Below are 118296 nucleotides of genomic sequence, written 5' to 3' on the forward strand. Positions count from 1 at the left end.
TCCCTCTATCTTCGGAGGTGCAGATGAACAAAGGTGAACAGAGGTCAAAGGATTTGGCACACTAGTTACACTAGCCTCTCTCTCTCTCTCTCTCTCTCTCTCTCTCTCTCTCTCTCTCTCTCTCTCTCTCTCTCTCTCTCTCTCTAGCATAAGAGCATTGGAATATGGCGGAGAATAAGAAACAAAAAATCCCATGATGCATTTGGATGTACAAGCCCTGCACATCTTGCCAACCTGGCCCACAGCTCGGCCAATGTCCGCTTGTAAACACTAACTGTCTAAATGTTTTCTTCCTCCTTATGGCCAAATCATGAGATGACTAGCCAATCAGAAACAGGCACACACGTTGATAGAGATCTGCAGAGGGACGGACTCTTTAAATAATTAATGGACTTGGTAATAGACATGGATATATTTTCACAACAAAAGTCCAACCTTCCTGTCCTTCTTCGAGTAGGTATCCCATTATCTCTCAATCTATTTTATAACAGCCCAACTCCATTCCTACCCCACTTCCTCTCATATCCTCTCTCTCTCTGGTCACCAGCTGTCCCGGTGAGGCCCGTGGGGAGCCGGGGGCTTTAGCAGGAACCTGATGCCCAGCTTGTGATATCTCCCCCTAGGCTCTAACAGTTGCTGGTCTCTCCTGGTTGGAGGGGCCCCGGGAGTCCATGTTTAACTGGGTTTGAGTGAACAAGCTCATGTTGGGTGTATGCTAGCATGTTAGGTAGGCTAACAGCCCCGGCCACAAGCCGTTTTCATTTGTTGTCGGTTTTGATTGGTGTTTTGGATATATAAACGCAAGTCTTGTTTTTATGTCTTTATAAATGATAGTCACACACACACACACACACACACACACACACACACACACACACACACACACACACACACACACACACACACACACACACACACACACACACACACACACACACACACACACACACACAGATCATGTTTCTTACTATCTCTTAAAAGGATATCCTAGGGCATACTATTTGTATGACTTCATGGTTCTTGTGTCTCGACAGCTCATTTTTCTAACACAAGGAGGTGTCCGTCATTCAGCCAGCCATTGGTCAAGATAAGTCCTGTTGTTTACCTTGTTCATTAGACAATCAATAATATTGATTGGAAGGAACAAATCACACCACAAATTACCACTACACGAAAAGAAGGTCCCAGACACCTCGTGCACACCTGTGTGTGTTCTAGAATGTAAGAGAACGCAGCATGTGAGGGAATTCATTCAGCATGCTGGGCAGTGTAGCTTGATTGAATGTCTTTTTAGCATGTTTAGATATTCTGCATAGTGTGTCATATGGGGCCTCAGTGATTCTTTCAGACAGGAAGATTGCCTTTAAGAGATTCTCCCTGCACTCCCTGCACAACACACAGAAAACCTCTCCGGCACAGCGCTACAGCTTAAGAGATTCAAACACCCACGCTATCGTCAATGATTCAGGAAGAAATCCTCCTGACCAATCACAATGATATGGGTCAGATAACGTAAGGTTTATCATCCGGTCTACCCAGAGAACCAGTAGCTCCAGTCCCTCCAACACCAGGGTTAGGATCCTATGGCTGGATTACCGATTGCATGCATCCTAGTCTGTGATTCAAATATACGATTGCATTCACTGAGGCCTATCGCAGTCTTTGAAAAATAGTCCTGGAAAGCGGACTTCTCTCTATGAAGGTAGAAGATGTTAGCATAGTTAACATGTTGGCATGTTTAGATACTTGATTCTGTTTAACATGTCAGGCTGACTCAATAGCATGCTAATGAACTATGCTAGCAGGCGACTGGTGTAAAAAATAATTCTCTGACACCCAGCTAGTCTTGGCCAGGGTCAGCAGGGTTAGCCGAACTAGATGCCACCAGTTCTCATTCTGCTTCTACGCGTGTGTGTTTGTGTGTGTGCGCGTGTGTGTGTTTGTTCCCCATTGAGGCCCCCGCGCGAGGCAACTGTTGCTATCTACAGATTATCCACCATTAGGGGGGATTAATTGGTGACGGTGCCAACCTTTATAGACCGCTAACGAGGGCACGGTGGGAGGGGGCGCCATGAGGCCAGTGTTTGTTTAACCCGTCTCAACATTTAGCCAATCACAGGACTTGCCACAGTATGTGTGTTTGTGAGGTTTGTGTAGTGGTGACTTAATGCATTTTTCATAACCGTCACAGACTACCACAGGTTTCTCTTTCTCCAAGTCTGAGCCCTTACAATACTTTAACAATTCATAATGTGATGTCCCTTGAACATTATTTCGCAATTATTATTATACATGCTGCGTACATGTGTCCTTTTATTATCAGTAAGAACATACACATGTGTTATATCAATGTAATATATATATATTAACCTTAAAAGTTGCCAGTTACACTCTCTCTCTCTCTCTGGCTCTCTCTACCATTCTCCTGTCTAACTTAACCTGCACCTTTCTAATCCTTTAAAGTTATTTTAACACCCGGGCCAGTGTTTCACCTGCTGTAGCCACGGGAACTGCGCAACGCTGACACCACACACGCATACACTCGCACACACAGTTATCAGGTAACATATCTGCATTTGGGCCCGGCAGCATTCACAAACTGTTAGCTATTAGAGGCGTTCTATGTTTACATGGAAAGAGAAAAACGTGGCTTTAATTTGGAAAGAACTGTCAAACGTGGCTAAAGGAGAGAGGGGCGGTCAACAATGCTATTAATCTCATAACTGGTGGTGGTCCTAACCTGTCCCCCTCCGCTTCCCAGTAGGTACTATTGGTGGACACTGGGAGCTGCCCAATAAAACCACAGTCTTATATTGGTGGACCCTGAGAGCTTCCCATTGCAACCACAGACTTGTACTGGTGTTGCTTCTGGTAGCTGCCCAGTAAAACCACCATCTCCTTCTGGTGCACAACCACACACACACACACACACACACACACACACACACACACACACACACACACACACACACACACACACACACACACACACACACACACACACCTACACACACACACACACACACACACACACACACACACACACACACACACACACACACACACACACACACGCTCGCCTCTGCAAAAAACGCAGCTTTACTCGGCCAACTGAATGAAACTTGAGCTGCCACACACTCATCCATCCTGCTATTGTCAGTCAACAATGAAAAAACACGCGACCAAACGACCCTATTCCAAACCCACCCACCCCACCACCACAACCATGGTGAACTCTCACAAAAAAGTAAAATCACAAATAGACTGCTTCCCACATTTTAAATACATCTGTAACAGTCGGTCTTATCGGACGTAGACTACATTGAAGGGGTAGTAGGCTAATATGAGTAAAAAGTAGTCTAAGTAGGCGTTGTCTATTTTAATAATAATTATTGGATGCACGCATACTTTCAGCACTGTAGAGGTAGCTGCTGTTGGTCTGTCGGTCTGCCGTGCGTTATTACGCAGGAGAAACGCTATTTAACATGATATTCATCACCTGCCACTTAAATTGATATAGTAGGATCTACCAGTAATCAGCCCGCTTACTTTAGGAGGATATGCAGCGTTACGAATCCTGTCCACCATCTCCTGGCCCTCGGGATGCACGTTAGCGACGTGCGTCCACATGCGCTCCCAGGTGAGGGTCTCGATAGGGAACCCGGTCCGGTTCACGTAGAAGAGCACCCCGCCGTCCTTCTCCTCCTCCTCACCTGGCGACCGGGGGCTGTTGCTTGCCGGGGACGCGGACGACTGCTCCCCGCCGCCGGTACCGTAGCGAAGGAGGCAGTGGGAGCTGGTGCTCTTGGACCGACCGTGCCTGCTCAGCTTGACCGGCGACGTGCCGGACCGGCTGGGGGAATTCGGCCCGGTCATCGCTCCCAAGTGCAACACAAGTGACAGTAGTAGACCGCCGGCGGGGTTAAAAAATCCTCATTGTCTGTCCGTTGTATTCCTGGTACATGTTGATATACTCCAAATCAACGGTTTCCCTTGGCAATAACATCAATAGGCTACATTTAAAAGTAAGAACCCGCATTTCACATTATCAAGTTACACAAGGGACCAGGTGGTTAATACGAGCAATGTTGCTGGCAATGCAGCAAATTTGCTTTTGTTGGGACAATCCCACCGTTTACGCGTTTCTTACTGATTACCTGCGGTGAAATTCTGAAAAACGTCCGATTTTAAAGGCACTCGAACCAGGCGAAGTTGCACACAGCCTTCGTTAAGTCCGTTTCCCTCACGCAGTTGTAACTTCTACCTTCCTAATCTTTACTCCTTGGTCTTTTCCTACCCTGCGGGGGTCGTCGACTCCCATCGCCGCCGTCCAGAAAATTGAGCCCCGTAACGCATTCCTGTTCACCGGCAGCCTATATGGCACCTGTCGTGTCAACTGTCTCTCTAAAATAAAAACACGTCTGCATCTATGATTAAAATCCCTTAGTGCCTCATCTCAGGGATTAATCTTTGGAGGGTATTAATCGATAATACTGTCACTGTTGTTCTGGATTTTGTATCCCCGGCAGCCGGGAATGGGTTCCGTGAGTTTTCATTGGTCGAATCGACAAAGAAGGCGGGCATAAGAAAATGTCAGACCATATTTGGAACATATGCCGTCCTGTCATTGGTGTGAGTCGTAAATGAAGGCGTCAACAAGTGAAGGTTGCAACAAATGGGATATTTTTTTCTTGTAGTATTGAAATTGATTTGTTGACTGCTTCTTCGAAATTTTTATTCTAACAGAACACAAACATATGATCTATTTTGCAGTTTGTATTCAATCGAAATATATGTTGACGATTAACTTGTATCTGACGTGTGAAAGGGTCCGTCCATACATTTGGAAGAAAAGTAACCGTTATTACTGAACAGAAGTAGAACGCTATGTTAAAGGTGCTCAAATCAAAGCAAACAGGGGCATTTTGTTGCAGAAATCTTTAGTATAAAGCTCACCAAATTACACTCAATACTATTAACATAATTCCAAAACATAAGGTGTCATGCCTATCCAAGCAATAGGCTACGTGTTAACTAAATCTTTGAGTTAAACTAATCTTTGATCCACATCCATCACTTAACCACACGTAATACGGTGAATTTAACGCTTTATGTCCTTTCGATTAGGTCTCGCTGTCGGTGTTTAATAAGAACATTTATAGAGCTACTTTTTACAAGTCCCCATCAGTTTAGTCTATGGCGCCCTCTAAAGGCCATCTAAATACAAGCATTTGTATTAGACAAGCGACACTACTGTATTGATTCCAGTCGGGAAATTCAAGTAAATTATAATTCACCTTAATTAACTTTGTTGATTGGTAATAACCGGCCTACTTCATGGTAATTAGTTGCACTGCTGCGAGCAGGGCAAGCAATTCCCTTGCATACTTCTTATTACTGACAAACCCGCAAGCAAGGCAAGTAGGCCTACTGTTCTTTCTCACACTTCTTCTTCCCTTTCCGGTGTTTCACCGGTCTCTATCTGCTCGCACAAACAATGACATAGAAAGTCAAAAAAATAGGAAGTATAGTGAAATAGTGTGCTAAGAATTTTCTAAGCAAAAAATGGAAACCAAGTAATGTGTATAAACTGCATCTACTCCCTCAATATTTACACAAAATACACATATTGTACATCAAAATGATAAACTTGATGAGCTAATTAGGCAATACTTTTTAGGATATTAAACTTTTGAATTTTCCAATGCACACATCGCACACAACCTTCAACGGGACGTCTGTGTTAACAACAGAGACAAGCTGAGCTCACAAAGTGGTCGGAAATAAACTGCTGGTAGCATTGAACTAGTTCATACATTCACAAACATACGTACACATACGGGAACATAATGTACACATAGATAAACACAGATATATAGACACTCATAAGCATGTAATGGAATATAAGTACAATTTCTTCAGGAATTGTAGGTTTTCCAGTTTACATTTCCCTCTTATCTTCTCTCATACGAAAATTCAGCAATTCATTCAGCAATTATTGATCCAATTTATTTTCTGAAGATTACTATTAATATACTAAACTTGAATACAACCTTAATTGCTACTGCCGGTTGCTGTTGGCTCTGTTTTATCAAGTACTCATCTACAGATGTTTTGTCATTTTCCCCGTTTGTTGACGGTGGCGTAGTGTACGTCCACATCACCAGCCTTCTCTCCACCTCTGGGAGAGGCCCTCACTGAGGAGTAGGTCACTGCATCGCTGGAATCGTCCTCAACCTATAGGGTGGCATGGAATGCTGTTACATGGAATGTCGTGAAGCCTTATATCATTGCATGGAATAACTTTTATATCCTACACTATGACATGATTGTAATGGGGGCGTTTAGCAGAACCCAATTGCACAGACAGAGACTGGCGCAGGATGAGTACAAGGCTTTATTTGGGGACAGGATCGTCAGGCAGAGGGTAGTCAGCAGGCAGAGGTCAGCAACGGGAAGGCAGATGGACAGACCAGGAATAGGGAATGGGTAAGCAGACAAACCGACAGGGTCTCGACGGCAGGCGGGATAATCAGACAGGCAGGGGTCGGCAACGGGGGGGGGCAGGCTGGTGGATCAGGAGCCGGGGACAGAGGAGCAGACAGACCGACAGGGGCTGGGCAGCAGGCAGGATAGTCAGACAGGGATCGGCAACAGGCAGCATGGGAGAAGAATCTGGAGTCAAGTCGCGGGAAAGCTCTGAGAAACTCTGGAGACAATCTGGCAGGGAATATTTGGAAGGAGAGGACTGATATAGGGGGAGCACAGGGGAAGATGGTTGGGTTAATTAGGAGAGATCAGGGTGGCAGGCAGGTGAATGGGAAAACCAGGGGCGGACCATGACAATGATGGCCTGTGCTGTGACATGGTACTATTTGGTGACCGGTCACCACATAGTACCATGTCACATGTCGCGAGAGTCGTGATACAATGACATAAGATGACACCATGCACTGTGATATGTCGTGGCGTTATGCGATATGCGCTCCCGTCAGTTATGCATATGATTACGTATATATCATATGCTGCAACATACATGTGAGTAGTAACATGATGTGGCAAAAAGATAATGCATACTTTAAACTAATGACATTATTTCAGCTGCTAATATTATTGACTTCTTGTGGTGTGCTTCCACTAGGAGTCAGTTTACCTGTGCTGTAGCCACGCTCCTCTGTCCCTCAGGCAGGACAATAGAGGCGTATGTTGGACCTCCGCCCTGATCTCCGTCCACACTGAGATGCTGTGACACGGTCAGGAGTTGTGGAGTTAGACGCATTAGATTCATATTCCTTAGATTTTGTATTATGCTCAATTCAATTACTTTCATTATGTCATGCCATAATTACATGGATAAATTGCTTCAGGACGTGTGTGTGTGTGTGTGTGTGTGTGTGTGTGTGTGTGTGTGTGTGTGTGTGTGTGTGTGTGTGTGTGTGTGTGTGTGTGTGTGTGTGTGTGTGTTTGTGTGTGTGCGTGTATGTGTGTGTGTGTGATGAATGGATGAGTAAGTCTCACCTGGTCATGAAGGCCTCCTATGACTGGTGGGGTGTCCCTGATAGAGTTCAGATCCTGCACCCAGTACAGGAACCCAGTTACTGATCAGCTGGTCTCACCAGTGGTGGGGTCCCCAACAGCTTTTGGCCAATGACCCCATTTTTAGATCAGAACCATTTTGTGACCCCAACACATATTATGCATCTGCTAATTGTTTATCCCAATGAACATAGATCATGATATTGAAGACCCAGTGGATTTTCAACCTTGCAGCAGTTTGCTTATGGTTATGTATGTATATTTCTTATTTTATTATAAAGAATGTATTAAATATAAGTCATAAGGCAACCCCATTTCCATATCAAGCGACCCCAAGTGGGGACCAACCCAGAGGCTGAAAACCCTGGTTTATACAACCCAGTGGTTATAACTGACGCTATATTGCAGTAATGATGCTGTTGTAAACTGTATTGTTGTAATAATGCTACTTGTTAGCATTATTATTTTGTTATAAGCAGACTTTCTTTATAACTATGATGATAGAATAGGCCTGCAAGATAGTCTAGTGATTATGGTGACTTCAAGCCAAAAGCTTCTGGATTTTAACCAATGCCTAACTACAAGATGCCAATGTCCCTACCTACCCCTTAATTATCTTAGTCGCTTTGGATTGAAACAGCTGTTTAAATGACTGAAAAGGATGTTCATGTCCTTTTAGAAATGATTCAGATTCTTCATCTCAACACAGCCGGGCTGCAGATGTGTTGTTTGGTCAGCGTTTCCAACGCTGCAGACCTTCATACGTCACAGCGTAAGGGGAAGTCGTTTTTATTTTTGTATCTCGCGGTCAGCGACTGTCTGATTATTAACACTCATGCCTGTGGCCACCTTGAGTTATAATGATATGTTGTGTAGCATTATAACCACGGAATGCCCCTCTACTAATATTGAGCTAGATGGCTTTATTGCTATTTCTTATTCAACCAAATAGTTTAAGTTTTGTCTTTTAAACTTACAATGGTTGTGGTGTCCTTTGGCCTCTTGTTTCCTGTGAAGAGAAAGCCACAGTGAACGTTTCCATGGTGATATAAACGGTGTGTAGACAGATGTAGACGTGACAACATGATGGTGTCAATGGTCTCCTCTCACCTCTCCTTCTGAGCCAGCGAATGAGGAGAACCAGGCCCACGATCAACAGGACCGCTGTACCCAGCGCTACCCCGACTCCTATATACAACCCCCGGGACGGTGGTGCTGTAGGAGATCCACCTGCAACACAGGAAGAGGTTACCTTCCTCTCGTTCATAGTCGGCAGGATCTCAGATGAATTAAGAACCTACATGGGTAGACCTATGTTGGAAACCATAGAAAATGACTAAAGGTTAAAACCGACACACTATAGAAACGATTTGATGATAGAACACAGAATATTATCCTAGTTTTAGAGGTTGACTCCCAGCCAAAAGGTTCTGGTTTTGAACCCCACTTTGACCCCACATTTGTGAACACATTTTACACTTTTGTGAAGATGTTTATGTTCATGTCCTTTAGAAAAGATGCAGATTCGATGTCTCACAGCCATTTCATTTGCAGACGTGTTGCTGTGGCCATCGGTTGACATGCGGCCAGACATTCATCTGTCACAGCGTATGGGGAAGTATTTTGTGTGCTGATGAAGTTGTGAAAACGTTGTGTTAGATGATCAGATCATTAACACACATCCTATGGCCACTATGAGTCAATAGATGTTAATATATACAGCTTACTTTGGTTTCTAATTGAACTATAGCCTCATAACTAAAAACCTCCTTACTATAGGAAAATATTTCATAACCATTGAAACGAATGTTTCAATGGTTATGAAATATACCATTGAAACATTAAAAATGTATTTTAATGCAGATTCTGCCTCACTTATTTTTAATAGCAAAATAACAGCCTACCACAAGACAAATAGCAGCACTAACTGGAAGTGACCCAATTGACTGACCTCCACTACCAAGTCCTCAGAGTTACATGATGGATAAAGACACCATTTTAAAACATGGCTCCTCAAGATAGAGATGAAACACCTTTCACTGTGGTTGAGGTTGGGATGTGCTTGTGTTTTTCGCAAATGAAAATTGTGCCATTGTCAATAGCAAATAAAACATGAGCTCAGATCCGTATTGTTCCCAGGCTACATCCCACCCAAACTAGTTTGCAGACATGCTGCAATGGTTGTGGTTAATGAAGCAGGCCTACGTCACTGGCCAGCTCTGTGTTCCTGTGAACCTGAAGTAGGAAGTGTGATGGTTTCATAGGGTTGGCTGTGGTGATGGTCGGACCGTTATAACACATATGTTGATGATTTATGTGACCTAAATCCACAGATTAAGAAAGAACACCATTTTGAAACACAATACAAGATAGAGATGAAATACCGTTCGTTGTATTATGTGTTGTTGGTGTTGTTGATGTTGATGGGGGCCTTGATGTTGGGCTGCTGCTGGCTGCTCCTTGTGGATTAAAAATCAATGACAGAACAAAGAGAAACATGGAACAAGTCGTCAGCTACTTGTTAAGGTGTTTGACTCCCAGATAAATTGGTTGTGGGTTATTGAGGAAAAACTGTTTTGATCCTTTGTGGTATGGTCGTCTCGTGCTAGGTATAACTAGGAGAGTGGTAAATGTTCAACACGTGGTTTATTCTAACAGAGACACAAGGTAAACGGGCTTGTGTTCTGGAGGTGGTTCCTGAAGCATCTCCCGAACACAGGTAAACAAACCGTTATATTGGGAGTGGGCGGAGCGGTAAATAGGCCACGCCTACCTGTTTTAACTGACCCAGGTAAACCTTCGATCTGTCTGGGCTTAAACTGAAATTGCAAAGTGGCCATGTTTGTAGTCTTTAACTTATCTTTAAAATCATTAAAACCTTATATGGTGCGGTCCATTATGTTGTAAAGAAACTGTTCATAATTGTTGTTTGCTTGACATATGTCATCAGAAATAACATAGACTAAAATAATATACATCAGGGTTCCAACCCCAATGTCCACACTACACAGCCTGACTGTCATGGGGTCCTTGAGCGAGCTGCCCCTAACCCCTACCTGCTCCTTAATGACATGTTTCTAAACTCACTGTTTATATACCTTGACTAAAGCATCTTCTAAAGTGACTCAATAGAGATTTTGAGTCACTTTCATAACTCCATGTACGACGTTTCTATACATAAATGTAAGCACTGTGGCAGAAGTAATGCAATATTTAGAAAGCGTAATCTTGTACTTTTGATACTCAAGTACTTTTAAAAACAACTACTTCAGTACTTTTACTTAAGTAGACATCTGACTGTAGTATAATGGACAACAACTGACCTCCACTACCAAGTCCTCAGAGTTACATGATGGATAAAGACACCATTTTGAAACATGGCTCCTCAAGATAGAGATGAAACACCTTTCACTGTGGTTGAGGTTGGTGGGGATGTGCTTGTGTTTTTCGCAAATGAAAATTGTGCCATTGTCAATAGCAAATAAAACATGAGCTCAGATCCGTATTGTTCCCAGGCTGCATCCCACCCAAACTAGTTTGCAGACATGCTGCAATGGTTGTGGTTAATGAAGCAGGCCTACGTCACTGGCCAGCTCTGTGTTCCTGTGAACCTGAAGTAGGAAGTGTGATGGTTTCATAGGGTTGGCTGTGGTGATGGTCGGACCGTTATAACACATATGTTGATGATTTACGTGACCTAAATCCACAGATTAAGAAAGAACACCATTTTGAAACACAACACAAGATAGAGATGAAATACCGTTGGGTGTATGTGGTGTTGGTGTTGTTGGGGGCCTTGATGTTGGGCTGCTGCTGGCTGCTCCTTGTGGATTAAAAATCAATGACAGAACAAAGAGAAACATGGAACAAGTCGTCAGCTACTTGTTAAGGTGTTTGACTCCCAGATAAATTGGTTGTGGGTTATTGATGAAAAACTATTTTGATCCTTTGTGGTATGGTCGTCTCGTGCTAGGTATGACTCGGAGAGTGGTAAATGTTCAACACGTGGTTTATTCTAACAGAGACACAAGGTAAACGGGCTTGCGTTCTGGAGGTGGTTCCTGAAGCATCTCCCGAACACAGGTAAATAAACAGTTATATTGGGAGTGGGCGGAGCGGTAAATAGGCCACGCCTACCTGTTTTAACTGACCCAGGTAAACCTTCGATCTGTCTGGGCTTAAACTGAAATTGCAAAGTGGCCATGTTTGTAGTCTTTAACTTATCTTTAAAATCGTTAAAACCTTATATGGTGCGGTCCATTATGTTGTAACGAAACTGTTCATAATTGTTGTTTGCTTGACATGTCATCAGAAATAACATAGACTAAAATAATATACATCAGGGTTCCAACCCCAATGTCCACACTCCACAGCCTGACTGTCATGGGGTCCTTGAGCGAGCTGCCCCTAACCCCTACCTGCTCCTTAATGACATGTGTCTGAACTCACTGTTAGTACACCTTGACTAAAGCATCTGCTAAAGTGACTCAATAGAGATTTTGAGTCACTTTCATAACTCCATGTACGACGTTTCTGTACATAAATGTAAGCACTGTGGCAGAAGTAATGCAATATTTAGAAAGTGTACTCTTGTACTTTTGATACTCAAGTACTTTTAAAAACAACTACTTCAGTACTTTTACTTAAGTAGACATCTGACTGTAGTACTTTTACTTGTACTTGAGTAAAATTTAGCAAGGGGTATCTGTACTTTTACTCAAGTAAGGAAGCTGTGTACTCTGTCCGCCTCTGCCATCAGTTCACATGCGGCCAGACGTTCATCTCTGTCACAGCGAATGGGGAAGTATTTTGTGAGCTGATGAAGTGGTGAAAACGTTGTGTTAGATTATCAGATCATTAACACACATCCTATGGCCACTATGAGTCAATAGATGTAAATATATACAGCTCACTTTGGTTTCTAATTGAACCATAGCCTGATAACTAAAAACCTCCTTACTATAGGAAAATGTTTCATAACCATTGAAACAATAATCATGCATTTTAATGCAGATTCTGCCTCACTTATTTTTAACAGCGAAATAATATCCTACCACAAGACAAATAGCAGCACTAACTGGAAGTGACCCAATTGACTGACCTCCACTACCAAGTCCTCAGAGTTACATGATGGATAAAGACACCATTTTGAAACATGGCTCCTCAAGATAGAGATGAAACACCTTTCACTGTAGTTGAGGTTGGTTGGGATGTGCTTGTGGTTTTCGCAAATGAAAATTGTGCATATGTGAATAACAAATTAAACATGAGCTCAGATCCGTATTGTTCCCAGGCTACATCCCACCCAAACTAGTTTGCAGACATGCTGCAATGGGTGTGGTTAATGAAGCAGGCCTACGTCACTGGCCAGCTCTGTGTTCCTGTGAACTTGAAGTAGGAAGTGTGATGTTTTCATAGGGTTGGCTGTGGTGGTGGTCGGACCGTTATAACACATATGTTGATGATTTACGTGAACTAAATCCACAGATTAAGAAAGAACACCATTTTGAAACACAATACAAGATAGAGATGAAATACCGTTCGTTGTATTATGTGTTGTTGGTGTTGTTGATGTTGATGGGGGCCTTGATGTTGGGCTGCTGCTGGCTGCTCCTTGTGGATTAAAAATCAATGACAGAACAAAGAGAAACATGGAACAAGTCGTCAGCTACTTGTTAAGGTGTTTGACTCCCAGATAAATTGGTTGTGGGTTATTGAGGAAAAACTATTTTGATCCTTTGTGGTATGGTCGTCTCGTGCTAGGTATGACTCGGAGAGTGGTAAATGTTCAACACGTGGTTTATTCTAACAGAGGCACAAGGTAAACGGGCTTGTGTTCTGGAGGTGGTTCATGAAGCATCTCCCGAACACAGGTAAACAAACCGTTATATTGGGAGTGGGCGGAGCGGTAAATAGACCACGCCTACATGTTCTGACTGACCCAGGTAAACCTTTGGTCTGTCTGGGCTTAAACGGAAATGGCAAAGTGGCCATGTTTGTAGTCTTTAACTTATCTATAAAATCATTAAAACCTTGTATGGTGTTGTCCATTATGTGGTGAAGAAACCATTCATAACTGTTGTTAGCTTGACATATGTCATCAGAAATAACATAGACTAAAATAATTTACTTCAGGGTTCCAACTCCAATGTCCACACTCCACAGCCTGACTGTCATGGAGTCCTTGAGCGAGCTGCCGCTAACCCCTACCTGCTCCTTAATGACATGTGTCTGAACTCACTGTTTATACACCTTGACTAAAGCATCTGCTAAAGTGACTCATTAGAGATCTATATCATTAACTCTCATTTAGAAATTATGCAGATTCTGTTGCAACACTTGCTCATATGCTTCCCTGTGGTGAGTGGCTCTAAGTCTGGTCACACACGGACCGAAATTCAATTTGGTTTTGGGCAAGGGAAAGTATTTTTGCATGCAGAAGAATGTGGGAAAACTTTCTTGGTGATGCAATGAGAGATTGTCAGATTGTGAGAACACATACCCGGGTCAGTAGTGTCACATGTTACTGATAATGAACTTGGTTTTGTCTCTGGCTTATGATAACTCAAAACCTCTTAACTATAAGAAAACACATATCAACTCAGCCATCACTTGATGCAGAGTGTGTATCCAGCCTGACTCATGCCCCTGCAGACATGTTGTTGTGGTTAATAAAGTACATCTCTGACCAGCTCTGTGTTTCTGTGAAACAGATGTAGGAAGTGTGATGGTTTAATATTCTTGGTTGTGGTGAAGCTAGATAGTTAGAAGACATAACTTGATGCTACAAGTCCTCAGAGTTACATGATAGATTAAGACATCATTTTGAAACATGGCTCCACACAATGGAGATGAAATACCTTTCACTGCTGGAGTTGTTGGTTTGGATGTGCTTGTGCAAGTTGTGTTTGCTACTCCATGTGACAAAACAAAGAGAAACATGGAATTAGTAAACCATCACAATAACTCTTTCCAACGAATATGCTTAAAAAAAAACATTTTAGACAAGGGATGAGAGTTTTTTCCTGCTGGTGTGTGTGTGTGTGTCTGTCTGTCTGTGTAAGTGTGTGTGTGTGTGTGTGTGTGTGTGTGTGTGTGTGTGTGTGTGATATTTTTCTGATTTATAACTGAAGTTCATGTCTAGAACTTAACTAAACACAAAACAAAACAGCAAAAAATAAGATATGTCTACAGTTTTAAGTGCAGATTTTAGGGTGTTCTCATCATATTTGGTGGTGATAATGTCAGAGATTCTCATGTTCCTAATGCTGGCATGCATTCATTGATTCATCCATCAAGTCCTCAGAGCTACATGATAGATAAAGACACCATTTTGAAACATGGCTCCACAAGATAAGAGATGAAATACCTTTCACTGTGGTTGTGGTTGATCTGTTTGTGCTTGCTGCTCCATGTGGATTAAAAGCAAAGAGAACAAAGACCAACATGGAATCACTAAACATACATATATTAGAATATAAGGAATAAAATAATAAGAAAATGTCCACAGCAATATATCTGATATTTCCAAAGGGAAAAAAAAGAGAAACTATCTTAATCACTCTTTTTCAACAACTAAACCAGCTTCAAATATATCCTTTTATAACAGGGTGGAGGGTTTTGTTCTGGTGGTGTGTCTGAAGGCCAGATATTTGACTGATGAATAACTGAAGACCATGAGGCTTGAAGACTATAAAAACTTGAGAAATAAAATAATGTAAGAAAATGTTGAAAGTAAAAAAGACAGCTATTTAAACTGATAAAAGTTAATCTCATAGTCACACAGGATTCTCAAAACTCAATCAGAGGACCCTATATTCAAATATTAATAATTGAAATACCACACAGGTCATATTGTTCACATGGAAGAGTTTTAACCCAAAAGTGTTAATTAAGGTTAGTACATAAGAATATAAATACTCACTCATTAGCTCTAGTTGATGCGTTGCATGATCATGCTGTACATCTGCTGATGGAAAGGATCTGCAGGTGTAACGACCTACATCTTTTCTCTTTCTGAGAAGCTTTACCTCCAGAGAACACTCCTTTGTAACATGTAGTCTTCCTTTCTTGCCTTCAGACTTAAACTTCCCTCCTTCAAACAATGTATCAGTCGTACCATTCTTGTAACTGAACAGCCAGGTAATACTGGAACAGTCTCTCGGAGCCCCATCACATGATAGAGAGACACAATCTCCAGCTCTGAACTCTGTTTTTTCCATGATCTGAGGAGAAAGTTGATCACTTTATCACATGTGCCATTGATTGGAAGGATATCTGTGAGAGAGAACAATCAGTTATGTAATGATAAGCGGACTATGCACCTTTTTGTCCTTACCTTTGTGTGGCAGAGAGACCATATCTGTCTGTCTGTCTGACTGATGACTCAAACTACTGCTCACTGTGTGGAGAGCAAGGCTTCTTATAGCGAGTGTTGTCTCACTTCCTCAAACCTCTTTACTCTTCTCTTTCTTCACACAAGAGATTATTTGGTACAGTCATGGAGTGTTAAAACATATTGTAAAGTAAATTGTGTAGATGGCAAATAATAGTTTTTCCTATTTGTTTGCAAGGGCATCTCATCAGTGATACAAAAATATGATGGTTTACCTTTGCTAGCGCTTAATAGCATAGGAAGTAGCCCACATGTGAAATGCTTTGCCTCTGATCTCAAACCATTAAGTTGTATCGTCTATTTTTGTTGAACATATTTATTGAATATCAGTTCAATGTCATTACCAAATGATAACATAATGCACAATGGTGATGAGCAGGCCTGTTGTATTATTTTCACTGTGTTTAAAATGTGGAAGTGGTAAACAGGTAAACAACAGGAAATTACACATTTTTAATTGCTAATCTCAAACCTAAGTAGAAAGCAGATTTCTCAAGTCAACGTTAACACAGGCATTTCCTTACAGAGATCTTTAATATAAAGCCACCACACACAGTTTACTCACTCGACATAATGCCAAAACAGAAGGTGTCATGTAGAACAAAGCAACTCAAAAATCAAAAAGCATGAGCTAAAACCTTAGATTCGTACCCCTCACTTTAATCACATTTACACAGTTCTAAGCCTACTATTTCACGTTCCCCATCAGTTTAGTCTATGGCGCCATCTAAAGGCTGTCTAAATACTAGCCTTTTCATAAGATATGCATTTGTAAACTACTTCATCGATACCAGACGTAGAATTTGTTTCATTTTGATTAACTTTAATAAACTTTGGAAACGTGTAATTACCATTAATTAATGATGATTAACTTTTCCCTCTTATTCCCTCATGTCAAAAAGTATTCATCATTTATTGACCAAAGAAATCTGTTTAGACCTGAAGGTAAATGTTGAGAAGTGTTTATGATATTTATATATATTCTTAATTTCTACTGCTGGCTGCTGCTGCTAGCTATGTTTCATCACATACTCATCTGCCCTTCTGAAGACCTTTACTCCCAACACTAACCCCTGGGACGTTGGTTCTGTAGCAGCCCAGCTCTAACACAGGAAGAGTTTAGGTTAAGAGTTTCATTCGAGGGCGGCAGCAGCTCAGCAGGTAGAGCAGGTCCTATGGAGACTGGAAGGTTGCTGGTTCGAGCCCCTGCTCCTCCAGGCTCAGTGATGAGGTCTCCCTGAGCAAGACCCCTGACCCAACCCTAACTGCTCCACCACAAGCTGGCTGTTCCCTTGAGGGTTGACCTGAATGTGTTAATGTATGAATGGCTGAATGTGGTCCCCTAATTATGAATTCTCTTGAGCAGCCCTAGGTTAGGAAAGCACCTAAAAAATATGTCCACTTACCGTTTCAGATTCGTTAAAATCCTACTTCATGAAATCTTAGGGAAAAAATGAAAATAACAATTTCTATAGATAACTAATAGAACGCTTGAATATAAGAGTCTGTGATTAGTCTTTGGAGTCCTAACCACTAGACTAGGTTCTGGGCAAAAGGGTCTGGGTTTGACCCCCAATGTCAAACTGCAAGAAGCGTATATCCCTACCTGCTCCTTAATAATGTATCTGAATTCACTCTTCCTCACTTTGGATGAAGGCAGCTGCTAGAATGACCAAAGAGTAATATGGTTGAAGCTATGTGGTGTTTAGAAATGATGCAGCAGATCCGGCCTCTCAAGAGGAAGCATATATTTGTGGACATAAAACACTTTTGAAAATACTTTGGTGTCAGACATTGTCAGATCAGGATCACACATTCTTGTGGCCACTATGAACACTACACTATGAAGTTCAAAGAGTAGACCATGGTTTGGATATAAACATTTGTCCTAGAGTCCCTCTAGAGTGGCGTGGTGGAGTTGTACTGCTACTAGGGGCCTCACGGCCGGTCCAGACGGATAATAGAGGACTGAGAACTCATACACTGGTTACATATTAAAATGTTGTTTGTAGTGACATGTGATCAGTATTTCAAATAGAAGATGCATAATGTTGTCAATGCTTTGTTGGTCGGTTTTATAATTGACTATGGGTTAAAAGTACTTTATCTTCGATTATAACAATCCAAGAACAAGGTTTGCTAGTGCTTAATAGCATAATGAATAGCTTACTTTTGAAACACTCTGATCTGCTATCAATGGTTTGTCTCTTTTTGTATATTATATTTGGCTATCCTCATCTGTGTGTGACAAAAATGCAAAACCTCAAGTTCACAAGGCTATATAGTTCTGTTAAATCTCATTAGGAAAGTATTACAGTATGCAAAATGGAGAAATATTAATATTTTTATTGCATTGCAATTCAAAGCACACGTTGGTTACATTATACGCTACATATCTAAAGCATAACAGAATATGGTGTTTTGTAGAACAAGACATTTTTTAATGCAAGAGCTTTAATATAGTCATACTATTATATTTTTAACCTCACCAATAAGGTGGGTTGGATACTTTTGTATTGATTCTTTTTCATACAATCAGTTTGGTCTCTGACGCCCTGCCAAGGACAATATATCAACTAATTTTAAAAGCATGTTTATTATTCTTTATTTCCATTAAGTATAAATGTCAAGTCATGTATGTACAGCCTAAACATTGTTAAGGACTACAGACTGTAGACCTATGGCTTGTTGTGTAGGCCTAACTACTTGTTTAAGGACCAGGGGAAACAAAGCTTGTTCAGTGGGTTATAATGCATCTGTACACAACAACAACAAGCTATCTCCGAACACTTCCCCCTGCTTCATCACGTGCTTTCCAGACGTTTGTCATTTTGACAGTTGGTGGACGGTGACAAAATGGACGCCCATGTCTGCAGTGTCCCCAACACATCTGGGAGGGGCCCTCAGGTTTTCATAGGTAGCCGCATCACTAAGTTGACCAGGATCCTCTTGGCCCTGTAAGAACCAAAATACATATTTTTAATTAAATCTGAATCTCCATGAAATGTCCCTTGCAGGGTTTGTCCTTTTTACAACGTATTTCCTAATTTGTTTAATAAATGTTGGTAAAACTGTGTACCAACAGAGAATTCAACAGACATAAACAGCCTATAGTAGGCTATTACCCACACAAGACAACACAGTCGCTCAAACACTGTCCAAAAAGCTACTCCCTCTTTGAGCCATACTTTACGAAAGTTAACTGGTGTTGAGTGACTGGTGTGACACAGTCTTGTACCCATAACATTTATTCACCAATTTACACATTTCATGATATGGAAAATTATATTTTATTAGAGAAGCCAAGCCAGGAACACTTCATGGAGATTCAGATTGAAATGTAAACCTTTTAAATGTTGCTCCGTTGACTCCCCCCCAACCTTCTCTGTGTCTCAGGTCCATGTGTGACCTGTGAGGTGGGCGTGACTGAGTCTATACTGTTTACCTGTGCTGAGCCTACTGCCCTCTGCCCACCACGCTGGACCACAGAGGGGCCCCTGGGAGCCCAGTCCAGGTCCATATCCACAGTGTGCTGCTGCTACACATTCACATGAGAGAAGATGAACTCCTTTAATCCCACAGGGGAAGAACTAGAGATAAAAACCTTTAAATAAGAATAATAAAACAGAAAGATATACAGAAAGTAGATCTTATACACACAATAACATTAGGGTAATTAATGTGTGTTGCTGGTACACATTAACATAAGAAAAGATAAAGTGTACTTCATTAATCCAAGGTGGGAAATAAGGGAGACTCAGCAGAAAGTACAGAAATAAGAATAAAAACCTCAACAATAAAAACTGGAAAAATAGACAGGGGGTTTATCTTATATATATATATATATATATATATATATATATATATATATATATATATATATATATATATATATATATATATATATATATATTTATACAACGGGGGACCTAAATCCAGCGATCTGATTGGTTCCCAACTGTTGTATAATGAGCGTATACATAACTGCTATGACGCCCAATCATTTTGTGAAAGTATCACTCCGCGCCTTGAAGTGGAAAGTGTCAAAGAATACAACCGTATTTTTACTAGTGTGTGTGTGTGTGTGTGTGGAGTCATTTTGCCATAATTTTAACAGTCGTATAAAAGCAATAGCACAGTTCACTGAAGCCTAAAATCGGCGAGTGAACTGCTCCATAGGATAAATTGCCGGCGAACCGCTCTATCGGAGCCTTCTCTCGGAGGGACGCTAAAGTGTGTTGCATAGTGACCGTCGATGCATAGCGGCAGCCAGAAGGGACTACTTTTTGGTAGTCTTTAATAAAACGGCTACTTTGACTTTCTTGGTTTCTTTTTAAATGTAGTGTGTATATGACTTTCGTTTCGCCATAACAGTAACCGTTGTATAAAAGCAATAGATCACTTCAGTCAGTGGCATGTGCTCATTATACCACTGTGAACAACTCCCCTTAACAGTGGTATAATGAGCACATACCACAGCCTGGCGTGATCTATTGCTTATATATATATATATATATATATATATATATATATATATATATATATATATATATATATATATACGTATATTTCGATTTGGATACAATGAATTATAATTGCATTAATTTACATTTTTTGAATAATTAATTCAAAGAAACCAGACATTAAGATATGCATATGAGATGTATTAAATGTGACAATTACACGACGGAATGAATGGTGAGTGAATGAATACATGTGAAAGGCATAATTAGACTTAGAGAAAGCTAAATCCCTGCCTCTGGCTACACAAGATTGGATGAATAACAAAGACTGAAGGAAAATAGGACTGTTCACATGCATGACAGTGTGTGTGTGCGTGTGTGTGTGTGTGTGTGTGTGTGTGTGTGTGTGTGTATCTGTGTCTATGTTGGTGTGTGTGTGTTGGTGTGTGTGTGTGTGTGTGCGCGCGTGTGTGTGTGTGTGTGTGTGTGTGTGTGTGTGTGTGTGTGTGTGTGTGTGTGTGTGTGTGTGTGTGGTGAATGGGTGAAGGAGTCTCACCTGGTCACTGGCCCCTGGGCCGAGGCGTTCTCTGGCTGGCGGGGCGTCGCTGGCAGAGTTCAGACCCTGCACCAACACAGTCATCAGTTACTGCTGCTCACATCCCTCTAGCAGCCACCGCCCTCCAAAGGGACTGACCCTCTACAACTATCACTGCAACGCATCAACATTAGAGCAGCTACAGGAAACTGTGCTATGTGACCTATAGTTAAACATAGACTAGACAGAGTTCAGAGTAGCCAATCAGATGGAGATCATTCTTAAGTGGTAGTTTAAAGAGTAATATATCACATTTCAAAGGGTTTTCTAAATCCCAAAGCAACAACTCAACAAAGTGCATTGTAGACTTCTAGAGCTGCTCGATAATCACAAATCAGCAGTAGTCTCTTCCTTTTATATTGCTAAGCCTCATTATACACCCCACCCTCCTTTACTGCAACATTTTAAATGTTATTATTACTAATATGTAGTTAAAATGGAAGCAGCCTCTGCTAACATTGACCTGCTTAGTGTGGATCGTTGTGATATTCTCCACTTGTTGAGCAACACGGTAAATAGAGAACAAGTCAACCTTGCCACGAACACAACCTGTTACTGTAATTCATCCTCTTTGTTCTTTAACTCACAATGCACTCTTCTGTTGCCGCCCTGTTACCTGGTGGAGAGAAATCCACAGTCAGTGTTTCCATGGCGACATAGACAGATGTGAAGATGGAGACATGACCACAAGTTAAGTTAAGTAAAGACTATTAGTAAAGGCCATAACTCAGTTAAAGTCCCAAAGGCCTTCAGAGACCCACACTATATAAGACACCCCCTCCCCAAGGACTAGACTTTAAGCCTTCTGGAGGACAAGGAAAACGACACAGAAATAGGTGCTGCCTTTTTGATGCAAAGTCTCTTTAAGACTCTAAATATCCAAGATCTATTTAGCCTTGAGATGGAACACACACAAGGTTTTAAACCCTTTCTCTCTTCTCTCTCTCTCTCTCTCTCTCTCTCTCGCTCTCGCTCTCTCGCTCTCGCTCTCTCTCTCTCTCTCTTCCCCCCCCCCCTTCCCTCACCTCTGGTTCTCCACCAGCCAATGAGGCGGAGCAGAACCACCAGGGTCAGGACGGAGAAGCCCAGCAGCACCAGGACCCGCAGCAGGACCCCCGCTGTAGGAGCTGCAAGAGATCACAGCGACCTCCATGAGCTGATGGTACAACGCCTTGAGTGGTCAGAAAGGGTGATGGAGGTCATTTACCATTACTAACAACACACATGGGGTTATGTCTGAAACCACAGAACATTAAACAGACTTTATACATAAATAATAGGATGAAAGAGGGTTGGATGGTCTACCTAAGGTGTACATATCTGGCCATGGTCTGCTATTCAAAATGACTAAAGGTTAAAACCGACACACTATAGAAACGATTTGATGATAGAACACAGAATATTATCCTAGTTTTAGAGGTTGACTCCCAGCCAAAAGGTTCTGGGTTTGAACCCCAGTTTGTCAAACTTATTTTCAGTTCTGAACACATTTTAACTTTTGTGAAAATGTGTTGAGAACTGAAAATGTGTATGTCCTTTAGAAACGATGCAGATTCGATATCTCACAGCCGTTGCATTTGCAGACGTGTTGCTGTGGCCATCGGTTCACATGCGGCCAGACATTCATCTCTGTCACAGCGTATGGGGAAGCATTTTGTGAGCTGATGAAGTTGTGAAAACGTTGTGTTAGACAGATCATTAACACACATCCTATGGCCACTATGAGTCAATAGATGTAAATATATACAGCTCACTTTGGTTTCTAATTGAACTATAGCCTAATAACTAAAAACCTCCTTACTATAGGAAAATATTTCATAACCATTGAAACAATAATCATGTATTTTAATGCAGATTCTGCCTCACTTATTTTAACAACAAAATAATAGCCTCCCACAAGACAAATAGCAGCACTAACTGGAAGTGACCCAATTGACTGACCTCCACTACCAAGTCCTCAGAGTTACATGATGGATAAAGACACCATTTTGAAACATGGCTCCTCAAGATGGAGGTGAAACACCTTTCACTGTGGTTGAGGTTGGTTGGGATGTACTTGTGGTTTTCGCTAATGCAAATTGTGCATATGTAAATAGCAAATAAAACATGAGCTCAGATCCGTCCTGTTCCCAGGCTACATCCCACCCAAACTAGTTTGCAGACATGCTGCAATGGTTGTGGTTAATGAAGCAGGCCTACGTCACTGGCCAGCTCTGTGTTCCTGTGAACCTGAAGTAGGAAGTTTGATGGTTTCATAGGGTTGGCTGTGGTGATTGTTGGACACATATGTTGATGATTTACGTGACCTAAATCCACAGATTAAGAAAGAACGACATTTTGAAACACAACACAAGATGGAGATGAAATACCGTTGGGTGTATGTGGTGTTGGTGTTGGGGGCCTTGATGTTGGGCTGCTGCTGGCTGCTCCTTGTGGATTAAAAATCAATGACAGAACAAAGAGAAACATGGAACAAGTCGTCAGCTACTTGTTGAGGTGTTTGACTCCCAGATAAATTGGTTGTGGGTTATTGATGAAAAACTACTTCTTGTGGTGTGCTTCCAGGAGACAGTTTACCTGTGCTGTAGCCACGCTCCTCTGTCCCTCAGGCAGGACAATAGAGGCGTATGTTGGACCCCCGCCCTGATCTCCGTCCACACTGAGATGCTGTGACACGGTAAGGAGTTGTGGAGTTAGACGCATTAGATTCATGTTCCATAGTTATTGTATTATGCTCAATTAAATTACTTTCACCCCCTTTTAATTAATATATGCTATGTCTTTATATCATCCCATAATTACATTGATAAATTGCTTCAGGACGTGTGTGTGTGTGTGTGTGTGTGTGTGTGTGTGTGTGTGTGTGTGTGTGTGTGTGTGTGTGTGTGTGTGTGTGTGTGTGTGTGTGTGTGTGTGTGTGTGTGTGTGAAAGGATGAATAAGTCTCACCTGGTCATGAAGGCCTCCTATGACTGATAGGGTGTCCCTGGTAGAGTTCAGACCCTGCACCCAGTGCAGGAACCCAGTTACTCATCAGCTGGTCTCACCAGTGGTGGGGTCCCCAACAGCTTTTGGCCAATGACCCCATTTTTAGATCAGAATAATTTTGTGACCCCAACACATTTTGTCCATCGGCTAATCGTTTATCCCAATCAACATCTGTTCATCATATGGAAGTCTCAGTGAATTTTCCACCTTGTAGTAGTTTCCTACAAGGTTGGTTATGTTTGGTGTGTATATATGGTTATGTATGGTGTGTATATTTTTTATTTTATAATAAAATATGTATTAAATATAAGTCATCTCCCACAACCCCAAGTGGGGACCGCCCCAGAGGCTGAAAACCCTGGTTTACACAACCCATTGGTTATAACTGACGCTATAATGCAGTAATGATGCCGTTGTAAACTATATTGTTGTATTAACGCCACTTGTTAGCATTATTATTTTGTTATAAGCAGACTTTCTATGTAACTAGGATGATAGAATAGGCCTGCAAGATAGTCTAGTGATTATTGTGACTTCGAGCCAAAGCTTCTGGATTTTAACCCCAATGTCTAACTACAAGATGCCAATATCCCAACCTACCCCTTAATTATCTTAGTCACTTCGGATTGAAACAGCTGTTTAAATGACTGAAAGTAAGTTCATGTCCTTTATAAATGATTCAGATTCTTCATCTCAACACAGCCGTGCTGCAGATGTGTTGTTTGGTCAGTGGTTCCCACGCTGCAGACCTTCATACGTCAAAGCGTAAGGGGAAGTCGTTTTTATTATTGTATCTCGTGGTCAGCCATAGTCAATAGCCATTATTAACACTCATGCCTGTGGCCCCCTTGAGTTATAATGCTACGTTGTGTAGCATTATAACCATGGAAATGCCCCTCTACTAATATTGAGCTAGATGGCTTTAATGCTATTTCTTATTCAACCAAATAGTTTGAGTTTTGTTTTTTAAACTCACAGTGTTGTGGTGTTCTTTGGCCTCTTGTTTCCTGTCAAGAGAAAGCCACAGTGAACGTTTCCATGGTGATATTACCGGTGTGTAGACAGATGTAGACGTGACAACGATGGTGTCACTGGTCTCCTCTCACCTCTCCTTCTGAGCCAGCAAAGGAGGAGAACCAGGCCCACGATCAACAGGACCGCTGTACCCAGCGCTACCCCTGCTGCTAACCCTGAGTCTATAGGTCCACCTGAACACAGGAAGAGGTCACCTTCCTCTGGTTCAGTCGGCAGGATCTCAGATGAATTAAGAGCCTACATGGGTAGAACTATTTTGGAAACCATAGAAAAGTCTAAAGGTTAAACAGACACACGCACAATATTTGATGATAGAATACAGAAAATTAACCTAGTTTTTATAGAGGTTGACCCAAATTTGAACCCCACGTTTTCACCTTTATGAAAATGTGTACGTTCATGTCCTTTAGAAAAGATGCAGATTCGATATCTCACAGCCGTTGCATTTGCAGACGTGTTGCTGTGGCCATCGGTTCACATGCGGCCAGACATTCATCTCTGTCATAGCGTACGGGGAAGCATTTTATTTTTGTCTGTCTGTCTGTCAGATGACTCAAACTACTGCTCACTGTGGACAGCAAGGCTTCTTATAGCGAGTGTTCTCTCGCTTCCTCAAACCTCAAACCTCTTTACTCTCCTCCTTTTTCACGAGAGGGATTATTAGATACAGACTTGGAGTGTTAAAACTTATTGTAAAGTAAATCGTGTAGATGGCAAAAAATGACATTTCCTTGTTGTTTGTAATGGCATCTCATCAGTGATACAAAAATATTATAGTTTACCTTTGCTAGCGCTTAATAGCATAGGAAGTAGCCCACATGTGAAATGCTTTGCCTCTGATCTCAAACCATTAAGTTATATCGTCTATTTTTGTTGAACATATGAATATCAGGTCAATGTCATTACCAAATGATAACATCATGCACAATGGTGATGAGCAGGCCTGTTGTATTATTTTCAGATACAACAGGCCTGCATATTTTTAATTGCTCACCTGAAACCTAAGTAGAAAGCAGGTTTCCCAAGTCAACGTTAACACAGGCATTTCCTTACAGAGTTCTTTAATATAAAGCCACCATACACACTGTACTCACGCTACATAATGCCAAAACAGAGAAAGTTGTCATGTAGAACAAAGAAACTCAAAAATAAAAAAAGCATGAGCTAAAACCTCAGATTCACACCCCTCACTTTAATCACATTTACACACTATAAACTTAACATTCCTTTTAATACGGTCTCACTGTAGCCATGGATGTTTAATAAAAACAGTTTTAGGCCTACATTTTCCCATTCCCATTAATTTAATCTATGGCGTCCTCTAAAGGCTGTCTAAATCACTACAATGGGTGCCCGGTCATTCAGCTGTTCAGCATCCAGGCTCTGGAACTCCCTCCCCCCACACATAAAACAGTCAGACACCATTACAACCTTCAAGTCACAACTCAAAACTCACCTGTTCAAACTCGCACACAACGTCTAATTGATCACTGTTTTGATTGGTTTTTTTTTTGTTTTGTTTTGTCTTATTGCTTATGTTTATTTATTTATTTTTTCCACAATGTCTTGTTTTTAAAAAAAAATGTATGATGACTATATGCTCTGTAAGGTGACCTTGGGTGTCTTGAAAGGCGCCTCTAAATTAAATGTATTATTATTATTATTATTATTAAATATTAGCCTTTTCATAAGAAATGCTTTAGCAGACTACTTTATCGATACCAGAAGTGGAATTTGTTTAATTTATGATTAACTTTAATAAACTTTGGAAATTTGTATTCACCGGAAATTAATGCTGATTCCCTTTCCCTCATGTGAGCAAACATTCATCAATTATGGACCAAAAAAATAAGTTTACACCTGAAGGTAAACATTGATAATTGACCGTTTTTTATTCTAAATTCTACTGCTGGCTGATGCTGCTGGCTTTGTTTCATCACATACTCATCTGAGACTCCTAACTCTAGAAGTTAGGAGTCCTAGTCCTGGGACAGTGGTTCTGTAGCAGCCCAGCTGCAACACAGGAAGAGTTCAGGTTTAGAGTTTCATTCGAGGGCGGCAGCAGCTCAGCAGGTGGAGCAGGTCCTATGGAGACTGGAAGGTTGCTGGTTCGAGCCCCTGCTCCTCCAGGCTCAGTGATGAGGTCTCCCTGAGCAAGACCCCTGACCCAACCCTAACTGCTCCACCACAAGCTGGCTGTTCCCTTGATGGTTTACATGAATGTATGAATGTATGAGTGGCTGAATGTGGTCCAATTGTGAAGCACCTTGAGCAGCCGTAGATTCGGAAAGCATCATCACCCATTTTCAGAGTCAGTAAAAACCTACAAGGCTTTATGTAATTTATGGAAAAAATGAAAATAACAATTTCTATAAATAAATAATAGGAAGCTAGAATACAAGAGAGTCTGTGATTATGGAGTCCTAACCACTAGACTAGGTTCTGGGCAAAAGGGTCAGCGTATATCCCTACCTGCTCCTTAATAATGTATCTGAATTCACCCTTCCTCACTTTGGATGAAGGCAGCTGCTAGAATGACTAAAGAGTAATATGGTTGAAGCTATGTGGTGTTTAGAAATGATGCAGCAGATCTGGCCTCTCAACACAGCCGTCTGTAGAGGAGCTGCTGTGGTCCGTGGTTCCAGGCTGCACCATGGAACCAATCCTCTCTGTCTCAGCATTAGAGGAAGTATATAATTGTGTGCTGAAAACGCTCTTGCAAATACCGATTTATGAACACACATTCAAGTGACCACTATGAACACTACAAAAGTTCACAGAGTAACACAAATAGACATGAATATAAAATTTTCATTTTGTGTCATGAGGATGAAGTGAACACCCAGACACCGAGACTCACGTTCCTACAGTGTCACACTTCACTCAGAGTAACTATTTATTCACTTTTGATTCTAATTTAAATATTATAACTAAAACCTCCTACCCTCTTAAAAAAGGCAGCAAAAACTAATTGCAGCACTAAATGGAAGTTTCCCGATTTACAATTTTTTTTTTTTTTCTAGGCCCTGGCACGTATTAAAGGGGAGTAGTCTTTCTTCACACGAGTTGCAGACAGATAATAAAGTACTTTGACAATTCATACAATCCACTGACTGTCCACTGTGCACATGTATTTATTTGGTTACATAAAAACATTTCTGAGTAGTTTGTAGTGACATGTGATCAATGAAATAGAAGATGCATAATGTTGTCAATGCTTTGTTTGTTGGATGCTTAATTGACAATTTTTTAAAAGTCTAATTTTATTGAACTGAAGAGGAAACATCAGTTGGCCTACACTCTGTTAGCACTCTATCTTAGATTATTACAATCCAAGAGTTATGGTTCGCCTATGCTAGGGCTTAATAGCATAAGAAATAGCTTACATGTGAAACACTTTATCTTTGATCTGAAAGCAATGGTTTGTCTCCTTTTGTCAATTACATTTGGCTCTCCTCATCCATGTGTGACCAAAATGTAAGATCACAAGCCTTTATATTCATGTTAAAATCTCATTATGAACTTATAACATAATGCAAAATGGAGAAATCAGAATATTTTTATTGCACAGTTGAAAGTACATCTCAGTTACATTTGTAGCCTATATATCAAAAGCATGACAGAATTTGGTGTTTGGTAGAACAAGAAAAAAAATAAATGCAAGAGCTTTAAAATAGTCGTATTATTATATAATTAACCTGACCAATAAGGTTGGCTACAAACTTTTGTGTTCATTGGTCCGTTGATTATTTTTCATAGATTCTGTTTGTTCTCTGGCGTCCTGTCTAGGACAACCTATCAACTCATTTGAAAAACATGTTCCCATCATTTACATTTATGAGAAGACGCATTCAGCAATTATTGCTTCATGGATTTTGTATTAATTTCATTCTTTTCGTTGAGTATAAATGTCATGTCATGTATGTACAGCCCAACCGGTGTTAAGGACTACCGAGTGTAGACCTACTGCTTGTTATTTAGGCCTAAATGCTTGTTTAAGGACCAAGGGAAACAAAGTTTGTTCAGTCGGTTATAATGCATCTGAATACAACAACAATAAGCTATAGCTCCGACCCTATTCCCCCTGCTTCATCACGTGTTGTCCAGTCGTTTATCATTTTGACGGTTGGTGGACGGTGACAAAATGGACGCCCGTGTCCGCAGTGTCCCCAGCACATCTGGGAGGGGCCCTCAGGTTTTCATAGGTAGCCGCATCGCTAAGTTCACCAGGATCCTCTTGGTCCTGTAAGAACCAAAATACATATTTTTAATTAAATCTGAATCTCCATGAAATGTCCCTTGCATTATACGTATACGTTTACAACGTATTTCCTCATTTGTTTAATAAATGTTGGTAAAACTGTGTACCAACAGAGAATTAAACAGACATAAACAGACTATAGTAGGCTATTACCCACACAAGAAAACACAGTCGCTCAAACACTGTCCTCAAAGCTACTCCCGCTGCTTTCTGCTCCCTCTTTGAGACATACTTTATGAAAGTTAACTGGTGTTGACTGGTGTGACACAGACTTGTACCCATAACATTTATTCACCAATTGACACATTTCATGATATGGAAAATTATATTTTATTAGAGAAGCCGCGCCAGGAACATTTCCTGGAGATTCAGATTGAAATGTAAACCTTTTAAATGTTGCTCTGTTGACTCCCCTCCAACCTTCTCTGTGTCTCAGGTCCATGTGTGACCTGTGAGGTGGGCGTGACTGAGTCTATAATGTTTACCTGTGCTGAGCCTACGGCCCTCTGCCCACCACGCTGGACCACAGAGGGGCCCCTGGGAGCCCAGTCCAGGTCCATCTCCACAGTGTGCTGCTGCTACACATTCACATGAGAGAAGATGAACTCCTTTAATCCCACAGGGGAGGAACTAGAGATAAAAACCTTTAAATAAGAATAATAAAACAGAAAGATATACAGAAAGTAGATCTTACACACACAATAACATTAGGGTAATTAATGTGTGTTGCTGGTACACATTAACATAAGAAAAGATAAAGTGTACTTCATTAATCCAGGGTGGGAAATAAGGGAGACTAAGCAGAAACAATAGCTAACTATTGAAAAATATACAGAAGGTATAACTTATATCAATAGATATATAATTTCTTACGTTTCAATTTGGATACAATGAACTATAATTGCATTAATTTACATTTTGTGAATAATTAATTTGAAGAAACCAGACATTAAGATGTGCATATGAGTTGTATTCAATGTGAAAATTACACAACAGAATGAATGATAAGTGAATGAATATATAGTGTGTGTGTGTGTGTGTGTGTGTGTGTGTGTGTGTGTGTGTGTGTGTGTGTGTGTGTGTGTGTGTGTGTGTGTGTGTGTGTGTGTGTGTGTGTGTGTGTGTGTGTGTGTGTGTGATGAATGGGTGAAGGAGTCTCACCTGGTCACTGGCCCCTGGGCCGAGGCGTTCTCTGGCTGGCGGGGCGTCGCTGGCAGAGTTCAGACCCTGCACCAACACAGTCATCAGTTACTGCTGCTCACATCCCTCTAGCAGCCACCGCCCTCCAAAGGGACTGACCCTCTACAACTAGCACTGCAACGCATCAACATTAGAGCAGCTACAGGAAACTGTGCTATGTCACCTATAGTTAAAAATAGACTAGACAGAGTTCAGACTAGCCAATCAGATGGAGATCATTCATAAGTGGTAGTTTAAAGAGTAATATATCACATTTCAAAGGGTTTTCTAAATCCCATAGTCTCTTCCTTTTATATTGCTAAGCCTCATTAATCACCCCACCCTCCTTTACTGCAACATTTTAAATGTTATTATTACTAATATGTATTTAAAATGGAAGCAGCCTCTGCTAACATTGACTTGCTTAGTGTGGATCGTTGTCATATTCTCCACTTGTTGAGCAACACAGTAAATAGAGAAGAAGTCAAACTGGCCACAAACACAACCCGTTACTGTAATTCATCCTCTTTGGTCTTTAACTCACAATGCACTCGTCAGTTGCCGCCCTGTTACCTGGTGGAGAGAAAGCCACAGTCAGTTTCTCCATGGTGATAAAAACAGGTGTGTAGATGGAGACGTGACCACAAGTCAAGTTAATCAAAGACTATTAGTAAAGGCCTTAACTCAGTTACAGGCCAAAGGCCTTCACAGACCCACACTATATAAGACACCCCCTCACCCCAAGGACTAGACTTTAAGCCTTCTGGAGGACAAGGAAAACGGCACAACATAGAAATAGGTGCTGCTGTTTTGTTTAATGTTGTTCACTAAATAAAAACTCTTTGTGGCAACCCGTCTCTGGCACAGCGTGTGCGGAGAGACCAGTCTCGTGGGTGACGTGATTCCACCCGGAGGAAGAAGACTGTGAATTCCTCCAAAGCTGAGTTTTGTTTGCTTTGATAGATAAATAATTTATGTTTGAATAAAAGTGCCATTTTGGCTTTAAGTAAGCTCTAGGTTGTGTGCTGATTGGAAGGAGGCGGCTCACTCACCAAGACGGGTTGCCACATCTGCAAGACAAATTTAGCCTGGAGTTAGCCTCTCTCTCTCTCCCCCCCTGTCTCTCTCTCTCTCTCTCTCTCTCTCTCTCTCTCTCTCTCTCTCTCTCTCTCTCTCTCTCTCTCTCTCTCTCTCTCTCTCTCTCTTCCCCCCCCCCCCCCCCCCCCTCTCTCTCTCTCCTCACCTCTGGTTCTCCACCAGCCAATGAGGCGGAGCAGAACCACCAGGGTCAGGACGGAGAAGCCCAGCAGCACCAGGACCCGCAGCAGGACCCCCGCTGTAGGAGCTGCAAGAGATCACACCGACCTCCATGAGCTGATGGTACAACTCCTTGAGTGGTTACAGAGGGTGATGGAGGCCATTTACCATTAATAACAACGAACATGGGGTTATGTTTGAAACCACAGAACATTAAACAGGCTTTATACATAAATAATAGGATGAAAGAGGGTTGGATGGTCTACCTGAGGTGTACATATCTGGCCATGGTCTGCTGTTCTAAATGACTAAAGGTTAAAACCGACACACTATGGCAACGATTTGATGATAGAATACAGAATATTATCCTAGTTTTAGAGGTTGACTCCCAGCCAAAAGGTTCTGGGTTTGAACCCCAGTTTGACCCCACATTTTCAGTTCTGAACACATTTTCCCTTTCGTGAAAATGTGTATGTTCATGTCCTTTAGAAAAGATGCAGATTCGATATCTCACAGCCATTTAATTTGAAGACGTGTTGCTGTGGCCATCGGTACACATGCGGCCAGACATTCATCTCTGTCACAGCGTATGGGGAAGGATTTTGTGTGCTGATGAAGTTGTGGAAACGTTGTGTTAAATTATCAGATCATTAACACACATCCTATGGCCACTATGAGTCAATAGATGTAAATATATACAGGTCACTTTGGTTTCTAATTGAACTATAGCCTAATAACTAAAAACCTCCTTACTATAGGAAAATATTTCATAACCATTGAAACGATAATCATGTATTTTAATGCAGATTCTGCCTCACTTATTTTTAACAACAAAATAATAGCCTACCACAAGAGAAATAGCAGCACTAACTGGAAGTGACCCAATTGACTGACCTCCACTACCAAGTCCTCAGAGTTACATGATGGATAAAGACACCATTTTGAAACATGGCTCCTCAAGATAGAGATGAAATACCTTTCACTGTAGTTGAGGTTGGTTGGGATGTGCTTGTGGTTTTCGCTAATGCAAATTGTGCATGTGTGAATAGCAAATAAAACATGAGCTCAGATTCGTCTTGTTCCCAGGCTACATCCCACCCAAACTAGTGTGCAGACATGCTGCAATGGTTGTGGTTAATGAAGCAGGCCTACGTCACTGGCCAGCTCTGTGTTCCTGTGAACCTGAAGTAGGAAGTGTGGTGGTTTCATAGGGTTGGCTGTGGTGGTCGGACCGTTATAACACATATGTTGATGATTTACGTGACCTAAATCCACAGATTAAGAAAGAACACCATTTTGAAACACAATACAAGATAGAGATGAAATACCGTTCGTTGTATTATGTGTTGTTGGTGTTGTTGATGTTGATGGGGGCCTTGATGTTGGGCTGCTGCTGGCTGCTCCTTGTGGATTAAAAATCAATGACAGAACAAAGAGAAACATGGAACAAGTCGTCAGCTACTTGTTAAGGTGTTTGACTCCCAGGTAAATTGGTTGTGGGTTATTGAGGAAAAACTATTTTGATCCTTTGTGGTATGGTCGTCTCGTGCTAGGTATAACTAGGAGAGTGGTAAACGTTCAACACGTGGTTCATTCTAACAGAGGCACAAGGTAAACGGGCTTGCGTTCTGGAGGTGGTTCATGAAGCATCTCCCGAACACAGGTAAACAAACAGTTATATTGTGAGTGGGCGGAACGGTAAATAGGCCACGCCTACATGTTCTAACTGACCCAGGTAAACCTTTGGTCTGTCTGGGCTTAAACGGAAATGGTAAAGTGGCCATGTTTGTAGTCTTTAACTTATCTATAAAATCATTAAAACCTTATATGGTGTTGTCCATTATGTGGTAAAGAAACCATTCATAACTGTTGTTTGCTTGACATATGTCATCAGAAATAACATAGACTAAAATAATTTACTTCAGGGTTCCAACTCCAATGTCCACACTACACAGCCTGACTGTCATGGGGTCCTTGAGTGAGCTGCCCCTAACCCCTACCTGCTCCTTAATGACATGTGTCTGGACTCACTGTTTATACACCTTGACTAAAGCATCTGCTAAAGTGACTCAATAGAGATCTATATCGTTAACTCTCATTTAGAAATTATCCAGATTCTGTTGCAACACTTGCTCATATGCTTTCCTGTGGTGAGTGGCTCTAAGTCAGGTCACACGGACAGAAATTCAATTTGGTTTTGTGCAAGGGAAAGTATTTTTGCATGCAGAAGAATGTGGGAAAACCTTTGTTGGTGATGCAGTGAGGGATTGTTAGAACCCATACCCAGGTCCGTGGTGTCACATGTTAATGAATTTGGTTTTTCTATGATAACTCAAAACCTCTTAACTATATCAAAACACTTATCAACTCAGCCATCACTTGATGCAGAGTGTGTATCCAGCCTGAATCATGCCCCTGCAGACATGTTGTTGTGGTTAATAAAGTACATCCCTGGCCAGCTCTATGTTTCTGTGAAACAGAAGTAGGAAGTGTGATGGGTTGCTAGTGTTGGTTGTGGTGAAGTTAGATAGTTAGAAGACATAACTTGATGCTACAAGTCCACAGAGTAACAGGGATAGATAGAAACACACCATTTTAAACCATGACAGTGATAGAATACCGTTCAGTGTGTGTGTGGTTGGTGTTGATGTTGAGGGCCTTGCTGCTGGGCTGCTGCTGGCTGCTCCTTGTGGATTAAAATCAATGGAAAAGAGGAACATTAATCACACCTTATAACAAATATGCTTTAAAATATCATTTTAGACAAGCGTTGAGTTTTATCAAGGTTTAAAGTTATAACAGAAGAGTGTGCGATTGCTTCATCAGACCAGGATCCAAGAATGGTAAACCGGATGCCCTGTCTCGTCAGTTCCCAGATTCGGATCCTGCTCCTGCACCTAGCACCGTCCTGTCCCCACAGTGCCTCATAGGAGCTGCTAGATGGGATATTGAGACCATTGTCCGCACAGCCCTGTCTGGTGAGTCCGGCCCCAGCGCTTGCCCTCCTAACTGTCTTTTTGTACCACAATCCGTCCGCTCCCAGGTCCTGCAATGGGGTCACTCATCCAAACTGGCCTGTCACCCGGGTGTCAGACGTACCACTGCGTTAATCAAGCAACGCTTCTGGTGGCCTGCTATGGAGCGGAGTGTGCGTGAGTTTGTGGAAGCCTGTTCTGTATGTGCCCAGAATAAGCCACAAACCAACCACCTGCTGGCTTTCTGCAACCCCTACCAGTACCCAGGAGACCCTGGTCCCACATTGCCCTGGACTTTGTCACTGGTTTGCCACCTTCTCACGGTAACACTACAATCCTCACTATCGTTGATCGCTTTTCCAAATCTGTGCACTTGGTCCCCTTACCCAAGTTACCCTCTGCCAAGGAGACAGCGGACTTACTCGTGCAGCATGTCTTCAGGCTACACGGGCTCCCAGTGGATGTGGTCTCAGACAGAGGTCCCCAGTTCACCTCTAATTTTTGGCGTGCTTTTTGCAACCTTCTCGGTGCTAAGGTCAGTCTGTCCTCAGGCTTTCATCCCCAGTCAAATGGCCAGTCGGAGCGAGCCAACCAGCAGATGGAGACAGCGTTGCGGTGCCTGACGTCACAGGACCCTACAGCCTGGAGCCTTCAGCTGCCATGGGTGGAGTACTCCATGAACTCCTTGCCATCTGCGTCAACTGGTCTGTCGCCGTTCCAGTGCTGCCTCGGCTACCAGCCTCCATTGTTCCCGACCCAGGAGGAGGAGGTTGGGGTTCCCTCAGCACAGACATTCATCCGACGCTGTCGCAGAACGTGGAGGCGGACCCGGGCCGCCATTCTTCGCTCACAGACCAGAATGAAGAGTCAGGCAGACCGTCGCCGCATCAAGGCTCCCCACTACACCCAGGGGCAGCGGGTGTGGCTTTCCACGCGTGACCTTCCTCTGAAGGTGACTTCCCCAAAATTGAATCCACGCTTCATCGGCCCCTACACCATCTCCCAGGTGGTCAATCCCTCTGCGGTTCGCTTGAACCTCCCTCCTGCCCTCCGCCGCAAGCCCTTCCGGTGTTGCCGTCCGGGTTCCAACTCCGGCCCCAAACCCCCACCACCCCCAGACTCGTTGATGGGTCTGAGGTTTACACAGTTCGCCGCCTGCTCGACGTCCGCCGTCGGGGTCGGGGCCACCAGTACCTGGTGGACTGGGAGGGCTACGGCCCCGAGGAGAGGAGCTGGGTCCCTGCCCGGAACATTGTTGACCCCTCGCTCGTCAAAGACTTTCACCGTCAGCATCCTGCTCCTACCACGGTCAACGCCAGGAGGCGTTGGTAGAGGAGGGGGTACTGTCAGGATTCTCGCATGGACTGTTGTTTTTGTCTCCCCCTACCTGTTGGAGTGTGATAATTCTGGACTTTGTTTATGTTTGGAGCCATGTGTTGGTCATGTGTCCGGGGTGACACCCATGTCCTTATTTGGGCAACTTCCTGCCTTTTGTTTGTGCCCTCCATTTTCTCTGTCCACCTGTCCCTCATTTTGCATTGATTGGTGGAGTATTTAAACGCTGCCCTTTCTGCTCACTTTGTCAGATCGTCACGTTAGGTACTGTTTGCTACCCGACTGCCACGTGAGTGCGACTAGCTTGAAGCTCTTTAAAGAGAGACTATAGTTTCTGTTCTTCCCGGTTTTGAACCCTGCCTGTTTGGATTAAGCCTTCTGCCTATCAGTTTTTGGATCTCTTGCCTGTAGCTGTCCGTCAGTATCTGTCTGCCTGCCTGCCCGTTTACGAACCCTGCCTGTACCTGGAATCTGATTTGCCCGCTGGACTGTATGGAAATAAACCCTTTTTGATCTGCTATTGATTCCCGTTCTGTGTCGTGACAGAAACACCTTTCACTGTGGTTGAGGTTGGTTGGTTTGTAGTCTTGAAATCGTTAAAACCTTATATGGTGCGGTCCATTATGTTGTAAAGAAACTGTTCATAATTGTTTGCTTGACATATGTCATCAGAAATAACATAGACTAAAATAATATACATCAGGGTTCCAACCCCAATGTCCACACTCTGCAGCCTGACTGTCATGGAGTCCTTGAGCGAGCTGCCGCTAACCCCTACCTGCTCCTTAATGACATGTTTCTGAACTCACTGTTAGTACACCTTGACTAAAGCATCTGCTAAAGTGACTCAATAGAGATTTATATCATTAACTCTCATTTAGAAATTATGCAGATTCTGTTGCAACACTTGCTCATATGCTTCCCTGTGGTGAGTGGCTCTAAGTCTGGTCACACACGGACCGAAATTCAATTTGGTTTTGGGCAAGGGAAAGTATTTTTGCATGCAGAAGAATGTGGGAAAACTTTCTTGGTGATGCAATGAGAGATTGTCAGATTGTGAGAACACATACCCGGGTCAGTAGTGTCACATGTTACTGATAATGAACTTGGTTTTGTCTCTGGCTTATGATAACTCAAAACCTCTTAACTATAAGAAAACACATATCAACTCAGCCATCACTTGATGCAGAGTGTGTATCCAGCCTGACTCATGCCCCTGCAGACATGTTGTTGTGGTTAATAAAGTACATCTCTGACCAGCTCTGTGTTTCTGTGAAACAGATGTAGGAAGTGTGATGGTTTAATATTCTTGGTTGTGGTGAAGCTAGATAGTTAGAAGACATAACTTGATGCTACAAGTCCTCAGAGTTACATGATAGATTAAGACATCATTTTGAAACATGGCTCCACACAATGGAGATGAAATACCTTTCACTGCTGGAGTTGTTGGTTTGGATGTGCTTGTGCAAGTTGTGTTTGCTACTCCATGTGACAAAACAAAGAGAAACATGGAATTAGTAAACCATCACAATAACTCTTTCCAACGAATATGCTAAAAAAAAAACATTTTAGACAAGGGATGAGAGTTTTTTCCTGCTGGTGTCTGTGTCTGTGTCTGTGTGTGTGTGTGAGATATTTTTCTGATTTATAACTGAAGTTCATGTCTAGAACTTAACTAAACACAAAACAAAACAACAAAAAATAAGATGTCTACAGTTTTAAGTGCAGATTTTAGGGTGTTCTCATCATATTTGGTGGTGATAATGTCAGAGATTCTCATGTTCCTAATGCTGGCATGCATTCATTGATTCATCCATCAAGTCCTCAGAGCTACATGATAGATAAAGACACCATTTTGAAACATGGCTCCACAAGATAAGAGATGAAATACCTTTCACTGTGGTTGTGGTTGATCTGTTTGTGCTTGCTGCTCCATGTGGATTAAAAGCAAAGAGAACAAAGACCAACATGGAATTACTAAACATACATATATTAGAATATAAGGAATAAAATAATAAGAAAATGTCCACAGCAATATATCTGATATTTCCAAAGGGAAAAAAAAGAGAAACTATCTTAATCACTCTTTTTCAACAACTAAACCAGCTTCAAATATATCCTTTTATAACAGGGTGGAGGGTTTTGTTCTGGTGGTGTGTCTGAAGGCCAGATATTTGACTGAATAACTGAAGACCATGAGGCTTGAAGACTATAAAAACTTGAGAAATAAAATAATGTAAGAAAATGTTGAAAGTAAAAAAGACAGCTATTTAAACTGATAAAAGTTAATCTCATAGTCACACAGGATTCTCAAAACTCAATCAGAGGACCCTATATTCAAATATTAATAATTGAAATACCACACAGGTCATATTGTTCACATGGAAGAGTTTTAACCCAAAAGTGTTAATTAAGGTTAGTACATAAGAATATAAATACTCACTCATTAGCTCTAGTTGATGCGTTGCATGATCATGCTGTACATCTGCTGATGGAAAGGATCTGCAGATGTAAAGACCTACATCTTCTCTCTTTCTGAGAAGCTTTACCTCCAGAGAACACTCCTTTGTAACATGTAGTCTTCCTTTCTTGCCTTCAGACTTAAACTTCCCTCCTTCAAACAATGTATCAGTCGTACCATTCTTGTAACTGAACAGCCAGGTAATACTGGAACAGTCTCTCGGAGCCCCATCACATGATAGAGAGACACAATCTCCAGCTCTGAACTCTGTTTTTGCCATGATCTGAGGAGAAAGTTGATCACTTTATCACATGTGCCATTGATTGGAAGGATATCTGTGAGAGAGAACAATCAGTTATGTAATGATAAGCGGACTATGCACCTTTTTGTCCTTACCTTTGTGTGGCAGAGAGACCATATCTGTCTGTCTGACTGATGACTCAAACTACTGCTCACTGTGTGGAGAGCAAGGCTTCTTATAGCGAGTGTTGTCTCACTTCCTCAAACCTCTCCACTCTTCTCTTTCTTCACACAAGAGATTATTTGGTACAGTCATGGAGTGTTAAAACATATTGTAAAGTAAATTGTGTAGATGGCAAATAATAGTTTTTCCTATTTGTTTGCAAGGGCATCTCATCAGTGATACAAAAATATGATGGTTTACCTTTGCTAGCGCTTAATAGCATAGGAAGTAGCCCACATGTGAAATGCTTTGCCTCTGATCTCAAACCATTAAGTTGTATCGTCTATTTTTGTTGAACATATTTATTGAATATCAGTTCAATGTCATTACCAAATGATAACATAATGCACAATGGTGATGAGCAGGCCTGTTGTATTATTTTCACTGTGTTTAAAATGTGGAAGTGGTAAACAGGTAAACAACAGGAAATTACACATTTTTAATTGCTAATCTCAAACCTAAGTAGAAAGCAGATTTCTCAAGTCAACGTTAACACAGGCATTTCCTTACAGAGATCTTTAATATAAAGCCACCACACACAGTTTACTCACTCGACATAATGCCAAAACAGAAGGTGTCATGTAGAACAAAGCAACTAAAAAATCAAAAAGCATGAGCTAAAACCTTAGATTCGTACCCCTCACTTTAATCACATTTACACAGTTCTAAGCCTACTATTTCACGTTCCCCATCAGTTTAGTCTATGGCGCCATCTAAAGGCTGTCTAAATACTAGCCTTTTCATAAGATATGCATTAGTAAACTACTTCATCGATACCAGACGTAGAATTTGTTTCATTTTGATTAACTTTAATAAACTTTGGAAACGTGTAATTACCATTAATGAATGATGATTAACTTTTCCCTCTTATTCCCTCATGTCAAAAAGTATTCATCATTTATTGACCAAAGAAATCTGTTTAGACCTGAAGGTAAATGTTGAGAAGTGTTTATGATATTTCGATATATTCTTAATTTCTACTGCTGGCTGCTGCTAGCTATGTTTCATCACATACTCATCTGCCCTTCTGAAGACCTTTACTCCCAACTCTAACCCCTGGGACAGTGGTGCTGTAGCAGCTCAGCTGCAACACAGGAAGAGTTCAGGTTAAGAGTTTCATTCAAGGGCGCCAGCAGCTCAGGTGGTAGAGCAGGTCCTATGGAGACTGGAAGGTTGCTGGTTGGAGCCCCTGCTCCTCCAGGCTCAGTGATGAGGTCTCCCTGAGCAAGACCCCTGACCCAACCCTAACTGCTCCATGACAAGCTGGCTGTTCCCTTGATGGTTGACCTGAATGTGTGAATGTATGAATGGCTGAATGTGGTCCACTACTTATGAATTCTCTTGAGCAGCCCTAGGTTAGGAAAGCACCAAAAAAATCAGATTTGTTTAAAACCTACTTCATGAAATCTTAGGGAAAAAATGAAAATAACAATTTCTATAGATAACTAATAGAACGCTTGAATATAAGAGTCTGTGATTAGTCTGTGGAGTCCTAACCACTAGACTAGGTTCTGGTCAATTGGGTTTGACCCCCAATGTCAAACTGCAAGAAGCGTATATCCCTACCTGCTCCTTAATAATGTATCTGAATTCACTCTTCCTCACTTTGGATGAAGGCAGCTGCTAGAATGACTAAAGAGTAATATGGTTGAAGCTAAGTGGTGTTTAGAAATTATGCAGCAGATCCGGCCTCTCAACACAGCCGTCTGTAGAGGTGCTGCTGTGGTCCGTGGTTCCAGGCTGCACCATGGAACCAACCCTCTCTGTCTCAGCGTTGGAGGAAGCATATATTTGTGGACATAAAATACTTTTGAAAATACTTTGGTGTCAGACATTGTCAGATTAGGATCACACATTCATGTGGCCACTATGAACACTACCAAAGTTCACAGAGTAGAGCATGGTTTGGATATAAACATTTGTCCTAGAGTCCCTCTAGAGTGGCGTGGTGGAGTTGTACTGCTACTAGGGGCCTCACGGCCGGTCCAGACAGATAAAGGACTGATGGAGGACTGAGAACTCATACACTGGTTACATAATAAAATGTTGTTTGTAGTGACACGTGATCAGTATTTCAAATAGAAGATGCATAATGTTGTCAATGCTTTGTTGGTCGGTTGCGTAATTGACTATGGGTTAAAAGTAAGGACTTTATCTTCGATTATAACAATCCAAGAACAAGGTTTGCTAGTGCTTAACAGCATAATGAATAGCTTACTTTTGAAACACTCTGATCTGCTATCAATGGTTTGACTCTTTTTGTATATTATATTTGGCTATCCTCATCCGTGTGTGACAAAAATGCAAAACCTCAAGTTCACAAGGCTTTAGAGTTCTGTTAAATCTCATTAGGAAAGTATTACAGTATGCAAAATGGAGAAATATTAATATTTTTATTGCATTGCAATTCAAAGCACACGTTGGTTACATTTGTACGCCACATATCTAAAGCATAACAGAATATGGTGTTTTGTAGAACAAGACATTTTTTAATGCAAGAGCTTTAATATAGTCATACTATTATATTTTTAACCTCACCAATAAGGTGGGTTGGATACTTTTGTGTTGATTCTTTTTCATACAATCAGTTTGGTCTATGGCGCCCTGCCAAGGACAATATATCAACTAATTTTAAAAGTATGTTTATTATTCTTTATTTCCATTAAGTATAAATGTCAAGTCATGTATGTACAGCCTAAACATTGTTAAGGACTACAGACTGTAGACCTATGGCTTGTTGTGTAGGCCTAACTACTTGTTTAAGGACCAGGGGAAACAAAGCTTGTTCAGTGGGTTATAATGCATCTGTACACAACAACAACAAGCTATCTCCGAACACTTCCCCCTGCTTCATCACGTGCTTTCCAGACGTTTGTCATTTTGACAGTTGGTGGACGGTGACAAAATGGACGCCCGTGTCCCCAACACATCTGGGATGGGCCCTCCGGTTTTCACTCCCTCTTTGAGCCATACTTTAAAAAAGTTAACTGGTGTTGCCTGGTGTGTTGTACCCACAGTTATTCACCAATTGACACATTTCATGATATGGAAAATTATATTTTATTAGAGAAGCCAAGCCAGGAACATTTCATGGAGATTCAGATTGAAATGTAAACCTTTTAAATGTTGCTCTGTTGACTCCCCCCCAACCTTCTCTGTGTCTCAGGTCCATGTGTGACCTGTGAGGTGGGCGTGACTGAGTCAATAATGTTTACCTGTGCTGAGCCTACTGCCCTCTGCCCACCACGCTGGACCACAGAGGGGCCCCTGGGGGCCCAGTCCAGGTCCATATCCACAGTGTGCTGCTGCTACACATTCACATGAGAGAAGATGAACTCCTTTAATCCCACAGGGGAAGAACTAGAGATAAAACCTTTAAATAAGAATAATAAAACAGAAAGATATACAGAAAGTAGATCTTATACACACAATAACATTAGGGTAATTAATGTGTGTTGCTGGTACACATTAACATAAGAAAAGATAAAGTGTACTTCATTAATCCAGGGTGGGAAATAAGGGAGACTCATAAATTAGAATAAAAAACTCAACAATAAAAACTATGGAAAAATAGACAGAGGGTATATATATATATATATATATATATATATATATATATATATATATATATATATATATATATATATATATATATATAAACATTTATATTTCAATTTGGATACGATGAACTATAATTGCATTAATTTAAAAAAATGTAATAATCAATTCAAAGAAACCAGACATTAAGATGTGCATGTGAGATGTATGAAATTTGACAATTACAGGACGGAATGGTGTGTGTGTGTGTGTGTGTGTGTGTGTGTGTGTGTGTGTGTGTGTGTGTGTGTGTGTGTGTGTGTGTGTGTGTGTGTGTGTGTGTGTGTGTGATGAATGGGTGAAGGAGTCTCACCTGGTCACTGGCCCCTGGGCCGAGGCGTTCTCTGGCTGGCGGGGCGTCGCTGGCAGAGTTCAGACCCTGCACCAACACAGTCATCAGTTACTGCTGCTCACATCCCTCTAGCAGCCACCGCCCTCCAAAGGGACTGACCCTCTACAACTAGCACTGCAACGCATCAACATTAGAGCAGCTACAGGAAACTGTGCTATGTCACCTATAGTTAAAAATAGACTTGACAGAGTTCAGAGTAGCCAATCAGATGGAGATCATTCATAAGTGGTAGTTTAAAGAGTAATATATCACATTTCAAAGGGTTTTCTAAATCCCTAAACAACAACTCAACAAAGTGCATTGTAGATTGCTAGAGCTGCTCGATAATCACAAATCAGCAGTAGTCTCTTCCTTTTATATTGCTAAGCCTCATTAAAGACCCCACCCTCCTTTGCTGCAACATTTTACATTTTATCATTACTAATATGTAGTTAAAATGGAAGCAGCCTCTGCTAACATTGACCTGCTTAGTGTGGATCGTTGTCATATTCTCCACTTGTTGAGCAACACAGTAAATAGAGAAGAAGTCAAACTGGCCACGAACACAACCTGTTACTGTAATTCATCCTCTTTGGTCTTTAACTCACAATGCACTCGTCAGTTGCCGCCCTGTTACCTGGTGGAGAGAAAGCCAGTCAGTTTCTCCATGGCGATAAAAACAGGTGTGTAGATGGAGACGTGACCACAAGTCAAGTTAATTAAAGACTATTAGTAAAGGCCTTAACTCAGTAGCAGTCTCAAAGGCCTTCACAGACCCACACTATATAAGACACCCCCTCACCCCAATGACTAGACTTTAAGCCTTCTGGAGGACAAGGAAAACGGCACAACACAGAAATAGGTGCTGCTGTTTTGTTTAATGTTGTTCACTAAATATAAACTCTTTGTGGCAACCCGTCTCTGGCACAGCGCCCCTGGAGGCCAAGGGGACAGGTTGTGGGGGCGGTGTACCACAGATTCTCAACAGATGGCGCCAGTAAGAACATTGGTGCCAATCATTGAAATGCGGAGCACCTGAGGAGCGCGTGGGGAAGCATGCTTTAAAAAGCATGCTTCCACACTCATTCAGGGCTCTCCTGGTTTGCGTGTGCGGAGAGACCAGTCTCGTGAGGGACGTGATTCCACCCGGAGGAAGAAGACTGTGAATTCCTCCAAAGCTGAGTTTTGTTTGCTTTGATAGATAAATAATTTATGTTTGAATAAAAGTGCCATTTTGGCTTTAAGTAAGCTCTAGGTTGTGTGCTGATTGGAAGGAGGCGGCTCACTCACCAAGACGGGTTGCCACATCTTCAAGACAAATTTAGCCTTGAGTTAGCCTCTCTCTCTCTCTCTCTCTCTTTTCCTTCCCCCCCCCCCCTCACCTCTGGTTCTCCACCAGCCAATGAGGCGGAGCAGAACCACCAGGGTCAGGACGGAGAAGCCCAGCAGCACCAGGACCCGCAGCAGGACCCCCGCTGTAGGAGCTGCAAGAGATCACACCGACCTCCATGAGCTGATGGTACAACGCCTTGAGTGGTCAGAAAGGGTGATGGAGGCCATATACCATTAATAACAACCAACATGGGGTTGAGTCTGAAACCATAGAGAATTAAACAGGCTTTATACATAAATATTAGGATGAAAGAGGGTTGGATGGTCTACCTAAGGTGTACATATCTGGCCATGGTCTGCTATTCAAAATGACTAAAGGTTAAAACCGACACACTATAGAAACGATTTGATGATAGAATACAGAATATTATCCTGGTTTTAGAGGTTGACTCAAGCCAAAAGGTTCTGGGTTTGAACCCCAGTTTGTCGAACAGATTTTCAGTTCTGAACACATTTTAACTTTTGTGAAAATGTGTTCAGAACTGAAAATGTGTATGTTCATGTCCTTTAGAAAAGATGCAGATTCGATATCTCACAGCCATTTCATTTACAGACGTGTTGCTGTGGCCATCGGTTCACATGCGGCCAGATATTCATCTCTGTCACAGCGTATGGGGAAGTATTTTGTGTGCTGAAGAATTTGTGAAAACGTTGTGTTAGATTATCAGATCATTAACACACATCCTATGGCCACTATGAGTCCATAGATGTAAATATATACAGCTCACTTTGGTTTCTAATTGAACTATAGCCTAATAACTAAAAACCTCCTTACTATAGGAAAATATTTCATAACCATTGAAACGATAATCATGTATTTTAATGCAGATTCTGCCTCACTTATTTTTAACAGCAAAATAATAGCCTACCACAAGACAAATAGCGGCACTAACTGGCAGTAACCCAATTGACTGACCTCCACTACCAAGTCCTCTGAGTTACATGATGGATAAAGAAACCATTTTGATACATGGCTCCTCAAGATAGAGATGAAATACCTTTCACTGTAGTTGAGGTTGGTTGGGATCTGCTTGTGGTTTTCATGAATGCATATTGTGCATATGTGAATAGCAAATAAAACATGAGCTCAGATCCGTATTGTTCCCAGGCTACATCCCACCCTAACTAGTTTGCAGATATGCTGCAATGGATGTGGTTAATGAAGCAGGCCTACGTCACTGGCCAGCGCTGTGTTCCTGTGAAACTGAAGTAGGAAGTGTGATGGTTTCATAGGGTTGGCTGTGGTGATGGTCGTACCGTTATAACACATATGTTGATGATTTACGTGACCTAAATCCACAGATTAAGAAAGAACACCATTTTGAAACACAACACAAGATGGAGATGAAATACCGTTCGTTGTATGTGATGTTGGTGTTGATGGAGGACTTGTTGTTGTGCTGCTGCTGGCTGCTCCTTGTGGTTTAAAAATCAATGACAGAACAAAGAGAAACATGGAACAAGTCGTCTGCTACTTGTTGAGGTGTTTGACTCCCAGATAAATTGGTTGTGGGTTATTGAGGAAAAACTGTTTTGATCCTTCGTGGTATGGTCGTCTTGTGCTAGGTATGACTCGGAGAGCGGTAAATGTTCAACACGTGGTTCATTCTAACAGAGACACAAGGTAAACAGGCTTGCGTTCTGGAGGTGGTTCATGAAGCATCTCCCGAACACAGGTAAATAAACAGTTATATTGGGAGTGGGCGGAGCGGTAAATAGGCCACGCCTACATGTTCTAACTGACCCAGGTAAACCTTTGGTCTGTCTCGGCTTAAACGGAAATGACAAAGTGGCCATGTTTGTAGTCTTTAACTTATCTTTAAAATCATTAAAACCTTATATGGTGCGGTCCATTATGTGGTGAAGAAACCATTCATAACTGTTGTTAGCTTGACATATGTCATCAGAAATAACATAGACTAAAATAATTTACGTCAGGGTTCCAACCCCAATGTCCACCCTCCACAGCCTGACTGTCATGGAGTCCTTGAGCGAGCTGCCGCTAACCCCTACCTGCTCCTTAATGACATGTTTCTGAACTCACTGTTTATACACCTTGACTAAAGCATCTGCTAAAGTGACTCAATAGAGATTTATATAGTTAACTTCATTTAGAAATTATTCAAATTCTGTTGCAACCCTTGCTCATATGCTTTCCTGTGGTGAGTGGCTCTAAGTCAGGTCACACACGGACAGAAATTCAATTTGGTTTTGTGCAAGGGAAAGTATTTTTGCATGCAGAATAATGTGGGAAAACCTTTGTTGGTGATGCAGTGAGAGATTGTTAGAACACATACCCAGGTCCGTGGTGTCACATGTTAATGAATTTGGTTTTGTCTCTGGCTTAACTATGATAACTCAAAACCTCTTAACTATATCAAAGCACTTATCAACTCAGCCATCGCTTGATGCAGAGTGTGTATCCAGCCTGACTCATGCCCCTGCAGACATGTTGTTGTGGTTAATAAAGTACATCTCTGGCCAGCTCTGTGTTTCTGTGAAACAGAAGGAGGAAGTGTGATGGTTTACTAGTGTTGGTTGTGGTGAAGTTAGATAGTTAGAAGACATAACTTGATGCTACAAGTCCATAGAGTACCAGGGATAGATAGAAACACACCATTTTAAACCGTGGCAGTGATAGAATACCGTTCAGTGTGTGTGTGGTTGGTGTTGATGTTGAGGGCCTTGCTGCTGGGCTGCTGCTGGCTGCTCCTTGTGGATTAAAATCAATGGAAAAGAGGAACATTACTCACACCTTATAACAAATATGCTTTAAATATCATTTTAGACAAGCGTTTTATCAAGCTTTACAGTTATAACGGGAGAATGTGCGATTGTTTCATCATACTTTAGTGGAGATGTCAGATGTTACAGGTTCCTCATGGTAGGCCACTCGTACCTCCACTACCAAGTCCTCAGAGTTACATGATGGATAAAGACACCATTTTGAAACATGCTCCACATGATAGAGATGAAATACCTTTCACTGGCGTAGTGGTTGGTTTTGATGTGCTTGTGCAAGTTGTGCTTGCTACTCCATGTGACAAAAACAATGACAAAACAAAAAGGAACATGGAATAAGTAAACTAACACAATAACTCTTTCCAACAAATATGCTTAAAAAAAACATTTAAGACAAGGGATGAGAGTTTTTTCTTTTGATTTTTTGTGTGGGCCAGATTTCTTTCTGATTTATAAATGAAGTTTATGTCTAAAATGTAACTAAAGAAACAAACGAAACAACAAAAAATAAGATATGTCTTCAATTATAATTTAGGATTTTGGGATATTCTCATCATATTTGGTGGTGATAATGTCAGATGATCATGTTCCTAATGCTGGCATGCATTCATTGATTCATCCACTACAAAGAGCTCAGAGCTACATGACAGATAAAGACACCATTTAGAAACATGGCTCCACAAGATCAGAGATGAAATACCTTTCACTGTGGTTGTGGTTGGTGTGCTTGTGCTTACTGCTCCATGTGGATTAAAAGCCAAGACAGAACAAAGACCAACATGGAATTATTAAACATACATATGTGAGAATTTAAGGAATAAAATAATGTATGAAAATGTCTACAGTCATATCTGATATATTCAATGGGAAAGAAAAGAGAAATGCGGTGTTAGAAACTATCTTAATCACTCTTTACAACAACTACACCAGTTTCAAATATATCCTTTTACAACAGGGTGGAGGGTTTTGTTCTGGTGGTTTGTCTTTGGGACAGATATTTTACTGATGAATAACTGAAGACCATAAGACATGAAGACTATAAAAATGTAACAAATGAATGTAAGAAAATGTCTACAGTAATGAAGACATCTATTAAACTGTTAAAAGTTAATATCGTTGTCACACAGGATTCTCAAATCTCAATAAGAGGATCCATGACAATATATTCAAATATGAATAATTGAAAAACTACGCAGGTCATATTTTTCCCAATGTGTTTTAACCCAAAAGTGTTAATTTAGGAGATAACATACAAATATAAATACTCACTCTTTAGTTCTACTTCATGCAGTGTATGATCAACCCCTACTTGTGGTGATGGGAACTCTCTGCAGACGTAAACACCTTCATCTTTCTTCGTCAACTTCTTTACCTCCAGAGAACACTCCTTTGTAACATGTAGTCTTTTTTTGTTGTCTTCAGACTTAACCTTCCCTCTTACAACGAATTCTACAGACGCTCCATTCTTACTGAACAGCCAGATCATATTGGAACAGTCACTCTGAGCCCCGCATGATAGAGAGACACAATCTCCAGCTCTGAACTGTGTTCTTACATAATCTGAGGAGAAAGTTACTTTGTTACATTTGTCATTGATTGGAAAGATATCTGTGAGAGAGAACATTCAGTTATGTAATGTTTAGCAAACTATACACCTTTTGATTTGAATAAATAACTTTAAGGCCATCAAACACAAACACCCACTGATAACTTTGCTAGTTTTTATTATCTTGTTTATTTAAAGTCCTTACCTTTGTAAGACGGAGAATAAACCATATCTGTCTGTCTGTATGTCTGTCTTTCTGCCCGTCTGATAGCTCAAACTACTGCTCACTGTGGAGAGCAAGGCTTCTTATAGCGAGTGTTCTCTCACTTCCTCAAACCTCCAACACTTTACTCTCCTCTTTTTTCACATGAGAGATTACCTGGTACAGACATGGACTGTAAAAACATATCAGTAAATTGTGAAGATGGACTTATTTGGCTATATAATAACATTTCCTATTTGTTTGTAATAACGTGTAATCAGTGATAGAAAAATATGATGGTTTACCCTTTGTTAGCGCTTAATGGCATAAGAAGTAGCCTACATGTGAAATACTTTCCCTCTGATCTCAAACTATTGAGTTTTATTTATCGTCTATTTTTATTGAATGAGCAGTTCAATTTCTTTACCGAATGATTGTACAACATTAACATTATGCAAAATGATGAGGAGCAGGCCTATTGTATTATTTTCATTTTGTTAAAATGTGGAAGTGGTAAACAGGTAAACCACAGGAAATTATATATTTTTAATTGCTCATTTCAAACCTAAGCAGAAAGCAGGTTTCTCAAGTCAACGTTGACACACAGACATTACCTTACAGAGATATTTAATATAAAGTTCAATAAATACACTTATATATACACTCACTCGACATAATGGGAAAACAGAAAAAGGGGTCAAGCAACTTAAATATAAAAAAGCATGAGCTAAAACCTCAGATTCACACCCCTCACTTTAAACACATTTACACATAAACTTACCATTCCTTATAATACGGTCTCACTTTAGCCAGGGATGTTTAATAAGAACAGTTCTAGGCCGACTTTTTCACATTCCCCATCAGTTTAGTCTATGGCGCCCTCTAAAGGCTGTCTAAATACTAGCATTTTCATAAGATATGAGCTGGTAGCCTCCTTCATCGAAACCAGACGGGAAATATTTGCAATTTATGATTAAATTTAATAAACTTTGGTAATTTGTAATTACCAGTAATTAATTGTGAATCACTGTTTCCTCTGATTACCCTCATGTGAGGATTCAGCAATTATAGATCAAAAAATGTGTTTACACCTGAAGATAAATGTTTTATTGACAATAACATTTTTGTATATTCATAATTTCTACTGATGGCTGCTGCTGCTGGCTCTGTTTCATCAGGTACTCATCTGAAGACTTTTATTTTGCCCGTTTGTTGGCGGTGGCGTAGTGTACATCCACATCACCAGCCTTCTCTCAACATCTGGGAGAGGCCCTCACTGAGGAGTAGGTCACTGCATCGCTGGAACCGTCCTCATCCTATAGGGTGACATGGAAGGACGTGAAACAGAATGTGGTGACACATTATATCATGACATGGAATAACTGTGATATGGAATGTTGTGATATGATGCATTCCATGGTGTCCCACACCATGACATGATGCTCTGTGCTTTGATGCTGTTGTGACGAGGTACGAGAGCCAGGTGGTGCAAGAGCCTTGACATGATATATCACGACAATATGGAAGCTGCGACATTCAATACTGTTATTATTATTGACATCTTGTGATATCCTTCCACTAGGAGACAGTTTACCTGTGCTGTAGCCACGCTTCTCTGTCCCTCATACAGGACAATAGAGGCGTATGTTGGACCTCCGCCCTGATCTCCGTCCACACTGAGATGCTGTGACACGGTCAGGAGTTGTGGAGTTAGACGCATTCGATTCATATTCCTAGTTATTGTATTATGCTCAATTAAATTACTTTCACCCCCTTTTAATTAATATATGCTATGTCTTTATATCATCACATAATTACATTGATAAATTGCTTCAGGACGTACGTGTGTGTGTGTGTGTGTGTGTGTGTGTGTGTGTGTGTGTGTGTGTGTGTGTGTGTGTGTGTGTGTGTGTGTGTGTGTGTGTGTGTGTGTGTGTGTGTGTGTGTGTGTGTGTGTGTGTGTGATTAAAGGATGAATAAGTCTCACCTGGTCATGAAGGCCTCCTATGACTGGTAGGGTGTCCCTGATAGAGTTCATACCCTGCACTCAGTCAACACAGTCTCACTCCGAGAACGTCAAATACCGACTGTTGGCAAAGGCCCTTTAGCGTCGGTGACTGACGGGAAAGGTACCCTTTTTATTCGGTCGGTGACGGTAAAGGTACCCTTCGGCGTCTTCTGCATACGGAATGGGGGGTGCCTCACTACGTCTCTAATAGACGATGTGAGCATCTTTCCTATTGGATAGTTTTTTAGGATATTCTTCTGTGAAAATGGCGGACATACTTTTTATCCTGGGTGGAAAATATGATATTTTAGAATAGTTACACCATTAAAAGTGTTTATGTAAACATTTTTAGCGAGAAATGTGCATTTTACTTTCATAATCGTCGTTCGGCGAATGTGAAGGATGTTTGGTTTGATAGATATGACGAAGAATATTTCATCGGGCGATAATGGCCGGCGTACAGGCATCCCGGGCTCACGAAAATAGGTGACACTGTCACGTTATTTAATCTATTGAAACGTGATCAGGTACACGTATTTTCTAAATGTTCGTGTCAAAAAGCAAAATTTTCAAACTCATGCATATCAATTGGAAGTATTTGTCGTGATTTGTCACTAAGCACGACTTCCATCTAAGGTTCTGTCCGGGAGCTTTCTCCCTATTGTCCCTTAAGGAGCTCCGTACAGAACATTTATTGTTAAAAATTGTCTGTGATAACTAAGAATATGACAGCTTTTCCAGTCTCACCAATATGCGCACAGATCGCACGGTTTGACACTTTCAAGATGCGTGCAGTAGCCTACATACGCCAAATGACCATTTCGTGTGCATACGATACGCAAAACCCAGCATTAACTACTGCGGAGGGCGGATACGTCCATTTCGCGTGCATATGATACGAAAAACCCAGCATTAACTGAATGGGAGATGCAATATTTTAGGACAGATTCACCATTTAACGTGTTTCTAATGACATTTCTAGCGAGAAATGTACTTTTCCCTTGAATAATCCTCAGTCAGTGAATGTGTATGATCTTTATTAATCTTTATTATCTGAATGGGAAATGCAGCTCACGTGTTTCCTGCTTTTGTGTTATTAAACCGTTACTTTATGTAACTTTTAATGATATCATCTTGTTAGAAACACGTACGTTTTCGTGAACACTGGATTACGTCGCATTTCAACATAAAATAGCGTGTTATACACACACACACGCACGCACGCACACACACACACACACACACACACACACACACACACACACACACACACACACACACACACACACACACACACACACACACACACACTGCATTTCGCTGCCAAATATATAAATACTAAGGCAGAATAAAGAATAAATTAATTCATTATCATTCAACTTCAACATGCGTTATTACAGTATAGTGGTGGAGGGATGACGTGTGTTGGCCAACCCGGAAGTGAGCGTCGCCCTGTGTTCCCTTGACAAAAAGCCAACGGGTTTTTCCATTTGATTTTGGATTATTGCAGAAAAATTAGCATCTTTGAAGCACCTCCTCAAAAACTGAAAATAAATAAAAATAACTGTGCTCCAAAGAAAGAAATGTAAACCAATGCATTCCGAATGGGAGTGTTTCTCCGATTTTTCCATGCTACACAGAACGAAATGTAAACCCATGCAAATAAAGACTTCATGGTCATAATCATTTAAATATCATTAATCTCCTGAGGGTGGTATTCTATTTTTTTCAACGGGGCTGAATCCAGTCACTTGACCGTCATGGTTGCTATGGTGGTTGCTATCCACCAGCCCCTCTAATCCTTACATGGCTCTAAAAACCACGCGGCAAATGAGCTGCCGTGATTTGTGTTGTTTTTGTCGTAAACTAGTGTCCGATGGTTAAAAAATAGACGGATATTCCAAGGTATCCTTAAAAGGCAGCTTGGATGTTTTTATTTTCTGCAGTTTAGACTTCTTCTATAACCTATTTTTGAAAGCAAAACACCAAGCTCATTGATTTAACGAGGCAGGGTTATTTGTTTTATTTATTAAATAAATATTTATGAGAGGTCATTCCTTCTCCTGAGTTTTCTTCCTATTTATGTCTAGTGTACAACCCTACTGTCCACAAGCATCACCCCCCCCCTCCCCATATGGATTTGGAGAATTGTTGCCACGTCCCAGTGGTGGAGGTATCATATATATGAAAGAGGGCATTCAATTATACTACAATGATCAATTAGGAGGCCGAAGCCCTAAAGGAAGTGAGGCAATAGGTGACTGGGTCGACGACATTTAAGTAAGCTTTACTTTGAGGTCTCTTATATATCAAAGGGGGTCTCAAAGGACGCATACGCTTCAACCTGTGGCTCCGGTCCTACAGGAAATGACTCAGCAAGTGCTCCATCTCGTTGCACCTGCACCCAGCGGCTCGCTTGCAAGATTTTGGCCTGAAGTTATTCCCAGACCTACACCGTAGCCATCCAACCTGCATATCTGAGAATCAGGCCTCTCTTTAATAATGACAAAATGTATGAGAGAAATACACATTAACTTTTGACTCATAAGCGGCGTGGTGCCGGCTCCTTTTGACCTTTTGACCCCAGACTTCTGGGGGAATAGCTGAATCAATTCATTAGTCAATCAAAAGCATGTAAATATCTTCCCGGTGACGTAAGAGGGAGAACAAGGTGTCCTTCAACATCTACGCTTCCAGGCGATTGCAACGGTGCCACACATGAGCATATTCGAACATGTTTAATGGTAGTAATTAGCTGTCGAAATTGGAGGCCTTAATCAATAATGAGCAGCTATTGATTTGCTTCCCGATAGAAATTTGTGACAAATGACATGTTATTTAGCCTCTACACGTTGAGTTGAGTCCAATGACACCAAGCATGACACTCTAGAAAATGGTAACATGTATTTTACATGGTACACCTAGGTCTAGGACATGATCTCGGTGTAGCAAGAGGGCGAGCTTGATCTCATTGGACTCAGCTTAACGTGTAGATGCTAAATAACATGTAATTTGTCAAAAATCTCCATCGGGAAGCAAATCTATAGCTGGTCATTATTGATAAAGGCCTCCAAAATCGACAGCTAATTACTACCCCGAAACATATTCAAATATGATCATGTGTGGCACTGTTGCAATCGCCTCGAAACGTAGATGTCAAAGGACACCTTGTTTGCCCCGTTACGTAACCGGGAAGATATTTTCATACTTCTAATGAATTGATTCATATTTTAAGGTTCTCGGAGTGATACTTTAAGCGGCTGCAGCAGAAGTGTTGAGACGAAAGATGATATCAAGACATTTATAGAATATTCACATTCACATTATGATTCTTCGTCATAACATCCGACCAAACATCCTTTACAGTCACCAAGCGAGGATTATGAAAGTCCAGGCCCCCCCTTCCGGCACTCAAGGTCCGACTGGGCCAAGTTTAGGGCAGGAAGGGCCCCCCATTCCGGCCCTCGGGGTCCGACCGGGCCAAGTTTCGGTGCGGGGGTCCCAGTTAGGCCTTAGAATAAGGTATTCAAATTTCAGGGCGGTAGGACCTTCCTATCTCAAAAACTGTTTTTCCACCATATTCTGAACCATTAGGTCTTGCAGGTAACACTTCTGAGGGGCTTTGTCCAAATGACAGTCCATTTGGGAAAACTTTTTTTCTCTAAGGGCTAGAACTCCAAATCTCGGATATGTCGTTCTCGGGGCCCCGGGAAATGTGTGTAAACATTTTAGCATCCCTAGCTATCTCGAAAAGGCCGGAAAAGGGGCGTGACCTCCCACAGTACGGTAAATGTACATAAGACAGAGGTTAGTTTCTAGTCCCCATTTTTTGTGGGATGGAGGTGTACATTTGTGGCTTAAGGTGTGTAGTCACAGCTGGCCTGTGGCCACGTTTTTGAAGTCTGGGGTCAAAAGGTCAAAAGGAGCCAGCACCACGCCGCTTATGAGATAACAAAAAGTGAATGTGTACTTCTCTAATAGTTTTTTGTCATTATTAAAGAGAAGCCTGATTCTAAGATATACGTGTTGGATGGCTAGGGTGTAGGTCTGGGAAGAACTTCAGGCCAAAATCTTGCAAGTGAGCCGCTGGGTGCAGGTGCAACGAGATGGAGCACTTGCTGAGTCATTTCCTGTAGGGCTGGAGCCACAGGTTGAAGCGTATGCGTCCTTTGAGACCCCCTTTGATATATATGAGACCTCAAAGTAAAGCATACTTAAATGTTGTCGACCCAGTCACCTATTGCATCACTTCCTTTAGGGCTTCGGCCTAAAGGACAAAGCCCCTCAGATGTGTTACCTGCAAGACCTAATGGATCAGAATGTGGTGGAAAAACAGTTTTTGAGATAGGAAGGTCCTACCGCCCTGAAATTTGAATACCTTATTCTAAGGCCTAACTGGGACCCCCGCACCGAAACTTGGCCCGGTCGGACCCCGAGGGCCGGAATGGGGGGCCCTTCCTGCCCTAAACTTGGCCCAGTCGGACCTTGAGTGCCGGAAGGGGGGGCCTGGACTTTCATAATCCTCGCTTGGTGACTGTAAAGGATGTTTGGTCGGATGTTATGACGAAGAATCATAATGTGAATGTGAATATTCTATAAATGTCTTGATATCATCTTTCGTCTCAACACTTCTGCTGCAGCCGCTTAAAGTCTCACTCCGAGAACCTTAAAATATGAATCAATTCATTAGAAGTATGAAAATATCTTCCCGGTTACGTAACGGAGCAAACAAGGTGTCCTTTGACATCTACGTTTCGAGGCGATTGCAACAGTGCCACACATGATCATATTTGAATATGTTTCGGGGTAGTAATTAGCTGTCGATTTTGGAGGCCTTTATCAATAATGACCAGCTATAGATTTGCTTCCCGATGGAGATTTTTGACAAATTACATGTTATTTAGCATCTACACGTTAAGCTGAGTCCAATGAGATCAAGCTCGCCCTCTTGCTACACCGAGATCATGTCCTAGACCTAGGTGTACCATGTAAAATACATGTTACCATTTTCTAGAGTGTCATGCTTGGTGTCATTGGACTCAACTCAACGTGTAGAGGCTAAATAACATGTCATTTGTCACAAATTTCTATCGGGAAGCAAATCAATAGCTGCTCATTATTGATTAAGGCCTCCAATTTCGACAGCTAATTACTACCATTAAACATGTTCGAATATGCTCATGTGTGGCACCGTTGCAATCGCCTGGAAGCGTAGATGTTGAAGGACACCTTGTTCTCCCTCTTACGTCACCGGGAAGATATTTACATGCTTTTGATTGACTAATGAATTGATTCAGCTATTCCCCCAGAAGTCTGGGGTCAAAAGGTCAAAAGGAGCCGGCACCACGCCGCTTATGAGTCAAAAGTTAATGTGTATTTCTCTTATACATTTTGTCATTATTAAAGAGAGGCCTGATTCTCAGATATGCAGGTTGGATGGCTACGGTGTAGGTCTGGGAATAACTTCAGGCCAAAATCTTGCAAGCGAGCCGCTGGGTGCAGGTGCAACGAGATGGAGCACTTGCTGAGTCATTTCCTGTAGGACCGGAGCCACAGGTTGAAGCGTATGCGTCCTTTGAGACCCCCTTTGATATATAAGAGACCTCAAAGTAAAGCTTACTTAAATGTCGTCGACCCAGTCACCTATTGCCTCACTTCCTTTAGGGCTTCGGCCTCCTAATTGATCATTGTAGTATAATTGAATGCCCTCTTTCATATATATGATACCTCCACCACTGGGACGTGGCAACAATTCTCCAAATCCATATGGGGAGGGGGGGGGTGATGCTTGTGGACAGTAGGGTTGTACACTAGACATAAATAGGAAGAAAACTCAGGAGAAGGAATGACCTCTCATAAATATTTATTTAATAAATAAAACAAATAACCCTGCCTCGTTAAATCAATGAGCTTGGTGTTTTGCTTTCAAAAATAGGTTATAGAAGAAGTCTAAACTGCAGAAAATAAAAACATCCAAGCTGCCTTTTAAGGATACCTTGGAATATCCGTCTATTTTTTAACCATCGGACACTAGTTTACGACAAAAACAACACAAATCACGGCAGCTCATTTGCCGCGTGGTTTTTAGAGCCATGTAAGGATTAGAGGGGCTGGTGGATAGCAACCACCATAGCAACCATGACGGTCAAGTGACTGGATTCAGCCCCGTTGAAAAAAATAGAATACCACCCTCAGGAGATTAATGATATTTAAATGATTATGACCATGAAGTCTTTATTTGCATGGGTTTACATTTCGTTCTGTGTAGCATGGAAAAATCGGAGAAACACTCCCATTCGGAATGCATTGGTTTACATTTCTTTCTTTGGAGCACAGTTATTTTTATTTATTTTCAGTTTTTGAGGAGGTGCTTCAAAGATGCTAATTTTTCTGCAATAATCCAAAATCAAATGGAAAAGCCCGTTGGCTTTTTGTCAAGGGAACCCAGGGCGACGCTCACTTCCGGGTTGGCCAACACACGTCATCCCTCCACCACTATACTGTAATAACGCATGTTGAAGTTGAATGATAATGAATTAATTTATTCTTTATTCTGCCTTAGTATTTATTTATTTGGCAGCGAAATGCAGTGTGTGTGTGTGTGTGTGTGTGTGTGTGTGTGTGTGTGTGTGTGTGTGTGTGTGTGTGTGTGTGTGTGTGTGTGTGTGTGTGTGTGTGTGTAACACGCTATTTTATGTTGAAATGCGACGTAATCCAGTGTTCACGAAAACGTACGTGTTTCTAACAAGATGATATCATTAAAAGTTACATAAAGTAACGGTTTAATAACACAAAAGCAGGAAACACGTGAGCTGCATTTCCCATTCAGATAATAAAGATTGATAAAGATCATACACATTCACTGACTGAGGATTATTCAAGGGAAAAGTACATTTCTCGCTAGAAATGTCATTAGAAACACGTTAAATGGTGAATCTGTCCTAAAATATTGCATCTCCCATTCAGTTAATGCTGGGTTTTTCGTATCATATGCACGCGAAATGGACGTATCCGCCCTCCGCAGTAGTTAATGCTGGGTTTTGCGTATCGTATGCACACGAAATGGTCATTTGGCGTATGTAGGCTACTGCACGCATCTTGAAAGTGTCAAACCGTGCGATCTGTGCGCATATTGGTGAGACTGGAAAAGCTGTCATATTCTTAGTTATCACAGACAATTTTTAACAATAAATGTTCTGTACGGAGCTCCTTAAGGGACAATAGGGAGAAAGCTCCCGGACAGAACCTTAGATGGAAGTCGTGCTTAGTGACAAATCACGACAAATACTTCCAATTGATATGCATGAGTTTGAAAATTTTGCTTTTTGACACGAACATTTAGAAAATACGTGTACCTGATCACGTTTCAATAGATTAAATAACGTGACAGTGTCACCTATTTTCGTGAGCCCGGGATGCCTGTACGCCGGCCATTATCGCCCGATGAAATATTCTTCGTCATATCTATCAAACCAAACATCCTTCACATTCGCCGAACGACGATTATGAAAGTAAAATGCACATTTCTCGCTAAAAATGATTACATAAACACTTTTAATGGTGTAACTATTCTAAAATATCATATTTTCCACCCAGGATAAAAAGTATGTCCGCCATTTTCACAGAAGAATATCCTAAAAAACTATCCAATAGGAAAGATGCTCACATCGTCTATTAGAGACGTAGTGAGGCACCCCCCATTCCGTATGCAGAAGACGCCGAAGGGTACCTTTACCGTCACCGACCGAATAAAAAGGGTACCTTTCCCGTCAGTCACCGACGCTAAAGGGCCTTTGCCAACAGTCGGTATTTGACGTTCTCGGAGTGAGACTGTGTTGACTCAGTACAGGAACCCAGTTACTCATCAGCTGGTCTCACCAGTGGTGGGGTCCCCAACAGCTTTTTGCCAATGACCCCATTTTTAGATCAGGACCATTTTGTGACCCCAACACATTTTGTGCATCTGCTAATTGTTTATTCCAATTATCATCTGTTCATGATATTGAAGTCTCAGTGAATTTTCCACCTTGTAGTAGTTTCCTACAAGGTTATGTATGGTGTGTATATATGGTTATGTATGGTGTGTATACTTTTTATTTTATAAAAAACTGTGTATTAAATATAAGTCATCTCCCACAACCCCAGGTGGGGATCGAACCAGAGGCTGAAAACCCTGGTTTACACAACCCAGTGGTTATAACTGACGCTATGATGCAGTAATGATGCTGTTGTAAACTATATTGTTGTAATAATGCTATTTGCTAGCATTATTCTTTTGTTATAAGCAGACTTTCTATATAACTACGATGATAGAATAGGCCTGCAGGATAGTCTAGTGATTATGTTGACTTCAAGCCAAAAGCTTCTGGATTTTTACCCCAAGGCCTAACTACAAGATGCCAATACACCTACCTACCCCTTAATCATCTTAGTCACTTTGGATTGAAACAGCTGTTTAAATGACGGAAAAGGATGTTCATGTCCTTTAGAAATGATTCAGATTCTTCATCTCAACACAGCCGTGCTGCAGATGTGTTGTTTGGTCAGCGTTTCCCACGCTGCAGACCTTCATACGTCAAAAAGTTAGGGGGAGTCTTTTTATTCTTGTATCTCGCGGTCAGCGAGATTATTAACACTCATGCCTGTGGCCCCCTTCAGTTATAATGCTACGTTGTGTAGCATTATAACCACAGAATGCCCCTCTACTAATATTGAACTAGATGGCTTTAATGCTATTTCTTATTCAACCAAATAGTTTAAGTTTTGTTTTTTAAACTCACAGTGGTTGTGGGGTCCTTTGGCCTCTTGTTTCCTGTGAAGAGAAAGCCACAGTGAACGTTTCCATGGTGATATAAACGGTGTGTAGCAGATGTAGACGTGACAACACGATGGTGTCACTGGTCTCCTCTCACCTCTCCTTCTGAGCCAGCGAATGAGGAGAACCAGGCCCACGATCAACAGGACCGCTGTACCCAGCGCTACCCCTGCTGCGAACCCTGGGTCTATAGGTCCACCTGAACACAGGAAGAGGTTACCTTCCTCTCGTTCAGTCGGCAGGATCTCATATGAATTAAGAACCTACATGGGTAGACCTATGCTGGAAACCATAGAAAATGACTAAAGGTTAAAACTGACACACTATAGAAAAGATTTGATGATAGAATACAGAATATTATCCTAGTTTTAGAGGTTGACTCCCAGCCAAAAGGTTCTGGGTTTGAACCCCAATTTGACCCCACATTTTCAGTTCTGAACGCATTTTCACTTTTGTCTAAATGTGTTTGTTCATGTCCTTTAGAAGAAATGCAGATTCGATATCTCACAGCCATTTCATTTGCAGACGTGTTGCTGTGGCCATCGGTTCACATGCGGCAAGACATTCATCTCTGTCACAGCGTACGGGGAAGTATTTTGTGTGCTGATGAAGTTGTGAAAACATTGTTTTAGTTTATCACATCATTAACAAGCATTCTATGGCCACTATGAGTCAATAGATTGAAATGTATACAGCTCACTTTTGTATCTAATTTAAATATAACATTACAACTAAAAAATGGCTAATGAAGCAGGCCTACATCCCTGGCCAGCTCTGTGTTCCCGTGAACCTGAAGTAGGAAGTGTGATGGTTTCATAGGGTTGGCTGTGGGGATTGTCGGACCGTTATAACACATATGTTGACAACCCCCCACACACACACACACACACACACACACACACACACACACACACACACACACACACACACACACACACACACACACACACACACACACACACAACCTCTTGCAGGCAGACTCAGAATCTTGAGCCCATTTATTAGGGAACAGGTGTTATCGGGATTCCATCACTGCATTCCCAGAGTCCTGCATTGTGAAAGTCTTCCCTTTTTTTTTTTTAAATGTACAATGGCATTTTATTCTACATACAAAACAACCATAGTATTTTTCAGGAGTCCACGACCACCCTGCCCGTTTTGACACACAAAAGTAATTTGACACTTCTGGGATGAGCCAATGATTCATCTGTTTGGAAGGTTTTGTTGGAGACAAACAAAGAATCTTCAGGCAACAGATGTGACAGCTGTGACTGCTCTCTCTCTCCTTCGTCTGCTGGGTCCTCTGTGTTTGCCTACCTGCTACAGGTAGCCAGTGGGCGGGGCTGGGAGGCTTGTCAGCTGATGAGGTGCACCTGTGCAGGTCTGCCACGCAGGCTTTAGCCAGTCTCTCTCTCTTTCCACAGAGGCAGGTGGGCTTGGGTTCTGTTTAGGGGGGTTCCTTAAGGGTTTGGACCTTTGGATTGGTTCCATGTTTTGTTTTAGGTTAACACTATTCAACATCCCCACAGCACACTTTCCACTGCCCATATACATAGGCTAGTCGAAAGAATTGTGTGTTTGGTCAGTAGTTCAGTTGGTTGGTCACATATGTTGGTTTGCTGTTCAGGTTTGGTTTGTTGAATTTTGTTTGGGTATTTCCAACATGGTAAAGATGGTTTGTTGTTCCCAGTATTTGTTTTGTCTGTCTGGGTAAGTTTCCTCCGTTCTGGCTCGGTCGGTCCTTGTGATTTTGGTACTGGTTTTCTGTCCAAACCATATAATCGCACATTTTCTAATCTTCCATACGCTACACTAATCCCTTTACAGATTTCATGATACTTACTTTATTCTAATAAATAACTTTATCCCTTATCTTGTGTAGAACCCGATCTTTGCTCTGACCCGAGCCTCGTCTAAATGCAGCCAAGGAGATGGAAGACGTTATGAATAATTATTAGATGATTGTGTTGTACAATGAAAGACAGTAAAGATTCAATATGAATGGCAAAATAAGGATGGGATTTTATTTGAACAATAAAATATGTTTTGGGCAAATTATAGAGAGGCTGAGATTATAGATTTCATATTCAAAAGGCGAAGGGGTGAAAAAATGTAAGAAATATATTTAAGAAATATAGGCCTACTCAAAACCCAAATCATTGATATCATACCCTATCCAATAATAAAGAAATTTGAATTTGAATGGTAACAATTCCGTTAAATCCTCGTCCTCGTTTTGAACGTCTCACTCATGGCCGATCAGTGTGTTCTTTCTGATTAGCTCTTAATTGAGATCACCTGTCACGCACCCCTTTATTAAAGGTGAACACAATGGGTTTGGTTTACTTTTCGCATCGGCCTGTGTCAATCGAGGTTGAGTTTAGTGAGGGTGGAAAGTTTTCGATCTAGATTGCAGATCACTATTGTCACTTTATACAAACTGAAAGTATGCGTTGTTGAGTGTTTGTTTTTGTGGGCATTTGACTGAACAGCCCAGACAAATATTGCTACCAACATGGCACTTCGAAACAGACCACCGCAGTGAGTAAAAGTTATTTTCCTTTATTAAATGTTGACGTTTTTGGGCTGTCTCCTCGGACACAAGCCATCAGTATCCCTGCTCTTTGCACCTTGACATGCATGTCGCCGCTGTTTGTTAACCTAGCTTTGCTGATTTGTATCTTGTGGTGTGTGTGTGTTTTTCTTAACAGGTGTTGGATGACTGACAAGATCTATGGGGGGGGCCCCTTTGGGCCCCCCCATACTAACTTAGTCTTCAAAGGAATCTAGTGCCATGGGACTCCAGTGTCTTCAAAACATCCTCGGAATACATGTGTATGAATGGTCCACCGAAGGGTTGATCTGGAAGCCAGCACGGTCCACGCAGTAATCTGCTGCGTGGGCCGTAGTGGCTTCCAGAGCCATCTTTCGGTCTTGGTCAGGATTTGTTACAGTTGCCCTTCAATGTAGCAGGCTACGGGTTTCGGAAGAAGCCTGCTTTACGTAGCATTGGAGTACAAATATTGTGCAAAATGCTCATGTAATTGCACTAGCACTAGTAACCTGTAAATTAGTTTAGTTTAACGTCATTCCGTGCTGTCTCTGTCAAATGTGTGGCTTACTTTAAGTCCACAAGGCCCTCTGGTAAACCACGTTGGAACACCCCTGGACAAGGTGATTAGTCACTGGGTGTGTGCTAAAGTTTTGTTCCATTTTTCACTAGTTGGTTAAGGTTTGGTAGAATTGTTTGGATGCTAGCGACGTGATGGTGTATGTACAAGAGCCTACCGTGGCCAGGCCACAGTTGCGACAGCCACGGCCAGATGACCTAGTGTGAGTGCAACCTTGATTGCATTTGTATACTGTTTACCATTGGATGTTTATGCAATTTGGCTTAATTCATCCGCAGTAAAGCTGCATTTGACTATTCCAGGGTCGTTTTGTACAGGCTTTCAATTGACCATGTTGACTAGTTTGTGGGAAGTTTTTTTTTTTTTTACCCTTGCTTACAATCCAACGGTTGTGACCACTTATGCAACTGGGCTGTGAACCTTGCAATTCTAGTTGCATATTTGTACACGCAAGCTTGTCCATTTCTATCGCCATCACTAACACTAGCTTCAGCATTTCCTTGTAGGCCATTAGCTGACTTGTGTATTGGAGCGATGATTTGGGTATTTTAAGATGCTTGAAAACCTAAAATAAAGCAAAATGCGTGTCTGGTGTGCAAGAGCCAATTTGTTGGCTTGCAGTAGTCGTAGTCGAACACTGATGTCTCTCTAGGCTTGAGGGAATGTCCTGGAGCATTTGGGAATACACTTTTATTTAGTCTACCTGACCAGGGACATCTTTGAACTATAGGTCACCTAACCCAAACTTTTCACTCTTGCTAGGTTGTCCTTTTCTCTTGTTTTAACCCGAAAGGGCTGAAATATCAACATTTCAGGTATTCTGTTTGGATAATGTGCAAAACTTGTGGCTAATAAAAAAAATTAACGAATGTATTTTTCTTAATGTGGTTAAACTATTTAAAGATTTGTATGCAAAATATTTCTGCTCAATTTGTGGTCAATGAAACTCTGAAACTTTTTAATATGATAAAACCCAACTATGGGTTAAAGGTATTTGCTTTGGGCATCTTTTGATATTTTTAGAATCTAGCTCCATTGCCGTTAGAAATGGTGTCTCCCAGTACTGCAAAGTGCTTCCACAAGTTTAAAAGGTACGGCCACACCAAACGCGTTACCCGCGTATGACGCGTATAAAATCGGCAATTTTTCCATAGGGAACCATTGGTTTACGCGCGTATGAGGCGCGTACATGCGTTACATGCGTATAAGCAACATTTTACTCGCGTTAGGGGCGTATGAGGCGCGTACATATACGCGCGTACGCGAGGAGTTCAAAAAATTTAACTTTTTACGCTCATACGCGTGATACTTAGCCGCAATAGCCAATCAGCGTGGAGCTTGACCCGACGTCACTGGCAGAGAGTAGTGACCCTTGCACAGAAGCATAGGGCTGACATCTTTCTTTATTCTGGGTGGAAATAGTAACATAGTTACGCCATTAAATGCGTTTATGGAAACATTTTTAGCGAGAAATGTGCATTTTACTTTCATAATGTTCACTCGGTGAATGTGAAGGATGTTTGGTTTGATAGTTATGACGAAGAGTGAACGCTCCGTTCACTTGCATGGACAGAGTCTCTGGTTGCTAAGCAACCTCAACGTCTTGGCGGACTATTTCTCTGCCGATCAACACTACGAATGCTGGAAACACACCAGACACACCATGTGAAGTTATTTAACCCGATTATTGTTATTTATATCCGAGATTATTTAATCTAACCCGATCCAAGCTCTATCATGCACCCAAACACGGCGGCGTTTGGGTTTCCTTCCTCGGACTCCTAAATCCAGCGCAGCCACAGGCGCGTAGCTGCGTACGTAGGACCATTTTTGACACAAAATGGTCAAGCAACATTTTAGCTGCAATAATAATAATACATTTAATTTAGAGGCGCCTTTCAAGACACCCAAGGTCACCTTACAGAGCATATAGTCATCATTCAAAACTATGTAAAACAGACTAGGAATAAAAGGGGCGTATGAGCTGCGTATGGTACGCGCTTGGTGTGTTCGCAGCACCTTGGTGCGGCCACACCAACCGCGTTACTCGCGTTGGACAACGCGAGTAACGCGCCTAACCTGACGCTTGACCAGTGTGTGGTGGTTCAACGCTTCCAACGCGTCAACGCGCCAACGCAGCTAGATGAGTCCATGTCCATGCAAGTGAACGGAGCGTTCCCTCTTCGTCATAACTATCAAACCAAACATCCTTCACATTCACTGAGCGAACATTATGAAAGTAAAATGCACATTTCTCGCTAAAAATGTTTCCATAAACGCATTTAATGGCGTAACTATGTAACTATTTCCACCCAGAATGTCGGCCGTGGCTGCGCTGGAGTCCGAGGTAGGAAACCCAAACGCCGCCGTGTTTGGGTGATAGAGTTTAGATCAGGTTAGATTAAATAATCTCGGATATAAATAACAATAATCGGGTTAAATAACTTCACATGGTGTGTCTGGTGTGTTTCCAGCATTCGCAGTGTTGATCAGCAGAGAAGCAGTCCGCCAAGACGTTGAGGTTGCTTAGCAACCAGAGACTCTGTCCATGCAAGTGAACGGAGCGTTCCCTCTTCGTCATAACTATCAAACCAAACATCCTTCACATTCACCGAGCGAACATTATGAAAGTAAAATGCACATTTCTCGCTAGAAATGTTTCCATAAACGCATTTAATGGCGTAACTATGTTACTATTTCCACCTAGAAAAAAGTAAGATGTCGGCCGTATGCTTCTGTGCAAGCTCACTACTCTCTGCCAGTGACGTCGGGTCAAGCTCCACGCTGATTGGCTACCGCGGCTAAGCGTCACGCGTTGGAGCGTTGAAAGTTCAATTTTCTGAACTCCGGGCGTTGGTGCGTTGGGCGCGTTACTGCGTCTATGCAAAAATGCCGATTTTCAACGCCCCTAACGCGAGCAACGCGTTTGGTGTGGCCGTAGAGCCTGTGACCTTGCGTTTAACTTTTTTCGACTTTTGGTGACTTTCACAAAAGAGAAATGAACTGGTTAATACAATAAACAAGACATTTCATGGTACCATTTTGAACTGTTTGTTATATATTGCATTAAATCCATATGCTTGAAACTTTTCAATAATGAATATCAACGAAACAATGGAATGAAATAAATAGTTCAAGCAATTTGTGGGACTTGGCTGCTTTTACATTATTACTCATTTTGGGGGTTATTTCAGTCTCTCCAACCTGCAGGTCGTGCGAAGAATCATGTGAATGGGAATATTCTATAAATGTCTTGATATCATCTTTCGTCTCAACACTTCTGCTGCAGCCGCTGTTGAAGCGTATGAGTCCTTTGAGACCCCCTTTGATAAAAGAGGTTCTCAAATGTTGACCCTCAGTCACCTATTGCATCACTTCCTTTAGGGCTTCGGCCTCCTAATTGATCATTATAGTATAATTGAATGCCCTCTTTCATATATATGATACCTCCACCACTGGGACGTGGCAACATTTATCCAAATCCATATGGGGGGGATGCTTGTGGAAAGTAGGGGTGTATACTCGACATAAATAGGAAGCAAACTCATCTCACAAATGAGTAATGACATCTCACAAATATTTATTTAATAAATTGTTTCAATTTATAATAATCCAAAATCCAATGGCAAAACCCGTTGGCTTTTTGTCGAGGGAATCCAGGGCGACGCTCACTTCCGGGTTGGCCAACATACGTCATCCCTCCACCACTCTACTGTAAAAACACATGTTCAAGTTGAATGAGAATAATAATAATAATAATTCTGCCATAGTATTTATTTAAGGGGGGGGGGGGGGGGGGGGGGAAACAAGTCTTTTGGCCATTTGTAGTGTTGATCAGCAGAGAAATAATTTGTCCGCAAAGACGATGACGTCGCTTAGCAACGGTAGACGCTGGGGTAGACAAGTCACCGGACTACTACCCATGCAAGTGAACGGAGCGTTCCACGGCATTGAGGAGACCCGTGTGTTAAAGGCCTATAATATTTCTGTTTATGGCATAGATTTCTCCTCAGATTAGGCCAATAAACCAATGGTAAAATAAAAATAAAAACGCTCGATCAAAGGCCCGGACCGAGTATAGTGGTGGGAAATATCGGCCCGACCCGGCCCGCATCGGGCTCGGGCTCGGGCAGAGAATCTAAACACTGACTGGAATTACTTAATAATAATAATAATAATAATAATAATACATTTAATTTAGAGCACTTAGCAGGTGTCTGTAGGGCTATATCAGGAGTTAATGCACGCACTGCAGCCAATCAGAATCAGAGTATTCCCCCAGACCGTGGTCTAAACAATATTATTCACGAGTTATAAACAACCCCTACACATCAATATTAATTATAACCCTGTGGAAATTGCCATAAGTGAGAGACACAATTTCGCACGTTGAGCACACAGTTTTGTGACTCGTTCATTTAGTAAGAGAGAAACAGGAAATCAAAACGTGCTGAAGGTAAACAAATCCCGCATGGGCTCTGACGTCATGAGACGCTCGTAATCCTTAAAAGGGACAGCGATCCCTGAACCACCAAGACAGTAAACGACATGCCTAACACAATTGAAAGAACAACACAAAACAAAATACTGTAGGTGAATTATGTTACACTCACTACAACCCATTAAATACGGTATGATTTCTAGATGTCATGGCAACGTCCGCTCGCGACACTGGACTTGCGATCGAGGCATCGACGCGGACGTTCATTCAGCCAAAAACAAGAGATTAGATGGCTAGATAAAATAAACATCAAGACATACAATTCTAAAAAGAACAGATGAAGCAGCTACCCTTTTTTCCTTCGCGGTTTGCCTACAGAGCAGCCTATCCGTGTATTGTCACAATTTCTCAGTATCAAAGGTGAAAGTAGAAACGGGTGGCCAAAAGCTGTCATATTGTTAGTTATCACAGACAATTTTAAGTAGAAACGGGTGGCCAAAAGCTGTCATTTGTTAGTTATCACAGACAATTTTCATCAATGAATGATCTGTACGGAGCTCCATAAGGGACATTAGGGAGAACGCTCCCGGACAGAACCTTAGTTTGGAAGTCATGCTTAGTGACACGACAAATTGCCTACTTCGAATTGAAATACAAAATTTAGAAAATAGGCCTACGTGTCCCTGATCACGTTACAATAGATTAAATAACGTGACAGTGTCACGTATGTTCGTGAGACCATACCCGTACTTCCATGAGTATACTTAAAGGAAGTATACTATCCGCACTATCTACTACATTATTTTTTCAGATGTGAGTGCTGTTCCAAATCGAGTACTCCGTGGTGCACTAACCGGAAATTACGATCACGACTGATAGGTTGTTAAGGTGTTTTACTCTCAGATAAAGAGGTTCTGGGTCCCAACCCCAATGTCCACACTCCACAGCCAGACTGTCATGGCGTCCTTGAGTGAGCTGCCTCTAACCCCTACCTGCTCCTTAATGACATGTTTCTGAACTCACTGTTTATACACCTTGACTAAAGCATCGGCTTAAGTGACTAGAACAGAGATGTGAATAGTTATCTCCCATTTAGAAATTATACAGATTATGTTGCAACACTTGCTCATATGCTTTGCTGTGGTTAGTGGCTCCAAGTCGGGTCACACACGGCCAGAATTTAAATTCTGTTTTATGCAAGCAAGTAATTTTGCATGCGGAGGAATGTGGGAAAACTTTGTTGGTGATGCAGTGAGAGATTGTCAGATTGTTAGGACACATTACTCATAATGAACTTGGTTTTGTCATTGGCTTAAATATGATAACTCAGAACCTCTTATTGTTTCTGAGTGTGTGTACTTATCTCAGGTTTGGACCTTGACCAGTGTCCTCGAGTCCCTCTGGCGTGGCGTGGTGCAGTCATACTGCCACTAGGGGGCTCACGGCCGGTCCAGACAGATGAAGGACTTTAGGAATTCATACACTCAGAGTGTCCACTGGGCAGATGGTCTTATTTGGTGACATGATAAAATGTCTGAGTTGTTTGTAGTGACATGTGATCAATGAAATAGAAGATGCATAATGTTGTCAATGCTTTGTTGGACGGGTGCACAATTGACTATGGGTTAAAAGTCTAACTAGTATTTGTGTTTCTGTAAAAATCTCATTAGGAAAGTGTAACATAATGCAAATGGAGAAATGTTCTTATTTTTATTGCACAATTCAAATCACATCTTGGTTACATTCGTAGCCTACATATCTAAAGCAAAACAGAATATGGTGTTTTGTAGAGCAAGAACATTTTAAATGCAGGAGCTTTAAAATAGTCCGATTATTATATTATTAACCTCACCAAAAAGGTTGGCTACAAACTTTTGTGTTCATTGGTCCGTTGATTATTTTTCATATATTCTGTTTGGTCTCTGGCGCCCTGTCAAGGACAAAGTATAAACTCATTTGAAAAAATTGTTCCCATCATTTACATTTGTGAGAAGTTGCATTCAGCAATTGTTGCCTCATGGAATTTGTATTAATTTCATTATTTTCGTCCGGCCTAAATGCTTGTTTAAGGACCAAGGGAAACAAAGTTTGCTCAGTCGGTTATAATGCATCTGAACACAACCACAACAAGCTATAGCTCCGACCGCTTCCCCCTGCTTCATCACGTGTTGTCCAGACGTTTGTCATTTTGACAGTTGGTGGACGGTGACAAAATGGACGCCCATGTCTGCAGTGTCCCCAGCACATCTTGGAGGGGCCCTCATGTTTTCATAGGTAGCCGCATCGCTAAGTTCACCAGGATCCACTTGGTCCTGTAAGAACCAAAATATATATTTTTAATTAAATCTGAATCTCCATGAAATGTCCCTTGCAGGGTTTGTCCTTTTTACAACGTATTTCCTCATTTGTTTAATAATTGTTGGTAAAACTGTGTACCAACAGAGAATTAAACAGACATGAACAGACTATAGTAGGCTATTACCCAATACCCACACAAGAAAACACAGTCGCTCAAACACTGTCCTCAAAGCTACTCCCGCTGCTTTCTTCTCCCTCTTTGAGCCATACTTTACGAAAGTTAACTGTTGTTGACTGGTGTGACACAGTCTTGTACCCATAACATTTGTTGAGCAATTTACACATTTCATGATATGGAAAATTATATTTTATTAGAGAAGCCAAGCCAGGAACATCTCATGGAGATTCAGATTGAAATGTAAACCTTTTAAATGTTGCTCTGTTGACTCCCCCCCAACCTTCTCTGTGTCTCAGGTCCATGTGTGACCTGTGAGGTGGGCGTGGCTGAGTCTATAATGTTTACCTGTGCTGAGCCTACTGCCCTCATCCCACCACGCTGGACCACAGAGGGGGCCCTGGGGGCCCAGTCCAGGTCCATCTCCACAGTGTGCTGCTGCTACACATTCACATGAGATAAGATGAACTCCTTTAATCCCACAGGGGAAGAACTAGAGATAAAAACCTTTAAATAAGAATAATAAAACAGAAAGATATACAGAAAGTAGATCTTATACACACAATAACAACATCAGGGTAATTAATGTGTGTTGCTGGTATAAATAAGCATAAGAAAAGATAAAATGTAATTATGTAATTATTCAAAAAATGTAAATTAATGCACTTATAATTCTTAAATCCAAATTGAAATATACATATATATATATATATATATATATATGTATATTTCAATTTGGATTTAAGAATTATAAGTGCATTAATTCACATTTTTTGAATAATTAATTGAAAAAAAACAGACATTAATTGCATCACATTGCATGTGAGATGTATTCAATGTGACAATTACACGACGGAGTGAATGAATATATTGTGTGTGTGAGTCTGTGTGTGTGTGTGTGTGTGTGTGTGTGTGTGTGTGTGTGTGTGTGTGTGTGTGTGTGTGTGTGTGTGTGTGTGTGTGTGTGTGTGTGTTGAATGGGTGAAGGAGTCTCACCTGGTCACTGGCCCCTGGGCCGAGGCGTTCTCTGGCTGGCGGGGCGTCGCTGGCAGAGTTCAGACCCTGCACCAACACAGTCATCAGTTACTGCTGCTCACATCCCTCTAGCAGCCACCGCCCTCCAAAGGGACTGACACTTTATATTGCTAAGCCTCATTAAACACCCCACCCTCCTTTACTGCAACATTTTAAATGTTATTATTACTAACATGTAGTTAAAATGGAAGCAGCCTCTGCTAACATTGACCTGCTTAGTGTGGATTGTTGTCATATTCTCCACTTGTTGAGCAACACAGTAAATAGAGAACAAGTCAAACTGGCCACGAACACAACCTGTTACTGTAATTCACCCTCTTTGGTCTTTAACTCACAATCCACTCTTCTGTTGCTGCCCTGTTACCTGGTGGAGAGAAAGCCACAGTCAGTGTTTCCATGGCGACATAAACAGATGTGAAGATGGAGACATGACCACAAGTTAAGTTAAGTAAAGACTATTAGTAAAGGCCATAACTCAGTTAAAGTCCCAAAGGCCTTCAGAGACCCACACTATGACACCCCCTCACCCCAAGGGCTAGACTTTAAGCCTTCTGAAGGACAAGGAAAACGGCACAACATAGAAATAGGTGCTGCTGTTTTGTTTAATGTTGTTCACTAAATAAAAACTCTTCAAGACAAATTTAGCCTTGAGTTAGCCTGTCTCTCCCCCCCTCTCTCCCCCTCTCTCTCTCTCTCTCTCTCTCTCTCCCTCTCTCCCCCCCCCCCCTCTCTCTCTCTCTCTCTCTCTCTCTCTCTCTCATCTCTCTCTCTCTCTCTCTCTCTCTCTCTCTCTCTCTCTCTCTCTCGATCTCTCTCTCTCCCCCCCTTCTCTCTCTCTCTCTCTCTCTCTCCCCCCCTCTCTCTATGTCCCTCCCTCCCTCTCTCTCTCTCTCTCTCACTCTCCCCCCCTCCCCTCTCTCTCTATCTCTTTCTCCCCCCCTCTCTCTCTCTCTCCCCCCCCCCCCCTCTCTCTCTCTCTCTCTCTCTCTCTCTCTCTCTCTCTCTCTCTCTCTCTCTCTCTCTCTCTCTCTCTCTCTCTCCCTCTCCCCCCCCTCTCTCTTCCCCCCCTCTCTCTCTCCCTCCCTGTCTCTTCCTCTCTCTCTCTCTCTCTCTCTCTCTCTCTCTCTCTCTCTCTCTCTCTCTCTCTCTCTCTCTCTCTCCCTCTCCCTCTCTCTCTCTCCCCCCCCCCCCCCCTCTCTCTCTCTCTCTCTCTCTCTCTCTCTCTCTCTCCTCACCTCTGGTTCTCCACCAGCCAATGAGGCGGAGCAGAACCACCAGGGTCAGGACGGAGAAGCCCAGCAGCACCAGGACCCGCAGCAGGACCCCCGCTGTAGGAGCTGCAAGAGATCACACCGACCTCCATGAGCTGATGGTACAACGCCTTGAGTGGTCACAAAGGGTGATGGAGGCCATTTACCATTATAACAACACACATGGGATTAAGTCTGGAACCACAGAGAACTTGACAGACTTTCTATATAAATGCTAGGATGAAAGAGAGTAGGATGGTCTACCTAAGGTGTTTGACTCCAAGATAAGAGGTTCTGGGTTCCAACCCCAATGTCCACACTCCGCAGTCTGACTGTCATGGCGTCCTTGAGGGAGCTGCCCCTAACCCCTACCTGCTCCATAGTGACATGTGTCTGAACTCACTGTTGGAACATGTGGACTGAGGCAACTCAACTGAACTCAACACTTGTACTTATTCTTTGCTGTGGTTAGTGGCTCTATGTCTGGCCACACACAAACAGAATTTCAATTCGATTTTGTGCAAGGGCAAGTATTTTTGAATGCGGAAAAACGTGGGAAAACATTTGTTGGTGATGCAGTGAGAGTCAGATTGTTAGAACACATACCTGGGTCAGTAGTGTCACCTGCTACTTCACCTGCTGAAATTATCTTGGTTTTGTCTCAAGCTTAACTCTTATAACTTAAACCTCTTAACTAAAACAAAAGGATAGCACACTCAACCATCGCTTGGTTGAGTGTGTATCCAGACTGACTCATGCCCCTGCTGACATGTTGTTGTGGTTAATAAAGTACATCTCTGGCCAGCTCTGTGTTTCTGTGAAACAGAAGGAGGAAGTGTGATGATTTATTAGGGTTAGTTGTGGAGAAGTTAGATAGTTAGAAGACATAACTTGATGCTACAAGTCCAGAGAGTAACAGGGATAGATGGAAACACACCATTTTAAACCATGACAGTGATAGAATACCGTTCAGTGTGTGTGTGGTTGGTGTTGATGTTGAGGGCCTTGCTGCTGGGCTGCTGCTGGCTGCTCCTTGTGGATTAAAATCAATGGAAAAGAGGAACATTACTCACTCCTTATAACAAATATGCTTTAAAATATCATTTTAGACAAGCGTTGAGTTTTATCAAGGTTTACAGTTATAACGGAAGAATGTGCGATTGTTTCATCATACTTTAGTGGAGATGTCAGAGATGTTACAGGTTCCTCATGGTAGGCCACTCGTACCTCCACTACCATGTCCTCAGAGTTACATGATGGATAAAGAAACCATTTTGAAACATGGCTCCTCAAGATAGAGATTAATTACCTTTCACTGGTGTAGTGCTTGGTTTGGATGTGCTTGTGCAAGTTGTGTTTGCTACTCCATGTGGCAAAAACACTGACAAAACAAAAAGAAACATGGAATAAGTAAACCATCACAATAACTCTTTCCAAGAAATATGCTTAAAAAAACCATTTGAGACAAGGGATGAGAGTTTTTTCCTGCAGATTTTTTTCTGATTTATAAATGGAGTTTATGTCTAAAATGTAACTAAACAAACAAACAAAACAACAAAAAATAAGATATGTCTACAGTTATAACTGACGATTTTGGGATGTTCTCATCATATTTGGTGATAATATCAGAGATTATCATGTTCCTAATGCTGGCATGCATTCATTGATTCATCCACTACCAAGTCCTCAGAGTTACATGACAGATAAAGACACCATTTAGACACATGGCTCCTCAAGATAGAGATGAAATACCTTTCACTGTGGTTGTGGTTGGTCTGTGTGTGCTTGCTGCTCCATGTGGATTAAAAGCAAAGACAGAACAAAGACCAACATAGAATTACTAAACATACATATAATATAAGAAATTGTCTACAGTCATACTGTATTAGAAACTATCTTGATCACTCTTTACAACAACTACACCAGCTTCAAATATATCGTTTTATAACAGGGTGGAGGGTTTTGTTCTGCTGGTGTGTCTGTGGCCTGGGCCTGATATTTTACTGATGAATAACTGCAGACCATGAGACTTGAAGACTATATAAATGTAACAAATAAATGAATGTAAGAAAATGTCTACAGTAATAAAGACATCTATTTAAACTGTTAAATTATTCTCGTCACACAGGATTCTCAAATCTCAATAAGAGGATCCATGAAACTATATTCAAATATGAATGATTGAAACACTACACAAGTTATTTAACCCAAAAGTGTTAATTCAGGAGAGTACATAAAAATATAAATACTCACTGATTAGTTTTAGATCATATCGTATATGATCAACGTGTCCTCCTGATGATAGGATGGATCTGCAGGTGTAAGGACCTTCATCTTCCTTTCTCAACTTCTTTACCTCCAGAGAACACTCCTTTGTGACACATACTCTTTCTTCCTTGTATTCAGACCTAACCTTCCCTTTGTCAACCAATTCTACAGTCATTGTATTGTTGTAACTGAACAACCAGGTAATATTGGAACAGTCACTCAGAGCCCCGCATGATAGAGAAATACAATCTCCAGCTACTAACTCTGTTCTTCCATGATCACAGGAGGTGGGTTTGTAACATTCGTCATTGATTGAAGTATCTGTGAGAAAGAACAAACCTTTTGATTTGAATAAATAACTTTAAGACCATGTAACACAAACACCCACTCATAACTTCACTAGTTTTTATTATCTTGGCTATTTTAAGTTGTCCTTACCTCTGCATGACGGAGAAGGAACCATATCTACTGTTTGTCTGTCTGTCTGTCTGTCTGATAGCTCAAACTACTGCTCACTGTGGGGAGCAAGGCTTCTTATCGCGAGTGTTCCTTCACTTCCTCAAACCTCCAACACTTTACTCTGCTCTTTTTGACATGAGAGATTATCTGGTACAGACATGGAATGTTGAAACAGATCATAAAGTACATTCTGAAGATAAACTTATTGGGCATGTCATAACATTTCCTATTTGTTTGTAATGACATGTCATCAGTGATAGGACAATACGATGGTTATCCTTTCTTAGCACTAAGTAGCATAGGAAGTAGCCCACATGTGAAACACTTTGCCTCTGATCTCAAACCATTGAGTTGTATCTTCTATTATTTTAATATCAGTTCAATTTCATGACCAAATTATAACATAAAGCAAAATGGTGAGGAGAAGGCCTATTGTATTATGTTCATTGTGTTTGAAATGTCGAAGAGAAATTATTAGTTTCTATTGGTCATCTCAAATAGTCCTACACAAAACTGTTGATACAGAAAGCATCGGAGTGGTCACAAGTAGGACGGAATATGTTTTGTCTGGAATAAAGGGGAAACACACACGGAAGTATTAACAATTAAAGGAAGAGTAAAAAAAATTGCACTAAAATAACAAAACAAATAAGATATAAAAAATACATAAAACAAAGAAACCATAAAAAATAGGTATAAATAAGATATAGTGATATTTAAAACTAAGCTAAAACATTGGAGTACCTTATTAGAGCAATATAGAAAAAGATACAGAGAAGATCCACTTAAAAGCAATCATAGTCCACATCAAGTAGGTTGGTTATTATTGTTTTCTATTGGTCCATTGGAATTAATGTCTCTAGTCTCAGGTTTTATTGTTATTTATTCCTGGATTATGTAGCACAGAATTTAAATCTGTTACTGCTAGTTCCGTATTTTCTAGGTGCATCCAGTCCTAGCCAGCTAGTGACTAAGCCCCTTTTCCACAGACAGTATCAGCTCAATTCACCTCGACTCGAACCGTCTTTTACTGCTTAAGTAGAGAACTGTCTTTTGTTGAGGATTGCACTCATTGGATTGATGAGACCTAGAAGTCTCAAACAGAGGAATAGAGGAACGAAGGAAAACTGAGGAATGTTGATTGTAGAGAGCCCGGTCTCTGACCCCCAGTGTTAGTTGAAGACACCTATTCCCTGCACTCACGCCCCTCCCTGACAGATCTCTGACCCCCACTTTTAGTTGATGATGTGTAGCCACTTTCCTCCTGGTATTAATCCCCCTCCCTGCCAACCATCGGTCTCTATCTACTACACCTGATGAGTTGATCAAACAATTGATGTGTTTTCCCCTTAATCCTGTCCTCCTCCTTCTCCCTGCTAGACCTCTGTCTCCAACCCCAAATGGCCCTTCCCTTGTCTCACAGCCCAACGACAGATACCCCTCAGACCAACATGTCTGGGGCCCACTCTGCCCAGGTATCACACCTCGACAATTGTTCAACCTAGAGAGGGGGTAGGCCGTTTGTGATTGGCTTTATTGAATAACGGTAACCCAATAGGAATCAGTGGGTACACCTTTTTGTACTAAGGTAATGATTGGCGTAACGGCTAGCCCCGCCCTTGTGATGTGCTTTGATATACTGTTTGTGATGAATTGGGAAAAAGAATGGGAGAATAATAATAGGAAAGCACACATGTGGGTTAACACGCAAAAAGAGAGAAGTTAGGTATCCATGAAGAATTATGTGTTTCTTTCGGGTTATCCTGTGTGGGCAGGATACTGGATATTGATTAATAATTTTCAACCAACTGTGAAATAAGTGTCCATCCATCCATTTGACACATTTGGAAGTGTTCTATGTGGAGGCACTCAAATCAAATTTAACCCAGGCATTTTCTTACAGATATCTTTAATATAATTCTCACCAAGTAGCACTTTCTATAATTTGAGACTACATAATTCCAAAACAGAAGATGGTGTCATGTAGAATCAGCTCAACAAAAGAATGAAGCATGAACTAAAACCTCAGATTCACATCTCGCTTTACATACATTTACACACGGTAAATGTAACATAACATAACATAACATAACATAACATAACATAACATAACATAACATAACATTATGCAGTCCTTTTGATAAGGTCTCACTGTAGCCATGGATGTTTAATAAGAACAGTTCTAGGTCTACTTTTACACATTCCCCATCAGTTTAGTCTGTGGCGCCCTCTAAAGGCTGTCTAAATACTAGCCTTTTCATAAGATATGAGCTAGTAAACTACTTCATGATACCAGACCGGAAATTTGTTTAATTTATGTTTAACTTTAATAAACATTGGAAATTATTTATTACCGGTAATTAATTGTGATTTACTTGACGAAAAAGCATTCATCAATTATTGATAAAAAAAAGATGTGTCGAGACCTGAAGGTAAATATTGATCATTGACAACAATAACAGCTTTCTATATTTTTATAGATTCATAATTTCTACTGCTGTTTGCTGCTGCTGGCTTTGCTTCATCACATACTAATCTGAAGACCTTTGGTCATTTTAACCATCAGGGGTAACGCTGTACCCAGCCTTGACCCAGCTCAGCTGCAACACAGGAAGAGTTCAGGTTAAGAGTTTCATTCGAGGGCGGCAGCAGCTCAGGAGGTAGAGCAGGTCCTATGGAGACTGGAAGGTTGCTGGTTCGAGCTCCTGCTCCTCCAGGCTCAGTGATGAGGTCTCCCTGAGCAAGACCCCTGACCCAACCCTAACTGCTCCACCACAAGCTGGCTGTTCCCTTGATGGTTGACATGAATGGCTGAATGTGGTCCCCTAATTATTGCCCCCTTGAGCAGCAGTAGGTTAGGAAAGCACCAAATATTTCCTTTACAATTTTATATTTTGTGTCCTGAGGAGGAAATGAACACCCACCCATTTACCATCCATTTACCGTTTCAGATTAGATAGAAACCTACTTTAAGAAATCTTAGGGAAAAAATGAAAATAACAATTTCTATAGATAACTAATAGGACGCTAGAATACAAGAGAGTCTGTGATTATGGAGTCCTAACCACTAGACTAGGTTCTGGGTAAAAGGGTCTGGGTTTGACCCCCAATGTCAAACTGCACGAAGCGTATATCCCTACCTGCTCCTTATTAATGTATCTGAATTCACTCCTCCTCACTTTGGATAAAGGCAGCTGCTAGTATGACTAAAGAGTAATATGGTTGAAGCTATGTGGTGTTTAGAAATGATGCAGCAGATCCGGCCTCTCAACACAGCCGTCTGTAGAGGCGCTGCTGTGGTCCGTGGTTCCAGGCCGCACAATGGAACCAACCCTCTCTGTCACGGCATTAGAAGTATACATTTGTGTGCCTAAAAGACTCCTAAAAATACTTTTATACTATTATGAACACACATTCATATGGCCACTATGAACACTACCACGAACACAAATAGACATACATATAAAATATTATATTTTGTGTCATGAGGATGAAATAAACACCCAGGCTCATGTTCCAGCAGTGTCACACTTTACTCAGAGTCACTATTTACTCACTTTTGATTCTAATTGAACTATAATAACTAGAGCTTCTTAACGATGAAGTAATATATGTCTAATAGGTAATACATCTGTGAAACAGATAAGGAGTGTGATGGTTTCATAGCGCTGACTGTGGTTGTAGTTACAATGCATAACTTGATGATCTACATGACCCAAGACCTCAGAGCTACATGGAAACATCGAGACACAATTTTGAAACATAAGCCCACAAGATAGAAATGATGACGGGCCAGTCTGTAGGTGTAAACACCTTCATCTTCCTTTCTCACCTCTTAACCCCCAGAGAACACGTCTCCGTAACATGTAGTCTTCTATGTTTCCTTTCTTACTGAACAGCAGGTAATATTGGAACAGCCCCGTGATATAAATCATCAAGCGGAGCTTCGCATTGTGTTGCTTTATTGCTGGGGAACATGCCGAACTCGCGCACAAAACATCACATCCGGTTGGCGCTTATAGTAACGTAATGATGTAAGCAGTACGTGCAAGCTTATGTGAAACATTAACACTTATTCAGTCTACTGGCGTGATCTGAATATTACAATCCCCATCTCATGATAGAGAGAAACTTTCTCCTGGTCTGAAATATGTTTCAACCCTTTTCCCTGATATTCTGAGGAGAGAATGAATTTGTTACTTTTATTTTTGTTTAGAACATTAAGTTACGTAGTGGTTAGCAGACTTTTTACTTTTTGAGTTGAATTTCTATCATTATCTATCATCATCATCATCATTGCTACATGCCACCTAGGTTAGCTGCTACAATCCACCAAGGAGACTTTTACTAGGCTCCTCCTAACAGATGGACGCAGGGTGGTGTGTTCTGGTGGTACGTTCAGTACCATTTCACTGAACTGAAGAGGGACATCAGTGCGCCTTTACTCTGTTAACACTTAGGGCCCTATTTTAACGGTCTGAAACGCAAGTGGGAAAGCGCAAAGCGCAAGTAGCTTTGTGGGCGGTTCTACGGCGCTATCGCTATTTTACAGGCGGATAAATGACGCTTGCGCCGCGGCGCAAGCGTCAAAAGGGTTGGTCTGAAGCAGCCTAATTACCCGTAGGTGTGGTTTGGGCGTAACGTGCAACAAACCAATGAGAGTGCCAGCCGCCATCCCCTTTAAGAGCCATGAGCGCATTTGAATCGGACGAGTTGATACTTTGACAGCGCGTCTGCAGTCTCCGATGAGACAGATGCACATGAATTTGCAAATGGCTTAGTTTATTGCCAAATAATGTGGCCTAATTCACACATGGAATAAGGGGTTTTCTTCCACAACTTCAGAAATACTGAGTCCTCAAATAAATGTCGGCAAAGAAAACGTATGATAGGCTATAACATATGATATACGGTAACTGTGGTTCTATTTAATGATATACGCAATACATTATATAAACATTGTTTCTTATCAGTATTGTATGCTATCCTAATATGCATGTGTCCCCGCGGTAATAGACATTGCCATTGATTGTATTATGCGTTACGTGTTTAGTTTGCCCAAGTGAAGGAGTTCAAGTACCTCGGGGTCTTGTTCGCAAGTGAGGGAACTATGGAGCGTGAGATTGGCCGGAGAATCGGAGCAGCGGGGGCGGTATTGCGTTCGCTTTACCGCACCGTTGTTACGAAAAGAGAGCTGAGCCGCAAGGCAAAGCTCTCGATCTACCGGTCTATCTTCGTTCCTATCCTCACCTATGGTCATGAGGGTTGGGTGATGACCGAAAGGACGAGATCGCGGGTACAAGCGGCCGAGATTAGTTTTCTCAGAAGGGTGGCTGGCGTCTCCCTTAGGGATAGGGTGAGAAGCTCAGCCATCCGTGAGGAACTCGGATTAGAGCCGCTGCTCCTTTACTTAGAAAGGAGTCAGCTGAGGTGGTTCGGGCATCTGGTAACGATGCCCACTGGGCGCCTTCCTTGGGAGGTGTTTCAGGCACGTCCAGTGGGGAGGAGACCTCGGGGAAGACCCAGGACTAGGTGGAGAGATAATATCTCAACACTGGCTTGGGAACGCCTCGGGATCCCCCAGTCAGAGCTGGTCAATGTGGCCCGGGAAAGGGAAGTCTGGGGCCCCCTGCTTGAGCTGCTCCCCCCGCGACCCGACCCCCGATAAGCGGACGAAGATGAGATGATGATGAGAGTGTTTAGTTTGCGTGTGTTTAAACAGAGCACACACGCGCGCCCGCATTCATTAATTCTTTTTAACACTCACTCGCGGTAAAACAATGTTTTTCACGATCAAATAGGCCTACTCATCAATCCTAAAAGTTATGGGCATGTAGGCCTACACGATGTCTGTGTCAAGAAAATATGTGTTTGCTGTACGGTGTTTGCAGATGCATTGATTAAAAAGTAGCCTACAACTTATTACCGCTGCATCAGCTGTTCTTTCCCAAATAATTTACCAAGAATGTGCGGCTAGGTAGATGAGAGAAGCAAAGTGTATGCGCGAGGTGCACAAGCAATCCGTATGCATCGCATGCGCATGTATGCTTGCGCCCTTAAAATAGCATCTGAACAACGCGCCAATGACTTTAAACCAGGTATTTCCTGGTCAGTAGCGCAATGGTATTCAGAGATTGCAAAATACCGTTTGCGCCAGAACACGCCTCCTCCTTCCGCCGAACCGCCCCTTGGGGCGCAAGATCATTCCCTAATTTACCGGCGAGTGGCGCAGGTGGCAAAAGAGCGCTCTGCGCCAGTTGTAAACTAGCAACGACACATGCGCCAGTGACTAAGTCACTTGCGCCGGATGCAAGATAGGGCCCTTAGTCTTAGATTATAACAATCCAAGTGTTCGTCAATTTACTTATCAAGTCTTAAAAACAAGATGGCGTTGATGGGTGAACTACTGACGAGATACGTACCCCTGTAACCTTTTTATAATTTCCAAACAGCATTAATTTTGTCTTGGACAAGTTCAAGGATAATTTATTATCATCAAACCATATTTTTTATTTAATCATTTCCTTCATAATGTCATCCTGCAGTTGCTTTAAATCATTAGGCCTACCTGAGGAAAAAATATTCGTATCATCAGCGAAAAGGACTTATTTCAGCATCGTAGACACTTAAAGGAGACATATTATGGCGTTTTCACAACAAGTTAACATAGTATTAGAGTTCCAGAAAACATGTTTTTGAAGCTGTTGGCTGGTAATAGCTTTTAGGAAAGAAAACTTGCATACCGCTATTCCCCTCCGTTTGAGGCCCTTCAGAATGCGCTGTTTCTGGTGTCTGTAGCTTTAATGCAAATGAGCAGCTGCCCATTGACCAATGAGCCGTCACACTGAACCACAGCATGGAGGAGAAGGGATTGTTGAGGTTTGAGCACTCCTGGAGCTCTATATCTATATAATATAATATAATACAATAATATTATGTAGGGTATTTATATAACATTATATCTAATATCAAGGCCAAAAGCAATGTGCGCCTCGGATGATATTATGAATCATAAATAACGTCTCTGGCACTTTCACAACAAGTAAAGACTCGCAGTGGGGGATATCTCAGCCATGGTTGAGAAGAATTGGGGGAAAGGAACTGGCCTTGACTCTCTGATGTCCATGAACCGCGACATGGAGGCGAATGGGATTGTACTCCGGGAGCGGAGCTGCCGGACAACCGAAGCATCGGCGGCAGTCCGGCCGCTGTCGAAGCCATCTGGCTGCCGCCGAAGGGCAGCTCCGGCGGTGTACTCCGGGAGCTGAACTGCCGCCGAAGCTTTCCAGCTGCTCCGGCGGGTGTCCTCCGGGAGCTGTAAAGTCCGGCGGGGGTAGCTCGGCGGCAGTCCGGCGGCTCAGTTCCGGGAGTACAATCCCTTTCTCCTCCATGTCTCCTCCTCCGGACTGCAGGCAGCTCTGGCGGCAGTCCGGCAGAGGAAGGGATTGTACTCCCGGAGCTGAGCTGCCGCAGAGTTCCCCCCACCGGAGCAGCTCGTCCGCTGGTCCACAAAATCTTAGCTATGCTCTGATTGGAGGGGAGTGGGGAAGTGGGAGGTAATATTCAACTGTGCCCCCTTCCTACGTAGGAGGGGGCACCGAAACTGACTCGCTCGTTTGGTAACTGTAGGCGGGGTACTTTCAGAGATGCATATCTCACTCAAAAAATCATGTACAGACTATTTTCAAAGTTTGCATGCGTGTGGGAGCACCAAAGACCCAAAACAGCACGCCAAATCCCAGGAAAAGTGTTGTTTTCATAATATGTCCCCTTTAACATGTATCATTGATATATGGAATAAATACTTTAGGCCCCCAAACTGACCCCTGGGGGACACCACAGGCAATTTCCAAACATAAAGAAGAGCAATCCCCAAACCACTCCCCTGATGCCATACCTTTCCAGTTTATGAATTAATGTATCATGATTAATAGTATCAAATGCTTTTGTTAAATCAATAAATAATTTGATTGCATATTGTTTGTTAGCTATGGCATTTTTGATTTCCTCTATTGATTCTATTAATGCCAGTGTTGTTGATCCGTCTGAACGAAAACCATATAAGTAGTAAATAAGACCCCCCCATATGAGCGAGTTGAGAGGACTTCCGTTTCCGGAAGTAATATATGTCTAATAGGTAATACATCTGTGAAACAGTCTAGAACCGGAAATTGTAGGGCCTCTTTGAGTGTGAAACAGTGTGAGTGTGTGTGTGTGTGTGTGTAGTCAGGTGTATGGGTATGTGTAGTCATGAGTGTGTGTATGTGTATGTTAGTGTGTATGTGTCTGTGTATGCGTGTTTGTGTATGTAGTGTGTGTGTGTGTATGTGTATGCAGTGTGTGTGTGCAGAGCGTTAAAAAACCCGTTTTAACCCACTATTGTATGATAGTGGGCCGAAGTTGTCATGTAGTTGTGTCTTAATGGAACGGCTTCGTCAAGTGTATGTCACTCATTAGCTCCGGTGGGGGCGCCCCTTTGTGTGTGTGTTCCTAGAATAAGTGGTATGTTCCAGACGTGTAATTTGCAGCATTTCGTGGGGTTCCCTCCGAGTGTGTGTTGTCCTGGAATGAGTGGAAGTGATTCAGCTGTGTCATTTGCAGCATTTCGGAGGGGGTCCCACTGTTTATGGATTTTGGTTTATGGTTTATGGTCGAGCTGTCCAGAGGGTCTATCCTGAGGGAGGTAATCCTAAGAGTGGTATATTGTTTTAGGCGCATGGCGTGGAACACCCGTGCCTGCTGTGAGTTGTTGTCAAGAGGGGGGGGTGGGTGGGGGGTATATGGGCATGCCTAGATGGGAAGGAATGAGCGTTAGAATCTGTGAATGTTAAAGTGTTAAAAAGGCTGTTTTATCTAACACATTTTCCATGAATCCTCTTAAAAACAGTTATTTTATAACGAGTTTTAAAACATACAAGGCCGATTACTATTTTGATAGTAGGCATTATGCATTAACGTTAAGGGCTTTGTCTCACATGTATTTCACCATTTATGAATAAAGTGTTAAATGTGTTTTCAGCAACTGTCCAGAGGGTCTATCCTGAGAGAGCTTAATCCTGAGAGATGTATAGTGTTTCAGCTGTGTGATGCGGAACACATGTGCCAGCAGTGAGTTGTTGCTTTCAAGACGGGTGTGTGGGCATGCCTAGATGGGAGGGAATGAGCGTTAGAGTCTGTAAATGTTAAAGAGTTAAAAGGGAGGTTTTATCTAACACATTTTTCATGAATCCCCTTGAAAACAGTTATTTTATAATGAGAGTATTATTTTGATGTGAAACACTGTACTTATCCGTATAGTATCACATGTCAAATTAGTTTGTGGGAAAAGTTGGATGCTGTATACGAGATATGTTCATTCATATACATGTATATTAAAGTATGTAGTCCCGTTTTAAATATAATGACTAATACTATTTAGATGGTAGGCATTATGCAATAATGCTAAGGTTTTGTCTTACACTGTGGATATGTCTTATATAAACGTTTGTCAAATGACCTTGTGGATATGGATTGGTATATACGAGAGATGATAATTATCATCTGTATTATTATTATGCCTTTAAATATATCGGCCCATACTGTATTTGTGTCTGTCTTTGTGTGTGTGTGTGTGTGTGTGTGTGTGTGTGTGTGTGTGTGTGTGTGTGTGTGTGTGTGTGTGTGTGTGTGTGTGTGTGTGTGTGTGTGCCTGTCGTGTGGTCGGTCTGTCTGTCCGTCTGTCCTACTGAATGACTGACAGTGAGTAGGTGTGCTTTGCACTTTCTGTAAGGCTTGGTCTTCATGAAGTGTAAACCAACCAACTGAGAATTTGAGAACAAGGAAATAAACAAATACATGAATCAAATATAAAGAAACATCTTGATTCCACCTATTTCCTGTATGGAGACACAGCATCAACATATGTCTGTTGATACGGATGGAAAATAAAACTGGCAATGATGGAAAAATTTACCAAATGGGGAACGACTTCACGTGACAAATGAAGAAAGAAGGAACAGAAATTGTTTGCCTTGCAATTATTATCTTACACATGTGGAAACCACCAAAACCCAATTCTTAAAATTCACATTATTGCATTTGCATGGGCTTTCATCAGTGAGCCATGAGCTAAATCACAATTTTCTTCCCTTATTCAGCAAAAGATAGTAACTTAACTGACATTTATTAATTTAAATGGAGGGCACTCTGGGTTAGATGTTGGTTTGACAACCTTTCTGGAGTTTTGGTTTGGGTGTGGAGATTCACCATGCTCTCAATCATGGTGAGGTTCAATATGGACCATTCTTTCTAGATGGATATGACCCGAGTACACACTAGGGGTGTAATGATACATGTATTCGTATTGAACTGATTCGGTATGGACGTCACGGTTCGGTGCATGGATTTACACGGTATAAAATTTAATAAAACTGGCGTGCGAATTAATTAATGTAATGCCAAACTAATGTTAGATTTGCGATCCTCAGGGACAACTGTAAGTCGCTTTGGATAAAAGCGTCTGCTAAACCTAAATGTAAATGTAAATGTAAAAAAAAACAACTGAGACACCTGAAGGGTGCCGGTGTGGGTACCAGATCGACTCGGGGACCTAGATGCACAATAATGACGCACTTCCTGTAGCTCTGTCTCTTAAATGCGCATGCGTGTTTCATTCATTCCCATGTTATTCCCAAGTATTAACGATCTCCTTTTGTTTTCTAATCTAATAATCGAATGTACAAAGATTGATCAGATAATATTTGTGGCTTTAGATTGATGGCTAACGTGAGCTAATAAACGTTAGAAGGGGGGGGGGGGGGGCTTTCATCAATATAGGATTAGTTTTGTAGGGGATAATTACTTTAACATGTGAAAACAAAAATATATGTGCAACCGAGCGTTTTATTGTTGCCTTTACTTTGATAATATATAACAGAAGAATTGGTAAAAACAGCGACCCACCGCAGACACTTCCGTTCTCCTCCTTCAGAATAAGAGTCCCGAACAGGAACTGGATTACATATGCATTCATCAGTGCTTTTAGACGTGTTTCCAATGGCTTTGTTTGGGCGAAAGAACGGGCTGCGTTCAATGAATTCAAAACCAAAACGGATTGAGCCTTCTTTTTATGTCCATGATTAAGCCCCGTTTATAAACAACCCTTCCGGGTTTTGTCCGTTGTCTTGTGTCGATACGTCAAGTGTCGATACGTCATCTGTAAGCCTAGAACCCCGAGTCGATCTGGCAGCCGAGTCAATCTGGTACCCACACCGGCAAATTCGAGCTACACACGCCGTTGATTGGTCGAGAATAGCACTTCCGTGAGACAGGGGGATAATCAACACATTATCCACAAGGTATTTCTGGACAACGGCAAAAGCTTTGTTTATTGAAGATGTCCCACAAAAGTTTGTGCGACATTTTTTCGACCTACATTGTTGATCTATGTTCATTGTACACATTCTTCTTTTTCCTTGGATTTATTAGCAGGCTACACTGTGTCGGGCTGCTATGAGGTCACAATGCTAACGTAGCTGCCGCGGCTATCGAGATCCGGTTTAACCCCCCCCCCACTACCATAAGGGTACTGTCGGCGGTGGAAAGGCAAGCCGCAACTGAGCTGCGCCAAACTGCACCTTCACTACTCCACCAAGCCGCACCGAACCGACCCACACCCTCCGGTGGAAATGCGCAAATTCTGTGTACTTTACACTTTCATAAATATGACATGCTGAATTTTCAGTTTTATAACTGATTGTCTTATTTTTTTTACAAGTTACGGATGGAGATGATGTGGGGTACTTATTGTCTACTGTTTAACTCTTCGATTACACAGTTCAGGCTGTTGCAGCTAGCTCAGGGATGAGACTCTATGACACTAGGGGCCCTATTTTAACGGTCTGAAATGCAAGTGAGAAGCGCCAAGCGCAAGTATCTTTGTGGACGGTTGTACGGCGTTGTCGCTAGTTTACCGGTGCGAAAAATTATGGCAAGCCATCCCCGCCAGAAAACGGCATAATTTAGTCGCGTATCACCTTCATTACGCCGTAAAAGATGCCGTAAGATGTAGAAAAATGCGTATTTTACGCCGTCATGCGCAAAAAAGCGCTGCTTTTTAAGCCGCAATTAAGCCTTTCAAGAGCGCGCGTAAAAAGCGCAGATTTGAACATCAAACCGCGCGTAAAATACGGCACATTTGTGCACATAACAACGGCGTAAAATACGGCGTTCCTCTAGTATGCTAATAATCTCCGCCCTTCTTTTCTCTCAGCCAATGCATTTGAAGTGTTTGCGCCCAGTCTCTGACCAAGACAAGCAGACCAAATCAGTTCAGCACAGATCTGCTTTGAGGATTTCTCCTCTCATTTTGTTGTAGCGTCATATAGATATATATATTAGTGAAGGCAGTTGCAACAGTGTGGTCACCGTGGCCCAATTGATAGAGACGCTTGATCTGTAGGCAGGAGGTTGTCGGATCGTATCCATTTATTTTCAGATTTCTGCTTTTGTCAGATGGTCACGCTTTTATGATCGCAATGCCTTTTAATCAGCAAGCCAGACCTCCTGTGTTATAAGTTCCAAAGTCAGTGCCTTTTTTGTCAGCCAGCCAGATTATCTCGGTGTCTTGTAACACGCTTTATAAGTTAATTATTATTAATTATTATTATTTAAATTATTATAGCCATCAAGCCTTTTTTTTCGTGGAGTTATCGTTACATCCAGACACTGATGAACTGGGGAGCGAAGTAGCCTAATTGATAGGCTTAAGAGGCCCATCAGCCCATCATTCTTTCGAACCTTCGTAGAAAATGTCAGTTGTCAGTGCTGGAGACAGCGGAATCTGCCAGTTGCCCTTCGTGCAGTCCAGGGTCGTATAATAGGTGGCCGAGGCATTGGGTAGGCGTCAAACTTCGACACCGCATTCACTCTACGATAGACTACACAGAACCGGACAGACCCGTCCGGCTTCCCCACAAGCACGACGGGACTGCACCAGTCATTGTGAGACTCCTCGACCACGCCCAACTCCAAAATGGTTGCCAATTTGTGCCGTACCACATCTTGTTTGTGGACGGGCAGCCTGTAGGGGCGTGTCCGCACCGTTAACCCGGGCTGCGTCTCGATGTTGTGAGTAATTAGCGGGGTGCGACCGGGCAGGGGCGAAAACACGTCGGCGAACCGGAGTTGCAGACCGGCAACGTCCCGTGCCTGACTCCCTGAGAGACCTTCGCCCTGACCGACCGGGGGGGTGGGGCCTGGGTTAGGGACGTACGGCCCGAGCTCTTCCCTCTCCGGTAACGTTGACGCAAATTCGACAGGGACCGCATCGTTCCACCTCTTTAGGAGGTTGATGTGGTACACCTGCTTGTTTTTGCCCCTGTCCGAACGCGCTACCTCGTAATCCACGTCCCCGACCCGCCGTGTGACCACAAAGGGCCCTTGCCACTTTGCGAGTAATTTGATGCTAGAGGTGGGCAATAGTACAAGGAACTTATCCCCCGGGGTGAGATCGCGTAATCTAGTCCCTCTGTCGTACAGGCGTCTCTGACTCTCCTGGGCTCGGTGCAAGTGCTCACGTGACAATACCCCTAGTGAGTGAAGCTTTGCACGCATGTCCATGACGTACTGGATTTCGTTCTTGCTTTCGCTGGACCCCTCCTCCCAGTTTTCTTAGTAATGAGGTCCAGGACGCCCCTGGGCTTTCGCCCATAAAGCAACTCAAATGGGGAAAACCCTGTGGAAGCCTTCCTGCACTGCAGAACAACAGAGGGTCTAGCCATTGATGCCAATTCCGAGCATCCTCGTGTACGAATTTACGGATCATGGACTTTAACGTCTGGTTAAACCTCTCACACATGCCGCCCGTGGCTGGGTGATAGATGCTTGTGCGAATGGCCTTGACCTTCAACAACCCGTAAAGTTCCCTAATTGTGCGTGACATGAAATTGGTGCCCTGGTCAGTGAGAATCTCCTTCGGGATTCCCACCCGCGATATGACATGAAACAACCCCTGTGCAACACTCTTCGCGGAGATGTTGCGCAACAGAATTGCTTCCGGGTACAAGGTGGCGTAGTCGATCAGGACTAACACAAATCGATACCCATGTGAGGAACGTTCTAATGGCCTGATTATGTCCATGCCGATGCGATCGAAAGGGGCTTCCACCAGGGGAAGGGGCCGTAAGGGAGCCCTGGGGACGGCCGGGGGATTCACCAATTGGCACTCGGGGCAGGATGCGCACCACCTGCGCACCTCCGCCCGAATCCCCGGCCAATAGAACCGGGCCATTATCCGGTTCAGTGTTTTTTCGTACCCTAAATGGCCCGGCATTGGGTTATAATGCGCCGCCTGGAAAACCATTTCCCGGCGGCCTGGGTACCAGCAACTGGGTAACAACCTCCTCACTCTGGGTGTCACGACTCACCCGATAAAGCCTATCCCTAACCACTATAAAGTGTGGGTAAGTCAGCGCTGCGTCTGGCCGGACCTTACTCCCATCAATAGCTCGCACCTGGTCGTAGGCTGAGCTCAGTGTGGCGTAACGAGACTGCTCGAGGGGGAAATCCTCCACCGGTGGGAACCTCGGCGCTGGGACCTCGGGTTGGGGATCCCCCGCCTCCCACACCCACATTTCTACATGACCCAGTGAGCTTGAGATTAAATGTATTTGTTTACCCAAATTGCTCACAATTATTTCAAAAAAATAGATTATATAAAACTTATTAGCCCATTTTTAATTACTGTACATTTAGACAGTCTAATAATACTACGTTTAGCACATTAATCAAAAGTTGTAAAATCATTTAAAATTAAAAGTTTTAGGATAGGAGACAGTAGATAACAATTGGTAATTGAGCACATTTGGAACATTGTTGTCATATTAATAACCTAACCCTTTTGGAATTGGTCTGTTACCTGTTGAGGTTGTGCCTGTACAGTAACAGGCACATGCAAAACTCCTTCCCCTGGTCAACCCTTACTTGATCCCATATGCCATGGGTGAGGACTGCCTGTCTGAAATAGAATTAGTTTGACATTTGAAAACAGTGATGGCGGAATTAAACTTTAAGCTCCCCTGTAGTTTGCACCCTGCCGAACGTCATCCTAATTGCAGTTATTTTTGTTAGAATGCTGACATGATAAGCTACATCTGTAGTTTTATGTTGCACTTCATCAACCGGAAGTCACATATCATGATATGGACGATCAACCTCTCTTAAAATTCTCCCCACTCGGCATTCCCCCGCATACACTCAGACTTGTGAGGACAGGTAACCAACCAGTCATCACATTGCGACCAAAGTTGGTCCCACTTGTTGAAGTTGCATTGCATATTAAAACATTTACATTAATTATTAATTCATAAAGCATTAAATTATAACATTAATTAGTCTATGTAGGCTATCAATAATAGGCATACCTGGTTAATCGATCCACTGCCAATTCCAGGTGAGTGTCCGATACCAGTCTTCTTCCTCTGCTAGAACACTCATGCTGGAGCAGTTCTGCACACCCATCTCGGCCAGATTGGCAGATATGTCTGCATATGTCATTCCATTTTGGAACAGATCAATAATAGAATCAGTGAACGGCTCCAGTGATGCCATAGCCGACCCTGTGTCTCAATTCAGGGGACGCATCCTTTGAAGGACGCAGTCTATGAAGAAGTGGCCTTCGTAGACCGTGAAGGTCGGACCGAAGGCCGAACGAACGTTTTTAAATGAGACGGTCTGGCCTACGGAGCATTTCAAGTTTGCATAACAAGCCATTAACAACACCCTTTACCTTGCGTTACGACGCACCGCACCTATCAACCAAGCTGCGGTTCAAACCGGACGGAGGTGGAGAAATATGGAGCCGTTATATAATAATTATATAAAATATAACGTTAATTAGTTTAACGTTATATGGCTCATGTTAATGTCATTGAACTTTGACAATAAAGTTACAAATTTAAAATAGTCTCAACTTTATTTTAAAAGAAAATTTTATTTTTACATAGTTTTGTCATTAAATATGTAATTTGCTGCAACAGCCGCTTCCGCTCTCACCGACGCCATTTCTGAAAAAATCCAACTCGCAATAAATTTTGGGATATGTTGGGCCATGAAGGAACCAGGGAACCAGGGAAAACCGGGAAAAGAAGGCTGCATTTGTCGGCCGCATTTGAGGAGCCTTCGAAATGGTACAGACTTGACGCGTCGCAGTGACGCAATCGGCCTTCGAATGCAGCCTTCGAAGGATGCGTCCCCTGAATTGAGACACACTTTTGCCGCATCGATTCTTTCCGGAGCAAGGAGGGAGGTGGGCGCTAATTTTTTTCATTTCCTGTTTGTCTCATTTCCCATTTTTTTATGTAAAGAGAGACACGGAAAATAAAAAAGAGAAATGACAATCAATTCATATTTTACAGGAATATATTGAATAAAACTTTAAAATCAAACTGTTTTTTTCCTTTTTCGTGTTTTGATTTACAAACGGATATGGATTGAACGAAAGATACCGAGATTATATTGTATATGTATATATATATATATATTTATTTTTTTATTCACGGATCCCTATGTGAGGCCAGGTTGACTCGGTTGTTGAAACAGGGATCTGTGTGTGTGCCACGGAATATGACTATCACTAACTTGCATTGAAGCAAGATCCGTGGGCATATCACGGAAATCACTCTTCCTCACTTTGGTTAAAAGCAGCTGTTGAAATGACTAAAGAGTAATATCGTTGAAGCCTACATACCTAAAGCATAACAGAATATGGTGTTTTGTAAACAGGAACATTTTAAATGCAAGAGCTTTAAAATAGTTGCATTATTATATTATTAACCGCACCAATGAGGTTGGCTACAAACTTTTGTGTTCATTGGTCCGTTGATTGTTTTTCATACAATCAGTTTGGTCTCTGGCGCACTGTCAAGGACAACATATCAACTCATTTGAAAAGCATGTTTAATATTCATTATTTCCGTTAAGTATAAATGTCAAGTCATGTATGTACAGCCAAACCTGTTGTTAAGGACTACCGAGTATAGACCTACTGCTTGTTGTGTAGGCCTAAATGCTTGTTTAAGGACCAAGGGAATCAACATTTGTTCAGTCGGTTATAATGCATCTGAATACAACAACAACAAGCTATAGCTCCGACCGCTTCCCCCTGCTTCATCTCGTGTTGTCCAGACGTTTGTCATTTTGACAGTTGGTGGACGGTGACAAAATGGACACCCGTGTCTGCAGTGTGCCCAGCACATCTGGGAGGGGCCCTCAGGTTTTCATAGGTAGCCGCATCGCTAATTTCACCAGGATCCACTTGGTCCTGTAAGAAGGATAGATATATTTTTCAATTAAATCTGAATCTCCATGAAATGTCAGGTCCATGTGTGACCTGTGAGGTGGGCGTGACTGAGTCTATAATGTTTACCTGTGCTGAGCCTACTGCCCCCTGCCCACCACGCTGGACCACAGAGGGGCCCCTGGGAGCCCAGTCCAGGTCCATATCCACAGTGTGCTGCTGCTACACATTCACATGAGATAAGATGAACTCCTTTAATCCCACAGGGGAGGAACTAGAGATAAAAACCTTTAAATAAGAATAATAAAACAGAAAGATACACAGAAAGTAGATCTTATACACACAATAACATCAATGGTAATTAATGTGTGTTGCTGGTACACATTAACATAAGAAAAGATAAAGTGTACTTCATTAATCCAAGGTGGGAAATAAGGGAGACTCATAAATTAGAATAAAAAACTCAACAATAAAAACTAGGGAAAAATGTCCAGAAGGTAGGCCTACATCTTAAAAGAATATAAATATAATTATTTATGTTTCAATTTTGATACAATGAACTATAATTGCATTCATTTACATTTTGTGAATAATTAATTTGAAGAAACCAGACATTAAGATATGCATATGAGATGTTTTAAATGTGACAATTACAGGACGGAATGAATGATGAGTGAATGAATTGTGTGTGTGTGTGTGTGTGTGTGTGTGTGTGTGTGTGTGTGTGTGTGTGTGTGTGTGTGTGTGTGTGTGTGTGTGTGTGTGTGTGTGTGTGTGTGTGTGTGTGTGTGTGTGTGTGTGTGAGATGAATGGGTGAAGGAGTCTCACCTGGTCACTGGCCCCTGGGCCGAGGCGTTCTCTGGCTGGCGGGGCGTCGCTGGCAGAGTTCAGACCCTGCACCAACACAGTCATCAGTTACTGCTGCTCACATCCCTCTAGCAGCCACCGCCCTCCAAAGGGACTGACACTCTACAACTATCACTGCAACGCATCAACATTAGAGCCGCTTCAGGAAATTATGCTGTACGACCCATTGTTTAAAAATCGACAAGACAGAGTTCAGAGTAAATAATAATAATAATGCCAATAAAGTGCTGCTAGATAATCACAAATCAGCAGAAGTCTGTTGTACGTTCAATTGCCCTCCCCCTCCTGTACCGCAACATTCTTAGTGTAATTATCAATAATATCTAGTTTAAATGGAAGCCCCCTGTGCTAGCTTTGACCTGCTTAGTGTGGATCGTTGTAATATTCTCCTCTTGTTGAGCAACACAGTAAATAGAGAACAAGTCAAACTGGCCCGGAACACAACCTGTTACTGTAATTCATCCTCTTTGGTCTTTAACTCACAATGCACTCTTTTGTTGCCGCCCTGTTACCTGGTGGAGAGAAAGCCACAGTCAGTGTTTCTATGGCGATATAAACAGGTGTGTAGATGGAGACGTGGAAACAAGTTAAGTAAAGTCTAGGTATTAGTAAAGCCCTTAACTCAGTAGCAGTCTCAAAGGCCTTCACAGACCCACACTATATAATACACCCCCTCACCCCAAGGACTAGACTTTAAGCCTTCTGGAGGACAAGGAAAACGGCACAACACAGAAATAGGTGCTGCTGTTTTGTTTAATGTTGTTGACTAAATAAAAACTCTTCAAGACAAATTTAGCCTTGAGTTAGCCTCTCTCTCTCTCTCTCTCTCTCTCTCTCTCTCTCTCTCTCTCTCTCTCTCTCTCTCTCTCTCCTTACCTCTGGTTCTCCACCAGCCAATGAGGCGGAGCAGAACCACCAGGGTCAGGACGGAGAAGCCCAGCAGCACCAGGACCCGCAGCTGCAGGACCCCCGCTGTAGGAGCTGCAAGAGATCACACCGACCTCCATGAGCTGATGGTACAACGCCTTGAGTGGTCAGAAAGGGTGATGGAGGCCATTTACCATTAATAACAACCAACATGGGGTTATGTCTGAAACCACAGAACATTAAACAGGCTTTATGTATAAATAATAGGATGGAAGAGAGTAGGATGGTTTACCTAAGGTGTTTGACTCCAAGATAAGAGGTTCTGGGTTCCAACGCCAATGTCCACACTCCGCAGCCAGACTGTGACTGTGGCGACCCCAACCTGCTCCTTAATGACATGTGTCTGAACTCGCTGTTATGCCACCTTCACTAAAGCATCTGATAAAGTATCAGCTAAAGTGACTTATTAGAGATTGATATAGTCATCTCTCATTTAGAAATTATGCAGATTATGTTGCAACACTTGCATATATGTCTCTTAGTCTGGTCACACACGGCCAGAATTTTTATTTGGTTATGTGCAAGGGCAAATATTTTTGGATGCGGAACGATGTGGGAAAACTTTTGTTGGTGATGCAGTGCAAGATTTTGAGATTGTTAGAACACACACCCGGGTCAGTAGTGTCACATGTTACTCATAATGAACTTGGTTTTGTCTCTGGGTTAACTATGATGACTAAAAACCTCTTAACTATATCAAAACACTTATCAACTCAGCCATCCCTTGATGCAGAGTGTGTACCCAGCCTGACTCATGCCCCTGCAGACATGTGTTGTGGTTAATAAAGTACATCTCTGGCCAGCTCTGTGTTTCTGTGAAACAGAAGTAGGAAGTGTAATGGTTTACTAGTGTTGGTTGTGGTGAAGTTAGATAGTTAGAAGACATAACTTGATGCTCCAAGTCCACAGAGTAACAGGGATAGATAGAAACCCACCATTTTAAACCATGACAGTGATAGAATACCGTTCAGTGTGTGTGTGGTTGGTGTTGATGTTGAGGGCCTTGCTGCTGGGCTGCTGCTGGCTGCTCCTTGTGGATTCAAATCAATGGAAAAGAGAAACATGGAATTAGTAGTCAAAAGACCGTTAAATAACTCACTCGTTTTAACAAATATCCTTTAAAAATATAATTCTAAACAAGCATGGAGCTTTATTCAGGTGGATTTTTTTACTGACTAATAATTGAAGTGGCTTTAATTGAAGTAAAAACAACACAAAAAAATATCTTGAAAAGAAGAAAATATGTTTAAGTTATAACTGAAGAATGTACGATTGTTTCATCCTACTTCAGTGGGGACGTTGTGAGAGATTTTTCAGGCCACTCGTACCTCCACCACCAAGTCATCAGACTCTGATGACTTTGATCAGAGTGACATGATAGATAAATACACCATTTTGAAACATGGCTCCTCAAGATAGAGATAGAATACCGTTCAGTGTGTGTGTGGTTGGTGTTGATGTTGAGGTCCTTTCTGCTGGGCTGCTGCTGGCTGATCCTTGTTGATTAAATCAATGACAGAACAAAGTGAAACATGGAATTGGTCATCAACTACTTGTTAAGGTGTTTGACTCCCAGTTTAGAGGTTCTGGGTTCCATCCCCAATGTCCACACTCCACAGCCTGACTGTCATGGGGTCCTTGAGTGAGCTGCCCCTATCCCCTACCTGCTCCTTAATGACATGTGTCTGAACTCACTGTCAGTACATTTTGACTAAAGCAACTCAACGCAACTCTACACTTGCTCATATGCTTTTCTGTTGTTAGTGGCTTTAAGCCAGGTCACACACAGACATAATTTCAATTCAGCTTTTTTTTTTGGGGGGGTTTTGGCAAGGGCAAGTATTTTTGCATGCAGAGTACCGTGGAAAAACTTTTTCAGTAGTGACACATGTTACTCATAATGAACTTGGTTTTGTCTCTGGCTTAACTATGATAACTCAAAACCTCTTAACTATATCAAAACACTTATCAACTCAGCCATCACTTGATGCAGAGTGTGTACCCAGCCTGACTCATGCCCCTGCAGACCAACCATGACAGTGTGTGTGTGTGTGTATGTGTGTGTGTGTGTGTGTGTGTGTGTGTGTGTGTGTGTGTGTGTGTGTGTGTGTGTGTGTGGTGTGTGTGTGTGTGTGGGGGGGGGGGGGGGGGGGGGGGGGGGGGGGGGGAGACGACCAGATATTTACTGATTAATAGTCAAAGTCAAATATATTTGTATGGCACAGTTTCAGACACAGTGGTTATTCGAGGTGCTTTAAATCTATATATAATATAAATTTAAAGAATATATATAATAAAACAAATAAAGAAATATATAATTATTCCAGTAACAACAGAATAAATCAAAAAAAAAAAAAGATTAATTGAGAGCAATAGAAAATAAATTGGTTTTTAATTTATTTTTAAAATAAATTAGGAGCAGATTTCATTTCTGTTGGTAGTTTGTTCCAACAGTGGCAGAATAATGGCCAGCCCTCCAGAAAAACGTGATTATGCGATCGCATAATTAAACGCATAATCAGCGAAAGTCTGCATATTCATGCGGGGGCCGCATTTTTTCAAATATGCCGCACTTTCATAAATTGCAGATTTCCGTGCAAAATATGCGGGGGTTGCATGATTTCATAATCCCTGCATTTTCGTTGCAAAAAAGTCACATATATCTCAGCGTTGAAAAAGTTGAAAAATGGTGCGTTTACTTCACACAAGAGCAGCCATTTCCCTCTGTTGCCATGGGAACGTTATGAAGTGACGTAATTATGCATTTAAAAAAAAAAACATGCCGCATATTCAAGGATTTTTGGCTGCAACAATCACAAAAAACGCCGCATTTTCTGGAGGGACTGAATGGCTAAATGCCATTTCACCCTGCCTAGACCTGACCCTAGGCACTACCAGCTGACTAGTGTCAGTAGATCTAAGTGACCTGTTGTTATAGGTTTGTAATAGACTAGCACATCTGAGATGTATTTTGGCTGCGGGCCATTGAGTGTCTTAAAGATGATAAGGAGGACTTTAAACTCGATTCTGAATTGTACTGGAAGCCAAAACTGAAGTTGATGTCTAAAATGTAAATAAAGCCCCATCACATGAGAGAGAGACCCAATCTCAAGCTCTGCTTTTACACAATAGTCAGATGAGCAAGCGATTTTATCACATTTGTCATAGATTGGAAGGATATCTGTAAGAGAGTCGGTCGGTTATGTTATGCAGACTATACACACCTTTTGATTTGAATAGATAACTTTAAGGCCATCAAACACTCACTGTTTACTTGACTTCTTTTGACAATATGGTTTATTAAGGTTATGCTTACCTTCATGTGACGTCGAACCACCCATATCTATCTATCTATCTATCTATCTATCTATCTATCTATCTATCTATCTATCTATCTATCTATCTATATATCTATCTATCCCTTTGTCTGTGTGTCTGATAACTCAAACTACTGCTCACTTTGGAGGGCAAGGCTTCTTATAGCGAGTGTTCTCTCACTTCTTATTTGTTTGTAATGACATGTCATCAGTGATAGAGAAATACAATGGTTTCCTTTGCTAGCACTTAATAGCATTAGAAGTAATATCAGTTAAATTTCCTGACCAAATTATAACATAATGCAAAATGGTGAAGAGCAGCCCATTGTTTTATTTTCATTGGGTTAAAATGTGGAAGTAGAAAACAGGTAAACAACAGCAACTAATATATTTTTAATTGCTCAACTAAAAAGCTAAGCAGAAAAACAGTTTTCTCAAGTCAACGTTATCACAGGCATTTCCTTACAGAGATCTTTAATATAAAGCCACCACACAAACTTTACTCACTCGACATAATGCCAAAACAGAAGAAGGTGTCATGTAGAACAAAGCAACTCAAAAACAAAAAAACATGAGCTAGAACCCCAGATTCAGACCCCTCACTTTAAACACATTTGCACATCCTTTTAATACTGTCTCACTGTAGCCATGGATGTTTAATAAAAACAGTTCTAGGCCTACTTTTTCACATTCCCTATCAGTTTAGTCTATGGCGCCCTCTAAAGGCTGTCTAAATACTAGCATTTTCATGAGTATTGCAGTAGTAGCCTAGCCTAGAAATCTAGACGCCCCTAACGGCAGCAAATTCAATTTTTAGCCTTCTGTCGTCGTTTTTCGCTGCTGAAAACAGAAAATGTGTCAGGCCAATCAGATCGTGAGGGGCGGTATCCCGCCGAATGACGACAGAGCTGCGACGGTTCCGTGTTAGGTAATCAATAATGGCTGCAGCTGCTGGCGAACAGCTGTCTTTCTACTCGGCTTTGGCCGCGACTCTTCAAGACTTGAAGTTATCATTTTCTTTGAGCAATGAACAAAGAACTGCACTGAAGTCTTTCCTGGAAAAGAAAGATGTATTCGGAGTTTTGCCGACCGGGATACGGTAAAAGTTTCGTCGTTGGTCTCCATTCTCTCTATCCACCAATCGCACTATGATCAGAGAATGTCTAATATGAGAACGGGCTCTGCTATGATCGCAACACTTCCCCATGGAAATTTCCGTCGCTCTGACTACGTCACCTTCTTCGTTGCTCTGATTGGTTGTAGCGCTATCCTATTGCGTGCAGAGGGAACTTGGAAGACAACCGTTTATCCCGCCCACACTGCCAGCGTACGAGACCAGACCCAATATCTTTCCGATATGGGTCTGGCTTGCCAGGCTAGTAGTAGCCTCCTTCATGGATACAATAAGTAAATATGTGCAATTTATGATTAACTTTAATAAACTTTGGTAACTTGTAATTACCGATAATTAATGGTAATACACCCTTCCCTCTTGTTACCCTCATGTGAAAGAGCTTCAGCCAATTTTTTTTTTTTTTTATACATTCATATTTCTGCTGCTGCTGTTGGCATTGTTTCATCCCGTACTCATCTGAAAAAGTTTTGTTATTTTGCCCGTTTGTTGACGGTGGGCTAGTGTACGTCCACATCACCAGCCTCCTCACCACATCTGGGAGAGGCCCTCACTGAGGAGTAGGTCACTGCATCGCTGGAATCGTCCTCAACCTATAGGGTGACATGGAATACAGTGAAACAGAATGTTGTGACACGTTATATCATGACATGGAATAACTGTGATATGGAATGTTGTGATATGATGCATTCCATGGTATCCCACACCATGACATGATGCTCTGTGCGGTGACGCTGCTGTGACGAGGTACGAGAGCCAGGTGGTGTAAGAGCCTTGGCATGATATATCACGACAACATGTACGCTGCGACATTCATTACAGCTGCTAATGTTATTGACTTCTTGTGATATGCTTCCACTAGGAGACAGTTTACCTGTGCTGTAGCCACGCTCCTCTGTCCCTCAGGCAGGACAATAGAGGCGTATGTTGGACCTCCGCCCTGATCTCCGTCCACACTGAGATGCTGTGACACGGTCAGGAGTTGTGGAGTTAGACTCATTCGATTCATGTTCCATTGTTATTGTATTATGCTCAATTAAATTACTTTCACCCCCTTTTAATGGATAAATTGCATCAGGACGTGTGTGTGTGTGTGTGTGTGTGTGTGTGTGTGTGTGTGTGTGTGTGTGTGTGTGTGTGTGTGTGTGTGTGTGTGTGATGAATGGATGAATAAGTCTCACCTGGTCATGAAGGCCTCCTATGACTGGTGGGGTGTCCCTGATAGAGTTCAGACCCTGCACCCAGTACAGGAACCCAGTTACTCATCAGCTGGTCTCACCAGTGGTGGGGTCCCCAACAGCTTTTGGCCAATGACCCCATTTTTAGATCAGAATCATTTTGTGACCCCAACACATTTTGTGCATCTGCTAATTGTTTATCCCAATCAACATCTGTTCATGATATTGAAGTCCTAGGGAATTTTCCCAAATTGAACCTTGTAGTAGTTGGATCATGGTTATGTATGGTGTGTACTATTAAGATTTTATTTAAAGAACTGTATTGAATATAAGTCATCTCCCGGGACCCTAAGACCGACCCTGAGGCTGAAACCCCTGGTTCACACAACCCAGTGGTTATAACTGTCCCTAGAATGCAGTAATGATGCTGTTGTAAACTATGTCTATAATAACGCTACTTGTTAGAATTATTATTTTGTTATAAAAGACTTTGTGTATAAATAGGAGGATAGAGTAGGCCTGCAAGATAGTCTATTGATTATAGTGACTCAAGCCAAAAGCTTCTGGATTTTAACCCCAATGTCTAACTACAAGATGCCATTATCCCTACCTACCCCTTCATTATATTAGTCGATTTGGATTGAAACAGCTGTTTAAATTACTGAAAAGTATTTCATGTCCATTATTCAGATTCTTCATCTCAACATAGCTGCTGCATCTGCAGATATGTTGTTTGGTCAGCGTTTCCTACGCTGCAGACCTTCATATGTCAAAGAGTTAGGGGAAGTCATTTTTATTTTTGTATGTCGCTGTCAGCGATAGTCAGAATATTAACACTCATGCCTGTGGCCACCTTGAGTTATAATGCTACGTTGTGTAGCATTATAACCACGGAATGCCCCTCTACTAATATTGAGCTAGATGGCTTTAATGCTATTTCTTATTCAACCAAATAGTTTAAGTTTTGTCTTTTAAACTCACAGTGGTTGTGTTGTCCTTTGGCCTCTTGTTTCCTGTGAAGAGAAAGCCACAGTGAACGTTTCCATGGTGATATAAACGGTGTGTAGACAGATGTAGACGTGACAACATGATGGTGTCACTGGTCTCCTCTCACCTCTCCTTCTGTGCCAGCGAATGAGGAGAACCAGGCCCACGATCAACAGGACCGCTGTACCCAGCGCTACCCCTGCTGCGAACCCTGGGTCTATAGGTCTACCTGAACACAGGGAGAGGTTACCTTCCTCTGGTTCAGTCGGCAGGATCTCAGATGAATTAAGAACCTACACGGGTACACCTATGCTGGAAACCATAGAAAACGACTAAAGGTTAAAACTGACACACTATAGAAACGATTTGATGATAGAATACAGAATATGATCCTAGTTTTAGAGGTTGACTCCCAGCCAAAAGGTTCTGGGTTTGAACCCCAATTTGACACCACATTTTCAGTTCTGAACACATTTTCATTTTTGTCAAAATGTGTGTGTTCATGTCCTTTAGGAAAGATGCAGATTCGATATCTCACAGCCATTTCATTTGCAGACGTGTTGCTGTGGCCATCGGTTCACATGCGGCAAGACATTCATCTCTGTCACAGCGTACGGGGAAGTATTTTGTGTGCTGATGAAGTTGTGAGAACATTGTTTTAGTCATCACATCATTAACAAGCATTCTATGGCCACTATGAGTCAATAGATTGAAATATATACAGCTCACTTTGTATCTAATTTAAATATAACATTACAACTAAAAATGGCTAATGAAGCAGGCCTACATCACTGGCCAGCTCTGTGTTTCCCGTGAACCTGAAGTAGGAAGTGTGATGGTTTTCATAGGGTTGGCTGTGGGGATTGTCGGACCGTTATAACACATATGTTGATGATTTACGTGACCTAAATCCACAGATTAATCTTCTCACCATTGGTTGGTGGTGAGGTTGAGGGCCTTGTTGCCGCTCCTTGTTGAAATTAATGACAGAACAAAGAGAAACATGGAATTCGTCTTCAACTAGGTTGTTAAGGTGTTTTACTCTCAGATAAAGAGGTTCTGGGTCCCAACCCCAATGTCCACACTCCACAGCCAGACTGTCATTGCGTCCTTGAGTGAGCTGCCTCTAACCCCTACCTGCTCCTTAATGACATGTTTCTGAACTCACTGTTTATACACCTTGACTAAAGCATCGGCTTAAGTGACTAGAACAGAGATGTGAATAGTTATCTCCCATTTAGAAATTATACAGATTATGTTGCAACACTTGCTCATATGCTTTGCTGTGGTTAGTGGCTCCAAGTCGGGTCACACACGGCCAGAATTTAAATTCTGTTTTATGCAAGCAAGTAATTTTGCATGCGGAGGAATGTGGGAAAACTTTGTTGGTGATGCAGTGAGAGATTGTCAGATTGTTAGGACACATTACTCATAATGACCTGGTTTTGTCATGGCTTAAATATGATAACTCAGAACCTCTTATTGTGTCTGAGTGTGTGTACTTATCTCAGGTTTGGACCAGTGTCCTCGAGTCCCTCTGGCGTGGCGTGGTGCAGTCATACTGCCACTAGGGGGCTCACGGCCGGTCCAGACAGATTAAGGACTTTAGGAATTCATACACTCAGAGTGTCCACTGGGCAGATGGTCTTATTTGGTGACATGATAAAATGTCTGAGTTGTTTGTAGTGACATGTGATCAATGAAATAGAAGATGCATAATGTTGTCAATGCTTTGTTGGACGGGTGCACAATTGACTATGGGTTAAAAGTCTAACTAGTATTTGTGTTTCTGTAAAAATCTCATTAGGAAAGTGTAACATAATGCAAATGGAGAAATGTTCTTATTTTTATTGCACAATTCAAATCACATCTTGGTTACATTCGTAGCCTACATATCTAAAGCAAAACAGAATATGGTGTTTTGTAGAGCAAGAACATTTTAAATGCAGGAGCTTTAAAATAGTCCGATTATTATATTATTAACCTCACCAAAAAGGTTGGCTACAAACTTTTGTGTTCATTGGTCCGTTGATTATTTTTCATACATTCTGTTTGGTCTCTGGCGCACTGTCAAGGACAAAGTATAAACTCATTTGAAAAAATTGTTCCCATCATTTACATTTGTGAGAAGTTGCATTCAGCAATTGTTGCCTCATGGAATTTGTATTAATTTCATTATTTTCGTCCGGCCTAAATGCTTGTTTAAGGACCAAGGGAAACAAAGTTTGTTCAGTCGGTTTTAATGCATCTGAATACAACAACAACAAGCTATAGCTCCGACCGCTTCCCCCTGCTTCATCACGTGTTGTCCAGACGTTTGTCATTTTGACAGTTGGTGGACGGTGACAAAATGGACGCCCATGTCTGCAGTGTCCCCAGCACATCTGGGAGGGGCCCTCATGTTTTCATAGGTAGCCGCATCGCTAAGTTCACCAGGATCCACTTGGTCCTGTAAGAACCAAAATATATATTTTTTATTAAATCTGAATCTCCATGAAATGTCCCTTGCAGGGTTTGTCCTTTTTACAACGTATTTCCTCATTTGTTTAATAATTGTTGGTAAAGCTGTGTACCAACAGAGAATTAAACAGACATAAACAGACTATAGTAGGCTATTACCCCACAAGAAAACACAGTCGCTCAAACACTGTCCTCAAAGCTACTCCCGCTGCTTTCTTCTCCCTCTTTGAGCCATACTTTACGAAAGTTAACTGTTGTTGACTGGTGTGACACAGTCTTGCACCCATAACATTTGTTGAGCAATTTACACATTTCATGATATGGAAAATTATATTTTATTAGAGAAGCCAAGCCAGGAACATCTCATGGAGATTCAGATTGAAATGTAAACCTTTTAAATGTTGCTCTGTTGACTCCCCCCAACCTTCTCTGTGTCTCAGGTCCATGTGTGACCTGTGAGGTGGGCGTGACTCAGTCTATAATGTTTACCTGTGCTGAGCCTACTGCCCTCATCCCACCACGCTGGACCACAGAGGGGGCCCTGGGGGCCCAGTCCAGGTCCATCTCCACAGTGTGCTGCTGCTACACATTCACATGAGATAAGATGAACTCCTTTAATCCCACAGGGAAGAACTAGAGATAAAAACCTTTAAATAAGAATAATAAAACAGAAATGTGTGTTGCTGGTATACATGAGCATAAGAAAAGATAAAATGTAATTATGTAATTATTCAAAAAATGTAAATTAATGCACTTATAATTCTTAAACCCAAATTGAAATATACATATATATATATTAATATATATATATATATATATATATATATATATATATATATATGTACATTTCAATTTGGATTTAAGAATTATAAGTGCATTAATTTACATTTTTTGAATAATTAATTGAAAAAAAACAGACATTAATTGCATCACATTGCATGTGAGATGTATTCAATGTGACAATTACACGACGGAGTGAATGAATATATTGTGTGTGTGTCTGTGTGTGTGTGGTGTGTGGTGTGTGTGTGTGTGTGTGTGTGTTGTGTGTGTGTGTGTGTGTGTGTGTGTGTGTGTGTGTGTGAGATGAATGGGTGAACGGGTCTCACCTGGTCACTGGCCCCTGGGCCGAGGCGTTCTCTGGCTGGCGGGGCGTCGCTGGCAGAGTTCAGACCCTGCACCAACACAGTCATCAGTTACTGCTGCTCACATCCCTCTAGCAGCCACCGCCCTCCAAAGGGACTGACACTTTATATTGCTAAGCCTCATTAAACACCCCACCCTCCTTTACTGCAACATTTTAAATGTTATTATCTAACATGTAGTTAAAATGGAAGCAGCCTCTGCTAACATTGACCTGCTTAGTGTGGATTGTTGTCATATTCTCCACTTGTTGAGCAACACAGTAAATGAGAACAAGTCAAACTGGCCACGAACACAACCTGTTACTGTAATTCACCCTCTTTGGTCTTTAACTCACAATCCACTCTTCTGTTGCTGCCCTGTTACCTGGTGGAGAGAAAGCCACAGTCAGTGTTTCCATGGCGACATAACAGATGTGAAGATGGAGACATGACCACAAGTTAAGTTAAGTAAAGACTATTAGTAAAGGCCATAACTCAGTTAAAGTCCCAAAGGCCTTCAGAGACCCACACTATGACACCCCCTCACCCCAAGGGCTAGACTTTAAGCCTTCTGAAGGACAAGGAAAACGGCACAACATAGAAATAGGTGCTGCTGTTTTGTTTAATGTTGTTCACTAAATAAAAACTCTTCAAGACAAATTTAGCCTTGAGTTAGCCTGTCTCTCCCCCCTCTCTCCCCCTCTCTCTCTCTCTCTCTCTCCCTCTCTCCCCCCCCCCCCTCTCTCTCCTCTCTCTCTCTCTCTCTCCCTCCTCTCTCTCTCTCTCTCTCTCTCTCTCTCTCTCTCCTCTCTCTCTCTCTCTCTCTCTCTCTCGATCTCTCTCTCTCCCCCCTTCTCTCTCTCTCTCTCTCTCTCTCTCTCTCTCTCTCTCTCTCTCTCTCTCTCTCTCTCTCTCCCCCCCTCTCTCTATGTCCCTCCCTCCCTCTCTCTCTCTCTCTCTCTCTCTCTCCCCCCCTCCCCTCTCTCTCTATCTCTTTCTCCCCCCCTCTCTCTCTCTCTCTCTCTCTCTCTCTCTCTCTCCTCTCTCTCCTCTCTCTCTCTCTCTCTCTCTCTCCCTCTCCCCCCCTCTCTCTCTCCCCCCCCTCTCTCTCCCTCCCTGTCTCTTCCTCTCTCTCTCTCTCTCTCCTCTCTCTCTCTCTCTCTCTCTCTCTCCTCTCTCTCTCTCTCTCTCTCCCCCCCCCTCTCTCTCTCTCCCCCCCCCCCCCCTCTCTCTCTCTCTCTCTCTCTCTCTCTCTCTCTCTCTCTCTCTCTCTCTCTCCTCACCTCTGGTTCTCCACCAGCCAATGAGGCGGAGCAGAACCACCAGGGTCAGGACGGAGAAGCCCAGCAGCACCAGGACCCGCAGCAGGACCCCCGCTGTAGGAGCTGCAAGAGATCACAGCGACCTCCATGAGCTGATGGTACAACGCCTTGAGTGGTCACAAAGGGTGATGGAGGCCATTTACCATTATAACAACACACATGGGATTAAGTCTGGAACCACAGAGAACTTGACAGACTTTCTATATAAATGCTAGGATGAAAGAGAGTAGGATGGTCTACCTAAGGTGTTTGACTCCAAGATAAGAGGTTCTGGGTTCCAACCCCAATGTCCACACTCCGCAGTCTGACTGTCATGGCGTCCTTGAGGGAGCTGCCCCTAACCCCTACCTGCTCCATAGTGACATGTGTCTGAACTCACTGTTGGAACATGTGGACTGAGGCAACTCAACTCAACTCAACACTTGTACTTATTCTTTGCTGTGGTTAGTGGCTCTATGTCTGGCCACACACAAACAGAATTTCAATTCGATTTTGTGCAAGGGCAAGTATTTTTGAATGCGGAAAAACGTGGGAAAACATTTGTTGGTGATGCAGTGAGAGTCAGATTGTTAGAACACATACCTGGGTCAGTAGTGTCACCTGCTACTTCACCTGCTGAAATTATCTTGGTTTTGTCTCAAGCTTAACTCTTATAACTTAAACCTCTTAACTAAAAAAAACGATAGCACACTCAACCATCGCTTGGTTGAGTGTGTATCCAGACTGACTCATGCCCCTGCCGACATGTTGTTGTGGTTAATAAAGTACATCTCTGGCCAGCTCTGTGTTTCTGTGAAACAGAAGGAGGAAGTGTGATGATTTATTAGTGTTATTTGTGGAGAAGTTAGATAGTTAGAAGACATAACTTGATGCTCCAAGTCCACAGAGTAACAGGGATAGATAGAAACACACCATTTTAAACCGTGACAGTGATAGAATACCGTTCAGTGTGTGTGTGGTTGCGGTTGATGTTGAGGGCCTTGCTGCTGGGCTGCTGCTGGCTGCTCCTTGTGGATTAAAATCAATGGAAAAGAGGAACATTACTCACACCTTATAACAAATATGCTTTAAAATATCATTTTAGACAAGCGTTGAGTTTTATCAAGGTTTACAGTTATAACAGAAGAATGTGCGATTGTTTCATCATACTTTAGTGGAGATGTCAGAGGTTTAACAGGTTCCTCATGGTAGGCAACTCGTACCTCCACTACCAGGTACTCAGAGTTACATGATGGATAAAGACACCATTTTGAAACATGGATCCACAAGATAGAGATGAATTACCTTTCACTGGTGTAGTCGTTGGTTTGGATGTGCTTGTGCAAGCTGTGTTTGCTACTCCATGTGTCAAAAACAATGACAAAACAAAGAGAAACATGGAATAAGTAAACCATCACAATAACTCTGTCCAAGAAATATGCTTAAAAATACCATTTGAGACAAGGGATGAGAGTTTTTTCCTGCTGATTGTGTGTGTGGGACAGATTTTTTTCTGATTTATAAATGAAGTTTATGTCTAAAATGTAACTAAACAAATCAACAAAAAATAAGATATGTCTATAGTTATAACTGACGATTTTGGGATGTTCTCATCATATTTGGTGGTGATAATGTCAGAGATGATCATGTTCTTAATGCTGGCATGCAGGGCCGTCGGACTGCGGGGACAAAGGGGACAGTTGTGGGGGGGCCCAAGGCAGAGGGGGGGCCCATGACCAAAAAAAAAAAAAATATTTTTTTATTTTACCCTTTTTTTTCATCACCCCTCCCCCCCCCTCAACAATCGCTTCCCCCCCCCCCCCCCCCCCCCCCCCCCCCCCGTCAACAACCTGGCGCAGGGGGGTCCATCAGTACCGATAGTATAGGGGCCCGGGATTTGGTGCTACGGCCCTGCCATGGACTGTATTATGCGTCACGTGTTTAGTTTGTGTGTTTAAACAGATGGACGCACACATACACACACGCGCACCCGCATTCATTCATTCTTTTTAACCCTCACTCGGGGTAAAACAATGTTTTCTCACGATCAAATACTCATCAATCCTAAAAGTTATGGGCATGTACACGATGTCTGTGTCAAGAAAATATGTGTTTGCTGTACGGTGTTTGCAGATGCATTGATTTAAAAGTACAACTTATTACGCTGTATCTGCTGTTCTTTCCTAAATAATTTACCAAGAATGTGTGGCTAGGTAGATAGAGAGGCAAAGTGTATGCGCGCGTGCACAAGCAACATTATGCATGCGCCCTTAAAATAGCATCTGAACAACGCGCCACTGACTTTAAACCAGGTATTTCCTGGTTTGTGGCGCAAGTTTGTTTCTGAAACTGCAAGATAGCACCAGGGAACGTTTGCGCCAGAACACGCCTCCTCCTTTCGCCGAGCCGCCCCTTGGGGCGCAGGATCATTCCCTAATTTACCAACGCGTGGCACAGGAGGGAAAAGAACACTCTGCGCCAGTTGCAAACTAGCAGCCACACATGCGCCAGTGATTAAGTCAATTGCGCCGGATGCAAGATAGGGCCAATAATATGACTTGACCTGTCTCGAATCAAGCTCTCACTGATTTGTCATGATGTATTAATGAGAGTGCCATCTCCCATCCCCTTTAAGAGCCATGACAATTTGAATCTGACGAGTTGATATTTTGACAGCGCGTTTGTAGTGCGATGAGACAGATGCAGGACAACATGAATTTTAAACCTCAAATGGCTCAGTTTATGGCCAAATAATATAATGCCTAATTCACGCATGGAATAGCGTTTTCTGGCACAACTTAGTCCTCAAATAAATGTCGGCAAAGAAAACTTAACACACACATGATATGGTTAACTATGGTTCTATTTAATAATATACGCAATACATTATCAAACGTCGTTTCTTACCAGTATTGTATGCATTATCGTTATCGACTTGTGTTCCTAATAGGCATGTGTCCACCCATTAATACATATTGCCCTGGACGGTATTATGCGTTATGGGTTACTTATCAATCCTAAAAGTCATGGGCTTGTACACGATATCTGTGTTAAGAAAATATGTGTTTGCTGTACGTTGTTTGCAGATGCATTGATTTGATTACCTATTCCCCACGCAATGTTATGTCGTACTTCATTGATTACCGCTACGCAGCGCATTTTTTTTTTATACTGCTCGTGGCGGAGCTGGCGGAGCGCACGTCAGAGCTTCCGGAGCGCGCTCAGAGCTTCCGGAGCGCGCTCCCCCTTGCTCCCCCTCAAATTAAGCACTGACTGTAAGAGTCAGTGGCAAAAAGCAGCCCTTTTAGAGAACATTCATTGAGGGGCGCTGTTGCCCTAAAGGTTAGCTTTGGGGCCTGTCACATTACAGCTGAAGCATGTTGCTAAATACTGGACATATTTTCAATTATTTTCTCTTTGACCTAAAATCATCAGAAAATAGGGTCCAAGTGGAGAAATGTAATTTTTTTGGTTGGTGAATTAAGCCTAACTCCTATGCTGCTGGAACAATCTTTTCATTCATGTTGTCATATCTTTAGTTTTCAATGATGAAAAAGTGTCTGGCAATATGATCACATTAAAAGAAATTAAAAGGCTAAGAAAACTGCCAAAATATATTTAGCAATATGACGTTTATTCGTGGGGGCTGTTGTATAATACAAGAGGTCTGCTAATTCAGTGACTGCATAGACTGCAGCAAGTGTTGTGTTTTTCAGCTACAGGATGCTGTTGTGGTTTTCCTGTCTACTTCTCATCAGTTTATTGTTAGCATGTTCACTCCATTTACATTTTTTTGGGTTAGGTGCACATATATGCGGGTGTATATATAGAGTGTGGTGTCATGAAAAGTGTGGTGCCATGGAGACTAAAATAACACAATAACAACTCAAAGACTTGCGGTTATCTGCCAAGCACACAACGACATCTGCAAGTGTCCCACTCGGGTTAATCAGTGGAGGTTTAATTGAACTTATGCAAACAATATATAATGCAAGTCATGTAAAATACAATACATGCTCACTATTCGTGTCATCAGCTACTCCAGCAGATAAGGTGAACAGCTGAGGGGACTCCCCCACTTAGTTGGATCTGAATCAGATCAACTGTCACCATGAGGGTGACATTGTGGTCGGTTTTCCCAAATGTCGTTGAGTCATCCTCAGGGAGATTGAAGTTGTCTTTTTCTCAAGGGTTTAAGTTGAAATAGGCTGATATTCTGGGCCAGATGTGGCTAGTCATAGGGCCCTATTTTAACAGCCTGAAACGCAAGTGAGAAGTGCCTAGCGCATGTAGCTTTGTGGGCGGTTCTACAGCGATTTTGCTAGTTTACCGGCACGAAAAACGACCCTTGCACCCGGCGCATATCTAAAAAGGGTTGGTCTGAAGTAGCCTAATTACCCGTAGGTGTGGTTTGGGCGTAAAGTGTAATAAACCAATGAGAGTGCCAGCTTCGTTCCCCTTTAAGAGCCATGAGCGCATTTGAATCTGACGAGTTGATATTTTGACAGCGCGTCTGCAGTAGCGGTGGATTTAATGATTTGTTTCCGTGGCCCAGTTCGCCTGATTCAGTTCGCCAAGAGGAGTCGTTCGCGAATCATTCGTTCGTTCGTTCAGTCGAGTTTCCGGTAGCACTAACTCCACTGAGTCTGTCTGACGATGAGACAGATGCATGAATTTCAAACTTCAAATGGCTCAGTTTATGGACAAATAATGTGGCCTAATTCAAACATGGAATAAGGTTTTCTTCCACAACTTAAGAAATACTTAGTCCTCAAATAAATTTCGAAATAGAAAACGTATATGATATAACATATGATATGCGGTAACTGTGGTTCTATTTAATGATATACGCAAAACATTATAAACATCGTTTCTTATCAGTATTGTATGCATTATCGTTATCGATAATGTTTACAATTGTTCCTAATATGCATGTGTCCCCCCGTTAATATACATTGCCATGGACCAGGGCCGTCGGACTGCGGGGACAAAGGGGACAGTTGTGGGGGGGCCCAAGGCAGAGGGGGGGCCCATGACCAAAAAAAAATAATAATATTTTTTTATTTTACCCTTTTTTTTCATCACCCCTCCCCCCCCCGTCAACAATCGCTTCCCCCCCCCCCCCCCCCCCCCCCCGTCAACAACCTGGCGCAGGGGGGTCCATCAGTACCGATAGTATAGGGGCCCGGGATTTGGTGCTACGGCCCTGCTGGCATGCATTCATTGATTCATCCATCAAGTCCTCAGAGTTACATGATAGATAAAGACACCATTTGAAACATGGCTCCACAAGATAAGAGATAAAATACCTTTCACTTTGGTTGTGGTTGGTCTGTGTGTGCTTTCTGCTCCATGTGGATTAAAAGCAAAGACAGAACAAAGACCAACATAGAATTACTAAACATACATACTTGAGAAATTGTCTACAGTCATACTGTATTAGAAATTATCTTGATCACTCTTTACAACAACTACACCAGCTTCAAATATATCGTTTTATAACAGGGTGGAGGATTTTGTTCTGCTGGTGTGTCTGTGGCCTGGGCCAGATATTTTACTAACAAATGAATGTACGAAAATGTCTACAGTAATAAAGACATCTATTTAAACTGTTGAATCATTACTCAATAAGAGGATCCATGAAACTATATTCAAATATGAATAATTGAAACACTACACACGTCATATTTTTCGCAAAGTTTTTAACCCAAAAGTGTTAATTTAGGAGAGTACATAAAAATATAAATACTCACTGATTAGTTTTAGATCATATCGTAGATGATCAACGTATCCTCCTGATGATAGGATGGATCTGCAGGTGTAAGGACCTTCATCTTCCTTTCGCATCTTCTTTACCTCCAGAGAACACTCCTTTGTGATGCATACTCTTTCTTCCTTGTATTCAGACCTAACCTTCCCTTTGTCAACCAATTCTACAGTCATTGTATTGTTGTAACTGAACAACCAGGTAATATTGGAACAGTCACTCAGAGCCCCGCATGATAGAGAAATACAATCTCCAGCTACTAACTCTGTTCTTCCATGATCAGAGGAGGTCGGTTTGTAACATTCGTCATTGATTGAAGTATCTGTGAGAGAGAACAATCAGTTATGTAATGTTTAGAGGACTATACACCTTTTGATTTGAATAAATAACTTTAAGACCATGTAACACAAACACCCACTGATAACTTCACTCGTTTTTATTATCTGGCTATTTTAAGTTGTCCTTACCTCTGCATGACGGAGAAGGAACCATATCTACTGTCTGTCTGTCGGTCTGTCTGTCTGATAGCTCAAACTACTGCTCACTGTGGAGAGCAAGGCTTCTTATAGCGAGTGTTCCTTCACTTCCTCAAACCTCCAACACTTTTCTCTGCTCTTTTTCACATGAGAGATTATCTAGTACAGACATGGACTGTTGAAACAGATCATAAAGTACATTCTGACGATAAACTTATTGGGCATGTCATAACATTTCCTATTTGTTTGTAACGACATGTCATCCGTGATAGGACAATACGATGGTTATCCTTTCCTAGCACTAAGTAGCATAGGAAGTAGCCCACATGTGAAACACTTTGCCTCTAAACTCAAACCATTGAGTTTTATCTTCTATTATTTTAATATCAGTTCAATATCATAACCAAATGATAACATAAAGCAAAATGGTGAGGAGAAGGCCTATTGTATTATGTTCATTGTGTTTGAGATGTCGAAGAGAAAATATAAGTGTCTATTGGTCACCTCAAATAGTCCCACAAAAAACTGTTGATACAGAAAGCATCTGTATTAAACATAAGTAGGACTGAATATGTTTTGTCTGGAATAAAGGGGAAACACACACGGAAGTATTAACAATTAAAAGAAGAGTAAAAAAAATTGCAGTAAAATAACAAAACAAATAAGATTTAAAAAATACATAAAACAAAGAAACCATAGAAAATAGGTATAAATAAGATATAGTTATATTTAAAACTAAGCTAAAACATGGGAGTAACTTATTAGAGCAATACAAAAAGATACAGAGAAGATCCACTTAAAATAAATCATAGTCCACATCAAGTAGGTTGGTTATTATTGTTTTCTATTGGTCCAGTGGAATTAATGTCTCTAGTCTCAGGTTTTATTGTTATCTATTCCTGGATTATGTATCACAGAATTTAAATCTGTTACTTCTAGTTCGGTATTTTCTAGGTGCATCCAGACCTAGCCAGCTAGTGACTAAGCCCCTTCTCCACAGACAGTACCAGCTCAACTCGCCTCGACTCGGCCCGCCTTTTACTGCTTGAGTAGAGAACCGTCTTTTGTTGAGGATTGCACTCATTGGATTGATGAGACCTAGAAGTCTCAAACAGAGGAATGGAGGAACGAAGGAAAACTGAGGAATGTTGATTGTAATAATCTTAAACAGATATGGTTTCGTCTCATGCTGTTTCCCCCTCCCTGCCAGAGACCGGTCTCTGACCCCCACTGTTAGTGAGAGGGATCCCCCTCAGACCAACAGGTCTGGGGCCCACTCTGTCCAGGTATCACACCTCGACAATTGTTCAACCTAGAGCGTGTGTAGGCGGTTTGTGATTGGCTTTATTGAATAACGGTAACCCAATAGGAATCAGTTGGTACACCTTTTTGTATTTGGGTAATGATTGGCGTGACGGCTAGCCCCGCCCTTGTCATGTGCTTTGATATACTGTTTGTGATGAATTGGGAAAATGAATGGGAGAATAATAATAGGAGAGCACAAAGGGTTAACACTCAAAAGAGAGAAGTTAGGTATCCATTAAGGGTTCTGTGTTTTTTTCGGGTTATCCTGTGTGAGCAGGATACTGGATATTGATTAATAATTTCAACCAACTATGAAATAAGTGTCCATCCATCCATTTGACGTATTTGGAAGTGTTATATGTGGAGGCACTCAAATCAAATTTAACCCAGGCATTTTCTTACAGATATCTTTAATATAATTCTCACCAAGTAACACTTTCTATAATTCCAAAAGACTACATAATGCCAAAACAGAAGATGGTGTCATGTAGAAGCAGCTCAACAAAAGAATGAAGCATGAGGTAAAACCTCAGATTCAAATCTCGCTTTACATACATTTACACACGGTAAATGTAACATAACATAACATTATGCAGTCCTTTTGATAAGGTCTCACTGTAGCCATGAATGTTTATTAAGAACAGTTCTAGGCTTACTTTTACACATTCCCATCAGTTTAGTCTGTGGCGCCCTAAAGGCTGTCTAAATACTAGCCTTTTCATAAGATATTTGGTATTAAACTACTTCATGATACCAGACGGGAAATTTGTTTAATTTATGTTTAACTTTAATAAACATTGGAAATTATTTATTACCGGTAATTAATTGTGATTTACTTGACGAAAAAGCATTCATCAATTATTGATAAAAAAAAGATGCGTCTAGACCTGAAGGTAAATATTGATCATTGACAACAATAACAGTTTTCTATATTTTTATAGATTCATAATTTCTACTGCTGTTTGCTGCTGCTGGCTTTGCTTCATCACATCCTAATCTGAAGACCTTTGGTCATTTTGCCCATCAGGGGGTAACGCTGTACCCAGCCTTGACTCCCAACTCTAACCGCTGGGACGGTGGTTCTGTAGCAGCCCAGCACAGGAAGAGTTTAGGTTAAGAGTTTCATTCGTGGGCGCCAGCAGCTCAGGAGGTAGAGCAGGTCCTATGGAGACTGGAGGGTTGCTGGTTCGAGACCCTGCTCCTCCAGGCTCAGTGATGAGGTCTCCCTGAGCAGGACCCCTGACCCAACCCTAACTGCTCCACCACAAGCAGGCTGTTCCCTTGATCAGACCTGCAAACTCCTCAGAGGAAAAAAGGTGACAGTGTCACGGGGGATTTTTTTTTTATTGTAATATACAAATGACACTACTCTAAGCGTGACTTAACAAAACTCTTTATCAAAAATCAATGTCAAAACATCCTTAAGGCTTATAAAAAATATTTTATTTACAACTGTCACCATTTTTTTTTTTGTCTCTTATTATTGGAGAGACAAAAAAGAATTATTATTCTGTGAAGTTGATGAATTGTCACTTTTAGGTTTTCTACCCAGTTACCAAAAAAAGAAACATTTGGAATAGTATGCGCTGTGGCAAGCACATGGTTTGCATGTGTTACTTCGAAGGCAAAAAAAATCTAAAATACAAGAAAACACAAAATCCTACATTCAACCAGTGGGGTATGGCCCCCGACTCTCTGAGGAGGTAGGTACCTCCAGGTACCACCTCCATGCCAGGGTGCCCTGAATTTATGTTTATTAACAGCTCCTCCACCGGGGTCAAGACAATTTGAGGGCCAGATCCAGTCTGCCGACTGTCGGCCTATTCACGATTTGCTTAAAAAAATGTCTAATTTAAATTTATACCAATACGATGGTGGCAAAAGCTTACCAGTTTTTATGTTTTTTATACTTCATTTCTATACTTGATCCGCTGACCGCTTGGAAGCCATCGGAGTACATATTTTTTAGAAGAAAGGGGTTATGTGGTAGGATCTTTAAGAATGCTTAACTGGGATTTATATATTCATGGCTCAAATATTAAGGATCATGCTTTTGAGGTGTAACTAACGCATTTACGCGGTCAGCGATCCGCTGCCAGGCTTTGGTTCTCCGGGTTGCAGAGGCTTTAGCGTTCCCTTTTCTTGTGATAATGTCCTTCTCCTTGTCATAGCTCTCCAGGAGAACCTGAAGTTCCATTTCATTGAAATAAGCGGCCCGTTTCGCCATTTCGAACAGGGTTTCCATGACCCATACATCACGTCTTTTTAGGTTTGGCGGTGACGCGCACAACCCTGTGTTAACCAACCCCGAGTTGATTGAACTAATGCATAACCGCTGCTGTGGAACCGAAAACTCTGAGTTAGTCGGCACAGGGTAAATCAACCTAGAGTTCAGCGTTAACTCAGTGCTTGTTAAACCTCCGTTCGTGGAACACCCCTCTAGACGAGGGTTTCGCAAGCTCTCTTGCGTTGTTTGGCGCGCATGAGCGGTAGGCGACCGTCTCATCCAATGGCGAGCTCAGTTGGCGCTGTGTGCTTCAAGATTCCGATTGGCCCAGAGAAATGTCAATTATAAGAAAGATTCTGAAGCAAGTGCTGAGATTCCGATTGGCCCAGAGAAATGTCAATTATAAGAACGATCCAATAATTTTTCGCAATTCTGGACCCCCCCCCCCCCCCCCCAAAAAAAAAAAAAACTCTCCGGTTCTACACGATTCACGTGAATGACCAAATTGACCAAGAAAACGGCGATTGTCGCCGAAAAGCGACAAGTTTGCAGCTCTGCTTGATGGTTGACATGAATGTGTGAATGGCTGAATGTGGTCCACTAATTATTGTCCCCTTGAGCAGCAGTAGGTTAGGAAAGCACCAAATATTTCCATTACAATTTTATATTTTGTGTCCTGAGGAGGAAATGAACACCCACCCATTTACCGTTTCAGATTCGATAGAAACCCACTTTAAGAAATCTTAGGTAAAAAATGAAAATAACAATTTCTATAGATAACTAATAGGACGCTAGAATACAAGATAGTCTGTGATTATGGAGTCCTAATCACTAGACTAGGTTCTGGGCAAAAGGGTCTGGGTTTGACCCCCAACGTCAAACTGCACGAAACGTATATATATCCCTACCTGCTCCTTAATAATGTATCTGAATTCACTCTTCCTCACTTTGGATGAAGGCAGCTGCTAGAATGACTAAAGAGTAATACGGTTGAAGCTATGTGGTGTTTAGAAATGATGCAGCAGATCCGGCCTCTCAACACAGCCGTCTGGAGAGGCGCTGCTGTGGTCCGTGGTCCCAGGCTGCACCATGGAACCAATCCTCTCTGTCACGGCATTAGAAGTATACATTTGTGCCTAAAAGACTCCTAAAAAACTTGAACACTATTATGAACACACATTCATATGGCCACTATGAACACTACCACAAACACAAGTAGACATACGTATAAAATATTATATTTTGTGTCATGAGGATGAAATAAACACCCAGGCTCATGTTCCAGCAGTGTCACACTTCACTCTGAGTCACTATTTACACACTTTTGATTCTAATTGAACTATAATAACTAAAACTTCTTAACGATGAAGTAATATATGTCTAATAGGTAATACATCTGTGAAACATAAGGAGTGTGATGGTTTCATAGCGCTGACCGTGGTTGTAGTTACACAGACCCGGCGCCAGAGCAAATCTATACAGGGGGCACGTAGATTTTGTGGGAGGGCCCACATCTATATTATGACAGACAGGTGTAGCCTACAAAAAACTCAATTGTAAAGTCCAGTGCCCTATACCACGAAGCTCGCTGAACATACCCAGGCTTTCTTGGGAAAACCTGGCTCAACAGAGCCGCAACTCGCAATCAGAGTTAAATGGTACCACGAAGCTCACTTTAGATTCAATTAGTTGAACCAGGTTTTCCGCTTTAGGTTCAGTGCGCGTTCACGTGAAAGGGGCGTTTTTTGCGTCATTTTTCTCACCTTTACGATAGATCAAGCAGTCTATATGAGTATAAGTGAAAAGATTCTGCATATTGTCTGTAAAATAACTATGCCAAATGCAGAATTGTTCGCCATTAATCCAAATAGAATGATGATGATTTAAAAATGCATAAGCAACGTCCATCCTGCCTTATTCTATAATTTAGGGAATTCACTTTAAATACACCCTAAGAAATGTATCGCATGTTTTCGACCGCTGAGAGGTAGCGGCTGTAGCATAGTGGATTAGTATAAGACCCGAACGCCAGCGACCGGGGTTCAAATTCGCCGGTCTATCATCATGCATTTTACCCCCATAGATGTGGTGCCAGCACAGCCTTGAAAATATGGGTTCAAGTTCGAAATAAGCACAAAAATATAATTCCATAAGCTTTAGTGAATAAGTATTCCATATGCATGAGAATTGGGACTTTTTAAGCTTCACATAAATTCGCGTCACTTGGGAGTCGAACCCCCCGCACAGAAATTCAAGACTGACGCGCTACCTCCACTCTAGCATCTGTCACTGAGACACAATGCGCAACAGTAATCATTGTCTACATAACGTCCAAAAGGACGATCAAATAACGAACACCCTCTGATGAGAATCTGTATCTCTCATGTAGAACCCCAATTTCGTTGTTTGCACAATGACAATAAAGTCTGAAATCTGAATATCGTCAGACAATGCCAAGGGATCGGTTCTGTCCCGTACAACCCTTGTCTCCGGAGAGACGCCTGTACGAGAAGTGCGCCGGGGTCCACGGGAACACCCACAAATGGTGACGCCATTGTCAGAGGAGGGGCTAGGAAGCTGCGCACGGCGATTTAAGTAACCGATCTCCGGCTAGACTAAGCCGAAAAACTGCTCCCGACCAGGTTTGGTTGCGAGCATAAGTCACCATGGTGATACATCGACGCTAAAAGAGATCGACTTTCGTGGTACAACTAACCCAGGCTTGGAGCTCAACATACCTCGCTAACCCTCTAAGCGAGCTTCGTGGTACAGGGCCCCGTTTCCCGAAAGCGTCGTTAGCCTAAGTGGATCGTGAAGTGCGTCGAAAGGGCATCGTAGAGTTTTCACCGCGTTTCCCGAAAGCATCGTGGGGAACGAACGTCTTGAAAACGCTCGTAGCTAACGAGTACTCCAGGGGTGCTCGTAGGTACTCGTAGGACTCTAAGAGAATCGTCAGCTATAGCCTCAGTGGCGACACCATCGGACATTCCGTCTATTGGATGCGTTTTAGTAAAACGCATTGCGCCTTTATGTTCTTAGTTTGGTAATTAATAAAGATTATTAATTAATTTATTAATAAAGATGTTAAAATGGCCAAAATAAAACGGGACAGTCCAGAAAATGTTTGCGCAGGCAGGGCACTCAAAATGTGTGAGAGAAAGTGGGGGGATTTGTGCAGACTGACATAGGCTACTCATAAAACGTAGCATAAAATAATGTAAAAAATAAAATACAATTAAAAAAATTAAAAATAAAGAAATGAAATAAATTATAAAAAACAAGCAAAGGAACAGGCAAAAGGCTGGGATATGGTGGGGATTG

The 118296-nt window shown here is 41.9% G+C and overlaps 5 protein-coding genes and 1 long non-coding RNA gene across 29 annotated transcripts in view; all 6 read right to left on the reverse strand.

Moving 5' to 3' along the window:
• vash2 (vasohibin 2) overlaps positions 1-4668 on the reverse strand; it is a 24044-nt gene extending 19376 nt beyond the window's left edge. Inside the window, exon 1 of the mRNA XM_030344744.1 lies at positions 3550-4668. Within this exon, the coding sequence (XP_030200604.1) occupies positions 3550-3876 (327 nt within the window). The 5' untranslated portion in view covers positions 3877-4668. The remainder of the gene's footprint in view (positions 1-3549) is intronic.
• A 255-nt stretch (positions 4669-4923) lies between these two features.
• Positions 4924-16021, reverse strand: LOC115534118 (uncharacterized). 5 transcript variants are annotated; one of them, XM_030344784.1, is made up of 10 exons: positions 15875-16021; positions 15461-15761; positions 14906-14941; positions 14397-14447; positions 13075-13149; positions 8647-8766; positions 8514-8545; positions 7519-7572; positions 7154-7243; positions 4924-6237 (listed from the first exon to the last, which is right to left on the reverse strand). In XM_030344784.1, the coding sequence occupies exons 2-10, from the start codon at positions 15756-15758 to the stop codon at positions 6118-6120; spliced, it is 876 nt and encodes a 291-aa protein (XP_030200644.1). In that variant the 5' UTR covers positions 15759-15761; positions 15875-16021; the 3' UTR covers positions 4924-6117. The 5 variants fall into 5 exon arrangements, with proteins under 5 accessions (XP_030200644.1, XP_030200643.1, XP_030200640.1 ...); XM_030344783.1 differs by having other exon boundaries at positions 14397-14450; XM_030344780.1 differs by having other exon boundaries at positions 14397-14450; positions 15861-15984.
• Positions 16022-18731: 2710 nt separating this feature from the next.
• Positions 18732-38930, reverse strand: LOC115534113 (uncharacterized). Of its 9 annotated transcripts, none has more exons than XM_030344754.1 (11): positions 38862-38928; positions 38462-38762; positions 37910-37945; positions 37447-37500; positions 34329-34394; positions 23359-23418; positions 22015-22116; positions 21577-21605; positions 20951-21016; positions 19377-19469; positions 18732-18886 (listed from the first exon to the last, which is right to left on the reverse strand). In XM_030344754.1, exons 1-11 carry the CDS (start codon positions 38895-38897, stop codon positions 18758-18760), a joined length of 972 nt encoding a protein of 323 aa, XP_030200614.1. In that variant the 5' UTR covers positions 38898-38928; the 3' UTR covers positions 18732-18757. The 9 variants fall into 9 exon arrangements, with proteins under 9 accessions (XP_030200614.1, XP_030200616.1, XP_030200615.1 ...); XM_030344756.1 differs by lacking the exons at positions 18732-18886; positions 19377-19469; positions 20951-21016; ... (1 more) ...; positions 22015-22116; positions 23359-23418 and adding exons at positions 28553-29254; positions 29758-29847; positions 30434-30499; ... (1 more) ...; positions 31504-31521; positions 31695-31796 and having other exon boundaries at positions 38862-38927; XM_030344755.1 differs by lacking the exons at positions 18732-18886; positions 19377-19469; positions 20951-21016; ... (1 more) ...; positions 22015-22116; positions 23359-23418 and adding exons at positions 28553-29254; positions 29758-29850; positions 30434-30499; ... (1 more) ...; positions 31504-31521; positions 31695-31796 and having other exon boundaries at positions 38862-38926.
• A 3250-nt stretch (positions 38931-42180) lies between these two features.
• Positions 42181-47264, reverse strand: LOC115534122 (uncharacterized). Of its 2 annotated transcripts, XR_003974285.1 has the most exons (4): positions 46909-46941; positions 44253-44354; positions 42853-42918; positions 42181-42250 (listed from the first exon to the last, which is right to left on the reverse strand). It is a non-coding gene; the product is annotated as an uncharacterized LOC115534122 (long non-coding RNA). The 2 variants fall into 2 exon arrangements; XR_003974286.1 differs by lacking the exons at positions 42181-42250; positions 42853-42918; positions 44253-44354 and adding exons at positions 45685-46757; positions 47243-47264 and having other exon boundaries at positions 46909-46974.
• Positions 47265-49968: 2704 nt separating this feature from the next.
• On the reverse strand, positions 49969-74699 carry LOC115534117 (paired immunoglobulin-like type 2 receptor alpha). 5 transcript variants are annotated; one of them, XM_030344778.1, is made up of 10 exons: positions 74612-74699; positions 74159-74494; positions 73658-73693; positions 73215-73286; positions 72872-72937; positions 59673-59774; positions 59541-59572; positions 50740-50793; positions 50347-50436; positions 49969-50068 (listed from the first exon to the last, which is right to left on the reverse strand). In XM_030344778.1, exons 1-10 carry the CDS (start codon positions 74634-74636, stop codon positions 50006-50008), a joined length of 876 nt encoding a protein of 291 aa, XP_030200638.1. In that variant the 5' UTR covers positions 74637-74699; the 3' UTR covers positions 49969-50005. The 5 variants fall into 5 exon arrangements, with proteins under 5 accessions (XP_030200638.1, XP_030200639.1, XP_030200636.1 ...); XM_030344776.1 differs by lacking the exons at positions 49969-50068; positions 50347-50436; positions 50740-50793; positions 59541-59572; positions 59673-59774 and adding exons at positions 68835-69459; positions 69969-70061; positions 70617-70682; positions 70991-71019; positions 71891-71992 and having other exon boundaries at positions 72872-72931; XM_030344775.1 differs by lacking the exons at positions 49969-50068; positions 50347-50436; positions 50740-50793; positions 59541-59572; positions 59673-59774 and adding exons at positions 68835-69459; positions 69969-70061; positions 70617-70682; positions 70991-71019; positions 71891-71992.
• A 16979-nt stretch (positions 74700-91678) lies between these two features.
• LOC115534111 (uncharacterized) lies at positions 91679-111688 on the reverse strand. 7 transcript variants are annotated; one of them, XM_030344745.1, is made up of 11 exons: positions 111435-111688; positions 110954-111289; positions 110510-110545; positions 106506-106577; positions 94666-94731; positions 93934-94029; positions 93651-93755; positions 93258-93286; positions 92736-92801; positions 92037-92129; positions 91679-91931 (listed from the first exon to the last, which is right to left on the reverse strand). In XM_030344745.1, the coding sequence occupies exons 1-11, from the start codon at positions 111457-111459 to the stop codon at positions 91803-91805; spliced, it is 1053 nt and encodes a 350-aa protein (XP_030200605.1). In that variant the 5' UTR covers positions 111460-111688; the 3' UTR covers positions 91679-91802. The 7 variants fall into 7 exon arrangements, with proteins under 7 accessions (XP_030200605.1, XP_030200609.1, XP_030200612.1 ...); XM_030344749.1 differs by lacking the exon at positions 91679-91931 and having other exon boundaries at positions 92095-92195; positions 111435-111685; XM_030344747.1 differs by lacking the exons at positions 91679-91931; positions 92037-92129; positions 92736-92801; ... (2 more) ...; positions 93934-94029; positions 94666-94731 and adding exons at positions 102140-102764; positions 103265-103357; positions 103885-103950; ... (1 more) ...; positions 105183-105284; positions 106163-106228 and having other exon boundaries at positions 111435-111642.
• Positions 111689-118296: the final 6608 nt, after the last annotated feature.

This window comes from Gadus morhua, chromosome 21 (genome assembly GCF_902167405.1).
Source record: "Gadus morhua chromosome 21, gadMor3.0, whole genome shotgun sequence".
Lineage (NCBI taxonomy): Eukaryota > Metazoa > Chordata > Actinopteri > Gadiformes > Gadidae > Gadus > Gadus morhua.

Bases quoted from the DNA above. Each gene is read 5' to 3' on its own strand.
- LOC115534118 (XM_030344780.1), bottom strand. From the start codon at position 15,896: ATGGTCTCTCTGCCACACAAAGGTAAGGACAAAAAG. The intron at 14,942-15,460 runs GTGAGTATTTAT...CACATGGAGCAG, and splicing joins GCATCAACTAGAGCTAATGA to CAAGCACAAACAGATCAACC. The intron at 13,150-14,396 runs GTATTTCATCTC...TTAATCCACAAG, and splicing joins AACAACTCCAGCAGTGAAAG to GAGCAGCCAGCAGCAGCCCA.
- LOC115534113 (XM_030344754.1), bottom strand. From the start codon at position 38,897: ATGGTCTCTCTGCCACACAAAGGTAAGGACAAAAAG. The intron at 37,501-37,909 runs GTATTTCATCTC...TGTCACATGGAG, and splicing joins AACCACAACCACAGTGAAAG to TAGCAAACACAACTTGCACA. The intron at 21,606-22,014 runs GTGAGGGAAGGG...TCTCTCCACCAG, and splicing joins TGGCTGGTGGAGAACCAGAG to GTAACAGGGCGGCAACAGAA.
- LOC115534117 (XM_030344775.1), bottom strand. From the start codon at position 74,636: ATGGTTCCTTCTCCGTCATGCAGAG. The intron at 73,694-74,158 runs GTGAGTATTTAT...CACATGGAGCAG, and splicing joins ATATGATCTAAAACTAATCA to CAAGCACACACAGACCAACC. The intron at 70,062-70,616 runs GTGAGACTCCTT...GTGAATGTGTAG, and splicing joins GCCCAGGGGCCAGTGACCAG to CAGCAGCACACTGTGGAGAT.
- LOC115534111 (XM_030344745.1), bottom strand. From the start codon at position 111,459: ATGGTTCCTTCTCCGTCATGCAGAG. The intron at 92,802-93,257 runs GTGAGTTAAAGA...GTGTTGGTGCAG, and splicing joins CGGCAACAAAAGAGTGCATT to GGTCTGAACTCTGCCAGCGA. The intron at 91,932-92,036 runs GTAAACATTATA...TCCTTCTTACAG, and splicing joins GGGCAGTAGGCTCAGCACAG to GACCAAGTGGATCCTGGTGA.